The sequence below is a fragment of the Dunckerocampus dactyliophorus genome, chromosome 1 (assembly GCF_027744805.1).
Source record: "Dunckerocampus dactyliophorus isolate RoL2022-P2 chromosome 1, RoL_Ddac_1.1, whole genome shotgun sequence".
In the NCBI taxonomy this organism is placed as follows: domain Eukaryota; kingdom Metazoa; phylum Chordata; class Actinopteri; order Syngnathiformes; family Syngnathidae; genus Dunckerocampus; species Dunckerocampus dactyliophorus.
Genome location: NC_072819.1, coordinates 45,117,425 through 45,227,840, shown reverse-complemented (window position 1 = coordinate 45,227,840; position 110,416 = coordinate 45,117,425). Strand labels below are relative to the sequence as shown.

The window sequence follows — 110,416 nt, the reverse complement described above, 5'->3', positions numbered from 1 at the left end:
ATTCGCCGGGACCATCCGCGTCATTTATTTATTTGTTAATGGTTTATTGACTAGTTTGTGCACTGTTTGCATTCAGTGACTCGGCATGCAATTTGTGACCAAAAATTGTGCGCATTGGCATGAAATGACCTCGCTCCTACGCAACTTACAGACAAACAATCGTTCACACTCACATTCATACTGGGACAAGAGTTTCCGATTAACCTAACATGCATATTTTTTTAATGTGGGAGGAAACTGGAATACCCGGAGAAAACCCACGCACAGGGAGAACATGCAAAATCCACACAGAGATGATATCAAATGACAAAATACACAAATATAGCTTCATTTCGTCAGAAGATTGTCGTCATGTGAAAGATTCCTTCAAACAGGATGGACATTTGGAACATTAAAAAAACAAAACAAAGCCAAACCCACTCATGCAATTGACCTCCGCAAAGTTTCAATGAAATCTCTAACGACACTAAAAAATGAAGCAAAAAAATGGCAGTTCAAACAGCAGCTCTCCCACTTGAGCTTATGAGCTTGGCGGACGTAAAGACGTTGGTCCACTATCTAAAACTATGTCCAGTGGTCAAGTTAGGTAGCGTTTTACAGTCTCAGAGGGGAGACAATGACATGAAGAAAGATCCCGCTCCCAAAATATTTTAACCATTCGCCTAAGCTTGTTTTCAGGAATCAGTGGGAGACGTAGCGGACATGACACAAGATAAAAGTGGTTACCTAACGTGGCTGAGCAAGGTATGGAATTAGCAATCTAGCTTTGCAGTCTGCAAACATGATGAGCAGCATTGAAGCATTTAAGCAGGATGGCCAACAAAGATGAGGCTCTCACGTACGTATGGTTGCTTGCTAAATTATGGTATGACAGGCTGACAAGCTTGACGCCAAGAGAGGTGTCATTAACCCCTTCCTGGTAATCATTGACGACATTGCTAAATATAGCAGCCGGCAATTGCTTCAGATCAAGTTGGCTTGTTGGTAAAGACTCGAGAGTTGCACTAATTGAGATGACTGTGGGCAAATGTGACGTGTGAAACAACACATGGATGGGTCTGGCTTCAGATACACATGCACACGGAGGTCACGTGTGTATTGTGCTTATTAAGCTTGTCTAAAAGATCATAATAAAACAGTTGGCACAAGTCATTGTGAGTTAATTCTATGGCATTCATCGGGCCTCTTATCTATTCTTGTCATAGAGTGATCCCATGCTCCATGCTCCCATGCCATTACATCATTGCCTTTGGCCACTGGAAAGACCAGCATATACATGTGACCCTTCCAATGGCACCTTTAAACAGATAAGGCTATTTTCACACAACAGGGATGTTGTCGCATATATTTAGCGTTAGCTCATGCTATTTTTAACTTGTTTTCACCTAAATAAACACTTCTATTAAACGCTGGCTATTTAGCTTCTTATTTACATTTGCCAGTATTTTCTTCTTTTACTATTTTGAAGCTGGGTGCTGAACAGAAAATGAATGCACTCACATTTTTTGTGTGTATTATTAATGATGGAGCTGAGGGGAAAAAAAGCCACACTTTTGCTGGGATAGCCAAAGTGCACAATTAACGGGAAGGGCTGCTCACTGCAGCGTACCTGCTTGTGTTGCCGCAGTTATTACTCGCTATTGAGAAAAAAAAGCTCATTAGGGCCCACTTTTCCCGTAGAATGAGACCACCTTTGGGTGAGACATGTTCAGACATTATTATAAGCAGGTGAAAGTCGATGGAGGAGCCCTGTCCTAACATTTCTCTCCCAAAGATGGTCTCATTCCACGGGACAAGCGGCCACTGGTGAGCTGTTTTGCCACCGGGTAGGCCAAAGACCTATTGTGCAGGACGGTTCACTGGCCACGCCTGATAATAAACACAACAACTCAGTTGTGATCACCCCCAGGGGACACACCCACCAGCGAACTAAGTAGGGAGACTCCACGGCTAAAAAATTAAACTGAATAAGCCTCTTGGATTAAAGGTGAAACGTCTTCAGCAAACAAGAAGAGTCCAGTTGCTTTCATCTACACAGGCAATAGCACAAGTAGAAACTTCCAGTTTTATTGTTCGTGGTAGTAGCGGCACTGACAGATGCATATTATCACCCTCTTATGACAAATATGTAAAGTGGAGTTTGCCCCTTCTTGATTTAAATGTTTCAGATCATCAAACAAATGTAAATATTAGTCAGTGACAGCACAACTGAACACAAAATGCAGTTTTTAAATGAAACTCTATTATTAAGGTAGAAAAAGATTCCAAACCTACATGGCCTCTTGGATGAGTCGTCACTGGGGTAATTTTGGTCGGCCGGCCGCTCGAGGGTTCACCACTGTTCCATGTTTTCGCCATTTGTGGATAATGGCTCTCACTGTGGTTCTCTGGAGTCCCAAAGTTTTAGAAAAGGCTTTATAAGCTTTTCCAGACTGATAGATCTCAATTAATCTCAGTTAAATTAGGGCCTTGTAGGTTTGGATTTTTTTTCTCCATTAATAATAAAAAGTTTCTTTTAAAAACTGCATTTTGTGTTCGCTTGTGTTGTCATTGACTAATATTTACATTTGTTTGATGATCTGAAACATTTAAGTGTGACAAACATGCAAAAAAAATAAGAAGCCAGGAAGGGGGCAAACACTTTTTCACACCACTGAATATCAGCTTTCAGATTTTTTCCAAAAGCATTAAAAACTATTTTCATTTTAGACCCACTACCCAAATGAATAATGATAACATAAAATATGAATATGTATCCATTGAACTGTATTATGAATGTATTATCTGTATGATTCCAATTGTTTTGAACATTTTCTTATGTCAAAATCGCGGAAATTTCACATTTCCTCATCAAATGCAGAGCAGAAAGCTAAGATGAGGCTGCTGTGAGCGTCTCTTCTCAGCTTAGTGCGCAAGCCTTGCCTACCGTCTGTGAGTGCACCAAGTCGGATCATGGCGCCTGCCAGTTTCTGTTTGTCAGCATGTCGCCAATAATATCATGTTGTAGAAACAGTTAGTATACACCATTACTTTTTTTTTTACAGCCAGTGTAATGATTTTAATGTAAGTGTGACGTCCTTATTCTTGCTAATCATACAATAAAATACAGAGAAATGTCTTACGCAAAGCGCTTGCAGTACTCGCTTCATCCTGAAGGTGTGGGGGCATGCTTGAGCTGGAAGGTGCTTGTCACTGCTGTACTTCCATACATAAGTACAGCATGTTTGTAGCACTAGCTAGCAGCAAGTGAAATGCTAGATATTGTTATGTTCTGCTGAATTAATTAATTAATTACACCTCCCAGATGGGGGATTATATACCCAAGCTCACCAGGAGGTGATCAGACTTTTTATTTATGTTTTAAATATCAAAACTTTTCCTGGAGAATGATCGGGTGTATGTACTTCAAATACACATCAAATGTAAGAACACAAACTGTTTTTTCAGTTCATAAAGAATACTTAATAATTAAATGAGGCTCATGAGAATTCTCTTCTTTTTGTTGACATCCTCTTCATGAGCAACCAGTATCAACATGAAAAAAAACTCCAAAGGAGTCAGCGCCTCATCAGCCGTGAGCGTAAGCACACGTCATTGATCCTTTGTTGTTTTTGAAGTGAAATCTCAAATGTGGACTTACTGTTCATGTGCGTGCAATAACGCCATCCTTTTGAGAATGGATTCCACACATCTGTTCACGTCCTCTCGGCAAGGTGAGACGACATGTATCCGCACAGCTCCAAACGCCATCTGCATAATTCATCGTTTAATGGCCTGCATGCATCGATTACAGTCGGTCCAGTGAAAACAGACATTATTGCCAATCATCAAATAAAAACATATTCATTCATTATCCACGGCTGTCAGCACTCGTTCTACTAAAAACAAAGTAAAGGCTCTCTCACAACAGTGTCTTCTGTGCGCTGAAGCGGAATGATGCGTCTAAAGGACATCGGTGGAGATATGGGTTGTTTAGATACATACAGAATCGCGATATATTATAAAAAGTCAAAATCATCGTAACACGGCTTGAACTGGGTTATCAGTGGACAGCAACAATTCAGTTCTAAGGCTGTGCCCAACGCTGACGACTTAGATCTTTCATGTTTACTCTCGTTTGCCATTTGTGTTGCTATTTGTTTCAGATTTGCCACATTAAGTCAAACAGTATGTGAAAGTAGCTGGGAGTGCAACACAGCACAACACCGAATTGCTCTGAAAGCAACAGACGAAGTTGAACTGTCTTGAAGACATTAAGAATGTCATTAAAAGCTCTTTAGCAACATTTTCCCTCCAACTGGCCTCCTACTGGGTTCAGATGTTGTTCAGCGGCGTGGTCTCAGGCTGCGAAGACCCCCACTGTTCACTTCATAATTATAATAGCATGACCAAAATATTATGAACCCCTCTCAGTATGATCTTGCGCAGCTTGTTTACACCACTGAAAACTACTATTACGTTGGCACAACTGTTGCATTTGTTTTATGGCATTTGTGCGTGTTTGATTTTAATCATTTCTATATTTTTAGCATTCGGACGTTGCTGTGCATTCACCCCTGTCGCCCTGTAGTATGCACATCACTGAAAGACATTTACCTACTGTAATGTACAATATTAACACGTGTACATGTACACATGTAGTAGAACATGTACTATTTTAACACATAAGTGAGATTAAAAACTCATGGGGAAAACTGTATGTATGTATGTATGATATAAAACTGATCCATCAAGTACATTCATAGACAAAGATTATGGACAATAATAGTACAGTAATCCCTCATTTATCCCGGCTAATTGGTTCCAGACCCGACTGTGATAAGTGAATTTCCGCAAAGTAGGATTCCGTATACATTTATACAGTATTATTACTTATTATATTTTTTGTAGTTAGAGCATAAAAAACACAGTTTTTAACATTACTACAGCACTCTAGACATGAACTAACACCTCTATAGTCACCTTTACATCCCTATTCAGTTCAGTTTGTTTATTTCACGCCTACAAATTTACATAGGAATGCAACAGTTCCACAAAAAGGAGTCGGAAGCAGCAGAGCTTACAACCCAATGTTATATTACCCAGTTATATATAATTATAATATTAGGCAATATAGTAGACATAATAAACGTAAATAAGCCATTTCAGACATATTCACAGAAGTACAGAATACAGAAGAAAAAGAAGACATTTGTAGACGGTCCCTGCGCTCCGGTCTCGCGGCCGGCTTCTCATAGAGATCAATATAAGTCAGACTGCACAGAAGGCGGCTCGTTTTGATAAAAACTGGGTTGTAGCTGTTTGTCTGTGTTGCCACGGTTGGAAAGAGGTATGGTTTACTGTGTTAGAACCATTCACTTGAGAGTTATTGCGTTATTGATGAAGTGTGAGTATGTGAATATGTTTCTAACTTTACCGCAGTCTCTTTTGCGTTACCTCGAAAAAGTTTGTTGTTTGTTTGTTTTTTTTACCCATCATATTTTTTTCTCAATGTCCCCTCCGGGGCTCCGTACGTATTCAGCCATGAAACAGCACGATTTCTTCATTATTACATTTTTGAAAAACCATAATCGAGGGAAGTCACGAAATTCGAAGTGCGAAGCGGCAAGGGATTACTGTATTGCATGTTTGAGTGAAATAGACGGCTGTGTAGACTAGAACGTTATCTAAATAAGTCAATAAAAATGATGTAAATAAGAATAAGAGCCATTTAGTCTGTAGTATTTACAACATCTGATGATGCATAGTGATGACTATGGCTGTATGACTGCTCTTAAAAGTCAATCAGACACCAAAGCCCAATGATTTTGTAAAACGTTTTGACACTGAGTAATACTGCTGCGTACAAACTGAGTGTAAGATATCGCTGCAGTCCTAAATTGGCACACACCGAGGTAAAGTGCTGACTGGGTTTTTCAGCAGGTCTTGGGGGCCCTCTGGTGGACATAGTACAAAACCTTTAATGGAAAAAGAAAACTAAGGAATGAGCCCATTCCGTTTTCTGCACCGCTTATCATGTTAGGGTCACAGGTGAGCTGGAACCTATCCTATCTGACTGCGGGCAAAAGGCAAACTAAACCCTGGACTGGTCACCAGGCGATCACAGGGTACACACTGACAAATAAACTTTCACACATATGGGTTTGGTAGTCAACATGCATGTTTGTGGAAAGCCACGCAAGCAATGAAAGAACATGAAAACTCCACAGAGAGGCCTGAGCCGAGATTCGAACCCAGGATCACCTAGCTGTGAGGTAGACGTACTAAACACGCTATACCAACAAAGACAAACAATGTTGTTATGACTCCCTAATTCTGCTAAATAATGTCCAGGGCTGCCTAAGGAGGTTGTTGTTGTTGTAGTTTTCATAGCCAGGCAGAAGGTCATGTTTGTCTTCACCATTGCTTCTGGATTGGCAAGGCTGAGAGGGCTCCAACCTTCCCTGCAGTCCCCCAATCATGGAGTCTGGGGTGCCATCGCTGCTGCCTGAAGGCCCCATCTGAACTGTTACACTCAGGCCTGGCTGATCAGATCGAGGCTGTGGTGGGGTTTGATGGGACACTGAGGACGGAAGGGAGACTGGGGTGGTGGCGTTTTCACTGAGGCTCTGCACCGTCACTGATGACTGACACACGCACACATATAGAAAGTACACACACAAAATACTAAATACATTTCAGCTAGCCATCAGTAGACAAACTGTCAATGTATGTTTGCATGGTGTCATAACATACCAGTTCTTAATAGTATGTACAGTATTTTATATTTAATACAGAGTACTGATTTAATCACACATTTAATGTACAGTATAAATCAGGGGTGTCCAAAGTACGGCCCGGGGGCCATTTGCAGCCCGCGACTGTGATTTTATCGGCCCGCAGCACAGTCTAAAAATGTAATTTAACAAGGAAATTAAAAGAAAAAACAACAGCACCAAAAATGGGAAAATCAATCAAAAGTCAAAATATTAAGAGAAGATTTGTAATCTAGCAAGGAAAAAAAAGCCTATAATTTCACAAGTAATAGTATGTCATTTTAGTAGCATGAAGTTGAATATATATAGTCAAAAACAATGAATAAAGTTGTCATTTTTGGAAACTTAGGTTGGGGGAAAATTTATAAAATGAGAATAAAGTAAAAGTTTTAGGAGAAGAAAATATACAGAAGAGAAGAAATATTTGGAAAATTATACAAAAAACCCCCATCAGAAATAGAAAACAACAGAAATTTTACCATAGTAAAGTCTAAATATTAAGAGAAAAAAATAGTTTTGTAATGGGAAAAAAGTTGCAAGTTTATGAGAATAAACTTGTAATATGAGGAAAAATATCATTTTAGTGACAATGTTGAAATAAAGAAAAAATACATTTTTTTTTTAAAGATAAAAAAAATATTATGGGAATAAAGGTAGAATTACGAGGAGCAAAACTCACAAAAGGAAAGCTGAAATGAAATAGTTGGGGAAAAAAACAGCTGTAATTTTACAGGAATAAAGTCAAAATATTAAGAAAAAAGTCATAATCGAATGAAGAACAAAAGTCGCAATTTTACAAGAATAAACTTGTATTATTATGGAAAAAACGTCATTTTTAATAGCATTTCACCTACATTACAAAGGTGAAATGCAGTTTTTCTTGAGCTCCATATAGCTTCTTAGCATATGTTGGTTTACAAAATATCAAAGTGGCCCTTGCATCCTTCCATTTTTCAGTATGTGGCCCTCCCTGGTAAAGGTTTGGACACCCCTGGTATAAATAAACTGGTGTCATAAGCCTTCTAATCATATTTTGACTTAATTTTCTCTATTGTCAATTTCAAAATGAAAGCAGTTATACTCACATTGTCCACAGAGACATCACTGCTTGCTACTGCCTTCTTTTTCCTCGCCTTGTTGGGATTCCAATGGCAAACCAGACTGTTATTCTGGACACTGTAGTTTTTATGGCCAATCAACCAGTAAGTGCTCATTTTGCCTTTACCCTGCCAGGAGCAGCAATAGGGATACTCAAGTAGAATGATCCTTTTTGAACTGTCAGTAAAATCATGAACAAAACAAAAAAAGTGTAGACCCTCGCGCTCACCTTAACTTCAATCTCTCCACGGAGCTCCAGCTCGTAGGCGTTGTCTTTGACAAGGGCCAAGTACGTTTCCGAGCTCGTATGGATTCTCTGAGCTGTCACAGAAATATAAATATGGTAAAAAAAATACACAACCTAGAAAATGGGATGCTATTAATAATTGTGCATGAATTACCCTAAATTGCAGACTGATTGGGAGCACCTGAATATAAGCCGCCCCCACTGAATTTAAAAAGAAAAGATTTACTGCATATAGGGCGCACTTGTCTACAAGCAACAGGTGTTCATGTTGTTACATATGGAACATATGGAAGTGTCAGTGCGTGATGCAGGAGTAGAACCGCACATTAAAGGAAAACTGCACTTTTTTATATTAACAAATTAGCATATTAACCAAGCTACAGTGACATTATTATTATTGTTATTGTTAACATTGTTACGCCGAAGAACTACTTTATTGTCGTAGTGACACCTCGCCACACCACACTGGCTAGCTACTAGCTTCACCACACACTCGCCCGCAGCACATCAGCGCCACGCTCACAATGCCTCCGGCCACTACCAAAAGGTAACGCTACATACTGGAGCTGCCGCCACTGCTGCTGTGTTTTGGTTTTTGAGTTTGGAAAAGTTAATGCTAGGTGTAGCGTTTGTTTCTATGTTGCTATGTGAAATCAGCACGCCCAGGGAGGAAGTTCCGGTAATGTTTAATACTGTAAGTATTCCATGTTATCGTGAATGTGCCTGTTAGTACATGGTCATAGCATGTATATAAAACCATAAAACGTTGGAGGTTTTTGGAGGTGTTTTCATAGCAGGCTTTGCAGGCGGAATAGGTGTGTCCCATTACGTGCAGTAATGAGCTGCCACTTTTGATCTGTTTATATCTTTAGAACACAGAAAAAAAAGAAAGACATGTGTTTTGTCTCACATAAGGATTGTGGATAATCGGCACTTTTTTTTTTAAAGCGCAGTTTTCCTTTTAGTGCTTTGGGCACACTACAGTATAAACCTTGCAATCTTATCTCCACTCGGTGTTCACAGCGTTGGTGGGTGAGAGGCTATTTTTCATACGTTTTTCGTGAGTTCAACAGCTGTCGGCTTGTGCTCGTATCCGCAAATGTTCGCTAGTCGGGTGTTCGTAAGTTGGGGACCTAGTGTACTTATGTTAGTGATCTATTTAATTGTCATATATGGAGGTGTTAGAAATCGCCCAGTAAAATCACTAGCAGGTATATGGGATTTTCAATGTAAATTACCATTGTTAAATGCATTTGGTGTATGTTGAATCTCACATAGAACTTATTTATTTTATTGATTTTATGATCCCATGTAAGTTAGAAATGATTTGCTTTATGTCTGTATGTTTTAGGGACGCGAACGATAAACCGATGTGACCGGATATCTGGTTTGAGTAGCGAACGATACCGATTCGCCGGTAAAAGACTCCTGTATTGATCATCATCAGCCATAAATCTTTCAATTAATCGATTGTGGAGACGTGCAACAAGTATCATGAGAGAAGCAATCGGTTGACGGTGTCTTACAAACAACGTGAGAGCCTGGGGTGCCGGCGAAACGCGCCGGCTAGCTAGCCAGGGCCAGCGCTCCGGCTGCTGGCGCTAGCTGACTAGCTGGCATTGGAACGCCGACGTTTGGAACATTTTTGGATTAATTTCAACAAGGGTGCACAACTTGACAACTTAACCAGCTAGACCAACAGAGGCAAGTATGGTAATTTTTCTGCTTTGCAACCCTAATACTTCGAAAACTTGCGCCTGGAGTGTTGAAAATACTATGCTCAGTGTGAAATGTCGTACCATTACCATTATTATGACATTTTAAGTATGGGATTGTTTACTTTTCCAAGCTAAAACAGCATTTTCATTGCACTCATGTGACAAATACTTCTATTTACTTATCTGTGCTTGGGGCTTTGCAGTGTTTATTTATTCTGTGTTATTAATTAGACTGAATGTTGTTGACTTGGGTATTTTCATTATGTTTGATAGTATATAGATGGATAGATAGAGACAAATCCAAATTTAACAGGTATAAAATCTTTATTTCATAATGTAAGATTAAAATCTACATCAGCAAACACTGACCGCAGAACTGAATCAAATCTAATCGTATCGAATCGTATCGTTTGTACACCGCATCGAATCGTTCTGTTTTTAAAATATATAGCTTTTGAATCGTATCATAATCTGTGTATCTAGATTCGCATCGAAGTGTCTCTCACAAAGAGATTTACATCCCTAGTATGTTTCGTTCTTCAGTTTGCAATTTGGATCATCGCTTGTCATTAACGGGTGATGGTTGGTGCCACAGCCAAACCAGTTGAGAAGTGCCACTGTTTAAACATATCGAATCAAATTACCATAATTCCCGGTGAGGAAGCAGGGAAAGATATACAAAGCACTTAGAGCACCAACAGTAAAATCTACTTCAAACTAAATGGAGGCCCAGGAGAAGCAAGAGTGCTTGTTGTAAACGATATCAGCGATATGCATGCATATTAAAGATCGCTTTGCTATGACAATAATGGAGGATATAACCCACAAGAGAGAACCATGCGGCTGGAAGGACTATGTTCAATAACAATGACATCGATATAATTGTTGCAAGGGCCAGCTCAATAAAGAAATAAAACGAGGAACTCATGTAACTCAGGCATATTCAGTGACACTCACAGTGCACCACCAAAGACGGAGGATGTGGATATCAACAGGGGAGAAAGGAAAGGAAAAAAAGAAAGAAAAGGAAGAGGGAGAAAAAAGAAGAATTTTTTTTTTCCATTATAGTATGTGTACCAATAAGTACCAATACGAGTTTAAAATAAGAAAACTATTTTAACAGCTTCTCATCATGCATTTTGTCCCAACAAAGCATTTCATTGGTTATGGCTGCCTGGGCACTGCAATGACGTCAACCTCCCTCTGGGCTCCTCTGGCTCCCTCTGGTGGACAGAGGCAGCTGAATGAAGTGTTGAATGAGTAAGTGCTGAATGAGTGTTCAGTTGCTGTGTGATGATTTTACTGTTCTTTGTAAAATGACACCGTGATCAGACTGTTATATTGAGTAATGACATCCTGCGATTTCCAATGGGTTGACATGTGGACATGTGCGGCTTATATTCCGGTGCGGCTTATATATACAAATCAGTTTTTTCTCTAAATTTAGTGGGTGCGGCTTAAACACCGGTGCGGCTTTTCATAAGTTTAAAAACACTTTTTAACTTGCAGGGGGGCTTGGGTTCAGAAACTGTTACTTGTCACAACAGCTTTAAATCAACGTTTTTGAGCATTCAGCTTCGACAAGAATGACTTCATTTCTACATGTCAACATACGCAGGCTGGTAGACTCCATTCTAGATGCCGTGTTCACCGTATCCCCAAACAGACAATATCTTGGCATCTTGTAGCCCACTATTCCGGCCACACATGGACCTATGAAGGGAGCAAAACAGGGATCAGCAAGCAATTAATGGGGGGTGTCACGAGAAGTGCACCCACCTGTGTGGATTCCAGCTCGAAGCTGCAGCCTCTGGTTGGGCATGTGAGGGATGGACACCTGTCTGACAGCTGCAACCAGATCCAGAGCCATTTTAGCAATCTCATCAGCATGTCTGTCCCCATTCCTCTCCGGTAGACCACTCACCACCATGTATGCATCACCAATTGTTTCAACCTAGATTGAAAGAGTATACACAACACCTGAGTCCTGTAGCTGACATTGTGTACCTCATACATGGTATGTGAATCCTCTAGACAATTTAAACGGAATGATTTGATTGATAACATGAACAGTGGGGGAAATAATGACAGTGGTACCTCCGTTTCTGTTATTGAATTGGCCCATAAGGTTTGACAAAAACCGAAATGCACGAAAACCGAGGGAATTTTTCCCATAGGAAATAATGGAAATCCAATGAATCAATTCCAGACACCATGATAGTAGTTTTACATGCATTATAAATGACAATGGAACTTATTGTCGAGGTGTACCTGTCCATCCTGGCGAGATGGAATTCAATGGTGTTTCTCACCTTCTTTGTCAAAGTTGTGACACTCACAACTCTCTTTGGCCCCGTGGCGGGTTATTCAGCAGTCGCGCTCCAAAAAAAAAGTGAGACGTGTTTACTTTGTAATAAAAGTAAAGGCTGTTTCAAAGGAATGTAACCTGCGGAGGCACTTTCAGACTAAGCATTGAAACTTTGGTGCAGTCCATACCCCCATCCCTGTGACTATTGATGGGTGGGGCGGTTCTGGATTTTTTTTATTTGTACCTGTGCAAGACTCTGGACTTTAGTGGCTTGCTGCCACTAGAACCCAGAGTATCTGCTGAGAATTCCTTGGACAGCTGTAATTGAGGACCCTAGGTCATAGTTGCAGTATGTGCTTTCAAATTATGAAATAAGAGCATTTGTGCATATGTCATAATCCTGTTCCTTTCGTAGTCAAACAGAATTCATGTGAAACAGCTTTCTAGTTGTTGCAAGGCTTTAATCTACTTGAGTGGATAATAAAGCATAGCTGAAGGGGTGGGGGCAGAGCCACGGAGGCTCAGCTGCATCTTATAAGATTTATTACGTCTTGAACACTCACGGCATGACAAGGAAATTGGTGTCTCTCCATCATCATCATCAGGGAGGATGTGTTTGTATTGTTGTACAACTTCACACAAAACTAAAGGTTGTTCCTGTGTTCCATTAGTGCGGCCAGGGGGGCCATTTTCAGCCCGCCGCTTGTTTTTTTATTAGTCCGCGGCACATTCTAAAAATATAATTGAAGAAGAACAAAATAGCAAAAATTGAAAAAATCTGCAGTAATTTTACAAGAATAAAGTCAAATTACTAAAAGAAAAAAAAAATCTAATGTAATCTAACGAGAAGGAGGTGTAATTTTACGAGAACAACGTAATATTATGAGGAAAAATAATGTCATTTTAGTAGCATAAAGGAGCATAAAGTAGCATAAAGCATAAAGAAAGTTTTTTTTAAGTTTCTAATGTTATGAGAGTTGTAATAGTTGTAATTTTTGGAAACAACAGCAAAAATGGGGAAAAAAACAGCAAACGTCATTCTAATAATGCACTTTTTCACCTATATCTCAGAGCTGAGATGCATTTTTTTCTTAGAAAATGCCAAAGTGGCCCTTGTACCCTTTCAATTTTGCACTATGTGGCCCTCGCGGGAAAACTTTTTGACACCCCTGCATTAGTGTATGGACCTAAGCACCTAACTAGTTCAAAATTCCAATAGCAAATGTGGAGCTCATGCAGTAAACAGCCACTCCCTTTAATGGGAATTGAGGTATGATATGTGTGATTTCTATATAATCAATAAGTGAACATTTACAAACATTTTTTACAGAAAAATAAATTAAATGCTATCCTGGTAGTGGTCCCTGCTATTATTGTTGGTTTTTATTTGATAATAATGTGTTATTCTTGAACGACAGTTTTCCCATCCTCCTTGTGCGAGTGTGGTGGTTTGAAATTACCTTGTACACGTCATAAGAGTCGATGCGTGTGTCAAAACACATGTAGAGGTTGTTGAGCATTTCCACCACTTGTAGAGGAGTACAGGATGCTGAGATGGAGGTGAAGCCAACGATGTCTGAGAAAAAAATTGTCACCTACAATACAATAGAGGAGCATTTTCAAAGAAAACATAGCGTAAGTGTAAAATTGAATTTTCTTGTGTTTCAAAAAATATTGACTTGAGTTTGACGTTTTTAACATCAGCACACAACATGCTTGAGGTGGAACGACTTAACCTGCACACCAAAGATTACATAATCGGTTGCGATATTTTGCAAGTGAACATGCAGTTTCATAATTCCATATCAGTCTGAAATGGAGGTTTCAGTTTATTTCACACCATTAAACCCCCACCCCACTGCTTTTTGGTGCTTTTGGTACAGCTGTTCAAACCTTCTTAACAAGCCAAATGCAATTTTCAGCTATCAAGCTTGTTTTATCTTCTGATGAATATGGAGCAGGGCAATTATAGGTAATTACGTCAACAATAGCTACAAAGCGAGCAAACACACGTTCATTCAGCATGGCCGCAGATGATGCAGTGGTAGCCTCCTTGCAGCCGCCTTAATTTTAAAAGCTCTAAACATTTTGGAGATAAACATAAAGCATGTGTTAAAAGCTTTACATGGTTATGTACCATATACTATGTCCAAATCCTCTCAAAATTTGTGCCTGAAATGAGTTTCCTCCATAGGGTGGCTGGACTCACCCTAAGAGATAGGGTGAGGAGCTCAGTCTTCCGAGAGGGGCTCAGTGTCGAGCCGCTGCTCCTTCACATCAAAAGGAGCCAGTTGAGGTGGCTCGGGCATCTAGTCCAGACACCTCCCGGACACCTCCCTGGTGAGGTGTTCCGGGCATGCCCAGCCGGGAGAAGGCCCCGGGGCAGACCTAGGACAGGGATTATGTCTCACAGCTGGCTTGGGAGAGCCTTGATGTCCTCCAGGTGGAACTGGAAGAAGGTGGCTGGCGACCGGGAAGTCTGGACTTCCCTACTGAAACTGCTGCCCCCGCGACCCGGACCCGGATAAGCAGAAGAAAATGGATGGATGGATGGATGGATGGATTGATTGTCCTAAATTTTCCCCTCTATACAGTGTCCATGTGCACCGATGTTGCAAGGATCTGTCTGCAATTCCTGGAAGCGTACCATAAATTCCATTGTGGAATCCGCTACTTTTTTCCTAAACTTTGAACCCTGAGGCTTATACAACGGTGCGGCTAATTTATGGCTAAATTCTAATCTCGTGACATCTCTTTTACTTCAGAACTACTAATTGTTTAAATAGTGGGCCACTTGCGAGTCAGTGAGGAAACGGTAGCTCTTTCTCATCTCGAACGAACGAAATGCGTTATGGGAAAACTTTCAAATGTTTTTTTTTCATTTTATATTTGCATTGGCACATGATTGTATATTTATTAGGTATCCCTTTTGAATGTTACGTTTCCATGTTATACTGAGTAATGACCTCCTGCAATTTCCAATGGGTTGACAAGCTCGTTGTGAGTTTTTGACAGCTCATGATTAGCTCATGATTAGCTCCTGTCAAATAAAGAGCTGCCTGGTCCTCACAGACTTGTGTGTGCCACAATATGCCATTTTTTGACGTGGACACCTGCGGCTTATACACCGGTGCGGCTCATATATGTACAAATCTGGATTTTCCTCAAAATTTAGTGGGTGCGGATATATATCGTAATTTACGGTATTTTACTTTGGAAGCGTTTGTAGACACATTATCTGTTTATCTTGTGATATTAAATAGGTTTGATTTATACTGGACAATTTTTTTGTAAAGAAAATATGCCTATAATTATGGATGTCCGATTATATCACCTGACAATATCGGTAATTGGTAATATCGGCCGATGATACTGATATTGGCACGCAAGTGACAGCATCAAGCTAGCTAGCTCAGTATGTCTGCAGTCTGGAATTATTTCCAAGTTTCACCTTTAGATTGTAAATATGCAATTTGCAATGAAAGCGTTGGTTACAGTATGTACCACATCTTCCTTTAATACTTCTAATGCAATATGTTTCGTTCATGCTGCATTCATGCGTTATTGTGGATGTTTGTGCAGCATAGAAATGTGCAGCTTTCAAAATTGTACTATTATCCGCATTATTTGGATTCTTATTTATGAATTTATTAAGACTAACCTGTCTTACTTGATGGTAGTAGATGGTAGTTGATCTTGGTATCAAACTAGTAATGAAGTGCTGGACAATATTGGTATATCAGTTATTGGAAAGAAAGCCAATGTCGAGCGTCTCTATTATTAATCACTTCCTGTACAAGGAAGCTAAGGAGAAATGCGATATTTTTAAAAATACAAGTAAATTCATTTGATCACATGGTTGACTCTCTGAGCACTAAAAGAGAAGCACAAGTGAATACACACAGCTTTGACACAAACCTTCTCATAGCTCTCGGCCTCTACATGTTTATGCCGGCGAAGCTGTTTGGCTACGGATTTTGGCAGCATTTGGTGCAGCAGGTCTTCGGCCCGCTGTCTCTGACGCCTCAGGTCCTTCGTCTTCTCCTTTAAACTGTCGGTATAGTTTTGGATCCACTCAGTCATCTGCTTAAAGGAGAACATGACCACTGGGTAGCTGAGGCAGGCGATTGCCAGCAGGCTGATCTTCATACTGAGGCTTGAGGACAACGACCGGGACGCCATTCTGAGTACTGGCACTGCACGGCCAAACAAACACTGCTGGGTGTCTGTCAGAGCTTGAAGTCCAACGCGGGACCCGGGTAGCTCTTTTCCTGGAGAGAACTCCCACATGTTTGTGTCAGGAATATGTTTGAAATGCTGGCGTGAGTTAAATTTTTGGTCTATGTTCTCTAACCAGCAGTCATTCAGTTGTTCTGTCAGAACTGCAGCAAAGCTTAAGTGCTTTAACAAAAAAATCCACTTGTCCTGGAAGTCAGGTAGATCAGCCATGTGGGGGAAGTCCATCAGCTGGTAGTTGAGCTCTTTGAATATGAGCAGAAGCCTTGCAGCAAGAACATCTCTCCAGTTCGAGTCGTGTTTGGCTTTGCTTAAAGTATCTTCTACTGTTCCCCACATATCAAAAAGTCCTCCAATGAACACAGACAGAGCAGACGTGTGGTTTTCACTTGTTTCATTATCGAATGAAGCATTAAGTAATCCATGAACACTCCTCTCCAACTCCCGGCATATTGCAGCCACCTCACCATCGCACGGTAGCCCATAGCCATCACTGTGAGCCACTATCTCACCACAGAGATCAAACACGGGAGATAAACCCGCAGAAGCGTTAGCACCGAATGCCTCGTTCGCCATGTCTTTTCTTAACAGGTGGCGCATCATTTGAAGCTTGTCGAGGAGGTGCGAGATGACTACGGCCCTGCATGAAGTCAGCTCTTCATAAGCAGCTTGTGCGGAGTGGAGCAGGTCAAAGTTGGAGCTGAGGTCGATGGATACAGAACCAAGCAGGGCCAGGAAAGAGAGCAGGCACGCCGTTAGAATCCGTCGAACCATACGCCCACTGCCAGATTTGGACAATATGGAACACCTGGAAGGAAGGAGCACGACTGATGTTCAGCGACAGCTCGGTTTCGTTTGAAAAAATACGTATTTTTCCACTTCTTATGGTAATACTTTGTTAGTAATCAAGTCCAAAGAGTTTTGCCCTAAAAGTGAATGCTTTAATTTTAATTTGTAATTGAAAAGAATATACTGAACCCTCTAATTGAAAATGTAAGTGACCAAAAGAGGGCTGTATCAGTGGCGGCTGCTGGTCATTCAAGGAGGGGAAGCTCATTTTTTCCGGCCTACATCATAAATGCGTTTATTTATTTATATGTAAATTCTAGTATCTGCCACGATGTGCAGCTTGCTAGCAGCTCGAGCTGCTGCGCAAGGCTACTGTGTGACCGGCTGTGAGTGTGAGTGATTGTGACGGGGGGGGGAAGCTCCGCAGCTGCCGCTGCTCATCGGGGAAAGAAACCACAGCGTGACAGAAGAGAGTCGCCAAACACAACGCCAGTCGTTTTTAACAAAGACAAAGTGCGGATCAGTTCAGAACAACGGAATGAAATACTTCGCTGATTCGCTTATTTCACTGTCAATCAAAAAGGGATTCCGCCTCTGAGAGATCATCCAATCATAATGCAGAAGCTGAGCTTCCGGGCCACCCCACTGCCCCAGAGACGCGGGGCGTCCGATGGCCGCCCAGTTTTGCGCAGTGGAACAACCCACTGTACGCTTTCCCATCGAAGTCAGTCGACGCTCAGCGTCCGACTGTGTAAAAGCGCCGCGGCGCTGCAGGAATGAATGACAAGTAGCTGATTCAGAACAAAAGATTTAGTCAGATTTAGCGCATATTTAGTCAATGAAATGTACGCACAGCAGTACATATTTCAACACTTTTTGTTGTTGTTGTTGTTTGGGGACGCTGAGCTTCCCTTGCAAACTTAGAGCAATCGCCACTGGTCAGTATGCACATGTTTTGCAAGCATAAATGGGTAAATATTCTAGTGAGGATGTATGCTCATAGACAGTTACCCAAATTCTATAGTAAAATCAAAAGATGTTCCATCAAAAGTTTAAAGGTGAACACCTTCTTTTAGCTGATGTTCACATTTTCCCTAACATTTATACTTTTGTGCAAACTTTGCATGAAGAAAAATATGCAATATGAGTCTTAGCAGTCTTGGTGAGAATTTCACCTTCATCTTACCTGCACAGCTGACATTCTGTGTTCACATCCTTAGAGTTGGCCCTTGGAGCGACTCTCCTCTTTCTGATAAATCTTCTTTTTAAAGAAGCAGAGGACAGTGTCCTTGATGCAAAACAGTCCTTTTTCATCAATTCCAGTGTTGACATGAGACCTGAGCTGCAAGGCTGACTTTCTCACACTGTTTGCTCATATCAGGATGGATGCCAGAGAGCACTGTTCTGCCAGTGAACGCAAAACACAGCAATAGCGCAGTGTTCATTTCCGCTTTTGTGCTTCAAAATAATTGGATTCATTGGCGTCTCCTCTGTTTTCAAATCCTTTAAATGTGTGCCTAAAATGCACACATGCACATAAAATGGACTGGACTTGCCAACAGTAATCTAATCTATTATAACATAATACATTATATACAGGTATATTGTGATATAACTGTCTGCTTGTGTTCAAAGGTTTACTGTGACCTGAGTAGACGTTTTAGTTGTAAAAGTGAAAACTATCATATTATGCAGACAGTGAGATGATGCATTCATCGCCATCATCTAAAACGGCGTAAAACATAGTCTTTAGCTAATATTACAAGAAAATAAAGGACAATTAAAACCTTGTTTTCATTTAAGACGTTATTTTACGTATACACTGTGTGTAATAAGATAAGCTTTAATTGCGAAGGCTAATACCGGAAGTCGTCCTTAAACATTTGTTCTTAAACCACTGGGCGATAGTGCAAATTTTGGGATCAAATCGATCCCAAGTAAACACAGGCCCAGTATTGCCGACACAGATACTGATACCGATACGTTTTCCTTGAAAATGTGATGATTTTGACAATTGAATGATTTTGTTGATTTAAATTGTTGATCAGAATGATAATCAGAATAAAACACAGGACAAATAAGGCAAACAAACAAAAAATGTGTCTTTTAATGTCTATTTAACAATATATAATACAACAATGTAAGACAATGTAACAACAATAACAGAATAATCCAATGCATTCTCGTTGGTATTTATAACAGTTTGACAAATAAAGTCAATAGTGCAAAATAACTATACAAAATAAAAACGTGTAAACAATTAGTCAGTATAGTTGAACAACACAACAAAACAAGCACATATTTGTGAAAATAAACATGTCAGAAAACGGGAAAATATCGATCTCAACGAGCTAGTATCGATCCGACAACGATACTGCTTTAATATCAATAATATCGATATTTGAATCGATCCGCCCACCTCCATCGCACACTGCCTGAACTACAAGAAGTGTTGTGCTTGTGGAGTGTTTAAAGAGTTGCGTACATGTTGTATTTTAGTTCGCTTGGAGCTATGAACAGTTAGAAGCTATGAAGTGATGTGCCTTTTAGCTTTGGCGGCTGTTTTGGCGGCGGGGGGACGGTGAGTGAATGAAGCGTCGGTCTCAGCACTTGAACAAAGGGTCTTCTTCGCTCGAAGTCACCATTGTTTTGCCCGGAGAGCGCCTCTTTTCCAAGTGGTCCAAAGGTGGGTTCGGACGGGAATAGTAAGCCAACTCCTGAGTCCTTGCATCCTCTCAAGTGACACAGCCATGGAAATGTCGACTTTTAATGCAGTGGAGCTCTTAGGAGACCGCACATGCGACTAGCCAAACCTCGTAAACATATTAACACCGGTGGGACAGAACGCTAGCTCATATACTTCTTTCATACATTTGTGTACTAGTAGGTTTATTCGTGACGACAACTAACGACTGATGTCTTCCGCTAGTTCCACTCTAAATAAACACAACTGAATCTGGAAAGAACTGCAACACAGACAAATGTTTACATATTCGAATAGTGGCAGAAAGTACACCATGTACATGCAATTAAAAATATGCTGGGTTTCACAGCAAAAAAACAACCCCAAAACACTCACCTAATCATTGCTTCCTGGTAGATTAAGAAAGGCATTTTTCATATGTAAATCTGAATGAAAACAGTCACGTAAAGCTGTTGATGCAGATTCTGTATCACCAGTGCATTCACGTGAATTGAGCGTTCAACTGCAGCGTACATTCAGATCATGAAAGGTTCTGTTTCCTCCTTATATGTCTAACTAACTAACAGCTTTTGCAATGATGTCTGTGTTGGTAGGTGAGGGGCAGCTGGTGCTCCAGTCATGACCCCTGGGAATGGTAACACAAACAGTAGCCAACACAGAGGACAGAGCAAGCCAATCCAATCCCTAGTTAAGTCCCACATCCTGACCCATTTAATAGAAGGCTTTGTTATCCAGGAAGGTGCTGAGCCTTTTCCGGTGAGTATGCTGCACGTCACGTGCCTCTCAAGTCACTAACTCGCAAACACACCATTTTTGATACACTATGGTCAGTATTAAAGGTGACACGTTTTAAATAAGTCTCAGCAGTGTGCTGGAGGTGTGTTGGCCAAAATCTGACCGTGATGCGGGAATTTAGACATCTTAAAAGTGCTTTTGGTAACTACTGAGAACGTGCCGTTTTTGAATGTGGTGGCGTTTAATGTGTATTCAGCAGAACTCCAAAAAGTGCTCTTGTGCTTTTGAATTTTGTGGCTTCACTCTATCACTGTTTTTCAAATATATACTGTATTAATAAATCATGCCGTTTTGTGGTTGAATATGGCTTATTATTAGTGAGGGAAAAGCAACAGCAAAATGTACATATTTTTTGCTAAATTGAGCATTTTCAAGCATAGTAACTAAACTAAACTAAAATACAAATATAAGGCATTCAAAAGATGCGATATGTAGTACTCTCCGCTGGTCACTAGGTGTCAGTAATGTTACTGTTATGTTCGGTGAGACACAGACTTGATTGCCGGAGCAACAGGCTTTTATTGCAGGTTTGAATTATCTCACAACAATAATCCCTAATAAAAACAAGAGGCTACTGTTGCAGTCTTAACACACGCCAAGCTAAAACTCAACCCTGATGTGGCTGAATGACAACAATTCTGCAAAGATGAGTGGGCCAAAATTCCTCCACAGCACTGTAAGAGACTCATTGCAAGTTATCACAAACGCTTGATTGCAGTTGTTGCTGCTGAGGGTGGCCCAACCAGTTATTAGCTTTAGGGGGCAATCACTTTTTCACACATGCCCATTCTCCTTAAGAAAAAGTTTCATTTAAAAACTGCATTTTGTGTTCAGTTGTGTTGTCATTGACTAATATTTCAATTTGTTTGATGATCTGAAACATTTAAGTTTGACAAACATGCCAAAAAAAAACTAAATCAGGAAGAGCACAAGCAAAAAAAAATGTTCAAAATGTTAAAAAAGCGACAAAATCTTGGCTGAATTGGAGTGTATGTACTTAAAAAATTTTTTTTTTTTTTTTTTTGTGAAACATGAATATTGGATGATTAAGAATGGTACCATTTGCAAGTAGAGTTATTTCTTTTTCCTGTCTGCAGGTGGAACGTCCTTCCTTCTCAGTAGATTGCCTCAGGAGACACACGTCCGACTCAAGGATGAACGGCCTCTCACCAAAGGGTAAAGTGATTTATTGATTGGTTATCCAGCGTAAACACAGTGCGTCTCACCTGGAACTCTTGTCTCAGTCATAACCCAAGTTGTTAAAATGATTGACATTCTCGTGCCTACCAGCACACCTTCAGATGCATCCGCATTTGCGGCTTTTTTGAAACGAGCACAGACGAGCACAATGGGACATTAACTGGAATTCAAATAATTGTGCTAATGGAGACAAGAAAACGGGCTACACAGTAATAACGGTGCATCTTTGCTTTGTGCATATGTCTCATTGTCTTTTCTGCTCTCAGATTTAAAGTCTCAGCAAGAGCCCACGCTGACCTGTGAGCTATGTGGCAAGGTGGACTTTGCATATGTCTTCAGAAGGTCCAAGAGGTTCTGTTCAACAGTATGTGCTAAAAGGTAATATGCAATGCGGAACTCTGTCTGACGTCAGACTACACGTCTTGAGCCCCATCTCCAAATGGTGTTATGGTTCAGATATTTTTGGTTGCCTTTCCATTGTAGAAAGGTGCCAAAATAATAGATCTGTACCAATTCCAGCATACATAAGACACGGTGGTATGGCATGGTAGTGGTAGGGTGGAGCAACAACAGGAAGCATACAAAATGTGCTATTTAAAAAAAAAAAAAGTGTGAATTACGGCAGGACTCAGCTGTTGACTCTCCCGCCTACATTTCCTGCGGTAGGAACACATGCCACGTCCCAAGTTTACTGTTCCAGACTGTGCCACTTGGAGGAATGTGTGTGGATAGTAAGGACAATTAATCTTTTTTTAGTCGCCTTCCCTCCTGTCTCACAACTGTGTGTTAAAACCAGTTATTATCCCAACTTTAAACGTTGAACTAAGATGCTTCCTCCCATGGAAATGGCTGCCACAAAGTTATTTTTCTAACTCCAGAGAGCCATCGGGTCCACCATCGTGCTGTTACTACCTAACTGTAGTACTAGTGCTGATTAATAATGCTGGATTAAACCTTGTCTATGTCATTAGCTATTGTCACTTTGTGGGTATGCAGTAGTATCCCGCATATTGCGGTTAATTACTTCCAGTTGCGATCTTGAATTTCAAGAGTGAAGTAGAATGAAAGTGAATTTCCACGAAGTAGGATTCCTTTATTTGTAATTGGAGTATTTTCATAGCTAGAGCATAGAAAACCTGTTTATGACCTTCTAAATACGTTTTTTAACATTAGAGCGCTTTAGACATGAAACAACACTCATATTAGGGATGTCTCGATCCACATTTTTTGGCATCTGGTCCAATTTTTTCATTGTCTTTCCCATCAAATCCGGTACCGATGTGCTTTTTAAAAAAAGATAATAAGCATTTGATATAAACATGAATTCGTACAATTGAATATAGTTATGAAAATAGCTCTTCAAATCATTAAAAATAATGCAGCCAAAGTATTGCTGAATTTACTTTACAGCATGACCAACAATATTGTTTGGCTTTTGTAACAAACCTCTTTATAAGTCAGGGTCCTAATCCAATAAAAGATCCGATAAAAGTCCATTCAATAAAAGTTCAAATTGGAAAAATGGGCGTGCAAAATACTTTTACTTTCATTTGACACTAATTAATTTGTGGTGTGATTTAGAATATATGACTTTTTTTTTTTTTTTACAAACTCTTCAACGCAATCGTAATTTATTGATGGTCCCTAGTATAAACAACCAGCAGTTAGGGCAGCACTTCCGTGCGAGCTCCCCGCACCATGACACAGCAGTCCGGGCACATTGAGGGGGAACTACCGCTGAAGCTACGGGTTGTCGCACCTACCGTGTTGGAGTGCGGCCCAGATTTACGAACGTTATACGACAACCGGATCGGCCCGATCTCGTGGCGGAAGCCGATATTGTCCAATCTTCAAAATACAGCTCGGGGCATCCCTGACTCATATTCACCTTTAAACACACATTACCCAATATCGTATACATAATAACAGAAAATAAGCAATCTAATACATAAATAAGGCTCATGTGTGTTGCTGTAATTGTAATAAATATATAATAATAATAAGCTGATTGTTAGTTGCCGTGGGTTACGGACGCAACAATAGCATGTGTTAGGCTTTATTGTGCATGTTTTGAGATCATTCAAACCTGCAATAAAGGCCTGTTGTTTTCCGGCGATCAGGTCTGGTGCTTGTATGTCTCACCAAGCATCACAGTAACATAACTACACCTCGTGACTAGTGTAGAATACGACACGTCATCCCAGCGTCTTTAAATGTGTCTTCTGAATGCCTTATATTGGTATTTTAGTTCATTTAGCCATTTTTTAAGCTTGAAAATGCTTAATTTAGGCAAAACGTACAAGAGATACAAGATACAAGAGAGTTTTATTGTCATGTGCATAGTAAAACAGCAGTTATACCATGCAATGAAAATCTTATTCTGTTCATTCTCCCAAGAAAAGAAATAAAACAAATGAAAGAATAAGAACATAAGAAACATAACATAAAATGTGCTTAAATATACATATCTGACTAAAAATAGGCCTTATTCATGATGATTTAATAATGAATATATTTTTGAAAAGCCGTGATCGAGGGAAGGCTGTAATCTAAAAAGCACATTAAGAGACTTGAGTTTGAGCTAAGCTTGTTTCCACTTTTTTTCTCGTAGATACAATGTAGGATGCACAAAAAGAATGGGTCTCTTCCCAAAAGCTACCGTGGAGGACACGAAGAAACAAAGAACACTGAATGAAAACCACAAAAACTACAATTTGGAGTCGAAAAACAAGGTGGGGCTTGAGTCAGATGATTTATGTTTCCACAGTGTCTTTTATGTCATGCCTTCAATTCCACTTTTGCGTTAACTGACGTTAAAGATCAGTCATATTTTGTGACTAAAGAAGCTGTGTCGATGACACGCCTGTGTTTCCAGACCTCTGCCTGTGTGCAGAAGTCTGCTGGTCACGTGACTCACCCTGCACAGGGAGAATCCAGCCAATGTTCAGACTTGACCAGCTATAATCGAGCCCCATCCCCCGTCTCGGCCAGCCAGCGGGTGCCTCAAGTGCAAGATTCTGAAGAGCGCACAACGCCTTTCGACTTTCTACCTAGTAACCCCGGCCAGTGGAACGTGGACGATGTTTACGTATTTATCTGCTCTCTGCCAGGTGCGCAACGCCCAAGTGATTTTAAGTGTATGAAGACACTTTGGACCATCGGCGTGCGCAGCTGTGCTGTAAACTCCATGTTCTCCATGCCTGCAGGTTGTCTGGAGATTGCTGAGGGTTTTCGTTCTCAAGAGATCGACGGTCAGGCTCTGCTGCTGCTGAAGGAGGACCATCTCGTGGGGGCTATGAACATCAAACTGGGCCCCGCGCTAAAGATTGCTGCCCAAATTAGCATGCTCAAAGACTTATAGCTCATCCCACACACTCTTTAGCTCAGGTCATCCATACGTCCATCTTCAAACACTGCAGCTTATCCCCACGAGCCTTACTTAAATGATTCATCGTACGTAACTGCCTTCAAGAAGTCTTTTTCTCAGAGCGGTAGAAAGGTTAATCCATCATTTGCTGTCAACTACTAAAGTGTATCAAGTTTTTAGAAGAGTACTCCAGGCCTGACTCCCTCAAAATGTTGAAACACTGAATTATGTTTTCATTTTAAAGAGTATCAACTTGTGTTTGTCTGTTTAGGTTCATGTGTTCATGTGCTTGTGTACCTACAAACCCTCAATCCTTCACCATATCTTGTACACTACTCTTATTGTTATTAGCTAGTGATAACATTGCTGCAGGTCATGTTTTCAAGCGGTGGCGGAAATATTTTCAAGCTTTGCGGTTTTGTTGTAGGGGTTTGAGTCCAGGCATTTCTGTCAGTGTTCATAATGCATTAAGGGAGTTTAACTCTTCAGTTAAAAAAAAAAATCTAAATTTGAGCGTGTTTTTTTTATGCATTTTATTAAACAGAATATTTTTGGATTTGCGTGTGAAGTTGAAATTAAATACTGATTATTCAAGGCAGTAAAGGACAGTAGAAAATGATTTCCAGGGTTAAGGTTTTAGTTACACCGGCGTATTGACTTGCAGACAACAATTCAAAATGCATGTATGCATATAAATGAATGAAAGGGAAAAATGAACATTTAACGTCACTTGCACCCTAATTGAAGACGTGATTGTTGACAAAGACAGCGATGTGGTAGCGAGATCAACACGGGGCACCACCTTTGTGTTTTGCCATGAGTCATTTCTTGAATTCAGCAGTGTTTCTCAAGTCTCTGCATTTCTTTTCATCACGGCTGCAAAATAACTCAAAATGGAGCCAAAGAAAGTTGCAAGTGCCAGCATTTGATCAAGAAACCTTGAGGGAAACCTTAAATGTTCATTTTGTCTTTTATTCATCATATGCATTTCAAATTGCTTTATGCATGCAAAACTATAAAAATGTGTTTAAGTCAACTGCTGTTGACATCATAGACCGGCGACAGAGCTGACCTCTACTTCCTGTGTCCATGCAGTAGCAAGCCAATAGGATGTTAACAAGGCCATAAAATGCATTAACTATTTTGACATTATGCATGCATTTTTTAAATCACAAAACGTCCTTCCTTGTTAGCATCCTATTAGCTAGCTAAACAAAATGGGAACTGTAGGTCAGCTACGTTGCGTCCTCCATCTGTCATCAACTGTTGACTGTCAAAAATGTGAACACAAAACACATTTTTATAGTTTTACATGCATAAAATTCTAAATACACATAAACGATGAAGGGGATAAATGAACATTTACTGTTACTTTTACTTTCATTGAAGACGTGACTGTTCCCAGAGACACTAAGTGGCAGCGAAAACCACCGCCGCCTCCCCCTTTTTAGTCATGTTAAGAATCACGCCTTCGGCGACAGCAAAAGTAACGTTAAATGTTCATTTAGCCCTTTCATCATCATTGAAATGTATTCATATGCATTTCAAATGGTTTTCTGCACTTTACAAAAACATCTAGTGTTCATTTTTGTCTTTCTGGAATGGATTAATTGGATTTCTATTATTCATTGGAAAAATTGATTCCGTTAACTTCCGTTTCATTTAGAGTCGGACCTTCTTTCATGAATGAATGACACTAACCAAGGTTCCATTGTGTAAGGTTTCAAAAAAAAATGTCGACGTACTCCGCCCAGCCACAACATGAGGTACGCTAGCAAAATCTGAGTGGATGTCACCAGCTAATGAATGTGGTGATACTGCTGTGGCCAGTTGGTGTACACGTTCATTTGATTTGATGGATGCTACACGTGTTAGAACAGTACATTTTCAATCAGCCGCCGTGACTGCTGGAGACCCGCTGAATAAGCAAGAGGGGGAGATCTGATCTGATGGCAAAGAGTGATGAGAAAGCCAAACAAGAGACAAGACCAATCAGGTGATTTCTTGTTAATTTAATTGAGTGAATCATTATAAAACATCAACACACAGGAAAGAAATCAATCCAGAGAGTTGTAGCAAAGTGGCCAGCGGGTACACACAAGTTCTGTAAGGACGCCTCAACATGGAGCCATTTTACATAGACAACAAATGTATAACACTTTCACTATGCAGTCATGCGCGTTCCCACGTGGTTTTCATTTTCCAAGTGAAAGTAATCTTAGTCAGAATGCATCATGTAACTTGCTGAAACAATAGTGCCACGGAAAAGAAAATTATATTAGGTCATGACTCCAATTGGAAATGAATTTAGCCTGCAATACATATAATATCCTGTTCTCCAGGTGGATTAAGAAGGCCAAGACGTCATTAAATAACTTCATGGACAGTTGTGGTTCAGGTTAGTTTGCTCGTTTCTTGACTGTAACGGGCACTTTAGTTCACTTACAAGTCGCATGCTTCAAGTGCATCTGCTATGTTTGCTATGACTCCAAGGCCTCTTACACGCAAAATCTGATAGAACCTCACAGCGAGGCGACTTGAAAACACTGTGGATCTCCCAACTCAAAACTGCAGAATTAAATAAATGTATAGTGAACCTTATCAACCAATAACTTGTGCTCCCATTTAAGATCCTTCTTGATTTTAATGAAAACAATTTAATGTTAATGCTAAAATCCTGGAACGGTCCTTTTTTAAGGAGGTGGTGTTAACGTCCAGGTTAGCATTGCTACTGTCGATTTGTCACCATATGATATTTTGAGAAGTACACAAAGTGCATTTAAACAGATAGCAAACAAAAACAATCTGATTGTAGGTTGAGCTGAGGAACTGAAGAATGGAGCAAAGGGCTCTGCAGCAACACACTTGTAAGATGGGAAATGCCTCGATCTGTGCTGCCACCACTCACACACAACTAAAAAAAAAAAAAAAAAAAGATTTTCAATGATTTATCCTGCAGTTCAGTTTCATCATACCTTGCTCCTGAAGAGAGGCTTGGCGCCAGGACCACAGTACTCATTGTAAATGAGCTTGAAGAGGAAAAGGTGAAAGAGCGTGATGAGCGAGGCTACACTGAACCAGAAGAGGAAGGGCAGACCCGGGTACCTGTTGGCCATGTGCTCCTCGTGGGCCAGGATGGCCTTGAGGTGCAACGTGTGGCGCAGGTCCTGCAGGTGGCGCAGGTCCGTGGAGATGTAGAGCAGCGGGGTGATGGGCTGGGTCACCATAACGGGGAATGTGTGACCTTTCACTTCTGACGTCAGCTCTACAGGCTCGTTGAGGCAACCCGCCTCGCAGGCGTACAGCTTGACGGGCTTCTCCTGCGGCTTGACGGACACGTGAAGGAAAGGCTTGCCCTCCACATCCAACAGAACAGCCAGGCTGATGAGGTCCTGGTTGTAATGGATCCCCCTCAGGGCATAGCTGTTGTGCAGCACATCTGGATCAGCCTGGAACTGGAGGTGGTTTTCAGTGAACTGAAGTCCCCCAAAGCTGAGCACCATGCCCTGCATGGCTCCGTGCGCCCCGGCTGCCACCAGCACCTTGCAGCCTCTCTTCTGCAAAGTCAGAGTCCAAAGCGTGACCAGTTGCAGGATCTGAGCAGTGCTGCTCACCCTCTCGGGCCACAGGTTCTCGGCGTGCATGGTGGCGTGGCCGCTGAAGCAGTGGTCAGCATAGTTGAGGCTGGATTCCAGACGGGCGCGATCCTCACTGCTTAGCCTCCGCTCCAACAAGGGAGCCGTTGAGGACGCCAGGATGTAGTAGAGAGTGGCATTTACCGTGCGGCTCGATGGCGTGTGCGAGTCGGTGATCTTCCTCATTTCCACACCTGGACAAAGACGCTAATTAGGTCAAGCAGCAGCCTTGTTCAGCGGAACCTTGCAAGTCCAACACAATCCGTTCCAGGATGCAGACTTTCTGTACCATGATCCAACCGTCACCATTATGAAACCACCAATAACTGCACAGCCAAAATTTTAGCTAACATTTATAATCAATTACTCCGCCGTTAAATATTCTGTCCAATTATTTAAGTTTTGTCATTTCAATTCTAAGATTGTTTCTTGATTAATTGCATCCTGAAAATGCAAATGAGGCTCAACGGCGTGCCAAGGTAGACTTGTCTCAAATTGTAAAGCACGTTTATTTATTTATTGGCAACAAACCGTGCAATACAGCAAGTGTATTTACCAAACAAGACCGGTGCAAAGTATTCAGAATTCAAGTATACAGTTTAGTAGCAACTGTAAGTTGCAAAACAGCAATACAGCTAAATGTTGTTCTTTGTACTTTTCGACTGAGTGTAAAGGCATCATTCATGTCTTTGTTTCAATGATATGACACTGCATCAGTCGGTTCACACCATCGTTTACTCTTCTTGTCGTCAGGAAGGCCCTGAGCGAAAGCGTTTTGTTTTTTATAAGTGTAGACATGCTCGCTTCGTGACACACTCGTCTCTACTCTGTGTTGGCGCTTGAGATGGTACAACAAATTAGTCGTGTGTAGAAACCAAACCACTTCCACATTACAGAGTAGGCCAGGGCAATAAACTGTAAATGTACCAATACCGAAATTTACTACGATAACCGACATCATTTTTCCCATGTTGATAAATTTGGTGATTTAATAAAAAAATAAAAGTATTTTTTGTCTGTTTTGACTGTGTGTGCTGGTATGCTATGTTCATTCCCCTTTAAGGCGAGGTACAGTGTGTGTGTGGTCACGTGACTCCACCCATCCACAAGACGAGAAACAGACGAGGGAACGGGTGATGGTTCAAATGAAGCGGCTGTACAGCGCCAGCACTTCACTCGCTTACGCGCCTACAAATAGACTGTGCGAGTAGAAAACATAAAAAGGGCGCACACGTGCGACTACGTTTTTCGACCCTTTCATTCGCATTTTGCTCCTGAAATAAGTCCACACAAAGTGAATCAAATTAGAGGAACATTTTGGCGCATCTCTATAGAAATCTACAAGTCTACTACTACTTTTCTTGGCTCACATCGGCAACTCGTGTTGACGCGCCGTGACTCGTGTTGACGCGCCGTGACATCTCTGAAGTACAAGCTGCCCTCGCCGACGTAGCTAACGAGCTATGTTATCAGTTGGATACGGGCGTGCTGACTGCTCTGTGACGTAATATACTGCTTTCCCAATCATGCGCTTTAAAAACACTTTGTTTTGTATGCATCGTAACGCCGCTCCCAATGATACAAACACATGACTTGAAATATTTGGCTTTTAAAGCCTTTAAAAAAACAAAAAACATGTACATCATGACCAATTATGCAAAACTGACAAGTGACAAAGAGCAAGATAATAAAAACATTATAAAAGCGTCTCTATAGGAAACCATGATTGGTTTGCTCTTCAAGGATTCCCTGCTTCATTTGATGTCACTAATAGAAGGTCACATGGCTACAAGGACATGTGAAATTCTCTTTTCATTGTGTAAATGGTCATTTTGATGATGGTTATCTATGCAGTGTCTAAAGCCAACACGGCACACACATATCGGCAAATAACATGACAATGGAGTCTGGAATTGAATAGAATTGTTAGCAAAATGAGAAAGTCACTGTATTATAAATGGTTTTATTATTATTGGAATATATTACCTGACATGGTCGTGGTAGGTTGGGTTGACATCAAGGCCGTTCTTCTTGTGCAGTGTGGTAATTAGTAATGTAACTGCATGACACGTGATGCCAGTCATGTTATGTAGCTGTATGTGTATCTTAGTACACGTGTGTACAGGATGTAGTATGCCATGGTAGGTACCATGCATTCACATTTGTGGACCGCAGTCCTGGGGTGATTTATTTTCCACAAAGATGATGTTGAGCAAAAGAACACGAAATGCAAAGTCAGTCTGAAAACTGGCGTAACCACCCAAAGCACATTATGTGAATGGAGCGTTTTGGGCGCTTTTTGGAGGTTTTTTCAGAAGGCTTTATCGCCAAAATGGGTGCGTCCCATTACGTGCATTATACTTCATTGAAAGTAACATGTGCCAGTTGGTCAATAAATCAACAAAAAGCATTTAATTTGCATTTCCTGCAATTATTTTCAGATGGCAAAGATATATAGTGGTCGGGGATTTATCCTGCATTTATCATTATCGAGGTAAAACTGCCCAATTTATCCTGATATTAATTTGAGGTCATATCGCCCAGCCGTGTTAGAGGTACCTCCCTCCCCGTTTGGCAACACTTTCTTCGTCTGTAGTCTCTGCTTCTCCTCCACCTTCAGCCATGCTCATTTTCTCTTTTGTTGTGGTGCACGTGAGGCGCCAATGCGTCAACACAGCGCAGTTGCAGGAAAAACACGCCATCACCTCTGCTTTTTTCCCCATTTGAAATGATCATTTCTTCCAGTATAAGTCATTCTCTTATTATTGGAAGAATTTATACCGGTATAGAAATATTATCACCCAACCGCAAATCCATTTTTACAGGCATTACACGGCATAATTCACAATGAATGTGGCTGTCGTTATTTTCATGTCATTTCTTCACCAATTATCATTTTAAAACACGAAGGCGGTGTCTGTCTGCAAATTTCGTTCACGACACTGCCTTCATTATTAACTCGCATCGTTGCGTTATTATAACGGGTGAGTCTGCATGTAGTCGATAACATGATGAACTGCAGTTATTGCAACAACGCTCACCTGAAATGAAGAGGTCCATCCAGGCTTGTTGGTGATCTATGACCAGATCATCCACAGTAGCCTTCAGCAGCTCTCCCAGCTCTTTTTTGGCTCCATCGCGGAGGCTCACAAAGGTCTCCTCCAGCTTTGAGGGCTCGATAGGCTCTGAAGTCCTCACCACAGACACAATATTGTCTGTGTACTCAGTGTTGGGAAAAACCTGGATTCTGCTGTTGAGCTTCTTGGTGACCACAACCACCAGCACCATCCGGTTCTTCTCTAAAGGCACTCTCCCCGAAGAGAAGACTATGTCTTTGTCCTCCACTTTGTCTAAGCTGGTGGAGAACTTGCTGCCGAAGTCCATGGGTTTGGAGGCGATCTCAAAGGTAGCTGTCTTGTCAGAAGGGTTGTTAATGTGGATTCTCTGAAGATAGACGTTGTGTCGACTCCTGTGGGCGATAAACTCCTCTCTGATGGTGACACAGCCCCGGGCTGACTGCGCCGCCGCAGGTGAGACACAGCGGACTGACAACACAGATCCTTTCCGGAACCACATCATGGTAGCCCGTGCTTCCGTCTGCTTCCCCTGGGGGTGAACACCAACTAATGGGGAAAATTCTGTCTGATGGACCGGAGCTGAACCGGGCTGTGAAGATGACGCGACCCAGAGTTTGTTAGAGTCAGTGTCAATAAGAATATGGCCGTTACCTGATACAAAGGGTGTGTCAAGTTGTTCCTGAGATGTGCTGTATAAACCCTCTCCACGTTCCACAAGATACTTCCACCTGTGGATTTCCGCCTGAAGACACAGTCCAACCGCCCCGCCGGGCATGCCCGAGCCACGAAAGAACCTCCAACTGCGCTCCGCTCCAAGGTACCAGTAGAAAATGAAGAAGACGAGCAGTCCGATGAGAAGTCGCCTAGCCCAACTGCTAGATAACAAGCCAGGTAGCCCCTTCAGTCGTTGCTGTAGCCACATTGTTTGTTGAAATGGAGTCCGAATACTTGAAAGTGACACGTTTATCCAGTAATAAAGTCAACGGCTGCTAGCATGTGAACAAAACTAACATTCTGTTCAGGCTACATTTGCTAAGCTACGTAGTAGGAGTGTGAAGAAAAGCTGTCGTTATTGTGCTTGCTGTCATCTTCATCACAAAGCTAGTACGACACTCACCGATTACGTTACATAAAAGGTCATTTGTTTTATGTTTGATTTACGTGACAAAGAAATAATTCTTGACAAACAACAGCGCCTGACACTTCCGCTTTGTACAACTGTCGCAAAGCTACTAGTCGTAAAGTTACCCGGAAGCTAGTAATTCTTCCAGGTAAACATAATATCGCCATCTAGCGTGTCGGAGAAACCCGTCATCATTGTGAAGATCACCAACAGGGAATTCAGAAGTGCACTGCTGAAACAGAGAAATAAGCAAAGAGGCACAAACGTCTACATGAATGAGCATCTGACAAAACGCAACACTGACATCGCCAAGAAAGCCAGAGACTTGAGGAATATATCAAGCTCAATGGAGGTCCAGAAGAAGCAAGAGTGCCTGTTGTCAAACATATCTACAATCTAGATACATATTAAAGATCATAGGACCACGACACAAGAAAATGGTGGATACAGCCGACAAAGACAGAACCATGTAGTTAGAAGGATAACATTCAATGAAATTTTACTTTTGATATCATGTGATGTAATTAATGTGAAGATTTTCTGTATGCAGCCCTCGGAGGGAAACGTATCGACACCACTTCATTAGATACCATTAAATACTGCATTTGAAATGTAGTTATGTACAAAATTGTTTATAATGCACTGCATTCGGTATACTGTAATTTCTACAGGACGTGTGGGCGGTATCCACCCATTAGTGGTGGACTACTTCACATTTTAGTACAGTATTGATCTGATACCAAGTAAATACAGGTCCGGTAATGCTGATCCACTACTGATATACATACTGAAATACTGATAATGAAACTTTTTGCTTCAAAATTTTCGAGATCATTGAATGATTTTGCGATGTTGCTTTTATCATGGTTATAATTCCAAACGATTTTAGAAAGATTTTTTAATCAACTTATTTATGAACATTTTAACAATTCAACGTACTGTAAATACAACAAAGGACAATGCAACTACATAAACAAAATGACAAAAAGTTCCTGTTGTTACACACAATTGTTCGAGCAAAATAAAGCAAATCATGCAAATGTGTTGATTGTCATTGTTCTTCTATAAGTGACAATAACATTGTATTCTATTCTAAAATATTTAAAAGCAAAGCTACAGGCTTTCATTCTACTGATTTGGCAAATGTCGACTTCATCACGCTAGTATCGATCCTCGTCTGATACGCCCTTTGGTATCGATGTTGTCGATGTTTGGCTTGACCTGCACACCCCTCCTGCGTGTAGGAGCTCACGTTCACCGAACAGCTGGGATTACGCTTTTCATTTGCGTTGTACATTTACACACGCATCGTAAATCACTGCTTATTTGTTTATCGTGACTGTGTAGAATCCTAGTCACCGAGGTGACTGTGATCCACTGATCTTAAATCCAAGGACTCTTTGTTTGCACTTTTTGTTTGTTCACAAGCACTTGAAAGCATTTGGGAGGGAGAGGGGGAGACAGGGCGGGAGAGAGTGAGAGAGAGAGAGAGAGAGAGAGAGAGAGAGAGAGAGAGAGAGGCGTTTAAAGCCACTCGTCCTTTACAAGCACGGGCCAGTCAACAGGGGAAGTTTCAGGATTCCACACTCCAGCCATCCCGTTAAACGGATATTGTAAATTCCCAAGATGAAACTTTGCCTCCTGTTGCTGCCCGTCCTTCTTATCTGCACACTCCTTCCACTGAGTGACTGTGACGAGCAACACCTCAAAGAAGGTAATCCACCTTGGTTAGTTAGGGGGTTAGTGGCAATGGCCTCACACATCACAGCTAATGACACAAAACAGGCTCAAAAAGCTTTACACAACGTGTGTCTTTAAACATGGGATACTTTTTTGATACAGTTAGCTTTAGCTGCGTCCTCGAGTTTGGTCGTTTTAATGCGGTCGTTGTGTTGAGCATTTTACATACACCGCGGGGTTTCTTCCAAAGAGTTGAGAGGAAATGAGGGAATATACATTTGCCCCTCCGGCCGTGAAAGAAAAAGTCAGTCGGTGTCGCTGACGTGGACAGCACTGCTCATGTTTGTTTCCGCCACACTTGCTCTCCCATGGGATTAAATCTTTAACGATGAAAACGTGTGCTCGATTTCAACGAAACGACTGGCACAGCGGCATGGAGTCACGTAGGAGCATGTGTCGTCTCAACTCGAGGACTTCCATACGTAGCATTTTGAGTGTGTTCATGATGCACTCAAAAGTGTGAAATAATAACATTTCAGCTTTTTGTCTTGACATTGTGCCTTTTAACTCTATTGTTCCCACTTTTGCTTTTACAGGATAATAAAAAAGAATCCTGTACCGCAAATGGCCACCGGGCCGCACTTTGGACACCCGGTTATATATGTATAAAAATAGACAACACGTTCTTGCTTGAAGCGTGAGGGCACAGACATATAGCGTAATACTGGGTTAACTGTACAACAGATGTCATGTTACATATACAGAATACCATAATATGGAAAAAACGGATAGTATACTCGATGGTAGTATAAACAAATGTTGGGGTTTAATTGACAGGATGTGGTCTCTTGTCCCTCATTGACTGCAACGTCTCCAGCTTCAGCCCACTGTTGTCACCAGTCTATTTAATAAGTGTGTTGAGAGGTGTCATCTTCAGATGTCATGACAAATTCCTCTCCTTCCAGACCAACTTTTGGTGGTGACAGTTGCAACTAAGGAGACTGATGGCTTCAGGCGTTTCTTGAGATCAGCGAGACACTTTAATTACACTGTCAAGGTAGGAAACCGAGCGTCTTCTGTATTGTTTGAAAGAAAACATGAATGTTCACTTTGTGTCCCACAATTAAACCTTTTTATATTGTTTTGATGTGTGAAAACATGCTTATTTGTAGTAATAAAGAAAATATTACCCCTGAAGCACTTCTACTAGGCTCCGTTAGAGTGGTACCACAAAAAAATAGTGCATGGAAACAGTTAGTGATTTATTAATAACAAGCTATTTGCCTTTTCCTAAAATGGTATGTGGATTAGATCAGGATTACATTTCCTTGGAAACATTTCCTTGTACAATAATATTGTACATATTCATATTGCCGTGGCCAAAAGTTGTGTTCTTTGCTCTTCAATAACAAATTTTTCATTTTAATGATGCCCACAAAAATGGCTTGTTTCAGCATATAACAGACACTTAAAATGTTTCCTTAAAAAGTACTGAGGCTGCAGGGTTATCGAAGAACAGGAAGAAAGAAATCACTCCCGAAAGATTTGTCCATGACTGTATTTATGAAACACTGTACATATATTCATTCATTATTTGTCCTGTGTGTTTACAGGTCCTTGGTCGGGGCCAGAAATGGAAAGGAGGCGACTTCTTGTCAACCCCTGGAGGAGGTCAAAAAGTGCGAATTCTAAAAGACGCCTTGGAGGAAATGAAGGATGAGGACAAAGTTATTCTTTTTATTGACAGGTAATAGGGCTGCACAAAAAATGTCTCAATTCACACTAGCTTGCCATCTAATTGCTGCATAAAAAAAAATACACAACTCTTTGAATACCAAAGACGTATTTCTACATTTCTATAATCTCGAACGCCCGATTACAAGAACATACTCACATGTCTTTTAAGTCTTTTTGTACAAAGACGTGATGATGCAACTCTGCTGTGAATGTAACATTTCACAGAACTTCTAAACCATAGAAGCGGCGACGAGGTGGCAGAAGTGCGTTTGATGAGAGCTCAGCAGGGGTCATTTCAATGGAGGAAGTGAGTGAGCGTGGAGGAGTGTAGTTTGCAGAAGATTACGCATTGGAGGGACATTTTAATGCATGCCCACGCACGCATGCGCGCACAGAATTCAGTTCCAAATGTGAAAATTGTAAATGGTTCATGGTGGTATATTTATAAATAAATAGTTATTTTGATGTAAGGCAACCCCTATTTTGTGTTGTTTATGTTGGTATAGTTGTTTCGGTAGTTAGCTGTCACAAAAGCAAAGTTTGTGTCTAAGTGAAAGCTATGCTTGAAATGTCTTCACAAAAAGCTGTTTTAGTCAGGAACTGATATTTTCCTGAAACTTAAGCTATGTTCTACTGCTGATTGCTAAAGAATAGAAAAAGGTAGAAACACATTTTTCTTTTCTGATGGAAGACGGGAGTCTAATCTTTCTTGTGGTAGGTTCCATGCTTATATAGCCATAGAACACAATGTTCTGTGTGTCTTGAAAGATCAGTGAAAATCGTCTAAAATGGCCGGTACCGAAGGGGTTGTCTTTTGCAAAATGGCTGGGATTGAATTAGTTAATGAGCTGCATCACAAACACTGCCATTTTACTCAAGGACTCACGCTGCACTGGCGTTGACGGCCAACACTTCCTCCTCACCCTCCTCGCTTCTCGCCGTTCTCCACCGAGCCTTGCCGGTCAGGGCGAGTTGGCTTCATTGCCGTGGTTGACACCACTGCCGTGCCTGCCTATCATCCAGCAGCTCACGGAGGGAGCAATTGCATTCATTAACTGAGTTTTCTTTTGACTCTGATTACTGATATTGTGAATGTACTGTCAAGTGAGTGGGCGGGACATTTTTCATTCATTCATTCATACATTCTCTATGCTGCTCGTCTTCACCATGGTTATGGGGGCATGCTGGAGCCTATCCCAGCTGACTTCAGGCTTAATTTTGACTCTTTTTATTCACTTTTTGTTATTCGTGTTTTATTTCGGGGGCCTCCCATTAAGAACATCTAAGACCACTGGAGGTTTCATAATAATAATAATAATAATAATAATAATTTTTAAAAAACTGATTTTTTTAAAAATGCTGTTATTTTTCAGGCTTGTGCTCACCGTTGAGATGGTAAATTCAACATAGTTCTCAGGTATAAAATGTTGTGAGCAAACGAACATCTAGCCGAGTCTCAAAATTGACCAACTTTTCAGCTTTTTGCCGCAGCGTTCTACTGTACACGTACGAGGCATGATTTATAACCTAGCGTTGCATTTTTCAAACTCACAGGCGATGCAGCAACAGGTCCGGTATTGTTAGCTAGCTCTCAATAGTGGCCTGAGACGATTTGTGTGAGTGGCGCTGGGAGGGAGGCGCTGTGTCACTAGGCCAGAAAAGTAGTTCTTCGGTGTTAGCTCCTACAATAACAATGGTGCTGTAGATTGGTTAATATGCAGGTCACGTGATGCAAATGAAACATTGCTGGTGTTTTTGTTCAGAGGGCTTTATAGGAAGAATCATTCTAGCTGTTTTCTCTCTTTAGAATGCACAGAAAAGGGAAAGATACGTGTTCATGTCTCACGTAAAGATTGCAGATGATGGGCAAAAAAAGTGGAGCTTTCCTTTTAACACTTTGAGGCTTGTCCTTTTTTTTAAGTACCACAAAAAAAATAAAAACCTAAAGAAAAAAGACACATCCTCGGAGCTAATGAGTTAGTTATGAGCTGAGGTCGTGCTTGGATGTTAGTTATGAGCTGAGGCCGTGTTTGGATTTGTCACTGACCACTTCTGTGTTGGACTGCAGCAGCATTTCAGAACTTTCCTTCCTGTGTCGCACAGCTACGATGTGATTTTCGCCTCAAGTCCCAAAGAACTGCTAAAGAAGTTTGTGCAGGCCAAACACAAGGTGGTGTTCTCGTCTGAGAGCTTGATTTGGCCTGACAGACACTTGGAGGATAAACACCCACATGTCCGGGAGGGCAACAGGTTCCTCGGCTCAGGAGGTATGAGCTCATTTACCGCATTAATTTTCTGTTGTGTATAGGGAATGGTTATCACTCAGTTATTATTCATGGCAAGATATTTCAGCTTCATCTCTTCTCAATTATACAGGTAGATTGTTTTTTTACAGTCAGGTAGCTTAGTGATCATGTGACTTTGCCTCCATTCTATCATTCATTTGGGATTTCAGTCTAAGCAGAGATGGTTTGTTTCAGCAAAATTTTAAAACATGTAGTTACTGTAGCTGGAGAGAAAGACCACCTTTGTAGGAACAAGAACATTTACATGAAGTAAGCACACGGCAGAGGCCATAAAAAGTAAACCTGGTGGTTATAATGAAAGCTTTTTGTGTGTCAACTTAAGCACGTCACGGCACACAGCAAGGTGCCAGAGCGCCTGTTTACACTAGTTTACTGCTTTCCTCAGGCTTCATTGGCTACCTGCCCAACATCAAAGAAATGGTTGCTGACTGGGCGGGAGCAGACAACGACAGCGATCAGCTCTTTTTCACCAAGATTTATATCAATCCAGATAAAAGAGTAAGACAGAGGACACTAAGTTTTAGATTTGCTGCTTTGTCGTTTCGTTATCCCATTAAACATCTGTTGCTATCTTTCAGAAATCTATAAATATCACACTGGACAGTAAATGCAGATTGTTTCAGAACCTTCATGGAGCCCTTGGTGAGTGAAATCTCTTATTCTTTCTTCACTTTGCAGGCCAGGGGTGTCCACTTTTTTTCCACCGAGGGTCACATACTGACACATGAAAGGATGCAAGGGCCACTTTGATATTTTGTAAAAGACATGCTAAGAAGTTATATATATTTTTAAGAAAAAAAACTGCATCTTAACTTTGTAATATAGGTGAAAAAGCACATTGTTAGTATGAATTTTGCTCTTTTTTCCAAATTTTTGCTGTTTTTTTTTTCTTTTTCAAATATTTCAACTTTTTCTTGTAAATTTTCTTCTCAATTATTTTTTTCTCATAATATTGCAAGTTTATTCTTGTAAAATTGTGACTTGACATGACAGAGACTCTCATGCCAGAATTGGACTGCTGAGCCACGCCAGACACTGCTCTCAACAAGTCTGAATATTGACCAACCGGGGCGCTACCATTGTCTATGGAGACAGAAGGATGCCACACATCATTTTGCATTTTATGCTCCAAAATGCTTAATTTAGGCCAAAAAAAACACATACAAGTTGCTTAAATATGCATCTTTTTTACTAATAAAAGGCCACAGTCACCCGTGAAACAGCGAGGAACCACAGTATGATTTTTCAAATAAATACAGTATATTTGGAAAGAACACGATGGGGTGAAGCTGGGAAAGCTGCGAAAGTGGCGAGGGACGACTGTACAGTCTGTGGATCAGCCTCCTGAACGGGGTACCAAAAGCGTGACACAGCAAGCAAAACTGAGTTATTTTCTAACCAATCTGCATATTAAAATGAAGTATTAAATAAATGTACATCGCTGTATCATCTATAGCTATCACTATAAATGCTTTAAGCTTACCTTATATTGTCACAAACATGCTCCAAAATAGCGATGTGTCTTGCATGTAACACAGAGCTAGTGGATGGAACTCGCTTCAAACTCTGCAAGACTAACACCATGTTCTTTAAAACATTGTTAGTTTGTACTGCAGTAACACACTTCACCTTCTACCTTCACCTAAAGGAGTGGCTTATGTCCAAACAGGTGTGTGATTATGACAATGGCCAGGTGTAGAGTACTGCCCATGACAACAGCCAATGTATCTTATTTTATTTTATTCTGGACGGTGCATGGACGATGCATTTCAGCGCTTAGCCTCAATCATTTCAACTAGCTATGTGTATTCTCTAAGTGTCTTGTGTAATGTAATTCAGTTGTAAGGTTTTTATTACTGTATGTGTTTTATTATGTTTAGCCTTTTAATGCGTTTTAAATTGTTTTTAACTAGGGCTGAGCGAGTACACCACTAGCTGCATCTGTATCTGTTCACCCATCTAAATTATCTAAATTATTATCTGTACTCTGAGTGTGCGGGGCGTAAACAGGAAATGGGCTGGGCGTAAATCGTTACATTATTTTAAGTCTGAAATTGACATGAATTGATCATAAGTTGCTATATTATTATTCAGTTGTACTATGTATGCGTGTAAGTCATCTGTAAGACTTGTGTGAAGTCGGTGATTCATACAAACTAAGAAAATTAAGTGATGGCAAAGAGGGACATAATCTGTCCGCCTTGTTCACTGTATTTTTCTCAAAAACAGCGCGTACAAGCAAAATTTTACATTATACCACTAGCCAAATTATAAGCAAGCAGACGAAAAAAACCGTCAGTGACTGACGCTCGAGCTGTCTTGTGAAATGCACCGCATACATTACGAAACATGTTTAGGATTGCATACTGCAACGTATTGAGAGGGGTGTAATATTTGACCCCGATTATGTATCAAATGTAGTACGATAGCCATACAGACAGAATGTTTGATGCAGCTGTGCAGGTGTACATAATGTTTTGGCCGAAATAGAGGCGAGCCGAGGAAAACCCTAATAAAGCAGAGGCAACGCCACACGAGCCGTTTTCAACTTGCCAATTGCGCCGTGTACTTGAATGAGGCACCGCTCACCTCCTCTGCGGCTCCAGCCTGCACAATGTGTTCCGGGAGGGGCGGTCGCTCTGTGTGACTGGCCAATCACAGAGCGTGAAGAGCGAATACATAATGAGGATTTTCTTTCATCACGATTTCATCACGATCGGCAAAAATGCAATATCCCTAGTTTTCACTGTCTTATTGTGTTTAACATCAAGCTTACCGGGGACAACAGATTGAAATTTAACTTTGGCTAGAATCTGACATATTTGTATATAACGTACATGTTCACCAATATGTACTGTCCCTATCTTAAGTAAATAAATAAATATGGAAGCATGTTGTAAAAAAAAAAAAAAAAAAAAGTACTTCCTCAAAGTGTATTGATTAGAAAAAATATATCAGCAGAAATCCTGAAGGGAACAAATATCCTGGACATTATGCCATATTTCATTTTCACTACTGTCAGAATTTGGGCTGAAAAATGAAGAAATAACATGCAAATACTTAGAATTTCACATTGTGTGTCAAGGCAGAGGTCAGCTCATTTGTCATTGTAGTCTTGTGCGATTCAATTTTAGTTACATTGCGTGCAGCGCTGGTTACATTTGGTACGCACACAGGTTTCGGATTCAGCAAAATGCGTTTGTTCCACAATGAGGGGTTATACTTTAGAAATGTAAGTTCCATCGTTTGGTGTTATTTCTTTCTTTGTGACACACTTTTGCACGTCAAAAGATGGCGATGCACAAACGGGCTGAAATTGACATAATTTTGTGTTTTATACACAACAGGCCAGAATAAAATATTCAAAACTGTTTCCCCTGTTTATTCAATATGTTTGCCGTATCTTTTTATTTGTTTATTGCTGCAAATGACTGTAGTCTGTGACAGCACCCTCTCTGGTACCCCTTTCAGGAGACTGACCCATATACCAGGGGTCTTCAATTATATTTGTCATTATATTTGGCCAGAATTTTTCTCGCCAGTGGCTGTGAGGGCAAGATGGTATTGTTAAAAAAATAAAAATACATTAAAAAAAAGGATTTCTCTGGTATAGAATGTATATCACAATGAAACAGGTTGCAGCTGCCTAGACGGGGATGGCAGGTTTAAACATGAGCTGTGCTCTGCAGTTTCTCCCGGATTTTTTTCCAAGAAAGGAATTTGTTAGGTGTACGTGAGGTTGGGGTGTTAAAGCTCTCATAGGTAACATCCTACTGATCCAAATGATGAAAACGGGGCTTCAGACTCACGCTGTATATAGAAGCAGGAGACATGAACACCCTGCCTAGGCCCTCCTTAGGCACGAAGCAGTAGATGAGTGAACATCTCTAAGTGAATGTTGTGTGTATGTGTGTGTTGCGTTTGCAGATGAGGTGGTGTTAAAATTTGAGGATGGACATGTACGAGCCAGAAATTTGCTGTATGATACTCTACCTGTCATCATTCATGGGAACGGACCGACCAAGGTACTTACTAGTCCCACAGTATGACGACTTTATATTTGGATCTTCTTTTGGCACTGAATTGATGTAGTAAGGTGTTTATTTAAGGGTCAATCTAGGCTACTCAGCCAAAGCAGCAAATTAGTAAAACAACAATCATAATGTTGTTTTATTGTAAAGATTAGCAGATTTTCAGAATTAGCAGAATGTGGACAGTCATGCCACATTTTGAGGATACTTGTATTCACTTTTTGATGTCCCGAGAATGTACCCTTTGTCATACCGCTTACAAAATGCTATTTTGCTGGATATTAAGAGATGCGATAACCTACAAGAAGACGTTGTTTTGCAGCTTCAGGTTAACTACCTGGGTAACTACATACCAAACACATGGACGTTTGAGACCGGCTGCACCGTGTGTCACAAGGATCTACTCCCACTCGCATCTCTAAAGGTTTGTAACAAATATTTGCTGAGAGGCAGCATTGTCTTCTAACAACTCTGCGTTACCAGCTTCATTTTAAGTTTACTTTTGATGTTCAGAGTGTTTTCTGATCAGCTGGTGTGCATGAAACAGATGATCACTTTCTCCTGACAATCAATATTTTCCCCCCATCAGGAAGACGAATATCCCTTGGTGGTGATTGGTGTCTTCATTCAGCAGCCCACCCCCTTTGTCGGTGTGTTTTTCGAACGCCTGGTGAAGCTCCAGTATCCCAAGAATAGGCTCAAACTCTTTGTTTTCAACAAGGTAAAAGGACAAGCTTTACTTTGATGTCATGTTATCACCTGACTGCAGGTGTGTACAATGGCCTCATCAATCAGTGGTGTACAGAGTTGGATGTTACTATGACACGCCCCGAAGCAAGTCACATGTCTGATCTACTCATCAGGACTATCTGATTTAGATTTGATTATTTTTAGGGTTAAGTGGCCGAGATCAAAGTGACAAAATTGTAGAATTGGAATGATATCAGACAAAAGATGGAATTGGCTTCTCCTGGATAGGTTTTTGTTGGCTAATGTCTCCTGACGCAAATATGCTGATGTTATTCGTGTAAATCTGATTGGTTAAAGAGTTGCTACTAGTGTGTATGTGACGTGGGCCAGCACTCCTGATTCTGAAGGCTGAAATTTGATTGGAAACACGTACACTATCGGAGGCTGTGCAGCCAAGAGATGCGCTAAGAAATGAAAATAAGATTTCATGGAACAAATACTACAATTTAAGTTGTAAATGTTGATCAGTGCTTCTGTGTGTGTAGTGTTTAGGCCAGCGGAGAAGGCCTTGCTGGCCCTGAGGGCACACCACTGCTTCTATTAAATATTTATATGTATTGTTTTACAGGAACTGCACCATGAGCGTGAGGTTAGTTCTTTCCTGCAGGATTATGGAAGTCTTTACCTGGATGTCAAGTTCATTGGGCCCGAAGAAGGGTTAGATGGAGCAACTGCACGCAACATGGGCTTGTGAGTCACCAAGTCACAACACAGTTTTCAGTAAATTGACTCGATCTACATCTTGACACATGTTTCTCTGTTTTTAACATTTTCCTCTATTCTGTTTCATCTCTTTCAGTGATATGTGCAGGAAGCAGGCAGACTGTGACTATTTCTTCAGCTTGGACATTGAAGTGGTTTTGAAGAATGAGAACACTCTTAAAACTCTGATCGAACAAAACCTGCAAGTATCAAATGTTGACTACTAAATTTCACCGACTGTATTCAGACAGATTTAGAATTCTAATAACGCTTCTTCAATTGCTTTTTAGACCTATTGTGGCACCAATGTTGACCCGTAGTGGCCGATTGTGGAGCAACTTCTGGGGAGCCCTCAGCGCAAATGGCTACTATGCCCGGTCTGAGGACTACGTGGACATCGTTCACGGACACAGGACGTAGGTTACTTAAACGTTGTTCATTTTCCTTCTATTGAAAATATTGTTTTGTCATGATACAGAGGAACCATGGCTAGTGTTGTTAATCCGTCCCACGAGGTTCGACTCTAACCGAAACGTATGCTAACCGAATCAATTTTCCCATCAGAAGTAATGGAAATCCAATTCCTACGTTCCAGAAAGCCAACAATGTTAACATAAAACATGTTTTACAATTATAATTTCACATACATAAAACAATTCTAAATACAGTCCATATAATACATATAAATGATGAATGAAAGGGATAAATATATGTATATGTGTATGTGTAGTCTTCCCTCGTTTATGGCAGGGGATAGGTTCCCAAAACAACCCGCAATAAGTGAAATTCGCGAAGTAGCCAACTTTAATTTTTTACAATGATTACACAAGGCTGTAAAACCCCTCACCATACACCTTGTACACTTTCCTCAGACAAGCATTAACATTTTCTCACATTTCTCTTGTTTAAACACTCTCAAAAGTTCAAATTTTGTTTGAATTTTAATGATCAACCTACTAGGTTGGACACAAGTAATAAGTGACACACATGTATTTCACTTCTCTGACCGTCCCTCTTCGTCCTGGCACCGTTCCGCTGCAGTGTTTTTGTATCCTTGTTAAAATATATTGCTCCTGTCTTCCTATTTTCCTCCTCCTCATCATCCTCTTCCTATTTTCCTCCTCCTCATCATCCTCCATGAACCAAAGATTCATTTATTCCGTAATGGCGCCCTACAGCCGCAACTTCTGCCTTCCTTCGGCATTTGCAGAAGTCCAAGTTTTTGTGCGATGGCTGGCTTCCTCTGCCTTTTGGGTGCAAAACAATTTGTCGACATTGTGGGTTTTGTCAGGGAGACAAAACCCATTATTACAGCCTGGTAATAATGTTGGTGTATAAAATGTCTAAGGTTGTCCTGTTTTCAGGGGAATATGGAATGTCCCATACGTAACGAGTGTGTACCTGATGAAGGCCAGCCTCCTCCGCTCAGAGCTCTCAGACAGTGATCTGTTTCACTCACACTCCTTGGACCCTGACATGGCTTTTTGTCAACATGTTAGAAATAAGGTGATTGAAATATAAGACAAATTAATCGGTCATAGTATGATAAATGGAAAGCAAATTGGAATGCATTATAAATATAAAATGCCTTGCCTTTCTCCTCAGGGAGTTTTCATGTATGTAACCAACATGCAAACTTTTGGACGGATCCTGTCAACAGAAAACTATCAGACCAGTCATCTGCATAATGATCTGTGGCAGATCTTTGAAAATCCTGAGGTGGGAAACATACAGTAATCAGGTTTGAATGTCACAGTGAATGCCAGAGAAGGCATCCTATATAGTACTGTATTTTATATTACTATACAAGATTATATATGATTTTTGGCTGCATTTTTTTGTTTGTGACCAGCGTTAATCAAACATTTGTTAGTCAAGGTTGATGAAACTTTATAGAGGGGTTTCTGCCGGTCTTATTACTTTTATTCCACATGCAAAAACCTAAAAGACCAGTAAACATTAAGAATATGGCAGCGTCAGTTGTGGTGATAGTTTATACAGTGGTGTGAAAAAGTGTTTGCCCCCTTCCTGTTATCTGATTTTTTTTTTGCACATTTGTCAGACTTAAATGTTTTAGATCATCAAATTAATTTAAACATTAGTCAATGACAACAAAACTGAACACAAAATGCAGTTTTTAAATGAATCTTTTTATTATTAAGGGAGAAAAAAATCCAAACCTACATGGCCGTGTGAGAAAAAGTGAGTCCCTCCCTTTGGGACTCTAGCAAACCACAGTGAGAACCATTATCCACAAATGGTGAAAACATGGAACAGTGATGAAACTTCCCAGGAGTGTCCGGCCAAGCAAAATTACCCCAAATTACTCATCCAAGAGGTCACAAAAGACCCCACAACAAAATCAAAAGGCCTCGGTTAAGGTCAGTGTTCATGACTCCACCATGGGAAAGAGTTCCAAAACCACTGCTCAACAAAAAGAACATTAAGGCTCGTCTCAATTTTCCCAGAAAACATTTTGATGATCCCCAAGACCTTTGGGAAAATACTCTGGTCTGACGAGACAAAAGTAGATCTTTTTGGAAGATATATGTCCCATTGCATCTGGCGTAAAAGTAATGTCGCATTTCAGAAAAAACAACAAGAAAATGTGGTGGTGGTAGTGTGATGGTCTTGCTGACTTGTTGTGATAAATGAAACCATGAATTCTGCTGTCTACCAAAAAATCCTGATGGAGAATGTCCAGCCATCTGTTTGTGACCTCAAGCTGAAACCAACTTGGGTTCTGCAGCAGGACAATGATCCAAAACACACCAGCAAGTCCACCTCTGAATGGCTGAAGGAAAACAAAATGAAGACTTTGGAGTAGCCTAGTCAAAGTCCTGACCTGAATCCTATTGAGATGCTGTGGCATGACCTTAAAAAGGCGCTTCATGCTGGAAAACCCTCCAATGTGGCTGAATGACAACAATTCTGCAAAGATGAGTGGGACAAAATTCCTCCACAGCGCTGTAAGAGACTCATTGCAAGTTTCCGCAAACGATTGACCAGTTATTAGGTTTAGGGGGAAATCACTTTTTCACACAGGTTTGGATTTTTTCTCCCTTAATAATAAAAAGTTTCATTTAAAAACTGCATTTTGTGTTCAGCTATGTTGTCATTGACTAATACTTTAATTTAGTTTGATGATCTGAAACATGTAAATGTGATAACCACATGTGGGGTAACCACTTTTTCACACCACTGTATAATATAAACGGTGTCAGATTGTTTTGTGTAGTTAGCTGAATATCATCTTTTGTGTGTTATTTCAGGATTGGCAGGAGCGCTACATTCATGAGAACTACACTCGCATCATGAAAGATAAACTCATTTTAACCGTAAGTTGGGATGAAGACATTTTGAATTTTAACAACACCCTCTAAGTTACTTCAGCTTTTTGAGCGATTGGTATAACACTCAATTCACTTGTCTTGGTCACCGTTTTCCTTTCGCAAGTTTCAACAAAAGCCAGGTGAACAGTTTCTCTCCTGTGGACGTCACCTTGGTAAAGGTGTTTATTATCTCACAGAAGAAGACAATTGGTGCATTCAGTAGAAGATAGCAGTCGAAGGTCCAGAATCCTGAGAAGGCGGTGCTGGAATAGTCAGTCATGATTCTGTCTTAGTCTCGCAGTTCTTTCAGGCAAGGGATCCCCCTTCTGACACCAAGTTTTTAGTGGCAAATCCTGTTAGCGGGAGAGTTTGGGGGAGGGGACTGGCCAGGAATAGGCAGCAGCATCTACCACTACATTATCAGTGCAACTAATGGATCCTATATGGTTTCCAAAACAATGACAGTATACTACTTGAAGCGAGGACACATGACGTGTCATGGGCTGTGGCCATGACTGCAAAAACAACAGAGGCAAGGTCAGTGTCATGCCACACATTGCAAGACAGTGAGAGGATGAATTTCAACAGGATACACACGGTACATGTCAACTCAATGTCAGGAGGAATTTGATCAGAGTTTGCCAAACAAAAATATTACTCTAGCCATACACAGTTGGTATTTTTTTTTATTATGTCATGTAATTAAGTATTTTGCAAATACAATTGTGTGCCCTGTGAGGACCATTAGAGATGACTGGCGAGTTACAGAGACGCAAGGCATGCTGGGAGCCGACGTCACTCCCGTTGCTGGGAGACCTTCCGGCTCCCCAGCATGCTTTGTGGTACTTGTTTTGTACGCGTGTTTATTTACCTGTTGCATGTGGTGCTGTCATTTATGTGTTCGTACCGTGATTTCTTTTCTGTTCTCTTTTCTGTACGTTCTAAAGATATAAAAAAGAGACATCTCATTACTTGGAGGTATTAAAACACCTCCAACAAGGTTTTATGGTTTTATATACATGCTGTAACAATGTAGTAACGGGTACATCCTTGATAACATGTAATACTTACAGTATTTTTAAGCATTACCGGAACTACACCTAGTGTTAACTTTCCCAAACTCCAAAATACAAAGACGGCAGCAATGGCGGCAGCTCCCGATATGTAGCGTTACCTTGTTGGTAGTGGTCTGAGGCACTGTGAGCGCGGTGCAGACGCACTCTGGGCGAGTGTGTGGGGAAGCTAGTCGCTAGCTGGATAGTACTAGCCAGTGTGTTGTGGTGAAGTGTCAATGCGGCAGTAACGTAGATCGATCGGTGTAACAATGTTAATAGTAATAATAATAATAATAATGTCGCTGTAGCTTGGCTAACATGCACGTCACATCATATGTAAATGGAGCGTCGTTGCCGCTTTTTAGATTTTTTTTCAGAAAGCTTTATAGGCGGAATAAGTGTTTCCCATGACATGCAGTAATGAGCTGTCTCTTTTCATCTATTTTCATATCTTTAGAATGCACAGAAAAGAGAAAGACCTATGTGTTCATATCTGTGTATAAGGATTGCGATGATGGGCAAAAATTTTTTTAAAGTGCCATTTTCCTTTATTTAAAAAAAAATAATGCAGCCTAAATGAATTAGTATTACATGAACAACATTCAGCGGTCTATAAAATGTTAGCATAACATGGTAGTGGTGTGACTTCCATGGTCAATCAATAGTCTTTTAAACCTTGCTTTGTCATCTCTGCTTGCCAGCCTTGCCCCGACGTATACTGGTTTCCAATATTGTCCGATATCGCTTGCAACCACCTGGTTGAAGAAATGGAACACTTTGGGAAGTGGTCAGGAGGCGGTAATGTGGTAAGGTTACCATCCTATTGCAAATCGACCACAATGATCTGTGAGGAGCGCACATTTTGTTTGTATGTTTACCAGTAATTGAATCACTATAATCACAAATATGAGTACGTTTACATGCAGTCAAATAACCCTATCATTAGCGGAACATTAGCAATGACCCGGTTGCGCACGGCCATGTAAACACCAATAACCCTTTTGAAAACCCCAAATATTACCCCTGGGTTACTCCTTTTCTAACCTGAAAATGGGGTCATGTGTACGCCTATCGGGATATCCAGATCAAAAGGAACATTCATTTGTGTTGTGCGCATGTTCTGTTTGAAAGGAATCGTGAGTCTTTGGCAGAAAGCACTTGTAAACATGACGACACGCAAAACCCCAAACTTTTGGAGAGGGAAACAAGCCACCTCGTTAGTGTGGTGAAAGACATGAACATTATGGTCGAAAGTACCGCAATAGCGAAATCTGTCGGAGAAGTTACGCAAAGCAGGGTTTGTACGAACGGATCTTCAAAAGTGTCCGAATACAGCATGGATGTGCCCGCCTGCCGCCTTCCATTAATGAAGAACGTGAGACAGAACAGTGTCAAGCACTGGTGTTGGGTCAGTACCAGCACCAAAACGCAAACAAAGGCGTTCATTTTGTTGTTGTGGGTTTTGGATACAGGAAAAAGAGGCGGCAATGACGCGCATTGCGTCATGACGTTTACCGTGTGTCGAAACATTGTCCGTGCGTTTGTTGTTTTTTTTTTTCACGTCACATGTAAACGGGTTATCCAGAATGTTTCAGAAACCGGAATATTGACCTGAACCTGAATACTGACTGCATTTAAACGTAGTCACTAAATTTAGAGTAAAAAACTGATTTATAAGCCGCACCGGTGTATAAGCCACATGTCATAAAATGGCATATTGTGGCACGCACAAGTCTGTGAGGACCAGGTAGCTCTTTATTTGACAGGAGCCAATCATGTGCTATGAAAAAACTCACAACGAGGTGGTCATCCAATTGGAAATTGCAGGAGGTCATTACTCGATATGACAGTCTTTGAGTCACGGTGTCATACAAACAACACCCAATACAAGTTTAAAATGGAAAATAAACATTTTTAAGTTTTTCCCCGAGCCCAGAGAGAGGCTGATGTCATTGCAGCGCCCCCATGAATGCGTTGCTCAGACGTAATGTATTATGGGAAATATATTTTTTTAAATTCATTTTAAACTTGTATTGGTACATGTTTGTATATTTATTGGGTAGGTATTTTGAGTGTTAAGTTGCTGTGTGATGAGTTTAGTGTTGTTTGTAAGATGACACTATGAGTCAGACTGTTAACGTAATGCTGGTATATATAATGACCTCCTGCAATTGGTTGACAAGCCTGGTGTGAGTACATTGATAGCTTGTGATTGGCTCCTGCTAAAGAGAGCTACTGTTTCCTCACTGAGTTGCAAGCAGCACAGTATTTTAAACATTTCGTAGTAGTTCAGAACGGATAAACAGATATAAATTAGCTGCACCGCTGTATAAGCCGCAGGGTTCAAGGTTTAAGAAAAAAGTAGCGGCTTATACATCAGAATTTACGGTCATCTTTTTTTAATCAAGGGTGATGGAGTAATCAGTACGTGTTGTTGTCCTTCTCTAATGAGTGAGTGATAACGTTTTTTTGACTGCCAGGACACTAGAATCCAAGGTGGCTATGAGAACGTCCCCACCATCGACATTCACCTGAAACAAGTCAACTTCGACAAGGAATGGCGACAGTTTTTACTGCAGTACGTTGCGCCCATAACAGAGAAAATGTACCCTGGTTACTACACCAAGGTAAGACAGTTGCACATTTATGTGAGGTTGAGATAAATCTTCCTGTGAGCTACAGCGGGAGATGTGGGACTCGGGTGGTTGCTTGGGAGACTTGTAGCAGCACCGAGGCATCCCGAGAAAAGGCATTTGGTTAATCTGCCGTTTGGATTCCAGAGCCTTACGTTCTGCAGCCGAAACGCTAAGACGCTACTGTTGGAACTGATTTTTCTCCCCTTTTGTTGGTTCCTCTGCTCTTGTCCCGTGTTCTGCTGACAAACCTCTTCTTCCAGTGTTCCACCCCCTTGAACTTCGTGGTGAGGTACAAACCGGACGAGCAGCCCCTGCTCGAGCCTCACCATGATGCCTCCACATTCACTATAAACATTGCTCTCAACAGCAAAGAAGTTGACTACCAGGTAAACGGGGGAGAAGCAGGCTGGTAATAAAGCTTCAGGAACTGATGATGCGGGTGATGCGCGCCACTCTCTGCTTGTTCTCCCCCATCTGTGGGCATGAATGTTGGATGCGGACGCAGGCCGATGCTTGTCTTTGCTTAGCAGGAGCCGCGCCACCGTACATGCGTCGACAAACTCTCTGTGTGTGACCACTCCAGCAGTTTCTGTGTGAATGCTTGCATGACTTTCCTTCCTTTCTTGTGTGTGTTTGCAGGCTCATTTTGACTTGGCCTTTGTAGTTAGATATAAGCCAGATGAGCAGCCATTTTTGAGGCCACATCACGACGCCTCCACATTCACTATAAACATAGCACTCAATCAGAAGGTCCTTGATTACCAGGTGAGTGGCCATTACATGTTGAATAAAACATTGCGAAAAAATTTTGGGCCAATGAGTTGAACAATTCTATCGATCTGTGGGATGGAAGGGTGAACGCATGTGGACTAATAAGACAGTTTTCACATTGCTGTAGAGTACTACAGAACAAAGTACAGTTAGGCAATTTGTCCTCTTTAAAAGTGAATCACTTTGACTGGCATGTCCATCACATTCCTGGTGTTTCACATGTTTCCACTTCATTTTTTTTTATCGAGTCCGCATTTGTAAGCTTGTCCCCTTTTGCATGAATCATGAATCTAAAAGCTAAGGGCTTTGTTCTTGTTGTTGCATCCATCTCATTTCCCTGCATCTTCAATCCACTGAGCTAATCAAGCAGCATAATTGGTTTCTGCTAGTTGACAGGCTCACACTTTGTGACGTTCACGTTATTCTACATTGTGGGTTCTGTCCTACCTTGGTTTTTGTTAATGGTTCCGAAAAGTAGGAAAACCAGGGACATTTTTCCAATCGGAAATAATATCAATCCTGTTAATCATTTCCAGAAACCCAAGAATATTACCAAAAATGTCATGTTATACTGAATAATTATAGTTGTACATCTTTCTCTGGCCCCATGGCGGGTTATTTAGCAGTCATACGCAATAAAAATGCACAGACGGCGAGTTAAGCGACACGTAGGGTGCTTTGTTTGGCCACTTGATTCGAGTAACACACTACAGTACTTTGTTGCGTGCAATATTGTATGAAAACCAAGACAAAATTGGATGATCAGACTGTATGCTCGTGTATGTCTTAAAACTGAAAAGTCCAGTAACAATACGTTTAATTGCAGGCAGCACAAATGCGCACCTTCGCTGGTGGCTGTGATTACCTTTGAATGTGACTTTGTGGTACATTTGCGGCACACTGCCTGATGGGCACGCATGGCATTTGTAAAGCTGACATTTAAAGTGGAAGTTTAAAGCGAGAGGTCAACCCCTCAGAGCAGGGGCACTCCCACATTTTCAGCCTGCGAGCTACTTTAAAATGACCAAGTACCAAAGATCTACCTCCTATGATAATAAATACAGAAAATATATATTTACTGCCTTGATAAATATTAAATATGAGTATACATTGTACATGTATAAAATATTAAATATAAACATAATATACAGTTTCAAAGTTTACAGGTAATCACCGTAGCTAATATCAGTAACAAATGATTCGCAATTCAAAGATATTACACATAATTCCTCAATAGTTGTGTACATAACCTGAGTACCGGTAATATGGCCGTAAAAATAGCTACGTAGTGTTCATTAGACAAAAAGTTCATGTGTTACGTCCAGTTAGCATTTGCTATCAACCATTAGCGATATACACGAAATGAAAATTATGCAATAGACAATGCAGCCGAAGTCAAGGCAACATATTAAAAAGGGCTTCCGTGTAGGGTGTTTTTCTAATTCATCATGAAATAATAGTTTAAAAATGGAAGTGTAGAAAAATACGCATTTCTATAGTGGAGTTTGTGACGCGAAGCAAAGCCCTCAAACAGCTTTTTTCCCCCTACATAACTAGCCGCTACAAGTGAAATCAAAACCAATGGGGAAAGCTGACAGAACAGACTTGATTTATCACACGTTGGGGAAATTCAACATTACAGTATAAAAGTGTCCAAATATGGTTCCTTCCCCTGTAAAGACCTACATCGTTTTCTCAATATATTTTATATTTAAAAAGTGGACAAATGCCACAGAATCTATCATGAAGTCAAACAGGAAACAACAGCATACTTCTGCTGGTATGTCTCAATGTCTGCTTGTGACCTTAGGGTGGCGGATGCAGATTCCTACGCTATGACTGCTCCATCGATGCTCCACGTAAAGGCTGGGCCCTCATGCACCCGGGGCGCCTCACCCACTATCACGAAGGCTTGCCCACCACGGCCGGTGTCCGCTACATTGCAGTGTCTTTTGTGGACCCCTGAACGAGGGCACACGTCACCCAAGAGGACACATACACACACACACTGGCAGCATATTTAAAATAGATTATAAAGCATCACACAGAGTGTTGACTGCTGCTTCTTCACTTGTTTCAATGTGACACATTCTGTTGAACAATGAGTGGGCAGACCTGGGTTATAAAAACACAAAAAAAGGGAACTAGTGCCAGTAAATTGTCTTAAAAAAAAAAAGTCAACTAAGTATACTGTTGAAATTTCAATTGTATTTATTTTTTCCCACATAACGGGGGACTGTTGCCACTGAAAAGTCCCACGCCTACTCTCATGTGCCTGAAGTTGGCAGTGTGGGGCATATGTCTCATAGTGGTTGGTACGAAAATTTACTCCACTTTTTGTAAAACCTCAATGTTGAAATGACAGCCGTTCTTGTGCCTTAACTGTAAAAAACAGGTCAGCCCAATAAATACTTGTACTGTCAACACTGCCTTTTTGTAGTTTTATTTCAGGGTACTTTGTACACAGACATCACATTTAAATCACAACACTATGTCAAAGTCTGCTATGGTATAGAACACAATCACACATCAGTCACATGGCATAGCACTGACTGGCACTGTCTGACCACTTCTGTTTCAGTCAGGCCATGCAAATTCAAACGAAAATATGTTAAGCGTTTTCATTTACATGTCAAGTGACATTGAAGATACTGGGGAAACTTCTGTTTTGTGGTCATTTTACATTTAAAATTTAAAAAAATAACGAAGTTAAAAATGCCAACTAAAAGAGTCACTGCATAGAGTAAAAACCAACAAAGATGAAACAAAGAAAGCAGGCAATGTGATTATAGGCGGAAGCGGTCAGAAAAGTTGGGTGACTTGGGAACTGTGAGTGGAGCGTCACTCTTCTTCACTTCCACAGTCTTGTAGTGGCGGATGGGTTGTGCCTTGTGGACCTGCGGGGGGGGGGGGGGGGGGGAGGTAAAAAAAGGTGTTTGATCAGAATGCTGCTGCATCGTCGTTATGGTAGCTGCTACAGTACAGTATATGCCACACTAAAGTGTTCAGAAAAGTGCAGTGGTGAAGAGTGTTGAACTCTTATTACGCATGTCATTCAACTGAAATGGCTCGCCAATAAACCAAAAAAGGACAGTAAGGGAAAATTTGTGCAAGCAAAGACCTGCCAAGCTTGAAGACTGCAAATTCGCCAAGAAAAAAAAAAAAAAAAAAAAGTTGTGAGGTTCAGGGTGAGCACAGAGATAGCAATGCCTATACACAACAGGCTAAAAACCAGGATTTCTATTGAAAACATTTAACAAAGCTTTATGTTATCAGTTATTAATAAACATTTCAGCCTTTCCTCGTTACATTATGCATTTGTGAGCTACTCAAAATCAGCTGGTGAGCTAGGACAGCCCTGTCATTGTATCACTAACATATGGCTGGACAAACTATGTGGTTGATCTCTTATAAACGACAGTGTTTTGAGGACAAGACATAATTAGTATAATGGCAACAAGAGAGTAAAGTTGTTCCGTGACACTTGAAAGTTAGTATGTACCCCCACGAACGTGATATCAATCATCAAAGGCGGATAACTCTAGCTAGCTAGAGTCCAGCCCAGTAAAGTCCAGCCAGTGACAGCTAGGCAAAGCGTGTAACGATGCAAGAATAGTCGAACTGAGATAGCGTAGCCTGTGTCAAGCTCAATATGAGATGAGTCATTTTGTGGGCAACCTTAACGTGACAGAGCAGACATGTAGGATTTGCCGCCGCAAGCCGATACGTTTTTGTGATGGGCTTTTTTTTTTTTTTTTTTTTTATTAAACGGAAATCTGCCGATATGATTTGGTGGCCGATCGATCGGAGCATCCCTAATTTCTACGCATCCCAAGGCAGCTGGGGTAGTCTCCAGCTTTCCTGTGGCTGAACAGAACTGAACGGTTGCTTTGGCACGCACTTGTTCTTGTCGTAGCTTGACGATCTCCATTTTCTGCTTCTCCTCCTGCTCGCGTCGATGTTGCTCTTCCATGTGTGCTAAAAGAGCCTCTCTCTCACAAAGTAGCTGCTGAAACTCACAGCGGTCTCGAGCACGCCGCTCTGTTGCCAGCTCAAAGGCCTCCACTCCTATGGAAAAGTAAAAGGCATTAAGAGTGTTCACTGATACAGCGCTGTTCACCTTCAGCCTTCTTACGATTACAATCGTCCACTAAAGTCTGCAAGTCTTACCCACTGCAGTCCGATCTTCCTTTTTGGGCTGGAAAGGTTCCTTGTGGGTGATTTTGTTTGGCCTGGCTTTGAATGTTGCAGCCTCTTTCATTTTCCTCTGCTCCTCTTTCACCTAAATCCCAATAAATGAATAAACCCCAATATTCCTATTAAGTACAGTACAGTAAATGAAATGCAAATGTTTTCGCATATCCAACTGTATTATGGTTCTCATGACTCGTGTGTTGCTGTAAATGTGTTCTGGTGCTAGGGGAACCAAGTGGGGGTTGGACAGGAAGTGACATCGGGGTTTGGAGTGTTATTTTAGCTTGCTGCGATTTACACCAGCAACAGTAGCCCGTGTTAGGGACTGCTGTGAAATAATTCAAACCTGCAGTAAAAGCCTGCTGTTCCAGCAATCAAGTCGGGTGCTTGTGTATCTCACCGAAGATTACCGACACTAGTGACCCGATTAGAAAACTACATGTCTTGAATGTCTTTGAACGAGTCTTCTGAATGCCCCATTGGTATTTGTTACTTTCGCCAATTTAATGCTTGAAAGTGCTTCATTTAGGGCAAAAAAAAAAAAAAAAAAAAAAGGTACAATTTGCTTAAAAATGCATATTTAACCAACACTTTCTATGACATACTTTCTATGTCCTTCATTTGCTTGTTCTTTTGTATCTTGTGGTGTCCTTGAGTTTGTGTACACATACATAAAATACTGTATATACACACAAAAATAATGTGACAAGACGTGAATATCTTTAAAACTAAACTAGCATCTAGAGAACCAAAGGTTGGAAGCCGTGGGTTCTTCGTGTATGAAGTTGTGTACCATGTGTTCCCAGCGGTCATTCTTGACAGAGCCACGCTCGTCTGCCAGTAGTCTGAAGGGTTCAGGCTTTGTGGGCTCCAGCTTCTTCCTCTCAGGAAGGACCACCGTGTCAAAGTGTGGCAATGGCTGAGCCTTAAATGTCGGAACCTGGTAGAGGGAGGGGAGGGGGGGGGGTGGGATTCAGAGAAAATTGTTGGAAGAGATGCGTGGAAACTGGCAGCCCCAAAGACTTGTGTTGGAGAGAGACGGCACCTCTTCCTTTTGCTCCCTCGTCTTCTGCTTCCTCTTCTCTTGCTCCCTCTGCTCAAAAGAGAAAGGACACACCTCAGTGTGTCGCTTCTCTGGCAGCATGGGCAGGAAGGGGACGCCAAAGTGAGGAACTGGGGGAGGCTTCATAGGCGAAGGGGGTTTTGCCTGGGAGGAGAGAGAGAGAGAAAAAAAAAGTGTTCAGCATCAGGAAGGATTTTAATAATTTCAAATTGCACCCAACAATTGTAAAGGCGGTCCTCCGTTGACAACATCTCATGGTTATGGACGCGCTCCCAAGTTTTGACCCAAGCAGTTTGCTTTCATAAAATACAAGACTCGGTCGAAAACTAGTTACCTGCACGCGGCGGAAGGATACATTAGGTAGTCACGTCTAGCCCCTTGTATTTTACAGTAGGTGTCCTGTGTACATCGAGAGCGACTCAGGAGTTAAAGAATTATGCTTCAGTGGTGTTTACTATGCTGACGCTTCTGACAACGTCTTTGGAGCTCGGTGGTGTGGGCTGGTTCATGACTTGCAATTAGCCACTTGGCCAATTAGCCCACAGTTAGCTTTTTGGGAGATGAATGTCAGGGATTGAAGGAGCCAGCTGGTGTAGCTTGGTGCTGGGACTCTGGCTTAAGTTCCAATTTACAGGGTTCCATCACAGTTTACTTTTCGCAGATTTTTTTAAAGTGCAATTTTAGTGCTTTTTTTTTTTTTTTTTTAAAGCATATGAATACTGTTACAGGCCGAGCCTGGCCCTTTAAGAAACGCATTGTTGGAATTTGTGTTGTAGTTCTGTGCTTTGCACGAGGTGGCATCTCTTGTCAGTCTGGAGACCCATTGTCTTCTGTGTCCTGCTTGATTGGCTGTAGACCATTGTCAATCTCCTTCGTGCCGTCCTGCCGTGTCGTGCAAGTTTCTCCGACAAAACCTTCTGCACCCAAAAAGCAGAGGAACCAACCATCACTTAAAAAGTTGGACTTCTGGACATGCTGACGGAAGGTAGATGTTTCAGGATAACTGATTCTTTGGTCCATGGAGGATAACAAAAATACGACAACAGGAGCAATACTGTACGTTTTAACAAGGATACAAAAACACTTCAGTGGAACGCGGCCAGGACAGAGGTGCCATTAGCGGAGTGAAATACACGCGAGTAACTAATTTCTTGTTTTTCCAATTTCTAACCTAGTAGATTCATCATTAAAATACAAACGAAATTTGAACTTGGAGAGTGTTTAATCATGAGGAAATATTTATGCCTGTCTGAGAAAAGTGCATAAATTGTATGGTGAAGGGTTTAACAGCCTTAAAACATAATTGTAAGAAAATACAATTGGCTACTTCGTGGATTTCACTTATTGTGGGCTATTTTGGGAACCTATCCCCCGCGATAGACGAGGGATCACTGTACACTTAAAATCGACTGACGCCATCTTGGGAACGGAACTTGGGACCTCCTGTACACGCGTCCTTACCTCTTCAACTTTCATGTCAATGCGAGTTCTCTTGGAGAGGATGAACGCTGGAGAGTGTGGCACAGTTGGCTGCTTGACTTTCTTATCTGGAACTCCCTGTTGACGAGAAATCCCATTGACATTCACTTAAAATAATCGTAATACCCGTATGCTTTGGCATAACGCTTTCCCGACGAGTAAACTCACCACGACTCCTTCGAGGATCTTCCTGGGCAGCTCATGTGCTTTGAAAGTGGGCTGCATCTCTTCTTGGGGTTTGGTTGCCTGCCTCTCCTGAAGCCTCTTTTCAATGTGCATGCTGAAAGCCTCTTGTACAGTGGGCGCCTTCACCTCGGGCTTTTTCACAACCTCCTGTTTCTCCAGAATTTTTTTGTTCAGCTCTTGGGCTTTGAAACTGAATCTATTTGGAACAGAACAGTAAAACAATAAACTTTACAGCTTAGATAGGATGCAACAGAGATTATAGTCAATTACGTTTTTTTTTTTTTTTTTTTAAATCTTACTTAAGCTCTTCTGCCTCTTCAGCCTCCAGTTCAGCACTGCTCTTCACAGTTTGGGGTCGGCTCCTCAGTCTCGTTGAGAAATTAGGGGACTGAGGCCGAGTGAGCTGAAGGCGCTGACCCTTCGCTTTGGGCGGACCTGACGAAAGGATTGTCACCCTTGGAATTTCTCAGGTCTCATGCAAGCGAAAACAAACAAAACCCACCTTTTTCTATGGCCTGCCGACTCAGTTGATGGAAGCGCTGAGGTGTTCGCTTCTGTAACTGCATTATGTGCTGGGCCACCGGCACATAGGGGTCTTTGGTCAGCTTTTTCTTGGTGCCCATCGAAGACTTCACAGGTCTGGGCACAGGGGAACCACCTACATTTGACTAACAAGGGAAAAAAATGTTTTACTTTTTTTTTTTTTTTTTTTTTTTTTTTAGAAAGTTAAAAACATGCACCTATCCAGGGTTCTTCCAAAAATATTTTACTTTCTGTTGAAATGATTACATCATTAATAGTGATGTGCAATACCACTGATTTCCTTTCTGATCAGATACCAATACTACCAATACTGGTACATGCTTGACCAGCAGAGGGCACTGTGACACTGCTAATGAGACCAACAGATACAGGAAGATGAGGAAGGGGAGAGAGGAAGGCTAAGAGTTTTATGATACAACCTGGACAGAGCATGTGATTAAAATTTAAGAGTTAATAGGCCTGCTTAATTCTACACCACCCACAGAACACTACCTCTTTTAGAGGAGTCTAACGACGACGACCATTTGTCCTTTTCAATAACTCCTCCTCCTCCACCACAACGACGTATGCTCGGCCACTCCTCTTCAAAAAGGTAAATAACATTTATTGCATATTATATATATCATTTTTATTATTGTTTTTTTTTATTAATTATCCTCATTTAATATTACTATTGCATCCAAACGCATATACTGTATATGTATACACGTACATGTAGTACCTATATCATTGGTAATATTACCTTTTCCCTGACTTAAGAACAATTCGACTTAAGAACGGTTGTCTGGAACCAATTGTGTTCGTTAGTTGGGGACTTAGTGTACTTGCATTATTATGCCATATAATTAATAAAAAAAAATATCTATCGACGAGCAAAATGTGTTATTGTGACAGGCCTCCCTAAAACTGTCCTCATGTGGTTACGTATATTCCATGCTAAATTGTTGTAAACTTGTCAAGCGCTGTTTGTTTGCAGGATACGTCCCGATTCTAGGAGGATTGCATGGTGACAGTATATTTGCATTTTCATGCCACTGTGACTCAAAACGGAAAAATGGTGAACAATTCCTTGATGGACACCAAATTTACTGGGTTAGCCTCTTGCCTGGCACGGCAGACAAATCTGGAACCAAATCTCGCTAACTCTTGATATGAGCAGGTCAAGTGATAAATAGAAGGGAAAAAAAACGTCTCCCAGTGTACCAAAATTGACCACTACTTCCTAGTGTCGTTTGATTTGTAGTAGCCAAAATCTGTCTTGCGCATTGGAGGACATGGCGAGCTATAAAACATAAATGGTCCTTACATAAACAGGTGTGGCAAACAAGCAAAGATGGCGCTTCGCAAGCCACAAAAACATTGCTTCCATGTAGCACGTTACCCGACCAATCAAGTTCTAAGACTGACATTAGAGGCGAGTTCTTCCTTCCTATTCAGCCACAGATGTGTGTCATATTGGCATCCCACAAGCAACACCCTACCAGCTACAGTATGTTCCTTCAGTAGTCAAAGCATGACTTCACATGTGTGCTGCAAAGACAAAACTATCATCCTAAATTTATTACATCACGGAACTTGTAGAAACCTAATTGGGAATTAAAGTAAGCAGCACAAAGTTTGGTGTTTTTGCAAGAACTACTTACTGAGAAAGAAGGTTCTTTATGGCCGTGACTCTCCGATGAAGTAGCTTGAGGTTCTTCCTCTTCATTGTGGCCTTCTGTGACTTGCCCCTCAGCGCTATTGGAGTTCAATATACATAAGTGTTATATCTCAACTACCCGAGGACCAATTTCAAAAATCTGAATATCCATCCATTCATTTTCTATGCCGCTTGTCCTCACTATGGTCGTGGGGGTATGCTGGAGCCTATCCCAGCTGACTTTGGGCAAGGGCAGGGTACACACTGGACAGGTCAAAAATCAGAATAAAAATTTGGAAATGCATTTCAAAATAAAATATTACAACTAAAAGCATATATGAAACGGCCCGTTAATTACTGTTACACAAATAGTGAGGCAGACAGCTTCTCCACAAGCAGATGCTCTTTCACAATCAAGGACTCGATTTGCACTGACACGGCTCAAGTGTTCCAATTTCAGAGCATGTTAATTCACATACGCACAGGAAGTGGGAAAGCACCATTAGATTACTATGGAGCTTACCTCGTGGTAGGTTTAGCACAAGTTGCACTCCGGGTCCTTGGCTGTGTGCGCTTGCGCTGTGTTAAAGTGGATTTTTGAGTTGACTGCAGAACAGGACTCCTTTAAAATAAAACAGTCACCTTTTCAGCACATATGTTTACATATGTAGCAGGAGAAAATGAAGAAACAGCACTTACTTTTTATACTTTTTGAGTGGTTGGGAAGGTGAATTGCCTCCATGCCCTTTACGTTTTGAAACCCTACACAAATAAAGTTTCCATAATTTAAATAATAGTAATATATTAATACACCAAAGGCATCTCGGGTGTACCTGCGCGGTTGGACGCTGGTCTTTGGTATGGCTCCAGCATTGGAAGTTGGTTCAGAGTCGGCAGCACCGGAAGCTAATGACAGTGACGTGCAATGTTTATATTAAAAAGGACTAAAGCAACTTACATTAGCCGATGGAGAGCAACAAACAAAGCTAACCAGCATCTGTAACTGCAGTCCTCATTGGACCCACGATGGCGCTGGGTTTGAGAGTTCCATCATGTGGCCTGAGAAGCTGTACAGCTTTGTCAGCAAGCACATCTTGTCCAATGGCCTGTTGATCTGTACAATAATAATAATTACACATTATTAATCACTACTAAACAAGTCAGTATATATTAACCCATTTTACATGAGGGGGAAACTAAATAGACCTTGCTTTCCAATGAGCATAACAATGACAGCAAAGGGTGTAACCGCTTTTTCAACCCAATTTTGGCGTTAAAATCCAAAACACATCATGGTAAAATATCATTAACAAGTCAGACTGAGCCACCAACCAAACCATGAATCATCGCAAGGCTCGTTTTCCAGTTGCTTGAAGTCGACGACGTGAGACGGGGCATCATACTCGTACACGCCCGCCTCTTCGGCCATTTCAGCAACTCCTCTTAATCGACTAGTCTAAAAAAAGTAAGTCAATGGCAGTTAAGATAGGACAGATACAATGTTTTAAACTTGCTTAATGTTTTATACGCATAACCACGCGACCATTTTGAATGAAACGGGCGGTTGCATTACAATACTACGCCTATATAGTTAAAACACACGATAAAGCAGCATACGTTCTCCACTTTAAATATTTAGTGTTGAGGTTTCCTAGTTGTCCCAACATAATTATTAAAAGTCGCATATATAAAGAATATCTACGTAATACATACCGTGTGCGTGCGCGAGAGACTGAGTGCAACAGATTAACAACAGTGAATTTGTTCAGTTATGGCGGAGCTTTTTAAACTGTCCAATCGCTGGCCGTCTCCTCGCCGCCTTTACGCTTATTGGCTCATATTTAGTCAGGGCTCCTGCTAGGGCCAGACCATGTCTATGACCAAACAGTCGCCGAATGTCAACCCGAACTGCACAGGACAACAAACAAAAACACCGAAAATGGAGTAGAATTGTATTTGAGGAGACGCACATTTTTCACTAAAATGTTTTGATAGCCCCGACTCTTGTCTTGGAAACATACCAGGGAAAAAAACTCTAATTAGTATAAGGATGTTTTAATAATCGCCGTAAATATATTTCCTGTAGTGGAAATGAGTCATTTTACCACAGTTCCACGTTTATGTCTTGCCATGGTAATCTGCATAGGAAGCTACAAAATGAAGCCCTTCGACAATCTTGACGTGTACGTTTTGGAGGTGGGGCCTGCATGTGACAACACCAGCTCTCATTGGCTGAAAGTATGCATGTTCATGACGCAACCTTCCAACACTGAGGAACTGGTAGCTCCGACAGGAAAACCAAAGAAAGGCGAGTGCCTCGACCTAAACTGTAAGTGTGTTTTACTTTACGTCTGTGTAACTTCTTTCTTGGCTTCGTGGCCCTCGATATATATATGTATGTATGTATGTATGTATGTATGTATGTATGTGTATGTATATATATATATATATATATATATTTGACACACCGCTAGAAAGTACAGAACAAAACCTTCGCTCGACAAGTGACCAGCTGTCAAATCAAGCTATACATTAGCATGCTAGCAGCTATCTTCCTGTTTGCTACAACATCGCTGACATGCTACTTGGTAAAAACAGAGGACGTATTCTAACTACTATTGTTTAGTAGGTCAAGTTATGACGGAACGTTAACGCAAATTGACTGCTACAGCATGTAACTAACTTCATGTGCAATCCTCAGTGAGAGGAATATCTTCTACTTCTCACTTCTCAGAGGAAATTAATGGAAAGGCTACAACGATGCAAACACAACCATGCTGATTATTAACGCATATAAATAAGTGTGAATTTCTTTGACGGTCTTTAAACTCTATGCTCTCGGGATGTGTTGAAAAACTGGTTCTATACTTCCTTGTTTCTGTAAATGGCAACCAAAAACAAGAGCGACCGCCCATCCAATCAGCAACACGGTTCCTGTGATGCATCCGCTCACAAACAACATAGCCACACAATGATTTATTCCTTACGAAATGCAGTAACACCATCACTAAGTAATTTACAGCCTTACGGTATACCTACTACAGGCCCAACAACAAAAATCTCTCTGTTTTTTATTGGCTATGCTTATTTAAACTACTTGTACACATTTATCCTCGCTGAATGTTCTGTCACTAATCATGGATTATGGATGAGAAACGGTCTTTTTGTCCACCAGTGATGTTTTGTTTTTTGTCAGGTTCTGTGATAGCCTGCTGTTTTGCAGATGTGCATAGGGAAGGAGAAATTATGTATTAGTCAGGCCTAGGCCTGTCCCGGTAACACATTTTGCTGGACAATAATTGTCCTACAAATTATGGTCGATAATCACTATTATTGCCAAAACATTTTGAGAGCATTTTTTCATGAATCATATGGCATAAATAACACGAGTACATCGTATCAAAAGCAATAAACGTCTAATTTCTGAAGAGTAAAAAAAAAAAAAATGGATGTGCAAAAATACTTTTACAGTAGGGCTAATCATTTGACATGGTTACATATGAGTTTGATAGTTTGATTTAGAATTTTTTTTTTTAACACAGTCTCTTCATCGCAATAGTAATTTATTGACGGCCCCTAGTATAAACAACCAGCAATTAGAGCGACACTTCCCCTGCGAGCTCCCCGCACAATGGGAGAGCAGTCCAGGCACATTGAAGGGGAACTACCACTGTTGCTACCGAGCCGAATATTCAATTGCTAATGTTAAATTAAAAGTAATTTGTACAGGTGGGGGAACTCTGGTGCTTTTCGGACCCTCCTCAAACTCAACTAAATTGGACTGGTATGAGATCAAAGAAAAAGAGGAATGCGAGTTGTCCACCCTCTTGCCTGCTAGCTTAGCATACTAGCTCAGTGTGTGTTTCTTTTGCCTTCCAAAAGTCTTCGTCCTACTGTCTCTGTGAGGCCGACCCCCGTGTTGTGCCGCATGGGGGATACAGGCGGTACCTAGTATAAACAACCAGTGATTAGAGCGACACTTTCTGTGCAAGCTCCCCGCACCATGAGAGAGCAGTTGGGGCACAGTGAGGGAAACAACCGCTGTTGCTACGGAGCCCAAGATTCAACTGACAATGTGAAATTAACGAATATCCAACGTCCTAAGTGAACCCTCTTGTCATTCAGCCTGTGCAGTAAAGAGAGAAACAAACACGCACGCACATGTCAATTTATTGAGGCCGACAAAATTCTCGACTTCGTTTTTTTAGTCATTCAATTTATCGAGTGTCGTGACAGGCCTTACATTACTGTGTTAAAAGAAAAAGTAATGCAGTATTGTTAATGCGTTTCTTTTGTGTTGCATTACTCCCAACACTGATTGTAAGTAACTAATGCTCACGTGAATTGACAGAATTCAAATTTCTTTGATGTATTACACAGAGTGAATTCATTTCTCCTCATCTTCATGTTGTCTGCTTCTGTTCATTTCTTTAGATGGCTACAATCCGAAAGAAACTGGTGATAGTTGGAGATGGGGCATGCGGCAAGACGTGCCTCCTCATAGTGTTCAGCAAGGATCAGTTCCCTGAGGTGTACGTGCCAACAGTGTTTGAAAACTATGTTGCTGACATTGAAGTGGATGGTAAACAGGTACGTTTTTTGTCATGCTTACAGCAATTATTTCAACGAATAGTAGGCTTTTTAGTATAGGTCTTGTGAGTCTTTGAAGACTCTTCCCTGTCAAACAGGGCCCTGTATTCCTAAGGATCGCTCCTAGTGCTGCAATTCTAAAAAGTTCCAAGAAAAGTCATTAGATTTTCAATAGACATACAAAAAAAGAGTAAAGACTAAAGCTATTCATAAAGGATCTTTAGCCTAAGTGCTCTTAGCTTAAAAAGTACTAGCAGGGAAGAAAATGACTTACCGGTATTCAGATTTTTTTGGTATATTTACTTATATTTGCTTGCGACCATTTTAAAATAGCATTATTTGAACAATGCATACTTGCAACAACTTTTGGTCTTTACTTGTTCTTATTATTAATTAAAAAACACACATCAAGAATGTTAATGTGTTTAAATCAGGGTTTTGCAACGGGTCTCAACTTGGATCCCCTTCCCCATGGCCGTCACAACCCACTTTCACTGAAGTAAAACCAAGTACATTTATTGTTTCAAAATAGTGTTTTCCAATGTTGCTGCGAATGAATTCATATACTTTGCAAGTAATTCCCAGCCTCCAATTTTCCTTCATGTCTTTTATACTTTTTTTGAAATTACAGACAACAATCCCAACTGCATGTTCCTCACTGATGTGACAAAAAAGGAAATCATTGATATTGTCAATAATGTAAAGCAAAAATATCAACTGATTGTCATTGAATTGAAATGGGAACAATAAAAAGGGTCATTAATGAGATAGCAGAACGGCTGACGTACATCAGTAACTTATCATTCAAGACCGGTATGTTTCCAAACAAAATGAAAACAGCTTTAGTAGTACCAATTTTCAAAAATGGAGACAAATATCAATTTACAAACTACCAGCCAGCTTCCTTATTACGACAATTTTCCCAAATCATTGAAAAGCCATTCAGCAACAGCTTAGATAAATTTAGAAATACATATTAACTTTGGGGTGATAGCGGTCAACTAAAATGATGGACTGTGCAAATATTCTGTCCTATGTTAACTTATGTGTTAAGTCAGAAAGTCGCAAGGTGTATCACACAAACGACCCTGTCAGTTTAGTGTTTAAAAGTTCAAACAAAGGAACTGGATGACCTTACCCTGATAAATATTTGTGGTAATCATCTTGGCGTGTTGCAGGTGGAGCTGGCTCTTTGGGACACAGCGGGCCAGGAAGACTATGACCGCCTGCGACCTCTCTCTTATCCAGACACAGACGTCATCCTCATGTGCTTCTCCATGGATAATCCTGATAGTTTAGGTGAGGTTTCTCTCTTGGGTGTTGTTACGTTTTCCCTCTCGTCTTGATGTGCAACACAAAGTTGTATTTGTGAATGATGCAGAAAACATCCCTGAGAAGTGGACACCCGAGGTGAAACACTTTTGTCCCAATGTGCCCATTATTCTGGTGGGAAACAAGAAGGACCTGCGCAATGATGAGCTCACACGCCGAGAGCTGGCCAAAATGAAACAGGTGACTGAGAGGGACATCATTGTTGTATGACTTTCTATTGTGTACATGAACGTCACTGGTCTAAACCTCCTTATAGCTGATGTTTGGTATTATTTGATACAAATGATCGTATGTATGTCATGGCTTCTCTATTGAGCAAAGGTAAGACTTCTAAAGTCGGCAGAGTGTAGTTTTATTTGAAGAGGAGGACTTTATTGTTCACATTTCAAATAGTAAGTTGACTTTAGTATTTATTAATATAGTGTAATGTTTACCTATATTTAGGCTTAGAAACAGCAAAGTCAAACGTAACCTAGAATAGAATAGAACAAGCCTTTATTAATCCCGCGTTGGGGGAATTCATGTTCCAGAGCAGCAAAGTGGATAGTAGCAACACACAAGAATGAGTATCTGTATCAAATAGGGACAAGATCTCGCAAGATTAAAACGTGACGACATTTCTCGTTTGGAGAAAATCTGTATCGTGAGAACCGGGCAGCCAGAAGCCAATCAAGACTGAACTATGGCATCGCTACTATGAATGGTAATAAACATAATATGGACGTGGCAGTGTGCAAGGCATTATTGGAAGTGCACAGTAAGTGCTTTAGGCACACCTTGCAATCCAACCTACCTTGGTGGGAACAGCATCAGCGTCAAAGAGTAACATGTTGCTGCTTGCTTACTTATTGAAGTCCAAGAAGAAGCTGTAGTAATTCTACATTTGTGCTGAGCTTTATTATTATAATCATGACAGTGCTTCATTTGGTCTGAAAAAATCTTGACAATAATATCTTTGAGCTTCAATTTTTGGGACAATAGATATTTCAAAACACGCCTGCATTGTTTTGTGACCCGGTTAAATAAAATAGTCTGTTTGTCCAGTCATATTTTTTCTTTGTCTTTTTCTTTAATATGAATGTTAAAATCTCATCTCGTGGACCCAATCTCGCGCATCGTCTCGTCTCGTTGGTTATGGAGAATATCTGCCATTTTGTCTTTTCACTCAGACCTGTTTTGGCAGAATAAGTGTTGTAGAAACATTCATATTGAATGTGTTCGCTATTGTCATATTTGACAGGTATTTTGAAGTACTTGTGACTAAACTAAACTAACATTGGCTCACACCTTTAACCCTGTGGTTTCCATGTCTGATCATTTTGTCATCTAATGTATATCAACAGGAACCTGTGAAGTCAGAGGAAGGGAGGGAAATGGCTAACCGCATTTGTGCCTTTGGCTACCTGGAGTGCTCGGCAAAGACCAAGGACGGTGTCAGGGAGGTGTTTGAAATGGCCACCAGGGCAGCACTGCAGGCCAAGAGACGGGGTAAAAAGAGCATATGCCTTCTTCTATAAAGTGTCTGTCTGATCACACAGGCTGAAATGTAGAAGGGCAACCAAACCAAGCCAAGCAAACGCCATCATTTTGATACTTTTTTTTTGTGGGACACAAACATCAAACAGACAAAAAGAGACAAGGTCAGAGAGAGTATAGACATTCATGTCCGATATTGTAATGAGTATATTTTCAGTAGACGTAAACATTTTGTTCTACAAGAATGTATTATTTGGCCTTTCTCTTTTATGATCTTCTGGTATTAAATTCTACTTAGCGCAACATTTTATGTGAATTTCAGTGTGAAATAATAGCTTACAGTAATCAACTTGACATGACACTGGCTTGTATTAAGGGGAATAGTGTCTTGTCATTGCCGTGGTGAGCCTTGATAACCTACTTTAGCAATACTGGTGGGCCAACTGGGTGTGTTAATGCTAGCGTAGACTTGAGAGTCAAAATTTAAGCACACAATTTAGCTTCGACAATAAAGTTGGCAAGGTTGTTTTGCTTTTTTTTTTATTTACTGCACACAATCTTTTGCCTTCTTGTTTAGCTTGGGAGAAAGATGACTAACAAATGCACAGTTTATCTTATTTACTCTTAAGTGGCTTAAAGCTAAATTACGCTTCGCAAGTGCAGATTGGAGCTCGGGAATAAAGACCCGTATGTGCTGCTGCTCCAAAGTACTTTACAGAGCAGAATGACTGTTATAGTGAGCTAATGTGGACCTCCAAATACATTTGATGTCAATAATGAAATGTATCTGTTGTGCAAAAGGAAGTACAGTACAAAAAAACTCCAAATTAACCTTTTAGGTCCTACCTCTGCTTTGCTATTGTATTTCTTCTACATTGCTACAAGAGTGCAGTCAAGTGCCTTGACAAGTGTTTGGGGTATCTTAAGTCATCCATTGACTTTGGCCTCATCTTTTTAGATCACACATCCGTCACTTAAATGGGGATGTGTAGACATTTTATATCCACCGTGGTGGCTAAATATTTAAATGACTCAATGAAAAGTGTTGTGTATTGAGTATCATGAGCAATAAAGAATTGCTTTTGTAAAATGTACACAGGTGGTCCTCGGGTTTACGAACGAGTTCCTTTCCTAGACTGTGATGTCTAGGTCAGAAGTCAAGTTTTAGTGCAAGTCGGATTAACTCCTAAGTCACTCGCACTGTACACAGAACACGTGAAGGATGTGTAAAAAATACAGTGATAAAAAGATTAAATACAAGAATTCAGTGAAACAGTGCTAAAAAGAGAACAACTCCTTCATTTTATCCCTGTGGTTGTCCTACCTTCTTAAAATATTGTCCCAGGCAAGTCTGAAAGGATAACCTCCTCTTCTTGCCCCAGATCAGCGCATGGTGGCAGCACAGGGAATCCATGACCTTTGTAGCGTTCACTAGCATTCAGTAAACTTTATTCTTAAAGGTTGTCACAATAGCCGAGCGGTCAGGACCAAAAGAGAGGCCAATATCGGTGGGCGTGTCTCCTCTTTCGGAGCTTTTTATGATGTTCATTTTCACTTCCACGGTGACGGCCTTCCTTTTCTTTGGTGCACGGGGAGGCTAAATGAAGTGTAGAAAGTGAACTAATAAGTGATGATATTCCTTCTCGGTGTGCGCGCTGTATTCTTCCGCCCGGCACGAGGCACACACTGCATTCTTGGGCTGCGCATGGCACGTATTTTTCCGCCGCTGTAACTAGTTCTTGAGCAAGTTTCTTATTTACAGACCAAAAATGTTTTTTTTTTTTTAAATTCATTTATGGGAACGCGTCCCTAACCAGGAAACTTGACAACAAGAAACGTCGGAAGCCGAGGACCACCTGTATGCAACTTCGACTAGCTCCCTTCTACATTTGTGTGTTTGAGCAGAGGAGCCTTGTGCCGCAAAAAAGCGTCATAAATCACAATTTAAAGATTCCTGTTTTAACAGTTTGATTAATTGCCATATTGTCACCTTCAAAGTCAGGTGATGAATATAAGCAACTAAAACTTAAAACAGGCACCGTACGTTTACTCATTCAGGTATACTTGTATTGGGAGAAGCCTAGCATTAACATGGGATCCGCTTATTTTTCCATGACTACCTTGATTAAGGTATGTTTCTGCTTTAACTTGTTTGGTGATCCGTGACCACATCAACATGACTTTATCATACTTGCCCTGCTATTGTGTTGAGAATCTCTTTAGATGCAATACTGTGTTTTGTATCATAGCTCCAATTTTAATCATTTTATCTCAACTACTGTTTTTCAGTCACACACTATTATGTGTGATAAGAACACACCTTTTAATGGCAAATTAGTATGTAGCATAACGATGAGAAAATGAGTGGAACTACAGTAAATCTTCACAACTTTGGTTGACGTCACTGCACAGTGAACAGCAACTACCTGTATAAAAACACCAGTATAGTCATTTGGCCTGGATGGTAAACACCAGTGTGCAACTTTCTCTGACCGAATGACAAGAGGGAGCAAATTTGAGCCTTTCTATCTTGTATTTGTTTTCCATATGACACCCTTTTGCCAGCTTTTACATGAGAATGTACAGAGTTAGCGCAACTGTTTGTGTCTCATAACATAGTCATGTTTTCCATGTCATGTTATGTGGTATGTTCATTTAAATGTAATGTCATATTTGCTTAGTTGACCTTCAAACCACAGAAGTGGGTTCAAAGTGTGATAAAAGATCATTTTCAAATTGTGAAATGGAATGCATTTGTGAATTGGGGATATGCTATTTGCTTACCAATGTCATTTTTCTCTGTCTTTTTTCATGTTTATGAAACAAAGTCAATAATAAGCCAATTAACACATTATACTGGTGTAATAAAAGTTTTGACATCACATCACGTGTCATGAAATGATGCAGCAAATGTACATTTCCATTTGATGCGGACACCATACGTGTAGCGGTCGTAAAGTGCCTGAACAAGCGTCTTTGAAAGCATTTAAGGACTGAAGAAAGTTTGTAATGACGGTTCCGTAATGAGCCGGTTACGTAATATAATTTCTCATAGGCTTGCCGGCGCATCTAAACCATACCGCTATCATCTTTGAGTGCATATTCTCAATTTTATCCCACCATAATTGTGTCAGGAAAACTTTTGAAGAAGTCAATAGCAGGACAACAATATGATCAGGCAATTTATTAGAATGTGAGGGTGCAGAACATCCATCGTAGTGTAAAACAATCCCTGTTTGGAACGGCAAGCTGCTCTGATACCTCATTAGAATTAATGAACTACTTGCATTACAGTGTTGGCACAACTACTTTGATTTTTAATAACTATATAAACATTGTAGTGCGAGTTAAAGGTTGTTGTTGTTTTTTTGTTTTTTTTGGAACAATCCTAATGTTTGATTTATACCTATGCTGTTGGCCTTAAATGGTGGAGACTTGTTCTATAACGCTTGATGGAGTCCGGACACAAATTCTTGGTAAAATGGCTCTGAGGAGAAAAGAATTGAAAAGAGTTTAGTCAAAAACAATAAATCAGTACACACAGTTGCAGCTTAATAAATAAAAATATCTCGGAAAAGTACATTTATTTCAGTAGTTCATCTAAGTAGAACACATTCTATAGATTCACTAGGCACACAGTGAAATACTTCAAGAATGTTTTTCTAATAGTATTTATACTTTTCACAGCTAATAAACCACAAATGCAGTTTCATAAATTGTGATGAACCGTAAAATAAAAAAGTTATATATTGTAAATGAACTGCAAAAACTCATGAAATCATAACTTCTGCACAATGTTGAAATTGATGGCGTTTGGCCTGTACATTGTAGAATGTGACTAACCTCTGTCAGGCTCAATAAACGAATGTCTAACAAGGAAGTCCAGCACCACCAAGGCACTGTTTGGTTTGAAATCTTCAGTGGCCACACGTTCCTTCACCTGAAACCAAGACTCAATCGTAATATTTGGAAGTTGAAGCAAGTCATTCGTGATTATGTAAACTCGCCTCATCTATGGGCAGAAGGTAGAAGTCCTGCACTTCTCCATCGCCTGCTCTGGGATTGAAGGAGGGAGGAAGTTCCAAATCAAAGACAAACTGACTTTCTGCAAACACCCCCTCTCCATCTTCATAGGTGTAGCTGAGGAACAATTGTAATAGTTCGAGACGTGGTTGTTAATATTCTATTAATGACAGTAGTGTGTATTATCTTAACATTAACTTGGATGTTCAGCTTGACGATGGACACTTGCCTTACAGTGGACACAGGGCGGGCCTTCTCTGCAAGGGCTTGTGGGATACATGCTTCTTCCTGGCATTCTTTCACCAGTGTGTGCTTGATGCTCATGCCAGCAGCCAGACCGCCTGCTGCCTTCAAAGACACAATATCTGATCTAGTGGATTTGGTGTTTTGGTATAATTTGCTTGTTTAAGGTCAGTGTACACAAGGGGTGGGAATCTCTGGCCACCTCACGATTCGATGCGATTACGATTCAGAGACCTGCGATGCGATGATAAAACGATTATCGATGCATCTCTTTTTGTGATCAATAGTTTTTTCATGCATAATTTTTTTCTATATATAATTTCTTTTTACTTGCTGTGTACTACGAAAACACCGCATATTTGTAACAATCCACAATTAAAATAAACATGAAACAGATGAATTTACTTCCGTTATCTTTTAATAATTGGAAGGTTACATCTACCAACATATTCCCATTGCACAGAGCCAGCAGGAAAAGTAAAGTGCGCCAGTAGCAGCATGTATAAAATTAACCAACATTAAAAAATCTGCCATTATTCACAAATACATAATAGACTTCTGAAATCAAACTAAAATCCCGAGCTTAGAATCTTAAAATAATATTTTTGCTGTATAGCAAAGTCAAAAACAGCTTTCATACAAAACATCGATTTCTGTACCAGCGGCTCTCAGACAAGAATAATGTTTGCAGTATATTATGAATAACCAAAAACAACTAGGCTGCCCTTATTCACTGCTGCCCTGAAAGCCAAAGTGCTTCCAGACGCTCGCTATATATCCAGCGGGTGCGGGTCGGAGTTGACGCTCAGCCATTCTGCTAGCGTCTTACACTTAGGTGCACCACCATAAACTGTCCGGGCGGCGCTTCCGCTTTCCGTTTTTTTTTGTTCCGTCAGCATCTATTATTGACATTTATGAATCGATTAATAATCGGCTATGTCCGCATTGCGATACATCTAAGAATCGATTATTTCCTCCCACCCTAGTGTACACTGTGTTCCAAATTATTATGCAAATGATAGTTTTCTCTGATTTTGCTAAATAGTCAATATAATCATAATTTTCACGTCATCAACCTTTTGAATTTAGAACTTGAATGTTATTGAACAAACCTCCCAATGATAACAGTTTTTTTCAAAAATAAAAACTTGAAATGCACGGTTCCACATTATCATGCACAACAGAGTTTCATAGCATTTCACTGGTTGTTAAGAACCGAAAATGGTCATTTGTTGAATTTGCAGCATAAGGAGGTCATATTTACCGAAAGCAAAAGCTATTTCAATCACTAACATTTTAACAGGCCAAGTCACATGTTAGCAAAAGATCCCTTCTTTGATATAACCTTAACAATTCTTACATTGAACCTGTTAGTTTTCGGAGCGTTTCTGTTTGAGTTTCTTTGCAAGATGTCAGACTAGCCTCCCACAACTGCTGTTTTGTTGTGATCTGCCTCCCCGATCACAATCATAGATTTTTTTGCTTGATGATGCTCCATAGGTTCTCAGTTGGGATGAGGTCAGGGGACAAACCATAGGTTTCTCTCCTTTTATGCTTATAACAGCCAATGACAGAGAGGTAGGTATTCTTCGCATCATGAGACGGTGCATTGTCATGCATGAAGCCCATTTTGCTACAGAAGGTACGGTTCTTCATATTGTACCATGGAAGAAGGTGGTCATACATACTTTGCTGAGGTCATTTTCACACCTTCAATGACCATAAAGGGCCTACAGGGCTCTCTCCCAATGATTCCGATCCAAAACATGACTCAGCCACCTCCTTGCTGACATCACAGCCTTGTTGAGATACGCTGGCCGTACTCTACTGCATCCATCCGGACCACCCAAGGTTGCACGGCCTTCATCAGTAAACAGGATTGTTTGAAAATGAATCTTCGTGTATTTGTTGGCCCACTGCAACCGTTTGTTTGCGAGTATTGGTTAGGGGTGGCCAAATACAGTAGTGGGTTTATGCATAACCGCAAGCCTGTGGAGGATCCTACACCTTCAGGTTCATGGGACTTAAGAGGTTCCAGCTGCTTCAAATACCTGTTTGTTGCTTTGTAATGGCTTTTTAGCAGGCGCTCTCTTGATTTCATAAATTCGTTTGGCAGAAACCTTTCTTATTATGCCTTTATAAGCACAATCCCAGCTGTCATTTCAGTCATTCACAAATTTCTTCACTGTACAAAAGTTTTTGTGAATTATTGAATGTTTTCATGCCTTGTCCAAGGCATTGCAATATTTGACGCATTTTTTTGTCAGCAGAGAAATCCTTTTTTTTCCCCATATTGCTTGAAATCTGTTGCATGCTTAATAATATGGAACATATTTTTAAGTAGTTTTCTTTTAATTGGTCTCACCTGGCAAACTTATTATAATTATGAGTTGTCCGAGATTGATATCAGTAATCCAAAGAGCCTCAAGACACAACGCCATCCACGAATTTCTTTGAAAAACAAAAAAAATGTATGTTTATGACACTAAAATCCTATTTGCATAATCATTTGGAACACGGTGTATACTAAATAATGATTGCCAACAACTCGACACCGTGCTGTATGGCTACCAAGAGTGTTTATTCGGGCTGCTCGTTGTCATCAGTTTGTACTCACTAAATTGTCCAGCAGTCCAGGATAGGTCTGTTTCGTGGGGGAGCGCCGTGCAAGCCACATGCTGACTTCCCCGCTCTCATTAACGGTGTAACCATTGACATGGACTCCATAGCGCTTCACGCCAAAAAGACCTGTTGAACAGTAGAACAGGCAGCAGACAGGCCACTAGCACTACAAAGGTGCACACTGGGTGACTTACTGGTAGCTGCTCTTTCCATCCACATCACAGGTGAGTCTGAGAATTTGTCCATAACACTGAACCTCTGATAGAAGACAATTAACGATACTATTTTTATGTCAGCGTGTGTGTGTAACTGGACAGACACTGAACCGGTTTTACCAACTTCAAAAACTGATCAGTCATCGGATATCATCGAGATTTGCAACGGTCCGCCCAACCCTAGTATTTAAACTACATTACACCCGGCTGAAGCATGTCTCACCTCATCTCGCCATCCTTTCAAGCAGTGCAATGAACGGTCTTGTCTAAGCATCGACAGGACATCATCCACAGCCTCCGATCTTTTCGCGTACGAGTCCAGGCTGTCGCACAGGGACACTGCGCCCCCTTGTGTTGGTTTGAACACGTCTCCATAGCGCGTCAACAGTGAAGCGACGTGCGGGAGAATCCAACCAACTTTGCTTCCGTTCACCTCAAATCGCAGGCAGTTTGCGCGACAAGAACCTGTGGACATCGATTTGTGAGCGAATCGCATTACAGACAAGTTACACGTATATTAGTCATTTACCTGGCAAATAGAAGTTATTCATTCGGTGGAGCAGCTGCAGTATTTTATCTGACCAGGCAGAGTTAGCCATTGATGCAATATGTCTGGACTAAACCTCTTAATGCGCTATTGGACTCCAGTAAAATGTAACAACTTGGTATAAAGTTTACTGTTTCTAAGAAGTTTGTTTACACTCGCGTCAATGGATTCAATGTCTAGAATTGCTTTCTTCTTTTCTGCCGGGAAAACGGATTTTAGGTACAATACTGCCACCTACTGGAGGGTGGATATAACGTTCACTTGAAATACAATAAATTGACTGTGCACAGTCTTTGACAGTAGGTGGCGATAGTCACTTACAATGTTAGGTATGGAATTGCTAGGGGATACAGAATAAGAAGCATCTGCTGCGTAATAGTGCTGAAAATTTCGTCTCTTTTTAGTGAGTCGGTTTTATTCGCTCGGCTCATAAAAAGAGACGGCTCTTCCGGCTTACCAATGGCTCCTCAGATTTTTTTTGTTGTCAAACTGTATTTTATTACCAAATAATGTGTGTTGTGTAAAATAAATTACTAATGTAAAAAATGCACGATGTCAAATGTTTATTATTTCTATGGATTTATTTAAACCTCAATGAGCGGCTACAAAATATAATATACAATTGGCTCCCAACGACGCTAACCGATTCGTTCGCGACCGACACATCACTACTGCGTAATGGGAAATGTACATGAAGGAAGTCAGAGGAAGATGGAAATTTGTATTTCAAGTAGCAAATTTAGCGATTTCATATTGAATGGAATCGAGTCAATGCTCGCACCTGTTGTTTCCAAATAAGTCGTAAATTTGAGCTACCTTTAGCAACCATTTTGCTAACGTCAGCGGTCGTTTGGCTAAGGGTTGGCTAGCAGGCTAACATCAGTGACACACAGAAGGTAAGATTTCATTGTACCAACAGACTATAAAAATAATAAAGTGAGTCATTGTAGTTGTGCTACGCCTCACTTAGAAATATCTACACCAGGGGTGTTGAAAGTGCGGCTCGGGGGCTATTAACGTTCTGTTGCTTGTTTTTTTTAACGGCTCGTGGCACACTGTAGAAGGAAAATAAAAGTGACAAAAAACTCCAGCAAAACTGGGAATAATACAGCAAAAAGGCACATTGCAAAGACAAAACGCTGAAATGTTGATCCTAACAAATAATAACAAAGCTTTGTCTTTTTAATAATAATTTCGTAAAAACATTCAAGCGGCCCTCTGCATTCTATGAATTCTTAGTGTGCGGCCCTCTGTGGGAAATGTTGCCAGCTTGTTGTTAGCAAATTTAGCCAAAAGAGTATCAGCGAACATAGCTGTGTTCACACATGCACTTCAACCGTCCTCCTCACTCGCGCCGCGCACACACAAGTGCTCCCCCTGATGTGTTCATGGCCACACAAAACAGTCGGACATGACAAAGTCTTAACACTCCACAAATATCGCTACATCATCATACTTGCCTGTTGAGAGACGTTTCTTACAACCTTATGTAAAATTAACAATAATGATAATGTAGCTACTTGGAAGTTAAGTGCGATGATAAATGTTCTGTGTTGTTCGACTGTATGTGAAGCCTTGAAAGCGTCGTGGTGAGCGTGTGTATACAGCGCTGCAGGTGTGATGACAGCTACGTTTGCTGATATTCTTTTAGCTACATTTGCTAATATTCCTTTGCCACGGTTACATCTTAAAGCAAACAGAACTCTTATATCAGCATCAGAAGCTATTCATATTGAGGTATTGGGATGGGATCAGAAGTAAATAAATGTGGATCAGTGCATCCTTACCCTGGTTTACACATTTTGAAGTGACACTGTATCAAACTTGTCACTTTTTTGTTGATTTGTCACCGTCATCCGTGTTCTAATCAACCATATTGTTATTGCAAACTCCAGTTGAGAACCATGGCTTCACCCGAGGTGAAAATGCAGGAAATGAATGAGGTCGTCATCGTCACAGTGTCCGAGGAGGCCAGTGGGAGCCTCACTTCTGTGGTGGAGGAGGACAAAACAGTGCTAGTGACGGCACAGCTCGGCCATCAGCCAGGGTTTGTACCATCACACCACACAAACACATTGAAGGGTGATATTACCTGCCATGACAGATCCAGTAGCACATCCTGTGTTTTTGTTTGGATGTAACTTTCCAGGGAGGAAGTCCTGACAGTTACTCAGGTTGAAACAGATGATGAGAGTAAAACAGATGGCCTGTCCAGTGAAGAAGCCGTGATTGGTAAATGGTTCCATTATATGCATCAATGCCAAGAGTGATGGAGTATGGATGGAGATAATGACTAAAGGACTTTACAGTAGAATAATGCATACTTTCAAGTTAGCTTGGATTTTGTTGCTCAATTGAAGGAGAATTTTGGTTTCCCTTGACCATGTTTTTTGTTTTTTTTTGTCTGCAGTGAAGTTAACAGAGGAGGTGGATGTGGAAGCTGATGTGTTCTACCCCATCACATGTGGAGACGCCAAAGCGACACTGGTGTGGAAGAAGTTCGTCTGCCCTGGGATTAATGTGAAATGTGTCCAGGTACAGTCTAGGGTTGACAAGGCAGCGTATTAATGAACCAGCGTATTAATGAAACAATTCAATTTCCATGGCCTAAATAGCAGTGTTGACAGATCAACGTAATTGTATTGGTACCCAATGTTATTTGAAAAAGAAATGGCGCTACAAAGTCATGAAATCAGGAAAAACATGAATACTAACACCATACAGTATACTGTATAATGTTGTAAATAACTGTGCTCTGTAGTTGCCTACTCTCACAGTTGGGAATTGAGTGCGCTGCTCATAGATACTTTGTCAGTGCTTGTATCTCTTTTACTGCTGGTCCCAGTTTCCGGCTTTTTTTTTTTTTTTTTGCTCTTCTGCTTTTAGTTCTTGAGCAAATCATAAACCCAAATATTTACAGACTGAGCTACTACCATCATTAACATATTTATCTTTTTTTTTTTTTACATATATATATATATAACTGACGTGGTTTCATGTGGGGAATAATGTAAAAATCTTTGTCTTTTGTTAGTTCAATGATCAGCTCATCAGCCCAAAGGAGTTTGTCTGCCTAGCAGGCAAGTCCACCCTGAAGGACTGGAAAAGAGCCATCCGATTCAACGGCACCATGCTCAGGTCTGGATCAAATACTATTTTGTAATCAATGACTTGGATTATTTTGTAGGGGCGCAACGATTCATCCAGTAGATCGATGCATTGATTGATATTCCTACAATTCAACTACAACGATCTGAGTTTAGCAAGTTTTTCATTCTTGGATGGCATATATCGATCTAACATCGTTTAAAAAGGTAATCAGTCGATTGAATCCATACCAGGAAATAAAGTATTGGATTTAAGCACGGGAGGCGTTATATAGATGTGTTTTTTTTTTAGCACTTTTAATGATAAAGACATTCAGTCTGTGTCTGTAACGTCATCGTCTTCCAGGCATGTGGTGGTCATGGGAGTTGTAGTGGACCTGTGACATTCAGTTGATTCGCTTTTTCTTCTTTTGGTCAGTTGAATTCACTTCATTCAGTAGTCATATTTAAGTCATTATTGTCATTATTTGAAATTCCTTTTAAGTGACATTTATGGGGACATTATGCAAAGTAAAGGCCTTTTGTACGCCTGGAAGTTTGCAGTCTCGTAGCAATGACGCTTCGTGATGTCATCATCCAGCGCGGCGTGTCCATGTCAAAACATATACTTAGAAGATGGAGGAGTCATCCCGACGCTCTCAGCGGCAAAAGGTACAAGGAGGCCACATTACTTGGTAGTTGCTGCACCGTTCTTTCAAATGGCTGCTCTGATCAGGAGGATTATCAGCATAAAAAAGCCATTGGCGTGTACAGGTGAAAAAGTTTCAACACCTACGGTAATTGAAGATACCATTTCACATTAATTTGCTGAGGAATTTGCATAATGTCCCTCATTTTTGGATGCAAGGTGCAGGTTTGGATTGCACTATTTAAAGTAAATAATTCATCATGGCAAGCTATACTACCTACCCTCCGTTCATCCTGATTTTGTATTGCATTTTTAACCCATTTTTTGTAGTCACTGATAATGTATTCTTAAGTATGTCAGCATTATTAATAATTTATACCTGATTCCCTTACACAAAACAATGGGAATCTAGGAAACTTCACCTGCACTGTCCAGTATCCAGGTTTTTTTTTTTTATGCCCTCCAAAGCAAACGTCTCACCGTAAGCTATTTCTCAGGAAGATCATGGACTCAGGCGAGCTGGACTTCTACCTACATGCAAAAGTCTGCTCCAACACCTGCCGCAGCACTAAGATTGACGTGGTGGGAAACAAAGTGGCCGTCAGCGCTGATCAGTCTGCTGAACTGGCTGGTGCCGCTTCATCCAGTGCTTACTGTGAGTAGATCAGACCTTATCCTGTGAAGTTCAACTCTCCCTCAGGACTGAATCTATCCTCCCTGACATCCATGACACCTTATCTCTGGACACCTTGGAAAAACATCACATTTGCTGTTTTTTAGGGGTGTCCCGATACAACCTTTTCCACTTCTGATCATGAGCTGAGTCATACATACTTTAAGTACTTATTTTGTTATTATATACTGTAATTATTTTCTTATTATAATGCTGTACATGTCCAGAAAGTAGACATCAGTGTAGTTTGATCCTGGCAATGCACACACACACACACACACACACACGGAATAGTTTTTGTTTGTTTTTTGTTTTTGTTTTTTGACTGTTGTTAACAGTTGCGCCTTGGTGAAGGCCTGTGCATCATGCGCCTCCCCAGAAGCTGGGTAAGGTTTTTTCCCTTGACCCAGCTAACATAACATAGACAAAGTTCACTGCAAAAAAGAGCTGGCCAAATATAAGACAAAAAGACTCGATTTTTTTTGAAAAAAAAACGGAAAAGTACGGGTAGTGAAATTATCTGTCCATGCAGCAAGTAAATTTTACTTGGTAAGATATCCTAAATTCTGATTTCTTGTCATTTCTTGTAAATTAAGATCTAGAAATAAGCAGGACCGAAGTCCGAGGTTTAGGATCTTACATCTAAAAATAAGCAGGACCTTTAAGCCGTAAAGCCTTATTTTTAGAATAAAATAATCTGTTTCAGAGCCAAACCGTCACCAACATAGCATTAGTATTAACTACACAGGCAATGGTTTAAACAACATTTGACAAATTATGTTCTGTTTGGATTGTAGTGAATGGAGGATCCCTGACAGAGGCATCTGAGGAACCGTCAGAATGGGTGACAGCCATTAGAGGTGATTCTGAATCTGCACACACCAAATAAGTTTAACTTTAGGAGACTGTGGTTGTGGCTAACAGTGTCACGCTGTTTGTCTGCTTGTGTTTCTCCAGAGGACTCTGTAACATTCTGGCATGCAGTGAAGGAGGCAGGGCTGCTGGAGGAGGTGATTGAGGACTTCCAGAAAGAGCTACAAGAGGTGCTGAAGGGGCTGCAAGAAAGAGTGTCTGAACCACCACTGCAGGTCAAAGGTCAGATCCCCAAACTAGGATGGTGTAAAGTTACAAGTTGATTTGTGATTTGCCGTGGCCGATGCTTTACATGGCTGTTAACATGGGCTCATTTGTTTTATCAGATGCCGTTTTGCTGAATAACATTGTGCAGAACTTTGGGATGCTGGATCTGGTGAAAAAGGTTTTGACTAGTCATAAGAGCCAGATGGATCATTACAGAGAGCAGTACACCAACAGCCTCGCTGGTCAGTCTTTTTTGGGGCTGGTGCCACATACAGCAACATATATACTGTACATTATATCACAGATGCTTGCTATTTATTGTCTTGCACTTTCTGTGTATGACTTGCTCTTAGTATTGATGAGATGTGTTCCTCCGCAGCTCTGGAGCAGCAGTGTGATCAGCACAGGAAGCGAGCCAAGGAGCTGAAGAGTAAATCTCAGCACCTCAACAATGTCCTGATGAACCTCACCCCTGCACCTGCAACCCCGCCACGCAAACGCGCCCGATTGAGCCGCACCACCTCCAGCCCAGCCACGATCAGCCCAGCGCCCGCACAGGTCACGCTGCCTCTCAGCCAGCTGAGCGGCGTGGCGCTCGGCAAGCTGCTTACTGTGGCGGGAGCTCCCGCAGCCACCAACTTGGGCGGATACACTCTGCTGACCTCGCCCCTCAACGGCTCTGAGCTGGTGGCCGACGCGTCCAACCTTACAGTGCTGTCCACTGTGGCGGGTCAAGAGGGGTCATCCGCCGAGAGCAGCTCTACCGTCTCTTTTGTCAAAATGGTCAGCCCTCAGTTCCAGTTAGTGACTCTGCCAATACAGGGCCTGGCCACCACTCAAAACACGGCCATTGCACAGCCGGTCGGAAGCATCGCGGTGGTGGATGCCACGGCGACCAGTGCAGACATTTTTCTACAGGGAGTTCAAACTGGTGGGGATGAAGGAGGTCAGCCCAAAGAGGTGAGAGGCGATGACATGCAGCAGCTGGCGGAGCAGCAGTGATGGAAAATTAGCATTCTGTTTATTCAGGGATACTTCCTTAGTTTTTCTTTTCTTTTAAACTGCAACTTTTTCTTGGCCCTAGCAGTATTGAAGATGTTCTCACGTTAATTTAGTGCAATTCATATAATAGCTGAGGAAAAGTGGCACACTTTAATTAGTCAAGTTTAGGATTACTTGGGTTCTACTCTTGTCTTTCTGCGTGAGTGTTTACTGTATGTTTTACAGTCATGGAAAAAATGATTAGACCACCCTTGTTTCTTGATCATTTTAATGGCTGATTCAACTAAAGGTACCTACCTTTGTTCACTCAAATATAACAATGACAACAAAAATAGCTTCTAAGAGTTACATTTTTTTGGCAGTACAATGCTATAGCTATTCATGTAAGAACTTAAGTGATTTTGGTTATTAGCAAGAAAAAACATGGAAGTTGCTAGATATCACCTCTTAAATGAAACCCTTATGAGCTGTATTTGTTATCATTGTTACATTTGTCCAAACAAATGTACCTTTTAGTTGTACCAGGCGTTAAAATGGATCAGTAAACTGAAGAAACAATGGTAGTCCAATAATTTTTTCCATGACTGTATCGTCAATATGTGTCCTGTTATTGACTGGCAACCAGTCTGGGGTGTTATACCCCACCACTCACTCTAATTTGACTGGGATAGGTTCCAACTCACCTAGCTTTTTTTTTTGACCACATTGGGAAAGAGTAAGACCAGTGTCTGTTCTCAAACCTGTACTAAACGGTCGCATGCCAAGAAGAAAGAACATGATGGATGGCCTAACTTTTCCTGTGTTGCGTTCTGCTTCTTGGTTGAGTTCCTAATCATGTTAAGCAATTTACACCAACAAACAAAATGTCCCATTTTCCTTTGCTGTTCTATAAATTGCTTGTAATAATACGTTGAAGTATTTTAATTTCTTGCAACTGTAACTGTTTGACATGAAATATTTGATTAGGACTTTTTCATTTGTGTTATGATTTTGTATGTATCCCATGTGATGTATGTTGCTGCTCCTCTCCCACACCCAGTTGGTGTTTGCACTAATGCACACTATATCATTTTCTTTAGTCACGGGCGCTATTAAATATAAAGATTTCAAGTCCCTAAATAAAAAGCTGTTTAGTAAGATCTGTACAGTCTAGATTATAGACTAGTTCATAAAATACGTCATGACCTGTAAATGCATCATGAATTCATTTTGAAAATCCTGTGCCTTGATAGTGCATTGAGACAAAGGGAAGTTCAGTTTAAAAAATGTAGTAAGATTGTACATAAGCACAACAAATTAGTATGCCATTGGGATGAGATAAGATCAAGATATAATTGAACAGGTTGGAACTGTTGTCATTCTACTAGAGGGGCAACTACCCAACACCCCGGCTGGGGCTGGAGCCTGCCTCCACAAACCCCAGCGGAATGAGAATGAAGTTGAGCGCCGCTAGACCATGTGCTAAAAAGCCCGTGCTGTCAACTCGATGTCCAGCGCGGCTCTTAAGGGCCAGAGAGTGTATCTTGACCTGCACTAGAGTGGTTTTATTATTATTTTTTTTAAATCTAATAAAGAAAAGTGAATAATATAAAGACGGCCCCCGCATCCTGTAATTTTTCTACATGCGGCCCTCGGTGGGGAAAGTTTGGACACCCCTGTCTTTTGCTGACATGTACTAAACTGTTGCAAGTTTAACAGAACAAACCTGCCCATGCGAATGAAAGGAACAGGAATAATGCCCTTGATTTCTTCGCCACAAGGTGGTGACAGTATACAGGCGCATCTGAATACATAAGAATCTGATGCATGTTATTTGATTTCAGGAGTACACTTCAGGCTAAGAGACGGGAAGCCTTTGATTACAACGTGAACCAGTAGTTTACAATACCGAACTTTTTAACAATGTTTAAAATTTTATGAGATACTGAAGTTTAGGTTTTTACTAGTTGTAGGCTATAATCATCAAAACTATTATTCCTGTGGCAGAGCTACGTGGTGGTCGTGGCCACCCTTGGTCACTCTCTGGCCTGACAAACGCGGCTCTGTAATGCAGAACGTTAGTTCAGCCTAACCGCCGTTTCCGCTTGGATGCATTTCACTGCAGCACACAACTTTCTGTGTGGAGGAACTGTCAATAAAACAGCGTCTTGCATGAACTGGTAAGTTTTCCATGAGTACTTGGTCAAATTTTCGCACTATGAGTGGGCATGTCAACCAAGGAGTCTAAAGTTAAAACAGGAGTGCCAATCGGCATCCTCTTCCGTATTAGACCTCTGCGGGTTTGGCCGCCATGATGGTGAGCAGAATCCAGAAACTATGCATTGAAAAGCAGTGGCGGAGCTACGGGATGACCGTGGCCACCCCTGGTGACTCTCCGGCCACCTCACTGGCCATGTAGACAATTCAGGTATCAACATATTGCCACTGCTATGTGAGTAATGGTCTCACCTTGGCCACCCCAAGGAAACATTTCTGGCTCCACCACTGTATTATACTACTACCCATTCTTAAAATATTTCACTGTGTAGTGAATGGATGCAATATAAGAGATGCACTTTTTCAATTGAACTACTGAAAAATTCCAATTTATTGAAACGCACCTCTTTGTGGTGCCTGGTTCCTGGAAAAATACGGAAGAATGCGCAATAAAAATGTGAATAATTTTAAAGGAATAATATATTAATGCGACTTTTTTCACATCAGATTTGTTTTTGTTAGATTTGACATATTCACCGTGCCGTCATGTACGTGCGTGCAGTGTGTATGAATCAATTCATTTTAAATTGATCTACGTTGAGAAATAACCAACACAACAAAGTTGCAATACATCTTGGACATCACTGGCAACAAAATGGGGAAACTTTTGTTTTTTTCCCCTTATGTGAATTTGCATTTAGTTTCATTTAATTTTGCTTTTGTGGACAAAAGTTGTAATCGCGGTCTTGATGATTTTATTAAACAAGCAGTGGTGGACAGCAGACAAACTATTACACACACAAGAAAGCGGGCGAATATAGCAGGCATGTTTTGCCGCATTGTGGTTCATCTTACTTCCTGACTCAGTTGGTCGTAGTTTGAGAAGAAAGGCTCCTCGACCGAGCGCGTTAACATCTTGAAATGACGACGCAGGAAGCCTCCGTAGCGTTTGTCCCACTTGATGTTGTTCAGTTTGGGTCGGATCCTCCTCATGAAGCCCCCGTAACGCTTCTGCAGCTCGCCCATCTGCTCCTCGGCGTCGCTTCTCTTTGTCTTGGGGCCAAACTTGCGTAAAAAGCCACCGTAACGTTTAACGAGGTCATAGCCGCGGAGCGTGTCGTCCTCTGCGGCGCTCTCGACTTCTTCACCCGGCTTCTTCAACAAGTCGCGGTCGGTCCACCAGGGAGAAGCCAGCAGATCCGAGGTGGTTTCGTCGAGCCTCTTCATCAACTCCACTTCGGCTTGTTTACTTGCCACTTCTCCCTCCTCATCTTCTTCCTCTGCATCTCTCACGTTCTCCAAGGCCGGAGCGTCCTCACACAGCCCCGCTTGATCTTGACACAACACCCCGCACCACTGCAACACACCCACGGAGGAAAGTGAAACCCCCAGAAGAACATGGAACGAACAAGTGATTACAGGTGGGTGGGTCGATTCATAGGTCGATACCACGGCCATGTGTTTGATATCATTCAGTTTTCTTTGTTTATTTTCAGAAATAACTGTTTTTGTGTGTGTGTGTGTTGTTCATATTTACTGTTGACAAGCCCAGGGACACAGGATTTGAATAAGAGCCAATAGTGTTTAGTTGTTTTGCTCCATCAGTTGTAATGAAAGGGAATAACTCTATTAATTTGTTAATGTTGTGTTGTTTTTTTTAATGTAGTGCTAATACTGTTACTACAATGTCCTGTTATTTCAACATTGCTAGATTGTTCACAGATATTTTTGTTTGCCTTAAATCTTTGTCCTGTGTATTCTGACTAAAATAATGAGCAACAAATTTAAAGCAAAAAATTACAAAATCATTCAATTATCTTGAAAAATATCCAAGTAAAAAGTGTCGGCAATACTGGCCCTGTATTTACTTGGTATGGGATCGATATCTCTATTTGTAGTGTCGCCCACCTTAAGTAATAAATTGTAACCAACAGTAGCTTACAAGCTAATATAATTAGTAATTAATATTAGCAATATTACCCTAATTAGTCATTATATTTAGTATTTTTTGTATTTCCATACATGTAGACATATACATATTTTAAAGAATATTAATAAAAAACACAAAAGAAAAGAATCTAAGAATTTATATTATACAGTATGAGATAAGATATTTTAAAATGTAGATTTTAAATGTAGAAAAATAATACATAAAATCAACTTAAATGATGCAAACACACGACGGGATCACTTATAAAACTGTCACAAATTGCCTTGTCTTGTTTTTTAAAATACTGCACATATGTCAAGGAAAAAAAACAACCCTCAAAACATGAAAGCAAAAACTAAGAAAAGGGGTAACTGAATGAAATGTTCTTACCAGACTGCTGAAGGCGCCGTTGGGCTTTAGGATGTGCTGCAAGCATTTGTGACACTGTGAGGAACAATGTGTGTGCATGGATGGGGGCAAGCTCAGCATCAACACCAGAACATACCACTCCATTCTGCGATCGATTCCTGACAACACACATAGGCATAAGTTAGGTCTGGGGGGGCAGCGAGGGTACGTCTCATGTTGATGTCAAAGTATGGAACCGAAGAAAGCACTCTTACAATCTGCATTGAGTTGTATCTACCTCCGAACAAACATGTAACGGAAGCTGGAGGAAAGTTTGTTAGAGATGGAGGATGTGTGTGTACCTCAGGAGTTGAGCAGATACTTCCAGCCAAGTGAAGATGTGCAGAGTTGCATCCACCATCTGACGTCCCTGTCCTCCCTCTGACTCTCAATGCTTGTTCCTCCTCCTCTTTGCCTTCTCTTTTTATTACGGGAATTATGACGGTGTCACTGCATGCGCATCACCGCAGCGTCCCAGTGCACCAATGGGAGAGAACCAGAATGCGTAAATATGCTTGGGGAGTTTCTGACAAAAACACCCACACACAGTAGAAGGCATTGAGAAGACGTATAAGGGAGACCACGCAGTTAGCCCTCACAAGCATAATACTGAAATGTCTCTAATTACGAATGTAACCTTTTGTGTTTACCGTCCGTATTACAATTATTGTTCTGTTTGCTATCCAAGAATACAGGGGTACCTTGGTTAGCGTCCCTACTAGTTCCAGAAGGTGTGACTCTAACCGAATCAATTTTTCCCATAAGAAATCATGTAAATCCAATTAATTTGTTCCATAAAGCGAAAAATGTTGACACAAAACACGTTTTTATAGTTTTACAGTTATAGTTTGACATGCAGAAAACAGTTAGAAATAAGTGTTTGCCCACTTCCTGATTTCTTTTTTTTTTTTTTGCATGTTTGTCACACTTAAATGTTTCAGATCATCTAACATATTTAAATATTAGTCAGTGACAACGCAACTGAGCACAAAATGCAGTTTTTAAATGAAACCTTTTATTATTAAGAGAGGGGACCAGCTTACAGAGGTTTTAACTGACATTTTTAGTCTCTCCTTAGTGCGTGCTATTGTCCCTGCCTGGCTTAAATTGGCCACCATCATCCCGGTGCCAAAACATGCCAACATCAGTTCCCTTGACGACTATATACCAGTGGACCTAACCCCGATCATCTCAAAGTGCTTCGAAAGACTCATCCTTAGGCACCTGAAGACGTCTCTCTCAGCCACATTAGCCCAGCACCAGGATGCTTACAGGGCAAAAGGATAGATGGTGATGCAAAAAAAATAAGAAATCAGGAAGGGGGTAAACACTCTTTCACACCACCGTATATATAAAGTATGAATGAAAGGGATAAATGAACAGTTAAGGTTACTTTTACCTTCATTGAAGACATGAGTCTTGACTGACCCCAAAGACACGATGTGGCAGGGAGATCAACCACCACCACCTTCCTGTTTTGACATGAGTTGTTTCTTTGTCAACAGCAGGCATCGCTGTACGTCTTCAAACAAAGCACGAGGCTCTGCGAGCTATCCATCAGTCAGCTACAGACACGGGAGCTGTGAGTTTGATCATTTTGCTTTTCTTCCGCGAGCAGGCTAACCTAGCATGCTGTTAAAATATGACTGTGGTGTTAGCATTGTAGCTCACATAGCTATGCTAGTGTTGCTAACGTTTGTGTCCTCCCCTACTCCTTCATGTTATGTTGTTTTATGTGATAGAGTTACATTGTATATGTCAAAAGTGGATAAAGTACACATTAGCGCTTGTGCACACTCTGTCAGAAACAACACAGCTCATTAGCAGTAAAACTACAGACACACAACACAGCGTGTTCCAATTAGGGCTTATTAGCTGGATATATTCCAGCATCACGGGCAACACAATGCCAATACACTATTATGGGACCTCTGAGACGTATTTGAAATAGTTGAAAAATACTACACCACATAATTTCCCAATAAAAGGATGGCCTAGTGCCTTCAGTCCAATGGTGAACATGAGGACAACTGCTGTATCGTCAGTGGTTCCAGCTGGGATGAAAACACTTCTCAACAAGATGTTTTCAATCACGTAAGAACCCTTCCCAGCATATTTCTTCATGAGAAAATAATGAAGACCTCAATACATTGTGCCTATGAATGGACACTAAAAGGTGAGCTGAGAATCCTTCCTGTGGTCTTGACATAATGAATCAACAGAGGCAGACACTGGTGCATTCACTCTCCCCTTAAGGGTTTTCATTTTATTCCAGTCACTCACTCTCATGAAAAGTGATGATCTGCACGGAGAGAGACCCTGCCAGGTAGCGTCCTTAAATTAGAACACACTTGGGTGCAACCACCGGTGGTTTCGGCGCAGCTACGCTACTCTCAACATATTTTACTCTGAAAGCGGTATTGAATGGCTTATTTTCTGCTATCATGTCTACTATGTTGGGCAATAAGAGTGTAAAAGGTGACTGTGGGGTGTTATTTCATGTCTGGACGGCTTTAACAATGTTAAAAAACGCATTTAGAGGGTCCTAAACAGGTTTTTTATTGTATAACTACGAAAATATTCCATTTATAAATAAGGAATCCTACTCTGTGGAAATTCACTTATCACGGTCGGGTCTGGAACCAATTAACCGCGATAAAACAAAGGATTACTGTAATTCTTTCCAAGCAGGGATGAATGCAGGGGATATTTTGTCACAAATAAGGACGTAGTTTCCTTAAAATAAAGATTACGCCTACATCTGATTTATTTTGTGTGAGCCCCTCAGCTGTGTTTGAGTGCACTTTTATACATATCAAGCCTCTTTTATTTGCTCGAAGTTTCCTTGGCAACCTGCCGTGGGATTTCTCTCTTTGTTGCCGTCGGGTCTTAATCTGAACCTTGGTCGTGCCGGCAAAGATTTAGCAGCTCACTCAACCTGTCTTGCGCAGAGTACACAAGGCTACTAGTACATATACTGCTGCCCTTTACCATCCATGCTGCTCACCTGGCATGTGATGGATGCGACGTACAGTACACTTCTCCGCATAGAATTGACTATGAGATTATCTCACCTCAGCATTTGAGGCCCAACGTCCATCCATTCTATCCGTTAAGAATAATGAGAGCAAATATCCTTGCTTTGATCAAATTCTAATGTAATACTGTAGTTCAATTATTACCAACTCCTCATCTTGGCTGCTAATGGACGGGCTCGAGATTTCACATAATGCACCCATAGCTAAAATGCAGCTAATGGTACACAGCACCCAACATTTTGTTCACGGCAAAGCTTTTTCACACATCGTGAATCAGTTCTAGCCTTCTGCGTTGTCGTCACAAGTAGCATACCTCTAAAAACTCCATTAGAGCAGTGGCAGCAGTGAAGAAATAAAATATATTTAATTTATTTTGAGCATACTGTAAAGAGATTGAAAGTGACGGTGTAGTTTTTCTCTTGGTGACTGGGACCAACAGAAATAAATAAAGAAATAAATGTAGCTCGGATTAAATGCTTAAAAGTAGGATTTTTATGTTAAGCTCAGTTAGGCTTCCATCTCGTGTTGATCAGCCAAAGACATCATCTTTGTAGGAAGTACATTATGTGTGTTATAAGTTACTTTGAAGATCATTTCCCTCATTGATACACAATAATCACTTGAGCTAATTATCACAGCAAGGCTGCTGTTTCAAGAAAGTCCAAGTCCTTTGTACGTTTTTTCATGGTGATACTGCCTTGTGCTAACAGCAGTGACGGTCATCACCATGGCGACATTAGCAAGAAATTGGAAAGCCTATGTACATATTCAATGTCCATTGATACTCTGCCAAGGAGCTTATGTTTTAGCCGGCGTTTATTACCTCCGCCAGGGCGCTGCGGTTCTGTTTTTGCTGGCGTTTGTCTGTCTTGTATGTCTGTGTTCGAAATAACTTGAAAAGTTCTGAACGGATTTGGATGAAATTTTCAGGAACTGTTGGAAATGGGATATGGAAGAACTGAGTAAATTTGGGGGGGTGATCCAAAATTCAAAATTTTCCCAAAATTGGCCCTTTTGCCGATTGCCTGCTATTACTGCCACATTTGTCAACCGATTCAAGATTGAAGAGTTTTATTGTCATATGCACAGTAAAGCAGGTAGTTGTGCTATGCAATGAAATTCTTGTTCTGTTCATTCTCCCAAAAAAGAAAGAAAACACAAATGAATGAATAAGAACATAAGAAACATTAATACCAATAAATTAAGCAACAACAACAGAAGAGACATTAATACAGATAAATCAATCAATCAATCAATCAATAAGTAAATAAAGAGTTATGAGTGTGTGCGTGTGTTGCGTGCGGCGTGTGTGGGTGCTTCGTTGAGAAGCCTGATGGCCGGTGGGTAAAAGCTGTTCGCCAGTCAAGCCATTCCAACATCAAACTGTTCAACACACATTCAGGCTTCTTATATTTATAAAAAAACATTCAAAATTTTCCCCAGATTCACACCTTTCCGTAAAACTGCTATTACCTACTGCTACTTCCGCATTTCTCAACCGATTCACCTCATTCCAACATCAACTCATCCAAGAAAGTCAAGACATTCATGCGAGGAGCCACAGCACAAACATTCCCACATTTTTTCTTCCGGAACCCAAAATGCTTTTGATCTAAAGAGTTCTAGCTACTTCCACATTTCTCAACCGATTCAGACCGTTCCAACAACAAAGCATTCAACTAATTAAGGACATTCATGCCATTTTCCACATACCAAGAATTCCCACTTTTTGTGACGTTCCCATTTTTCGGAATGCAAAATTCCTTTGATCTAAAGAGCTCAAACTACTTCCGCATTTCTCAACCTATTCAGACCGTCCCAAAGTCCAAATTCTCAACTCATTCGGGACGTTTCGCCTTCCCAGTACATTGCGCTTAGCATGAATGTTAGCATGTTAGCATTGCTAGCATTCTAATGTTAGCATATTTAACTATTATCATGGGTAGACACTTATATAAACACTTAGCGCTATCATGCTAGGTGTTAGTGCTTTAGCATTAGCATAGTAGCATTTTTGGCCATTTTCATAGGTAGGCACTTGTATTAAGACTTAACACTATCATGCTAGGTGTTAGCATGCTAACGTGCTAGCTTGCTAGCATTAGCATAGCAGCATTTTTAGCCATTTTCATAGCTAGACACTTATATAAACACTTACCATTATTATGCTTTTGGATGAAATTTTCAGGAATTGTCGGAAATTGGCTATGGAAGAATTGATTACATTTTTGGGGTGATCCGGATCACGGTCTGGATCCTGGAATTGTTTTTAGGATTCTTTAACATCGTGAGATAGGACCATTTTCGGCATTGGTGTATATAACTCCGCACAAAATGGTCAGAGCACTTGCAAAAAAATGCAGGACAGGACAGGTTTCCAACAGGTTCCACAAAATATCAAAGACTGATACAGATAATGGAGTAATTCTGGATGCTGTGATCCAGAATATGAAAAAATAGGCGACCTTCGGAATTTTCAGCACAGGAAGACAACAAAGGAAGCTATAAACATGCAACAAACACCATTACATACAGCTAAGACGCTGTGGAATCTGGAGTGTGCCAAAGGATTTTTTCTATCTGCAAAAGCTACGGAGCTAGATCCAGAAGAAAACCACCATTATGGAAAATTCCATTTTTGGGAATAGAAACTGAACTAATATTGATGTCATTATGAATGCAATTGCTAATGGTATGTTTTCATGCTTTTCTCCACTATAGAAATGCGTGCTTTCCACATTTTTGTTTGTTGCACTATTATTCCATGATTAATTGGAAAATGTTCCCATTGCTGAAACCTTTTTTCATATGTTGCCTTTGCTTCAGCTGCATTGTCTTTTGCATAATCGGTGATGTTTGATAGCAAATGCTAACTGGATGTAATACATAACTGTGTGTCTAAAGAACACTACATTGCTATTTTGACTGACATACTACCGGTACTCAGGTTATGTACACAACTATCGACAAATTATCTGTAATTATCTTGATTGCCATATTAAATTGAATTGTGACTTACTATCGAGTACTTTGATTACCTGTAAACTTTGAAACTGTGAATGTGAAATACTAATCATTAGTATTTAGACTAATAACGCTTCAAATGAATTAATCATGATATTTAATCACCATGTTAGGCTATGTATGAAATATTCCCATTTTTACTGTATTTTATTGAAAGAAAGATAAAAGACAGGGCGGGATTATATATATGTGGATGTATAAACAGCTCCAAATTAACTGACAATTTAAATCAAGTTAAGAGATGGCACACGTCTGAAAAGAAATTTACCTAACACTGGTTTCTTCAATAGCAGAATATTTGAATCAGACTTTTAACCACGTTATTATGAGCAATGAGGTGTTGCATTCAAAGACACCACATCATTTACGTTGAATTCACATGTTTTGAGTGAATTTTGGGGATTTCCAAGAATTTTTAAATGCTGAAAATTTTACTTCCGCATTAAGAGGTACAAAGTGAGTGATAAGAATATCAAACTTATTACTTTGTGTTTCTGTGCATGTCTGTTTATTTAGACCACTAATACGTGCATAATAAAGACGTTGTTGTGATGTTCGGAGTGTCCGTGAATGCATCTCGCGGTCTGTCTGGTGACAATGAGGAAGTGTCGTTGCAATGACGAACGGACTAGAGACCTGTTCGGTTGGAGTTGGAGAGATACAGTATATATTTATGGGGTTGGAATTACATTGCTGTTGATGTGTTCAGGTAAGAATAAAGTTATAAAAGAGCGGCAGACTCTGTGTGACTCTGTGGGGAGCTACACTGTGCCGCCGTCTGTCATCATATTAGAGAGCGGTGGCTTGCCATGATGCGTATGCGTTAATTATGCTAAAAAATGTAATGTAATTAATGAAATAAATTAGTTACCGCCGTTAACGTCCTATTTTTGACAGCCCAAATATATTTATAAATGTATTTAAGTTTATAGTAGGAGGTAGATGTTTGGCACTTGATCATTTTAAAAGTAGCTGGCAGGCTGAAAAAGTGTGTGAGCACCCCTGTGCTGGACAATATCGGACATGAGTAAGAAGGACAATATTGAGCGTCTGCAATCATAAATAATTTATTTTTTTATAGTACAGTAATCCCTTTCCACTTCTTCACCCTATCACGGTTTGTCAGAAATATATTAATTAATAAATCACTTTAGTTTTGTGGTTGAATATGGCTTATTATTAGTCAAAATGTGCACATTTTGCGTATGGTTTCCTAAATTAAGCACTTTCAAGCCTCAAAATGGGTAAATTAACTGAAATACAAACATAAGACGTTCAGAAGACGCATTCAAAGACGTTGCAATGATATGTAGTATTCTACACTGGTCACTAGGTGTCAGTAATGTTACACTGATGAGACAATAGCCACCGCAGGAAGTACTGTACAGAAACCCGAAGTTTAAAAAAAGATGCTTTGGCAAGATGTGATGTTGTGAAACTGCACTGAATTGAAAATATGTTTAATAACTGTGAGAGACATATTATAGGGTTTAGTGTATCAAAAGTCTGCCTTATTTGTGTTTTTTTGCAAGTAAACCTTGGATAGAACCTGTACCCCCATCTGCCTCGAGAAGGGGATGACCTGGAGCCTTTTGCAGGACTGTAACGACCTGATCTGTCAATCACCTGTCCTGATGGTAACCCAACATACATGTTTTTGAACTCTGGCAGGAAGCTGGAGAAAACCCACACAAAAGGAGCTTCCTACCTTTTGTGCGATGGCTTATGTTTTTTTCTGAAACGCACAATCGATGTCTATCCGATTATTCCTTTATTCGACATACGCGTACATGTCAACATGCTAGCAAAATCTCACTCACTGCCAAACACGCTGGACCACATCCTCTCATCAGCACATCACATTTGTTTGCATTTACATTCCCCAGTAACCCGGAGACAACTGCACTTCATCTCCATCATTAGCTCACTACTCCCACATACTGTAAAAACGCACACGCACACACCCCCCGAAGCCTTATGTTCATCATGGTTTTCCGTCTGAAATTCAGCAACGGTTAAATATTTTATTTTGAGGACAGTATTTTTTTCTTTAATTTGACAACAGGGATATTTCCTTGCATGTATTTATATAAATGTATATTTGGTAGTGCCTCACACATCGATTAGTAAGGTCTGTTATGAGACAAACGTAAGGTGCTCACACAAGCGACCCGAGCGCCGAATCTGTTGCGTAAGTAACCATAGCAGCTGTTAAGAAATGCCTCCATCTGCACCATAAATAACCCTTCTTGAGCAACAAAGTGAATCATAAACTAAGGGCGACCTCGAGATGTTTTTATAAGGGACATCAACTTTATCTTTGACGTCATTTGCGTCACACTACAGTATGGCGCTAACTGCAGTATGAAAGCCGACACTTTAGCATGTTAAAAAGCGAAAGTGTTCAAATTAAAAGAAACAATAAACAGAGGATATCAACCGTCTGGTTATCCAGTTCAGCCTGTAAAGTTGTTTGAGTCACCGCAACAGCAGGCTAAATTTGACCTTGTGAGTGAATGCCTCTTAGACAAACAATCGAGAGAGGAAGATAAACACAACAAATACAGTCCTGTGAAAAATAAGTACCTCCCTTGGAGATTTAAACAAGCAAACCTGTATTGCAGACATTTATGTAAACAAACAGCTTTTCCATCCATTTATTTCACAGTACAGGTACATCCATTTATAATATGTACCTCTCAATGCAGTGTGCAGTAGTACAAATAAATGGCTGTCAGACGGTGTCAGTCAAAAGTGAGCATTATTATCCTTGTATTATCTATCTCAACGAAGCACTCACACACGCCACACGCAACACAAGCACACACTCATAGCACTTTATTTATTTATTTATTTATTTATTTGTATTATTTATTTGTATTAATGTCTCTTCTGTTTTTGTTGCTTAATTTATTGGTATGTTTATGTGTTTATGTTTCTTATGTTCTTATTCTTTCTTGTGTTTTCTTTCTTTTCTTGGGAGAATGAACAGAATAAGATTTTCATTGCATGGTATAACTGCTGTTTTACCATGCACATGACAATAAAACTCTCTTGAATATTGAATCTTGAATCTTGGTGTGAAAAAGGGTTCCCCTATTTTGCATGTTTGTCAAACCTAAATGTTCAAGATTGCAGAACAGATTTAAATATTCGTCAATGACAACACAACTGAACACAAAATTCTGTTTTTAAATGAAACCTTTTATTATTAAGGGAGAAAAAAATCTAAATTTACATGGCCCTGTGTGCAAAAAGTGATTTCCCCCCATTGGAATATAACTGAGATTAATAGAGATCTATCAGTCTGGAAAAGGTTATAAAGCCATTTCGAAAGCTTTGGGACTCCAGCGAACCACAGTGAGAGTCATTATCCACAAATGGCGAAAACATGGAACAGTGTTGAACCTTCCCAGGAGTGGCCCTCCAAGCAAAATTACTCCACGAGCGCAGCGACGACTCATCCAAGAGGTCACAAAAAAACCCACAACAACATTCAAAAAACAGCAGGCCTCACTTGCCTCAGTTAAGGTCAGTGTTCATGACTCCATCATAAAAAAGACACTGAGCCATTGCAGAGTTCTAAGACAAAAACCACTGCTGAACAACAAAAACGTTAAAACTTGTCTCAATTTTGCCAGAAAGTATCTTGATGATCCCCAAGACCTTTGGGATAATACTTTGTGGTCTGACGAGACAAAAGTTAAACTTTTTGGAAGGTGTGTGTCCCATTAGATCTGGTGTAAAAGTAACGCTGCTTTTCAGAAAAAGAACATCATACCAACAGTAAAATATGGTGGTGGTAGTGTGATGGTCTGGGGCTGTTTTGCTGCTTCAGAGAGAGCCATTATCCACAAATGGTAAAAACATGGAACAGTGGTGAACCTTCAAGGAGTGGCCGGCCAACCAAAATTACCCCAAGAGCGCAGTGACAACTCACCCAAGAAGTCACAAAAGACCCCACAACAACATCAGTTAAGGTCAGTGTTCATGACTCTCACCATAAAAAAGACACTGGGCAAAAACGGCCTACATCTCAGAGTTCCAAGACAAAAAAACACTGCTGAACAAAAAGAACATGAAAGCTCATCTCAATTTTGCCAGAAAATGATGATCTTGATGACCTTTGGGAAAATACTCTGTGGTCTGACGAGACAAAAGTTGAACTTTTTGGAAGGTGTGTGTCTCATTACATTTACCAATCTTACCAACAGTAAAATATGGTGGGGTAGTGTGATGGTCTGGTGCTGTTTTCCTGATTCAGGACCTGGAAGACTTGCTGTGATAAATGGAATCATGAATTCTGCTGTCTACCAAAAAATTCCGAAGGAGAATGTCCGGCCATCTGTTGGTGACCTCAAGCTGAAACCAACTTGGGTTCTGCAGCAGGACAATGATCCAAAACACACCAGCAAGTCCACCTCTGAATGGCTGAAGAAAAACAATATGAAGACTTTGGAGTGGCATAGTCAAAGTCCTGACCTGAATCCTATTGAGATGCTAAAAAGACGCTTCATGCCCTCCAATGTGGATGATTTACACCAATTTTGCAAGGATGAGTTGGCCAAAATTCCTCCACAGCGCTGTAAGAGACTCATTGCAAGTTATCACAAACGCTTGATTGCAGTTGTTGCTGCTAAGGGTGGCCCAACCAGTTAATAGGTTTCGGGAGCAATCACTTTTTTCACACAGGACCATGTAGGTTTGGATTTGTTTGATGATCTGAAAAATTTAAGTGTGACAAACTTGCAAAAAAAGGAATAAGTTGTCAATCAAATGTCTCACGACTGTACCTAATGCTGTGGATGGTCGGTATACTGTATATGCTTAATCATAGCTGAGCAGTGGTAATTGGCCTTTTCTTACCCCGCTCCACCTATTTGACAGTTTGGATTTAGTGTGGATTTCACTATGGAACTAACGTGTAATGCTATATACAGCCATGGAAAAAATGATGAAACTACCCTGGTTCCTTCAGTTTCTTGTTCATTTTAATGCCTGGTATAACTGAAGGTACATTTGTTTGGACAAATATAGTGATGACAAGAAAAATAGCTCATAAGAGTTTAACTTAAGAGTTGATATCTGACCATTTCCATGGTTTTCTTGATAAGGTTGAGACTACTAGTTTAGACTACATTTAGGCTGCTGCCACACAACGACAAGATTCTTGGTTGGACTCCTGGCCAGTCTGTGTGTGAGTTTCCATAGTGTAGAAAAAGGTTGCATAAGGTCATAGTTGCATTGTCCCAGCAGGACCCAAACATAGCAAAAAACGCCACTTTTCCGAGGGGTACATTTTCTGCCTTTTTTATTTTCAGGTCCCCAGCTGTCGCATAATGTCATTTTTCAAGTTGCTTCCACCACACTTTTCTTACCCGGGTGGTGGGGGAAAACTCCCACACACTCATCAAGGGGGGGGGGGCTTAAAAGGCAGAAAACACCACTTTTCCAAGGGGTCTGTTGTGCATATTGTCAAGCGTGTGTTTTGCATTAAATTGATCAAAGTAACGCATAATCTATCCAATCTGAATGTAATGTATAAACCATTAAAAAAATAATGCGCACAATATATGGAGCATTGTTTTTGTACCACTAGTGGTGCTGCCTACACTGCCCTCTTTGTGTGCAGCATGTTCCCATAAGAACAAAAGTCATTGCATGGCTGCATCTGCTGACTTGCAGGTTTGTATGAATTACAGTTTGAGTCTACTGGTAAACTATTATTGATTTTCTCATCCGTGAACTAGGTGAAATATTGCAGTATTTAATTCCAAAGCCTTCCTGCTGTCAAGACTGTTTGGCCAGTTTCATTTAATCCCCTTAATGTTGTTAAGATTGTGAGAATTTTTATAATGAAAGTCTTATTTTGCATAATACAGTAAGAGCACGCCACTTTGCGCTTCGAATTCCGCGGTGTTGCTCTATCACGGTTTGTCAAATACAGTATATATATTAACTAATAAATCATGCAGTTTTGTGGTGGAATATGGCCTATTACTAGTCAAGGCCGGTCTTGGTTCTCCCTGTTCCCATGGGGTCGGTGGCTCTCGGGTGATGTGGCCCGCACTGGCTGTGTGGGACGGGGCATGCTGGGTGGTGGGAGGCAGTCCCTCACCTTTCACACATTCTCAGTGACAATTACACGTACACACATGCACGCACACTTATACACACATATATTTATATAGAGACTTGTGCTGAAGATCTTGGCATCTTCACCCACGACGGAGCACCGCGGCCATCTTGTTCACGTGTGTGTTCCACAGCGGAAGAAGACGCGAGTGTCTTCGGCGCATACACGTGAATGGACAGGCGACAGTGCGCAGTGATACGGCGGGAGACAAATATAACTGCGAGCGATTTGTGAGGTCTGATTTTTTTCGAGGAGGCATTTTTGTGATGCAAATGTATCGTTACTCTTTTGAACGCATATTGTTTTGAGAAGCCAAACTCCTTACTTGTGTACCCTGGCGACTACCTGGAACAACGTTCTTCATCACCGAAATAAAACCAGGACTGGACTTAGGAGACCAAGTGGAGTGTAAGTCGCTGTTGATGGATACAACTTACATACATATACAACTTCATGTCAAAAAATCCGAACTATCCCTTTTAAGAGTATTCATGTTAAGGACATTTCTGAAACAACTGCAATAGCTCGATGTTGTTTTGATTTATTTGTTAAAGTTTATATATTTTACAATGCATATGACAGTAAAACTCTTGAATCTTGAATCTTGAATATTGGGAGATAAATATTTTAAATTAAAAAAAAATCATGAAATTAGTAAATTACCATTTATTACAACATAAACACACACAAAAGTACCAAAAATTGGTACCGCTGAGTCCCGGTACCGTATCGATTCAAATGTGAAAGGTACTCATCCCTAATTGTGGGTGATTTGCAGTTCGTGTATAATGTATCATGTACAGTCTTATTCAGTATAGAGCATGTACTTTTTTTTTTTTTTTTTTAGCTGTTGCCTTGTAAAGCTGATGTTGATTTGTATTTACAGCTTTAACTCAAGTTAAAATGACACTCCACACTACTCACACTAGACAAAAAATGAAACAAAAGCACAACAATTACTCCTTGCTGCTTTGAACAAAAACTATTGCCCTGTTCTTTTTTATTTTCCTTACATTATTTGTCTTTGCTTTTAAAAAGTAAACGTTATCCTTTTAAATGTATGATGTCTCATTCATTCCACTGTAAATATGAGATTATAAATGTACAAACCAGTTACAGAACTGCATTTCGTGCCACATGCAGATTACAAGACACAGTCAATATGACACAAATGAGGACAAATCACATGACACCTCAAGGAGGCATTTTTTTTTTTGTCCTGAATGCAGATGCGTTGTGTGATCTACAAAGGAGCTGGCACTAACAATCATATCCACATCTATTCACCTCTACATCAGCAGTATTGGCCTTCGGGTTACCGTGGTAACGCTCGACGTGGAGCTGTGGTTGTGAGCGTTTGAGTCAGAACCTGAAGTGTGTGTCCCTGAAACTTGTGAAAGATATTTATCCTGAAGCATAATAATAATGGCAGAGCTCAGTTCTGGCATAGAACCTCTGCAGGCAGACAAACAGAAAGTATTGTGCAAGGTCACAGACGCACACACACTGAGCGTGAGCGTGAACAGAGCATGAATATGCTCTTCAAGTTGACCGAAGTGTTGTTCTTTTGAACCCACGTACACACAATTTTAAACAGTGTGCTGTAGACATGGGTGCTCCAAGGTTGCTCAAGATGTCTGTCATTTAAAATGATGTGGGTCTGTGCATGCATCACCGTAGTCTTTTACATTTCTAAATAGTGCACATCCAAATCATGTCTCTTTGGTTCATTACAAGTGTTCGCCCCCTTCCTGAGTTCTTATTTTTTTGCATGTTTGTCACACTTCAATGTTTCAGATCATCAAACAATTTTAAATATTAGTAAGCGACAACACTACCGAACACAAAATGCAGTTTTTAAATGAAACTTATTATTAAGGGAGAAAAAAATCCAAACCTACATGGCCCTGTGTGGAAAAAGTGATTGCTCCCTAAACCTAATAACTGGTTGGGCCACCCTTAGCAGCAACAACTGCAATCAAGAGTTTGACCGCCACTTGCAATGAGTCTCATACAGCGCTGTGGAGGAATTTTGGCCCACTCATCTTTGCAGAATTGTTGTAATTCAGCCACATTAGAGGGTTTTCCAGCATGGAGCGTCTTTTTAAGGTCATGCCACAGCATCTCAATAGGATTCAGGTCAGGACTTTGACTAGGCTACTCCAAAGTCTTCATTTTGTTTTTCTTCAGCCGTTCAGAGGTGGACTTGCTGGTTTGTTTTGGATCATTGTCCTGCTGCAGGACCCAAGTTGGTTTCAGTTTGAGGTTGCAAACAGATGGCCGGACATTCTCCTTCAGGATTTTTTGTTAGACAGCAGAATTCATGATTCCATTTATCACAGCAAGTCTTCCAGGTCCTGAATCAGGAAAACAGCACCAGACCATCACACTACCCCCACCATATTTTACTGTTGGTAAGATTGGTAAATGTAATGAGACACACACCTTCCAAAAAGTTCAACTTTTGTCTCGTCAGACCACAGAGTATTTTCCCAAAGGTCATCGAGATCATCATTTTCTGGCAAAATTGAGATGAGCTTTCATGTTCTTTTTGTTCAGCAGTGTTTTTTTGTCTTGGAACTCTGAGATGTAGGCCGTTTTTGCCCAGTGTCTTTTTTATGGTGAGAGTCATGAACACTGACCTTAACTGATGTTGTTGTGGGGTCTTTTGTGACTTCTTGGGTGAGTTGTCACTGCGCTCTTGGGGTAATTTTGGTTGGCCGGCCACTCCTTGAAGGTTCACCACTGTTCCATGTTTTTACCATTTGTGGATAATGGCTCTCACTGTGGTTGGCTGGAGTCCCAAAGCTTTAGAAATGGCTTTATAACCTTTTCCGGATTGATAGATCTCAATTAATCTCAGTTAAGATATGTTTCAACAGGGGGGAATCATTTTTCCACACAGGGACACATAGGTTTAGATTTTATTTCTCCCTTAATAATAACAATTTCATTTAAAACTGCATTTTGTGTTCAGTTGTGTTGTCATTGACTAATATGTAATTTTTTTTGATGATCTGAAACATTAAAGTGTGACAAACATGCTAAAAAGTAAAAAATCAGGAAGGGGCCAAACACCTTTTCACACCACTGTATGTCTGACTGGGATAAACACTCCCCAATAGTAACAATAACTGGGCAGTTTAAAACAAAAACCAACATACTGTATATACATAAATTATATCCCATTGTTATAAATCATGATACGCCAAATGTGCACTTAAATCCAGCGCAAAAGCATCAGTGCAATTGAATTATGCACAATACGCAAGACACAGTCAGTGAATTTAATACACCATCGCATATCGGAGCAGTCTCCAGTTGCGGGTCTTAACTGAGAAAGGTAATGTTAAAAAACAAGCCGTGCATTTTCGGTTTGTCAATACAGGAAAATGTTTTGAGACATAGCTTTAGTGTGCATGCACGGCTCTCATGCATACACACTATAATTGTACAGCAGGAATAAATGGCAGGGCCACATCACGTTGAATGGTTTTAATGCTATACCTTATTGTCACACGAGATGAATTATTCATGCAGCATTAAATCATCCACAATTGTGGTAAAAAAAAAAAAAAATGCCAAAGGAGCTGTTATTCCAGCTTTAACCGCAAGAGGTCAGGAGTACAGCATTTTCAACATTGTTAGAACTGGCTTTATAACTTCTGTTTTGTTAAGGTAGGTTTGAAACGTTAAATGCATCTAATTGCATTTTAACAGAGACCAAACTTGTAAGGTACAGACTAGTTAAAAACAGCACGTTTTGTGAAAAACTGGAGGTAGAGTCTGGGTGAGGCTAGGACGTGTCAAGTATTCCACAAAAATATGAAACTTAAATATAAAAAATTATAATACAGTTTAGGTTTGTTGAGAGTGCTTTTGGCTACCCAGCATGCCTTGTTGCTATAGAGGTAACGTAGTATAAGTAGTATATACAGAGTGGCCACAAAATATGGTACTACCATGAGTTTGAGACCCCTGCTGTAAAAAAAGCTACAGTATATCTGCTAAGTCATTGTTTTGAATAATTTAGTAATTAAGCTAAAAGAAGACATAATGCCTAAGAATGAGCAACATTCCAGCTGAAATGTCTTGGGTCCGTGCATCTCCAATTTGGATATGCAGAGTGAAAATAGTAATAATAATTGACACAATTTTAGCTTATGAGTTCTCCTGAGTGTCACTGTGATTAACAACATGTTAGACACACAAACAAAACAACTTATTCTTATCTCCCCAGGGTTTGTAATTGGCCACATTTATTTTGTGGGAAAACACAATTACCAACCATTTCCCTCAGCTTCATCCCATTCGAACTCCAGCATCTCCAACAATCAATCTTAATATTTGTATGGCGACATAATATATCGAATAAACAATCTCCATTATTGGTAATAGCTTTGCTCCCCTTAGTTCCCCCATAGCAATAAAAGTCAGTCTTTCGTTTGTGGATTTTGATGTGTGCAAGTTTAATTTACTTCTATATGCTGTAGTTGGTAATGTCTTAATCACCACCATCATCAGCTTTAGGTTGCGAACAGATGGCCTGACATTCTCCTTCAGGATTTTTTGTTAGACAGCAGAATCCATGGTTCCGTTTATCACAACAGTCTTCCAGGTCCTGAAGCAGCAAAACAGCCCCAGACCATCAAACAACCACCATATTTTACCGTTGGTATGATGTTTTTTTCTGAAATGTGGTGTTACTTTTAAACCAGATGTAATGGAACACACACCTTCCAAAACGTCCAACTTTTGTCTCGTCAGATCACAGAGTATTTTCCCAAAGGTTGGGGATCAGCAAGATGTTTTCTGGAAAAATTGAGATGAGCCTTAATGTTCTTTTTGTTCAGCAGTGGTTTTGGTCTTGGAACTCTGCCATGCAGGCCGTTTTTGCCTGTGTCTTTCTTATGGGGGAGTCATGAACACTGATTTTAACTGAGGCAAGTGCAGTTCTTTGGATGTTGTTGTGGGGTCTTTTGTGACTTCTTGGTTGGGTTGTCACTGCGCTCTTGGGGTAATTTTGTTTGGCCAACCACTCCTGGGAAGGTTCAGTACTGTTCAATGTTTTCGCCATTTGTAGATAATGGCTCTCACTGTGGTTCGCTGGAGTCCCAAAGTTTTAGAAATGGCTTTATAACCTTTTCCAGATTGATAGATCTCAATTAATCTCAGTTATGTTTTAACAGGAGGGCAAGGCAAACACTTTTCCACACAGGGCCATGTACGTTTGGATTTTATTTCTCCCTTAATAATAAAAAGTTTCATTTAAAAACTATTTTGTGTTCAGTTGTGTTGTCATTGACTAATATTTAAATTTGTTTGATGATCTGAAACATTTAAGTGTGACAAACATGCAAAAAAAAAACTTTTTCACACCACTGTAAATTCATTCCACATAGAGAGAAATATTTCAAACCTTTATTTCTGATTACAGCTTGCAGGTAACGAGAACCCAAAATTCAGTGTCTCAGAAAATAAGAATATTACTTAAAAACAATATTTTAAGCAGAAATGTCAGGCTTCTGGAAAAATATGACATATGGGTTTGACTTTCCAAAACGAGTCACAAAAAATATTGAACTTTTTCACGATGTTCACATTTTTGTGTGTATCTGTATTGTGAGACTTCAGCTCAGTGAGCATCTTAAGAATGAAGTGTTTTTCCTTCGGCTTTTTGGCGGTTTTGTGACGTTACCACTGTGATGCAATTGTGACGCAGACCACAGAAATGGAAATGTAACTTATTGGAGAGCGGTGCACATGTCCCTGTCCTGGCTGTTCAGTGCAAAGTGGGTAAAGTGACAAGATGACATCATACTGCAGACACGACATGGCCAGCTGTTGTTTTCCGCCACTGCAGACATTGTTTCATCACAACAGAACAAACCGAAATACAGCGAGGTAATTCTCCAACTATCAACTGACTAACATTTAAACGGAATCAAACTGAAAGAGACCTTAGGAAGAAGGCACCTCGCACTAGTAAACATTCAGAGTCAGGACACAGAGTGCATGAAGGAGCACAAAGCTGACCACAAGACAAATAAACTCGACTGTACCAAAACACAGATGTTATGCACAAAAGGAGACAAAAGTTCTTCAGAGTGTGGAGGACAATGGTGAGAACTTTCAAGGACACACAGTCTTCTGGTGTTTGCTATTGTGAAGCCTCAAAGACTGAACAAGCTGCTCTTGGCTGATTCAATAGGTGCAATGCTTTCTAAAGAATGAATAATGTGCAGCGATGGATCAATGGCTCATGCAGTGATGAAAAGGAAAGAAAAGAAGGAAAAAGTGTTCAAAAAATTATAAATGAGCTAATGTGACTTTTTTTTTTTTAAGTACTGACAGTACTGTACTGTATATGGCTTGTGCAATGTTGAAGGAAAACAAAGAAATGAAGATAAAGATAAATATAACATAAAAATGCAATTTGGGGAATTAAAATAAGAAGATACAGCATTCATGATAAATATAAAATGAAAGAAGTTCAAAGAAACGATGACGGATCATTTAATAATTCAATACAATTCATATACTGTACACTTCTCAAAAAATAAAGGGAACACTCAAATCACACTCAGTCAAAGCTGCTGTGCCGTTTTTCAAATTGGCCACTTAGGAACCAACACAGATTGGCCTTCAATTTCAGAATCTGTTGAGCAAATGGAATAGACGACAGGCGGTGTGTTTTTCCAATTTCATTGTGAGTGTGACTCCAAATCCAGACCTCCATGGGTTAATACATTTGATTTCCATTGCTAATTTTTGTGTGCTTTTTTTGTCAGCACACTCAACTACGTAAAGACCAAAGTATTTCATAAGAATGTTTCATTCATGTGTTATTTTAGTGTTCCTTGTATTTATTTTTAGCAGTATATAAATGGCAGGGATAAAGGAATGAAAATAAGGAATGGTGTTGATAAAAATAAAATATCAGGAAGCAAATAGGAGTTTAAAAAATGGCAGTATATGGTGTAGCTTGTGCAAGGTTAAGGAAAAAAGAAAAATGTTAAAAGTAAAGTTAAAAATAAAAGTAAAAATGTAATAAAACAAGAGTGATAAAACCGGAAGAAATTGTAATACTGAGTAGAAAACAAGTTACAAAAATTATTAATTCTTTCGTTTTCTTTGCCGCTTGTGGGGGCGGGGGTATGCTGGAGTATATCCCAGCTGACTTTGGGCGAGAGGCGGGGCACACCTTGGAATGGTCGCCAGCCAATCGCAGGGCACATACACAAAAATGAATTACATTAAAATAAACACAAGTAAAGACATTAGGAATCAATTATTAGGAATAACTGTCTGACATGCAATGTCATGTGTCATTTCTGGACACTGATCAAGTACTAACCTATTGGTACTGATCAGTGAATGAAATAGATTGCTTCATGTTGAATTCGGCATCATCAATGACATAAAGTTAGTATTGCAGTGTTGTAGTCAATTGTTGATAACGTCAAGCTGCATTATGTCTTTGTGTGTTGTTTATTATTTACAAGATGATATCAACATTTGTCGAGTTCCTTGATGTCTTTGACTAAAAGTACTTTGGCTCTCCATTTAACTTGGCATACATTTTACAGTTGGTGCTCCAAGTGCCTTGAATTTTCTTCTCCTTCCTTTCTTTGCGATGTCGGTGATTTGGGCTTTGTCAGATGCTGATTTTTTGGTGCCCAATATGTCAACTGCGATCCACCGCAAAGGTAGTGTGGGCAGATCGTCCATTCAAAGCATCCGCTTTTTCTTCCAGCGTTTTGTTTATGAAGTGATGCAATATTAGCTTGTCCTTAAGCAGTTTTTCATGACATAAAGATGATTTAATGTTAAATTTTATATGTATAGCTCCATTTTTGTAAAAAAAAACAAAACAAACACAATAGTAATAAAATCCACAATTTATTAATATAATAAACACCAGTGTTAAAAATACAGCACACTGCTAGATCCAGAAGATGTTCGAGTGACGAGTCACTGATGGTGTGAGTGAGTTGGGAAAGGCTGCAACTCCCCATGACCATGAACAGGATAAGAAAAATGGAAAAAAAAATGTTTTGTCTGATATTGAATACATTTTTAAATGTGTGTATAAATCCACTCATCTGTTTGGCTGTGCCTGACAATATCCCTGCCATCTCTCACCGTTCTTTCCCTGTTGTGTGGAGCAGTATAGCCTTGTAGTCAGCTCACACATTTGGGAGTGAAAATGAACAAATCAGGAGGAGGCCTACCCACCTTTTTGGTACCCCACCTTTATTTAATGTGAAAACTTCAATGAAAAATCATAATCATAGGTATTATATACACAATGTTGTTGATTACAGCTCTGGAGGCACACACCTGCTACACAAAGAAGTGCTGTGCATCATTTGTGTTCCTGCTGATTGCAGTGCAGTGGGCTGGTGATGAGCCGAACAAATAAATCATTGCTGGCCACTGAGCAATGACAATAGACAGTCTGCTCTTGTAAGTCCCGTCAGCTTGGTATGCAGCACAATGAATGATGCACAGTGGAGTGTTGGAATTACACCCTGCTGGCAAAAACAAAGGCATCCAAGGGGAACAGATACACACCATTGAAGGTTAATTTTTTAACACGTTCCTCCTCATGCCAGCACATCTCAGCCACTGTACCGTGACATCATTGTTCTTAGCATTGTGCTTACGACTGGGCTTGACTTTAACTCTATTTCCCATTTATTTTCCAGTGAGAAGTAATGCTATTAAATTGATTATAAGTCCTGCCTTCCACCGTAGACTACAGCTATAACCGTATATTTATGTACTGAACCAATATTTATGGTTGCACATATGCACTGTGTAAAGTGTAAAGGCAGACGTTTTGAAAGTGTGGTGTGATGTGGTTTGTTTTGGACAAGTTTAATAATTTACATTAAGTCAGTTCGCAATTATTTTCTGTCATGCTCCCCGTCTCCCCGTGGCAGCAAAGTTTGAGCATGGCAACGCTCAAGCAAGAATAAGGACACTAACAGAGCTGCCAACCTCAAAGAAATATATAATATACAGTCCTGGAAAAAATGATGAGACCACCCTTGTTTCTTCAGTTTATTGATCCATTTTAATGCCTGGTGCAACTAAAGGTACGTTTGCTTGGACAAATATAATGATGATAACAAATATAGCTCATAAGTGTTTAATTTAAGAGGTGATATCTAGCAACTTCCGTGGTTTTCTTGATATAGTATAGCATTGTACTGCCAAAAAATGTAACTCTTATGAGCTATTTTTGTTGTCATTGTTATATTTGTCCAAACAAAGGTACCTTTAGTTGTATCAGGCATTAAAATGAACAAGAAACTGAAGAAACAAGGGCGGTCTAATAATTTTTTCCATGACTGTATAAAAATATAACCACCTTGCCTCTCACCACCACCCCCAACGCCTCACCACGTCGCCCACAGATCTATACTGATCTCGACCATAGTTACAGATCTCTTTGCTGACACCACTGGCTTGAATACCGTCTGGCATGAGGAACTAGATGGTTCGAAAAAATGCCGTGGAGGAGAAGGCGGAAGAGAGCCAGGAACTAGGTACATGAATGACGAAGGAGAGCTGTGTAAATATCAACGAGCTAAACAATAAAATATATCAACAGCATGATGACATGAAATACGTTAAGAAATTAAAAATGATAATGCATCACTTTGTAAACAAATCATTGGGCAGGAAGAAAAAGTGGATCACATTATATCGCAAATGATGCGCAAGACCGATGGTTGATTCGGAGCAGAATACACAGATGAACAATGTGATTGTGACTGGGCTTCACATTACACGAGGAGGACAATAAGTTGATGTCGCTTCAACAGAGTAACACGTGGCCAACTTTCTCAACTCAAAGGGGACGGGTGTGGATGTCAGCGACATTGAGCGTTCCAACGTCTGGCAGGAATAACACCACACTTGTCATCATCATCAGAAAGTTCACCAACAAAAATAACATAAAGCACCGATGAACAGGGAAGCAAGCTGACAGGAACGAACGTCTTCCTCGGATGAACGAGAAAGCCGAGAAAGCACGTGACTGAAAGAAGCATAAGAAAATTCAAGGCACTTATGGCGCCAACTGCAATGTCTTTGTTGTCGAAGACATCAAGGGATTGGACAAATATTGAAGAAGACGTCCTCATCATTTGCTTACTGGTGTTTTAGTTTTTCCATCACCTTCCAATTTAAATGACAAAATATAAGTAAACAAAATACTGTAATTGTCAACATGTAAAAGTTACGGTGTGAATTAATTATCAGTTTAGACATGGAGAAGAGGTAGGATTAAATAAAATGTGCTTCTTCTGCCTGCTTTTCAGATATGTTGACTCTACAATAATTCATGTGTTTACATTTTGTCATTAAAAAGTTTGTTCACTTCCCGGAGGGAAAAGGGTGTTAAAAAAATAAAATAAAATATAATTAAATGGAAGTACAACAAATTGACAGAGTCCACCTTGGGCAGTAATCAGGAAAAGAAAAAATTAAAAATGTGTAAAAAAAAAAAAGATTTAAAAAATAAATAAATAATTGCAAATAAATAGAAAAAAATGTGCATTAATAACCAATAGAAAATAAAATAATTACAGGGTTTAAACACTAAATAAGAAAACACTGACACTGACAGAAACATGTAAATCATAAATAAATGCTGAATTTAAGCAATAACCTATTAATAATGATCAATGAATGGAGTACATTGGATTAGGTGGTTATAAAGTTCTGACCAGTCAGTGTAAGCTAAGAAAAAAGTAAATCAGGTTTGTCCAAAAGCTATTATGGTACATAAAATGGTATACTTAAACGTTGCTGGAAATTGTGTGAGTGGTGAGTATAGTCTTCTACATATAAATAATAATTATGTGATTTATTACCACACGACTGGAGGATGCAGTGTTGTGAATGGGCGGGACACCATGCCTCTGTGCACGTGCTGCTCTCGTGTTTTCCCACGCTGCCACCGAGGTGAATGGAC

General features: G+C 40.4%; 9 protein-coding genes across 13 annotated transcripts; 4 read left to right on the top strand and 5 right to left on the bottom strand.

The window, feature by feature from the left end:
* Positions 1-3,861: 3,861 nt before the first annotated feature.
* On the bottom strand, positions 3,862-18,799 carry LOC129193739 (uncharacterized). The gene is made up of 8 exons (XM_054798318.1): positions 18,338-18,799; positions 16,045-17,170; positions 13,587-13,721; positions 11,598-11,772; positions 11,433-11,531; positions 8,083-8,174; positions 7,841-7,981; positions 3,862-6,626 (listed from the first exon to the last, which is right to left on the bottom strand). Exons 1-8 carry the CDS (start codon positions 18,481-18,483, stop codon positions 6,300-6,302), a joined length of 2,241 nt encoding a protein of 746 aa, XP_054654293.1. The 5' UTR covers positions 18,484-18,799; the 3' UTR covers positions 3,862-6,299.
* A 613-nt stretch (positions 18,800-19,412) lies between these two features.
* Positions 19,413-33,169, bottom strand: kiaa2013 (KIAA2013 ortholog). Its single transcript, XM_054792098.1, has 2 exons — positions 31,894-33,169; positions 19,413-29,046 (listed from the first exon to the last, which is right to left on the bottom strand). Exons 1-2 carry the CDS (start codon positions 32,849-32,851, stop codon positions 28,187-28,189), a joined length of 1,818 nt encoding a protein of 605 aa, XP_054648073.1. The 5' UTR covers positions 32,852-33,169; the 3' UTR covers positions 19,413-28,186.
* LOC129189918 (polyhomeotic-like protein 2) lies at positions 19,501-25,474 on the top strand. Its single transcript, XM_054792110.1, has 7 exons — positions 19,501-19,837; positions 20,449-20,611; positions 21,748-21,826; positions 22,117-22,228; positions 24,462-24,582; positions 24,726-24,960; positions 25,057-25,474. The coding sequence occupies exons 2-7, from the start codon at positions 20,474-20,476 to the stop codon at positions 25,209-25,211; spliced, it is 840 nt and encodes a 279-aa protein (XP_054648085.1). The 5' UTR covers positions 19,501-19,837; positions 20,449-20,473; the 3' UTR covers positions 25,212-25,474.
* Positions 33,170-34,593: 1,424 nt separating the features above from the next.
* plod1a (procollagen-lysine, 2-oxoglutarate 5-dioxygenase 1a) lies at positions 34,594-54,504 on the top strand. Of its 3 annotated transcripts, XM_054769016.1 has the most exons (20): positions 34,594-34,766; positions 35,698-35,789; positions 36,346-36,479; positions 38,573-38,736; positions 39,161-39,273; positions 39,354-39,417; positions 42,703-42,800; positions 43,129-43,230; positions 43,396-43,527; positions 44,125-44,246; positions 44,356-44,460; positions 44,549-44,674; positions 45,623-45,764; positions 45,864-45,977; positions 47,531-47,596; positions 49,347-49,451; positions 51,126-51,272; positions 51,542-51,667; positions 51,921-52,046; positions 53,863-54,504. In XM_054769016.1, exons 1-20 carry the CDS (start codon positions 34,679-34,681, stop codon positions 54,016-54,018), a joined length of 2,322 nt encoding a protein of 773 aa, XP_054624991.1. In that variant the 5' UTR covers positions 34,594-34,678; the 3' UTR covers positions 54,019-54,504. The 3 variants fall into 3 exon arrangements, with proteins under 3 accessions (XP_054624991.1, XP_054625007.1, XP_054625000.1); XM_054769032.1 differs by lacking the exon at positions 51,921-52,046; XM_054769025.1 differs by lacking the exon at positions 51,542-51,667 and having other exon boundaries at positions 53,863-54,496.
* tpx2 (TPX2 microtubule nucleation factor) lies at positions 54,259-66,906 on the bottom strand. 3 transcript variants are annotated; one of them, XM_054769045.1, is made up of 16 exons: positions 63,262-63,303; positions 62,489-62,612; positions 62,148-62,270; positions 61,990-62,062; positions 61,856-61,918; positions 61,680-61,778; positions 61,161-61,254; positions 59,477-59,642; positions 59,274-59,409; positions 58,957-59,170; positions 58,771-58,866; positions 57,292-57,453; positions 57,040-57,186; positions 56,223-56,334; positions 55,954-56,120; positions 54,259-54,949 (listed from the first exon to the last, which is right to left on the bottom strand). In XM_054769045.1, exons 1-16 carry the CDS (start codon positions 63,298-63,300, stop codon positions 54,839-54,841), a joined length of 1,926 nt encoding a protein of 641 aa, XP_054625020.1. In that variant the 5' UTR covers positions 63,301-63,303; the 3' UTR covers positions 54,259-54,838. The 3 variants fall into 3 exon arrangements, with proteins under 3 accessions (XP_054625020.1, XP_054625033.1, XP_054625027.1); XM_054769058.1 differs by lacking the exon at positions 63,262-63,303 and adding an exon at positions 66,885-66,906 and having other exon boundaries at positions 54,260-54,949; XM_054769052.1 differs by lacking the exon at positions 63,262-63,303 and adding an exon at positions 62,870-62,925 and having other exon boundaries at positions 54,260-54,949.
* Positions 63,403-69,101, top strand: rhoaa (ras homolog gene family, member Aa). The gene is made up of 5 exons (XM_054769085.1): positions 63,403-63,485; positions 65,591-65,746; positions 66,925-67,045; positions 67,128-67,258; positions 68,422-69,101. The coding sequence occupies exons 2-5, from the start codon at positions 65,591-65,593 to the stop codon at positions 68,593-68,595; spliced, it is 582 nt and encodes a 193-aa protein (XP_054625060.1). The 5' UTR covers positions 63,403-63,485; the 3' UTR covers positions 68,596-69,101.
* A 2,606-nt stretch (positions 69,102-71,707) lies between these two features.
* On the bottom strand, positions 71,708-76,259 carry tpk2 (thiamin pyrophosphokinase 2). Its single transcript, XM_054769097.1, has 8 exons — positions 76,187-76,259; positions 75,881-76,122; positions 75,637-75,700; positions 75,438-75,568; positions 72,807-72,925; positions 72,562-72,694; positions 72,398-72,494; positions 71,708-72,041 (listed from the first exon to the last, which is right to left on the bottom strand). Exons 1-8 carry the CDS (start codon positions 76,254-76,256, stop codon positions 71,995-71,997), a joined length of 903 nt encoding a protein of 300 aa, XP_054625072.1. The 5' UTR covers positions 76,257-76,259; the 3' UTR covers positions 71,708-71,994.
* Positions 76,260-76,728: 469 nt separating this feature from the next.
* Positions 76,729-84,770, top strand: gmeb2 (glucocorticoid modulatory element binding protein 2). The gene is made up of 10 exons (XM_054769071.1): positions 76,729-77,100; positions 78,100-78,251; positions 78,354-78,436; positions 78,615-78,739; positions 79,239-79,342; positions 80,437-80,594; positions 81,410-81,472; positions 81,570-81,707; positions 81,812-81,934; positions 82,072-84,770. Exons 2-10 carry the CDS (start codon positions 78,109-78,111, stop codon positions 82,692-82,694), a joined length of 1,560 nt encoding a protein of 519 aa, XP_054625046.1. The 5' UTR covers positions 76,729-77,100; positions 78,100-78,108; the 3' UTR covers positions 82,695-84,770.
* Positions 84,771-85,641: 871 nt separating this feature from the next.
* Positions 85,642-88,698, bottom strand: pdyn (prodynorphin). Its single transcript, XM_054784123.1, has 4 exons — positions 88,628-88,698; positions 87,531-87,678; positions 87,211-87,347; positions 85,642-86,246 (listed from the first exon to the last, which is right to left on the bottom strand). The coding sequence occupies exons 3-4, from the start codon at positions 87,331-87,333 to the stop codon at positions 85,737-85,739; spliced, it is 633 nt and encodes a 210-aa protein (XP_054640098.1). The 5' UTR covers positions 87,334-87,347; positions 87,531-87,678; positions 88,628-88,698; the 3' UTR covers positions 85,642-85,736.
* Positions 88,699-110,416: the final 21,718 nt, after the last annotated feature.

Coding starts and splice junctions, on each gene's coding strand:
- LOC129193739 (XM_054798318.1), bottom strand. CDS start 18,483: ATGTCAACACTGGAATTGATGAAAAAGGACTGTTTTGCATCAAGGACA. Junction 13,722..16,044: donor AGGCCGAGAGCTATGAGAAG/GTTTGTGTCAAA, acceptor ATTGTATTGTAG/GTGACAATTTTTTTCTCAGA. Junction 6,627..7,840: donor GTGATGTCTCTGTGGACAAT/GTGAGTATAACT, acceptor TGCGTGTGTCAG/TCATCAGTGACGGTGCAGAG.
- LOC129189918 (XM_054792110.1), top strand. CDS start 20,474: ATGACCCCTGGGAATGGTAACACAAACAGTAGCCAACACAGAGGACAG. Junction 20,612..21,747: donor AAGGTGCTGAGCCTTTTCCG/GTGAGTATGCTG, acceptor TCCTGTCTGCAG/GTGGAACGTCCTTCCTTCTC. Junction 22,229..24,461: donor TCAACAGTATGTGCTAAAAG/GTAATATGCAAT, acceptor TTTTTCTCGTAG/ATACAATGTAGGATGCACAA.
- kiaa2013 (XM_054792098.1), bottom strand. CDS start 32,851: ATGTGGCTACAGCAACGACTGAAGGGGCTACCTGGCTTGTTATCTAGC. Junction 29,047..31,893: donor GATGGACCTCTTCATTTCAG/GTGAGCGTTGTT, acceptor GTCTTTGTCCAG/GTGTGGAAATGAGGAAGATC.
- plod1a (XM_054769016.1), top strand. CDS start 34,679: ATGAAACTTTGCCTCCTGTTGCTGCCCGTCCTTCTTATCTGCACACTC. Junction 38,737..39,160: donor CAGGTTCCTCGGCTCAGGAG/GTATGAGCTCAT, acceptor TGCTTTCCTCAG/GCTTCATTGGCTACCTGCCC. Junction 51,273..51,541: donor ACCCTGGTTACTACACCAAG/GTAAGACAGTTG, acceptor CTCTTCTTCCAG/TGTTCCACCCCCTTGAACTT.
- tpx2 (XM_054769045.1), bottom strand. CDS start 63,300: ATGCAGATTACCATGGCAAGACATAAACGTGGAACTGTG. Junction 61,779..61,855: donor CCACTCAAAAAGTATAAAAA/GTAAGTGCTGTT, acceptor TTTATTTTAAAG/GAGTCCTGTTCTGCAGTCAA. Junction 59,410..59,476: donor TCGGCAGGCCATAGAAAAAG/GTGGGTTTTGTT, acceptor TCCTTTCGTCAG/GTCCGCCCAAAGCGAAGGGT.
- rhoaa (XM_054769085.1), top strand. CDS start 65,591: ATGGCTACAATCCGAAAGAAACTGGTGATAGTTGGAGATGGGGCATGC. Junction 65,747..66,924: donor TTGAAGTGGATGGTAAACAG/GTACGTTTTTTG, acceptor GGCGTGTTGCAG/GTGGAGCTGGCTCTTTGGGA. Junction 67,046..67,127: donor GGATAATCCTGATAGTTTAG/GTGAGGTTTCTC, acceptor TGAATGATGCAG/AAAACATCCCTGAGAAGTGG.
- tpk2 (XM_054769097.1), bottom strand. CDS start 76,256: ATGGCTAACTCTGCCTGGTCAGATAAAATACTGCAGCTGCTCCACCGA. Junction 75,701..75,880: donor TGAAAGGATGGCGAGATGAG/GTGAGACATGCT, acceptor GTCTTCTATCAG/AGGTTCAGTGTTATGGACAA. Junction 72,926..75,437: donor CTGGACTGCTGGACAATTTA/GTGAGTACAAAC, acceptor GTGTCTTTGAAG/GCAGCAGGCGGTCTGGCTGC.
- gmeb2 (XM_054769071.1), top strand. CDS start 78,109: ATGGCTTCACCCGAGGTGAAAATGCAGGAAATGAATGAGGTCGTCATC. Junction 78,437..78,614: donor CAGTGAAGAAGCCGTGATTG/GTAAATGGTTCC, acceptor TTTTGTCTGCAG/TGAAGTTAACAGAGGAGGTG. Junction 81,473..81,569: donor ATGGGTGACAGCCATTAGAG/GTGATTCTGAAT, acceptor GTGTTTCTCCAG/AGGACTCTGTAACATTCTGG.
- pdyn (XM_054784123.1), bottom strand. CDS start 87,333: ATGGAGTGGTATGTTCTGGTGTTGATGCTGAGCTTGCCCCCATCCATG. Junction 86,247..87,210: donor ACGGCGCCTTCAGCAGTCTG/GTAAGAACATTT, acceptor GGTGTGTTGCAG/TGGTGCGGGGTGTTGTGTCA.